The sequence below is a fragment of the Plecotus auritus genome (genome assembly GCF_963455305.1).
Source record: "Plecotus auritus genome assembly, chromosome: X".
NCBI classification, from domain to species: domain Eukaryota; kingdom Metazoa; phylum Chordata; class Mammalia; order Chiroptera; family Vespertilionidae; genus Plecotus; species Plecotus auritus.
The window spans coordinates 56557403-56701581 of record NC_137784.1 but is presented as its reverse complement, the minus strand read 5'-3'; the positions used below and the strand labels follow the sequence as shown (position 1 = coordinate 56701581).

Sequence of the window (144179 nt, the reverse complement as noted above, 5' to 3'; positions counted from 1 at the left end):
AGAAAAAGGTAAAGATAAAAATTATGAACAACAAAATGACATCAAATACATACCTACCAACAAGTGAATCTAAAAATCAAGTGAATAAAAAATCTGAAGAACAGAATGGACTGGTGAATATAATAGAATCAGGGACATAGAAAGGGAGTGGCCTGACAATTCTCAGAGGGGGGGGGGGTGTGAGGGGTGCGGGAAGAGATTGGACAAAAAGCTTACACCTATGGATGAAGACAGTGGCGGGGGGTAAGGGCATGGGGTGGGGTGGGGAATCAGGTGGAGGGGAGCTATGGGGGAAAAAAAGAGGAACTCCTGTAATAATCTGAACAATAAAGATTTATTTAAAAAAAAAAAGACACGTGCTGGCGAGGATGCAGTGAAAAAGGAACCCTTGTGCACTGCTGGTGGGAATGCAGACTGGGGCAGCCACTGTGGAGAACAGTATGGAGTTTCCTCAAAAAACTAAAAATGGAAATTCCATTTGACCCAGTGATCCTACTTCTAGGAATATATCCCAAGAAACTAGAAACACCAATCAGAAAGGATATATGCACCCCTATGTTGATAGCAGCACAATTCACCATAGCTAAGATTTGGAAACAGCCTAAATGCCCATCAGCAGATGAGTGGATTAGAAAACTATGGTACATCTACACAATGGAATACTATGCTGCTATAAAAAAGACGGGATTGTTACCATTTGCAGCAGTATGGATGGACCTGGAGAGCATTTAGTTAAGTGAAATAAGCCAGGCAATGAAAGAAAAATACCACATGATCTCACTCATTTATGGAAAATAAAGAACATTATAACCTGATGAACAAAAAGATAGATACAGAGGCAGTAAAGCACCCAACAGACTGTCAAATTACAGCAGGAAGGCTGGGGAGTGTTGGGGAGGGAGGGAAATAGATCAACCAAAGTACTTGTATGCATGCATATAAGCACCCCAATGGACACAAGACACTGGCGGGGGGTGGGATGAGGGCATGTGACAGGGGTTAGGGGAGGCTGGGGGAAGGTCAATGGGGATTTTAAAAAAGGAGATATATGTACTAATATATGTAATATTTTAAACAATAAAAAATGTTTTTAAAAAACCATGAATTCGAAAGAATATGTTACTCCTATGTTCATTTCAGCAATATTTACAATAACCAAGTTGTGGAAGCAACACAAGTGTCCATGAATAAATGAAGAAAATGTGGTTTATACATACAATGGAATATTATTCAGCCTTATAAAATAAGTAAATCTTGTTATATGCACATCATAGATGAACTTTGGAGACATTATGCTAAGCTAAATAAGTCATTCCACAAAAAGACAAATACTGTATGATTTTATTTACATGAGGTATCCGAAGTAGTCAAGTTCATAGAAACAGAAAGTGGAGTGGTAACTATCAGAAGATGGGGGAAGAAGGAAAGCAAATTTGTTGTTTAATGGATATAAAGTTTCAGATTTGCAAGATGAAAATTTCTGGAGATCTGTTTCACAATAATGTGAATATAGTTAACACTGCTGAACTGTGCACTTAATATTATTAAGGTGGCAAATATTGTTTTATGTTATGTGTTTTTTACCATGATAAAAAAATAACTTAAAAAATAAAATCCTTGACTGCAGTAGAGCACCTGGCTTTAACTGGGGCACAGATTAGAGAGAGGGGATCCAGTGACGGGGCTGTGACAATTGTCCAGAGGAGAGATGCTAAGGGCTTAGAACAGGACAAATTGAAAGGAATGGAAAAGAGGTGAGGCTTTCAAGAGATAATTAGTAAGTAACTCTGCCAGTAGTTTACAGAAGGCAGGAAAAGTCAGAGTGGCTGAGATTTTGAAAGCAGGTGACTGAGATAACTATACCATTAACAAAAATAGGGAAAGGAAGTGATTTGGGGAGATAAATTTTGTTTTGAACACACTGGATTTGAGGAGTGCATGGGATAACAAAGTATAGATGTTTGCTAGGCAATTGGAAGCACAAGTGTGGAACTCAGCAGACTTCCCTCCAAAGAGGTGGGAGCTGGAGGTGTCGATTGGGAGTTTTCTGCTTAGAGGTAGTGGTTGAAAGCAGGGGTCAACTATAGCCCACAGACCAAATCAAACCCACAAAGTTTTTGTATAGCTTGTGAGCTAAAAACAGTTTTTCCATTGTAAATGTTTACCTACATAAGTACCTACACAATTGCCTTGATTTTGCCTAAAGCCAAAATATTTATTCTCTAACCTTTAAGAAAAAGTGTGCCAACTCTCAGTTGAAACCATGAGAGTAGAGGGCTCACCAAGTGAGCGGTGTCAAGGAAAGAGCATCATGAGTAAGGAAGAGAATAGACAGAGGAAAATCCATAATGAAGCAGCAATGGAGATCAAGGAAGGAGAGTGATTCATAAAGACAGCTAGGCCAAAGTGGCAAGCGCTGTATGGAGGATAATGATTGTCATCTGAGTTTGGCAGCTAGGATGCCTTTAGCGGTCATTAGGTTGGAAACTAAATAGAGTGGTGAAAGCAGAAGTCATTATAAGGGATTAATAAGTGAGTAAGATATGAGTAAATGGGCAGCATATGTAGAATATTTTTTGAAGAAATGTTATGTTGGCATGGATTGGCTTAGGGTCGTATCTGAGGGGAAGGCCAAAAGAGTGGTTTTAGAATGGGGCATATCTGAGTTTATTACATGCTGAGGAGGAGGAGATGTAGAAAGACCAACTGAAGAGCCAATAACAGAGGAGAAAGGCCTAGGGGAGGATCTATGCAGTGGGAGCCAGGGCCCATGTCAGGGATACTGTTGGCAAGGAAGGGGATGATTCTTTCTCCATCAGGGAGAGATATACAGACTTTCCGGTGAGGAGGGTCATCTCATAACATAGGAGGAAATTACTTTTTCTCCTGCAAACTTGGACATTTGGAAGTTTAAACAGTAAGCAGAGTTACCCTAGTCCCAGAGGTCATCCAGAGAAAGGGAATGTGGAAATGCAAAGTGCCGGTGAAAGCACAGTGGCATGGCTAGCCATGGGGTTCTGGCTTGTCAGAGAGGTGGCTGAAACCAGACCAAGGTGGTCTCAGAGAATGAGGATGGCTTGAGGGGCTAGAAGCCAAGCTGGAGGAAAGTGACTTTGGTGGAAGGAAGAAAACTGAAAGAATCAGAGGTTATACTCAGAACAGAGGATTTCCAAGTTTAAACTCTTGAAAATGAAACTTTGGTTGAGTAAAGATGGCATCCTAGGTGTGATTAAATGTGTAGGAGGGTGAACAAGAGTAGAGATGGAGATTACTGAAATCGAAAGGAACAGAAATGGCCTCATTCTTCATTACATACCTAGGAAATAGAAGATGAAGAAACAGGCACTGGAAGGTTGTATAGCCAGTCCAAAGTCATACTGCTAGGAAATGGCAGACTTGAAATTTGAACCCAGATCTGTGACTCTGGTATCCAGTTAACTGCGTCACAGAAAAGACCTGGTGCTCTTCTGTCACTAGGGAGAGAGTAAAAAGATGGCACGGAAAGGAGAGGACAATGTCCTACAGGTGAAGGCAGAATTAAGCACAAAGTTAGTTTCAACAGTGGAAAAGCAATAAAGAGGGTTTCATCTGTAGGACCAACTTCCTAAATTAGGGGCTTAATTTTTTATAACTCTTGTTCTGGGCCATTTTTAACTACTGTGCTTCTTAGGAGGTTATTATTAGTGTATAGTGCATGACAATTTGCAGAGCACTTTCACTTCTCTCTTTACCTTCATGACAGTCTCTGAGGGTAGCGATTATTATTACGGTCATTTTACTGAGAAGAAACAGAAGCTTGAAGACTATGATTTATCCTTTATTGCACAGGAAGTCGCAGATACAGGCGTGCAGTTTGATATTGTGTTCTTTTGTTGAGCAATCTAAGTGAAAGTAGGATTTACTGCCCCTCACAATGCCTCTGCTGAAGAGCTCTCCAGCTCCAGCACCGTTAGGCTGAGGTGACTGAGACCAGGAGGTGGTCTGAAAGAATGAGGAGCCCCCTGTGCCTGAAATCATATCCTTGGAAATAACTATTGAGAATTTTACAAAATGAAATAAAGAACTCATCAGTGGAGAAGAAAGAATTGTTTTTCCAATTACAATCTAGTATGCTAATTTATACTCCATTCTAGTGCACACTGTACTATGAAAGCCCAAAGGAGAAGTTATTACTGCATTGTGCATTCAAAGCCAGCTTCTGAAAGGATCAGCTTCCTGATGGATAAGGAGGCAATTAAGTTAGGGCAGAGCAGAGGGCAACAACAGGCACATAGGCACAGTGAGGATCCCTGACCCATTTGGTGAATGAACTTTGCAGCATGCTTGGAAAGTGGAGTAGTTGTTAAGGAGCCAGTCAACCTTGTGTGGCAAGCTCAGAGCATCAGCTTATATGTATACAGGGGTGGGCAAAAGTAAGTCTACAGTTGCATTGTGACATTCTTTTGAGTTAATAAAGCTATTATAATAATCATAACCTGCCTGTGGTTTTCCATACCAAAGACTGTAAACCCACTTTTGCCCACCCCTGTACAGAGGGCAATGGAGAAGACCATTATAGTTTTGAACAGGGAGGTGATATGATCAGGTATTCTGAGCAGTCTTTCCATAGCGTGCAAGCCTAGGTACTGAAATATCAGATAGGAGGCTGTCACAGTGAGCTAGGTGAGAGATGCCAGCTTGAACCAGAAGGAAAGCTACAGAGGAGGAAAGCTATTTGAAAACATCTTTGTATGTATGTTTTTGAGCACTTGTGCTGTTGGGTTGCTGAATCATAGAAGGTGTGCTTGTTTACTAGAGACTGCCCAATTGCTCGCCAAAAAGGCTGGCCAGTTTATGTAGGCGCTGTTGAGCATCCTATTTTTCATTCTCTTTTAGTGTTCCTATAATGGTATTTCATATAAGCTGTTCCATGGAGGAGATTGTATTCTGTGATTGTGGATAAAGAAAATCAAAAGCTTCATTTTAAGCATGTGATTTTCTATATAACCACATGGTTTCCTTCTTCTTTCTCTCCCACTGTGCCCAAACTCTGCAGATTGAAAGTTGTGTTTTTCTTATCAGTCCCAGACCATAATCTAGGTATGCAAAAAAATATTGCCTTTCTATTGTTTTTCTAAATCAACTTAATTTCAATTCTGCACCCCACCTCGGTGGAGTGTCTAGAAATTCTACCTGACTCATTCTTGTAGTTCTTGCCTCCCTGAGATCAAGACTAGGTCTGGGAACCTTCAATAGTCCCAGACACCTGGTTATCAATTGTTTGGAGTATGTAAGTTGCCACTCAGCCATTCATTGTTCCCTCTCATTGTTGCTTCTGTGGGAAGCTGAGGAAATCTGTCAAATGGCTTGGCAGCCCTGATGTTTCTGGGTGAACCTGGGAGGGGGGCACTCCACTTTGGGGAATTAACAGCTCCTCAGAACATTAATAGGAAGCAGGATGAAGAAACCCATAGTCCTCTCTCTCCTCTCTTTACCAGATTGTGGAGGGTGGGATTAGAACAGATGGCCCACCTCTGGCCCTGGCCACATGAGCTCTTAGAAATCAATGTCCTTTCCTTGCCCTCCAATCCATCCAAAAGCCAAGTCTTGGCTAGAGACAAATGCTGACATGTGGTAGAGCTACAAACAGGTTCTCCTTCCAGGCACATGGTGGGACTGCACTTCCCATCTCCACTGAAGTTAGAGTGGCCATGTGGCTTGCCTTGGCCAATGAAGCTTTAGGAGATAGTGTGCAATTCATCTCATTCTCATCCCGTTGCTGCAGTGACCATGAGAGCATGAGCCAAGATAGGGCCACCAGCAGCCTGGGTCCTTGAGTGACTATAGTGAGCCATGCTCTCACTGACTGCTGTTGAATATCTAATGTGAGTGGAAAATAAAGTTCTGTTTGGTTAACCCTGTGGGCCCAGGGGATTTTTCCATTATCAAAGTATAGCCTTGTTTGGCCTGCACTGACAAACTTGGGTCTTATCCAGAGTTCTCTCTCCTAGTCAGCCTCTTCAATTCATGTGGCCACAAATGGTGGAGCCTGAGCTTCCTCACTTTAGGCACGACCGTGTGCAACATGGACTCTGGCCCCAGCCTCATACCCTTTGCCTCACTTGACTCCAACTGACCTCTGCATTCCCATGGTCTACTCTGGGACACTGTATCAGTGAGGATGATTTTGGCTGCGAGTAAAACAAGTAAGTGATAAGAATTTTTATTCTCTCACTTCATAAATCCAGAGTGGTCCCAGGGTTTATTCAGGAACACAAAGACTGCATGAAGGACCCCAGACTTTTTCTATCCTTCAAGTTTGCTAAGCATGTTCACATTTGTTCTCAGGTTTGTCCCCTCACAGCTGCTTCATACAGCTATGCTCAAAGTAAGAGGGACACTTCTCACCAAGTTCTCTTTTAAAGCATAAAAGCCTTTCCCTGAAGCCTTCTAGCCAATTTCCCCCTATGCATCACGGTCCAGAACTCAGCCATCATACATGACTACTCCCACCTGCAAAAGAAGCTGGGAAAGTGAGTACCTGCAATTTCCAAGCTCTGTTGTGGGAGAAAGGCTCTTCCAGTGGGGAAAAAAGGGAAGGAGCTTAGATGTCAGGCAAACAACCAACAGTCTTCCAGAACCGCCATCTGCCCACCTTCAGCAAGCTTGCTTCTACACAGGAGCACCTTGAACTGGATAACCTGCTCCCTCCCACACCAAAAGTGACCCCTTTCTTCACTATAAGTTGTGAATGTGCTTCTTTTGCTCCTTCCCACACTGCTGGTGAGATGACCTGGGTTATGGAACACTGGAAACACAAAATGGAATGTGACTTGTAGCTGAAACACCACTTGAAAGTTTAATGGCAGTCCTTAGAGAATTTTGATTCCTCTAACTTTTGTGATTATTGAAGGGGCTGGCATTTCCTTTGAGGCAGGCAAGAAAGATAGGGTTACTTTTAGGAGGTTTCCCATGCACTTAAATGCAAAAAGGTTTTCAAAAATGTCATACAAAGTTTTGATAAGGTACTTGCTTCCTACATGTCTGGTAGTAGCAGCAGAGATGGAAGAAGTGAGGGCCATACCTTTTGTAAGAAACTTGTTTCTCAGACTTAACCTGGACAGAAAATTCCAGGCAGGAACTTGCTTCTCTTTCTCCTTCCAGCTCCTCCTGAGGTCTATAGTAGTAATGTTCAAAAATAAACATGCCCTGTTGGAGACCAGGGTGTCAGGAAGCCTTAGGGGGCAGGAGGTATGGGAAGAGAGGAGAGAGACCCCAACACCTTTCTTTTGGTCAGAAACAGCATAAATGTCACCCAATCAGAGGAGCTCAGCCATCTGGTTCTGGGGGCTTGTGCAAGATAAAGAGAAAGCATTCTCCGTGAGGGTCTTTACTCCTGGGCCCAGTCCAAACTCCCGAGGGTGTGAATGGCCATTTCAGAGGATAGCTAGAGGTGAAGGTGGAAGGGTGGAGAGCAGGGCAATTGTTTCTTTGGAGGCCACCTAGCCCAGCCAATGAGTAGGAATTGTGTCAAGCCAGCATTTGAATCCTGGCCCTGCCACGATTTGCTGTGTGATCCTTTCTGAACCTCACTTGCCTCTCCTGCAAAATAATAATCCCTGTTATAGCAACATTTTTCACAATAGCCAAAAGGTGGAAGCAACCAAATGTCCATTGATGGATAAATAGATAAAGTGTAGTATATCTATACAAGGAAATATTATTCAGCCTTAAAAAGAAAGGAAATCTTATCACATGCTACCATGTGAAGAACCTTGAAGACATTATGCTATGTGAAGTAAACCAGTCACAAAAGGACAAATACTGTGTGATTCCATTTATATGAGGTCCCTGGAGTAGTCAAATGCATAGAAAGAGAGTGGGTACAGAGGTTCGGTTGAGGAAGATGAACAGAGTTCTGGAGATGGATGGTGATGATGGTTGCACAAACTTGTGAATATACTTAATGCCACTGAACTGTACACATAAAAATGGTTAAGATGTGAAACTTTAAGTTATGTGTATTTTGCTAGAATTTTTTTAAAAAATTGGATTCCATGCATGCATATAAGTCCTTAGCCTAATCAATGGACACAGACAACAGGGGGGTGGGGGCATGAATGTGAGGTGGGGGGTAATGGGGGAATAAGGACACATATGTAATACATTAATCAATAAAGAAATTTAAAAAAATTAAATTAAAAAAAAACTGAGAGGGAAAAAAAATTGGATTCCAGCTACCAAAGTAAAAGCACTTACATTAAAATATGAGTGTCAAACCTAAATAGATACTTTTCGAAAGAGGATATACAGAAGGCCAAGAGACATATGAAAACATGCTCAAAGTCACTAATCATCTGAGAGATGCAAATCCAAACAACAATGAGGTACCATCTCACACCTGTCAGAATGACTATCATCAACAAACGACAAGTGCTGGTGAGGATGCGGAGAAAAAGGAACCCTCGTGCACTGCTGGTGGGAATGCAGACTGGTGCAGCCACTGTGGAAAACAGTATGGAGTTTCCTCAAAAAACTAAAAATGGAAATTCCATTTGACCCAGTGATCCTACTTCTAGGAATATATCCCAAGAAACTAGAAACACCAATCAGAAAGGATATATGCACCCCTATGTTCATAGCAGCACAATTTACAATAGCTAAGATTTGGAAACAGCCTAAGTGCCCATCAGCAGAGTGGATTAAAAAAACTGTGGTACACAATGGAATACTATGCTGCTGTAAAAGGGAAGAAACTCCTACCATTTGCAACAGCATGGATGGACCTGGAGAGCATTATGCTAAGCCAGTGGTCGGCAAACTGCGGCTCGCGAGTCACTTGCAGCTCGCGAGCCGCGGTTTGCCGCTCTGTTGACTAATGAGTTTGCCGACCATTGGACCAGACTAAATGTTACCGTGTAGTTGGAAGCTGTGAGGATTAGGCAATTGTGGCATATTGTGTGCAAAGAGGTAAAGGGTAGTATATGACAATGGTTGGCAAACTCATTAGTCAACAGAGTGGCAAACCACAGCTCGCAAGCCGCATGTGGCTCACGAGCCGCGGTTTGCCGACCACTGTGCTAAGCGAAATAAGCCAGTCAGAGAAAGATAAATATCACATGATCTCACTCATTTGTGGAATATAATGAACAACATAAACTGATGAACAAAAACAGATCCAGAGACAGAGAAGCATCGATCAGACCATCAAACCTCAGAGGGAAGGTAGGGGAGGGTGGGGGTAAGGGGGAGAGATCAACCACAGGACTTGTATGCATGCATATAAGCATAACCAATAGACACAGACAACAGGGTGGTGAGGGCATAAGGGGGGGGTGGAGGGGCAATGGGGAGATAAGGACATATATGTAAAACCTTAATCAATCCTATCTAATAAAAGAATAATATGCAAATTGACCGTCACTCCAAGACAGAAGATGGCTGCCCCATGTGGTCAAAGATGGCTGCTCCCATGTAGACACAAGATGGCCACCACAAGATGGCTGGCAGGGGAGGGCAGTTGTGGGCAGTTGGGGGTGACCAGACTGGCAGAAGAGGGTAGTTGGGGGAGACCAGGCCAGGAAGGGAGGGCAGTTGGGGGGGACCCAGGCCTGCAGGCGAGGGCAGTTGGGGGGACCAGGCCTGTAGGGGAGGGCAGTTGGGGGGACCAGGACTGAAGGGGAGGGCAGTTGGGGGGGACCAGGCAAGCAGGGAGGGCAGTTAGGGGTGACCAGGCTGGCAGAGGAGGGCAGTTGCGGAGGACCAGGTCCGCAGGGGAGGGCAGTTGGGGGGGAACAGGACTGCAGGGAAGGGCAGTTGGGGGGGACCAGGCCTGCAGTGGAGGACAACTGGGGGGGACCCAGGCCTGCAGGGGAGGGCAGTTGGGGGGGACCAGGCCTGCAGGGGAGAGCAATTGGGGGGGGGACCAAGCCTGTAGGGGAGGGCAGTTATGGGCGATCAGGCCAGCAAAAGAGGGCAGTTTGGGGGGACCAGGCCTGCAGGGGAGGACAGTTGGGGGGGATCCAGGCCTGTAGGGGAGGGCAGTTGGGGGTGACCAGGCCTGCAGTGGAGGACAGTTGGGGGGGACCCAGGCCTGTAGGGGAGGGCAGTTAGGGGTGACCAGGCCAGCAGGGGAGGGCAGTTAGGGGCAATAGGGCCGGTGAGGGAGCAGTTAGGTGTCGATCAGGCTGGCAGTGGAGTGGTTAGGGGGTGATCAGGCTGGCAGGCAGAAGCGGTTAGGGGCAATCAGGCAGAGGCAGGTGAGCAGTTGGGAGCCAGCAGTCCTGGATTGTGAGAGGGATGTCCCAGATTGGAGAGGGTGCAGGCTGGGCTGAGGGACACCCCCACCCCCGTGCACGAATTTCGTGCACTGGGCCTCTAGTAAACAAAATAAAAAAATAATGAGTTTAAATTAAATGACTCAAAACAAAGATCTGTTTCCATGTTGACATATAATTCCTACTCCACCCCATACTTGTGGGGGAGAAGGATGAGAGTCAGACATAAAACATAACAAATACTGTATTCTTCCTGATTTATAATTATTCTAAGTAATCTAGAACTTTAAAGTTTACACAAAACACTTTCAAAGACATATCCCATTTTATCCTTTCAGTATACTGAAATGATTTGGGATTTTGAGGTTAATGTGATGTTCTATATATGAAGAGTAAATTGCCTATCATAAACATGTATCTATGATTCATTGTCCCCCCCCAAAAAAAATGGTTAAAATGGTAAGTTTTATGTTACATGTATTTGCCATCATTTTTTAATGAGGAAAAAATAACAATAATGTCTGCCTGACTTATCTCCCCAGGGAGCTAGGGTGCTTCAGGAGACATGGATAAGAAAGCCCTAGATAAGACCCCACAGAGAAAGGAAGGAAGATTCCTTTTTGGAAGGTCCAACCTCAAAAAAAGGAAAATGTTTAGTGCACCCTTTGTGAAGTCTCATATCAGTTAGCTTGAACCTCACATGTACATTTAATACTTTGCCTATCCTAAATAAAAGCATTCAGCCTATCCTAAAGGCCAACTTCTCTATCCATCAGAGAGTCAGCAGAGTTGCCAAAACACCCCTCCCTCTGGCCACACTCTGGCCTCAGCACTCATGGCAGGGCTGTCCCATCCTGCTGGGCCAGAAGGGAGTAGATGCCACTGACCAATGGGCCAAGACCAAGGGCTTTTCCCTTTTTTATTCAATGAACAACACCTTCTCTTTCTTCCTGGCAACTCTTGGCAGCTCTTTGCTGGTTCCCTATGTCCCCCAGCTCTGGCCCTGTAGCCTCCATCTGGGGGCTGAGGCTCTTGTACATCACTGGCTCCAGAGATGCTTTCTGCTTTCTCTCTGCACCTCCCACTTGCTAAGCATCCCCCACACCACCTCCTGTAGGTAACCAGTGTTCCTGACACTTCTACATTTATTTTCATCTCACTGAGTTGGTCAAGAGGGTTAATTATTGATGTCAGCATTATGAACTTTGTTGCTACTCTGAAAGAGAATGTTCATTAACAGCTGTATTTTGAAATTCTCACTGCCTCAACACTATTATCTAGTGGTTTTCCACTCTTACTATGCATTACAATTACCTGGAGAGCTCTTGAAAACCATTCATACCCAGACACCCTCTGTGGCCTAATTAAATGAGAAGCACAGAGCAGTCACTACTCTCCATCAAGTGTAATTACCTCTCCATGTCTTTGTACCAGTAGGGCCCAGTCTTGACACAAAAAGAATCAGCAGGAGAGTTTAGTCAATATTCATCCCATCTTGAGGAGGGCCTGACAATTATAGCACCTTTTAAATTTTCAAGAAGTTGTTTCTTTCTATACTCTACTCCCATGTCCACCCCCATTCTTTCTAAAAGCTCATTCTTCTCAAATCACCATTTTTCAAAGTATACTCTGTAGTGATAGTAGGGGGGCTGTGAAAAATAGGGTAGTGATTGTGGTTGGCTGATAATGGCTCCCAAAGATCTAGCCGATCCTAGACCCCAGAACCTGTGAATATTATCTTATTTGGAACACGGTCTTTACAGATATGATTAACATAAAGATCTTGAGCTGAGGAAACTACCCTGGATTACTTGGGGAAGGCCCCTAAATGCCATCACAAATATCCTTATAAGACAGAGACAGAAGGAGAGTGGACACACAAAAGCAGGGGGAAGTCATATGAAGAAGGAGGCAGAAATTGGAGTGATATGGCCACAAGCCAAGGCATGACAGCCAGCAGCCACCAAAAGCTGGAAGAGGCAAAGAATGGATTCTCCCCTGGAGTTCTGGAGGGAGTGTGGCCCAGCCAACACCTTGATTTTGGACTTTTGGCCTTCAGAACTGTGAGAGGATAAATTTCTGTTGTTTAAGCCACACAGTAAGTAATTTGTTATGGCAGCCTTAGGAAGCTGATACAGTGACCAAATGAGTTTGGTAACTGTTGTCTTTACAACAGAACTTCCCGAAACCTCTCCTATGCTGATGGACATTGTTTCCTAAACACAGGCCCTGAACAGTTACTCTCTAGAACCCATCCAATGCTAGGTCTATACGCTAGCCAGCAGCTATGACCCAAACAGCATTAAAAGTCGTATGCATGCAAAGCCTTTATGCGTGAGAGTTACATATATATATATATATATATATATATGTCATGTATCTACCCCTTCAGAACTTACTATCAATTCATTTATTAAATCATTCAGTAAATATTTATGAGTACCTACTTTGTATCAGAAATTATTCAATGCATTGGGTATAGAGTGATTTAAAAAACTAAAATCATATTTCTTGTGAAAAATATACTCTAATGGCATAGTCAATAAACAAATAAGCAAATAAACAGCATGCTCTGAAGAATATAAAACAAGCTAAAGGTATAGAGAAGGATGGGGGTGGCTACATTCAAGTGAGTGTCAGAGAAGGCCAAGCGTTGCACCAGGCGATTTACCTAAATTAATCTCATGTAATCCTTCCAATAACAATTTCATCCTTATCATATTTCCACTTGGCAGATGAGGAAACTGAGGCTCAGAGAATCAAAGTGATTTGCCCAAATTATACAGCTATTAAGTGGCTAACATAGGACTGAAACCCAGCCCTGTCAGGCACCAAGCAAAGCCCATTTACTACCATACTACACAGTTCCTGCACTCAGTCACTCCCATTGAGGTCCTGCCTTGGCCTTTCTATACTTGTTCGATGATTCTCAGTGGAATGAATAGTTCCAAGGGTGAGAAGGTTGGAGGCAGGAGATCAGATGGCAAAAGATACTTATAGGCAGAGACCTACCTTGCAGAATTATTCCAACCTATTTGGGAAGGTAGGCATAGGGTACTGAAACTTTCTGTTTCCTCCTCTAGGTCTTCTCACATCTCCTTTCTGTCCTGCCCAATCTCTTTGGACGCTAAGTGCAGAGCCACGGTATCCACCCAAAGGTACTTTTCTTGTCTTCATAGCTCTGAGCTGCACCTCTGAGTCCTGAAGGGTATATAGAAGTCAGGCAGAGACCAGCCAAGCAGTGGAAACTTGGGTATGCTTGCAACAGCATGTGGCCCAATTTGGCTGGAATATAAGATGCACAAAGCAGAATGAAGAATCAGGCTGGGCAGGAGGCTGGGCCAGACCTTGGAAGGCCTTGAAGGCAGACCAGGAAAACAGCCTCCGTCCTCTGAGCTGGTATTTGCCAAAGTGTGTCCTGCAAACAACTCATGTTTTGGAATAATAATAGCAGTAATAGGAAGGCAGATTGTGTGAAAAGATAAAGGCTCCTTGTCAACAAGTTGGAGTTGAAAGAGGCTAAACAGAACCTTTTTATGCCGGACTTCCCAGACCTGACATGCAGGCAGAGGAAGACCCAAGAGGCCACGGTGGCTGCCATTCTCACAGCGAAGATAGAGACGCATTAGAGGCAGACTGGGCTGGGGGTAGACCATCAGTGCTGTGAATTCCATCTCTAAATCACCTTCTCTCTCCCCTCCCTACCATCCCAGCCACCCCCACTTCAGCTAACACTGTCCCTCCTTCTAACTTGTCTCCCTGCACCGACCTGCCCCCTAACTATCTGCCTTCTTCCAGCTCCTTCCCTAACTCCACTCCCCCGCATCCTCCTCAATCATCCCACCCTGTGCCTCTCCATATGCAAGCACTTCTCTAGCTACACTAAGAGCTACAGTAATTTCTAAATACTTCGGATAGTTATGTGAAAGACCACTATTCACTAGCAAATATGCAAAAAAAAATTTATCTGAGTTCCACAGAGGGTTTGTCCTAAGCCATCCTTTGCAAAACTCCAGAATCTTTTAAAATATCATTTGGGTTTTTTTAGACCCAGACAGGCTCAGCTTTGAGCTTTACTGCACTGTTGGTTTCCATGGTAACTACCCCTAGTTCCTGACTCCTGTCCTCCCTCTTCTGTCCTGGCACCCAATTAAGCCTAAAGAGCTCCCTTGTTCCAGGAAGGGGCCAAGCCCCTGCACCTCAGCCCCTCTGAGCCTGGCTTGGGGATTTGCATAATGAGCAGCACCAGGCCAGGGGGTGGAGGGGGACAGCTTCAGACTCCTCTGTCCATCTTAAATTCACATGATGGCCTTTTCAAACCCACACAGTAGAGTAGGGTGGTTAAGAGTGTGGACTTTAAGCCAGACTGCTCGGTTTGAACCAGACTCTTGTCACGTATTACCTGTTTAACTGTGGGCAAGTTACTTAACCTACTTAAGTCTGTCTCTTCACCTTTAAAATAGGAATAAAAATAGAACCTATCTCAAAGACTTGTTAGGGGGATATGTATGTGTAAATGTGCTTCCAACGGCACCTGGCACATAGTGAGTGCTTACGTGTTACTGATTAAGATTATTGTTGTTGTTGCCCATCTGACAGATCATCAACAGACATTCTGGCTGAGTCAGCAGTCACTATGGTATTCTGTGAGTGAGGAACTTATGGGTATCACAGGGGAAAGCATGTTTTCAATTCAGAGTCTCCTCGAGCTCCTATTAGGCCCAGCTTCTGGCCCAGACCCTTTGGCAACTGCAGCACAGAGGGTACAGTCCAGCCATCTGGGCTCAGCATCTGGAAGGGACCCCCCCACACACACCCATTACCCCTGACCACCTGGCACAGGACTCAAACTGGCAGTCAGGCCCCACAGCCAAAGGCAGCAGTGCTTTAATGAATTCTGCCACTCAAGCAGGGCTCAGGCTCTCCAGTCAAGGTGTGCTCCCTCAGGGCCCAGCCTTGGGAGGACCTTGGCAGCCACAGTGAAGAGGGTAGCTGAACACCTTTATATATATGGTGTATTGACTCTTCATCCAGAGAGGGAGACATCACCTGGGCACGGTCAAACAGCTAGTGACATTTCAGAGTCATGGATGCTATCTGGACAGCCTGCTGCAGAGTCCATGTGCTTCTCCTCTGTGCTGCTGTTCTGCATGGCCCGGCTCAGCTCTGGCCAGACAAGCACCTCTGCCTGTGCCTGTGCAGTTGACACAGTGCCTAGTTGGGGAAATGTGGGCTCGACATGAACAGGAGATGGGCTTAGCCATGGCAGCCCAGCGCAAGACATGTGGACAAAGCCTCCAAAGCCAATCCAACACCCTTTCTTGATAAAAAACTCTCAGCAAAGTGGGAATAGAGGGATCATACCTCAACATAATAAAAGCCCTATATGACAAACCCACAGCCAACATCATACTCAATGGGCAAAAACTAAAACCATTTCCCCTAAGAACAGGAACAAGGCAGGGATGCCCACTCTCACCACTCCTGTTCAACATAGTACTGGAAGTATGAGCCATTGCGATTAGACAAGAAGAGGAAATAAAAGGCATCCAAATTGGAAAAGAAGAAGTAAAACTGTCATTATTCGCAGATGACATGATATTGTACATAGAAAACCCTAAAGACTCCATAAAAAAAAAAACTACTAGACTTAATAAATGAACTAGGCCATGTAACAGGATACAAAATTAACACACAGAAATCTATAGTATGGCTTTTTTTATACACCAATAATGAACTCACAGAAAGAGAAACTAAAAAAACAATCCCATTTACTATTGCACCCAAAAAAATTAAGATACCTAGGAATAAACTTAACTAAGGAGGTAAAAGACCTATACACGGAAAACTACAGGACACTGAAAAACAAGGTAGAGGAAGACATAAACAAATGGAAGAACATGCTGTGTTCATGGATTGGTAGAATCAACATCATTAAAATGTCCATACTACTCAAAGCAATTTATAGATTCAATGCAATCCCCATTGAAATACCAACAGCATATTTCACAGACCTAGAACAAACTCTCCAAAAATTCATCTGGAATAAAAAAGACCCCGAATAGCCACAGCAATCCTGAGAAAGAAGAACAAAGTTGGAGGGATCACAATACCAGATATCAAGCTACTATATTACAGAACCCAGAAATCCACCCAAGCCATTATGCTCAATTAATATTTGACAAAGGTGGCAAGAGACAATCTCTTCAATAAATGGTGCTGGGCCCTAACCGGTTTGGCTCAGTGGATAGAGCGTCCGCCTGCGGACTAAAAGGTCCCAGGTTCGATTCTGGTCAAGGGCATGTACCTTGGCAGACATATCCCCAGTGGGGGAAGTGCAGGAGGCAGCTGATCGATGTTTCTCTCTCATCGATGTTTCTAACTCTCTATCCCTCTCCCTTCCTCTCTGTAAAAAATCAATAAAATATATTTAAAAATAAATAAATAAATGGTGCTGGGAAAATTGGTCAGATACACGCAAAAAAAATGAAACTAGATCACCAACTTACACCATACAAAAAATAGACTCAAAATGGTTAAAGGATTTAAATGTAAGATGGGAAACCATAAAAAATCTTAGAAGACTCCATAGGCAGCAAAATATCAGACATATGCCGAAGCAATATCTTTACAGACACAGCTCCTAGGGCAATGGAAACCAAGGAGAAAATAAACAAATGGGACTACATCAAAATAAAAAGCTTCTGCACACAACAGTGAACTTACAGAAAGAGAGACTAAAAAAGCAATCCCATTTTCCATCGCACCAAAAAAATTAAGATACTTAGGAATAAACCTAACCAAGGAGGTAAAAGACCTATATGCGGAAAACTACAGGACACTGAAAAAAGAGATAGAGGAAGATGTAAACAGATGGAAGAACATACCATGTTCATGGATTGGTAGAATCAACATCATCAAAATGTCCATACTACCCAAAGCAATCTATAGATTCAATGCACTCCCCATTAAAATACCAACAGCATATTTCACAGACCTAGAAAGAACTCTCCAAAAATTCATCTGGAATAAAAAAAGACCCCGAATAGCCACAGCAATCCTGAGAAAGAAGAATAAAGTAGGAGGGATCTCAATACCAGATTTCAAGCTGTATTACAAAGCCACTGTCCTCAAAACAGCCTGGTACTGGCACAAGAACAGACATATAGATCAATGGAATAGAATAGAGAATCCAGATATCGACCCAAACCAATATGCGCAATTAATATTTGACAAAGGAGGCATGAGCATACAATGGAGTCAAGACAGTCTCTTCAACAAATGGTGTTGGGAAAATTGGACAGATACATGCAAAAAAATGAAACTAGATCACCAACTTACACCATACACAAAAATAAACTCAAAATGGATACAGGACTTAAATATAAGACGGGAAACCATAAAAATACTAGAGGAATCCACAGGCAGCAAAATCTCAGACATATGCCAAAAGAACTTTTTCAGTGATACTGCCCCTAGGGCAATGGAAGCCAAAGAGAAAATAAACAAATGGGACTACATCAAAATAAAAAGCTTTTGCACAGCAAAAGAAACCATCAACAAAACAACAAGAAACCCCACTGTATGGGAGAACATATTTGCAAATGGTATCACTGATAAAGGTTTAATTTCCAACATCTACAGGCAGCTTATACAACTTAATAAAAGGAAGATAAATGATCCAATAAAAAAATGGGCAACGGACCTAAATAGAATCTTTTCGAAAGAAGACAGAAGGAAGGCCAAGAGACACATGAAAACATGCTCAAAGTCACTTATTATCCGAGAGATGCAAATCAAAACGACAATGCGATACCATCTCACACCTGTCAGAATGGCTATCATCAACAAATCAACAAACGACAAGTGTTGGCGAGGATGCGGAGAAAAAGGAACCCTCGTGCACTGCTGGTGGGAATGCAGACTGGTGCAGCCACTGTGGAGAACAGTATGGAGTTTCCTCAAAAAACTGAAAATGGAACTCCCATTTGACCCAGTAATCCCACTCCTAGGAATATATCCTAAGAAACCAGAAACACCAATCAGAAAGGATATATGCACCCCTATGTTCATAGCAGCACAATTTACAATAGCTAAGATTTGGAAACAGCCTAGGTGCCCGTCAGCAGATGACTGGATCAGAAAACTATGGTACATCTACACAATGGAATACTATGCTGCCATAAAAAAGAAGGAATTACTACCATTTGTAGACACCTGGATGGAATTAGAGAACATTATGCTAAGTGAAATAAGCCAGTCAATGAAAGAAAAATACCACATGATCTCACTCATTTAGGGATAATGAAAAACATTATAAACTGATGAACCAAAAGATAGTTACAGAGGCAGTAAAGCATCAAACAGAGTGTCTAATTACAGCGGTAAGGTTAGGGAGAGGTGGGGGAAATAAGAGATCAACTGAAGGACTTGTATGCATGCATATAAGAGTAACCAACGGCTGCAAAACATTGGGGGGTGAGGGCAGGTATGGGAGTGGGGTGGGGGGGGGCAATGGTAAGATATGTACACATATAATACCTTAATAAAAATTTGAAAAAATAAAAATAAAAAAATAAAATAGGTTGTTTATCTTAAAAAAAAAAAAAAAAGCTTCTGCACAGCAAAAGAAATCATCAACAAAACAACAAGAAAGCCCACTTCCTTGCCTTGACATCTGCTGGTCCACAGCCTGAATTGCCTTGTTTCCCTTTGCCACCTGACATATGGCAGCAACATCCACCTTCCCTGGTCCCAAAAAGAATAAGTGCCCCATAGCTTGGGAACTCACCCTCACAGGGCTGGACTAGCTAGGCCCACTCCATGGCCCCGGCACTTAGAAAGGGCTTGTCTCCCAGTAGGGCTCAGAGCTGCAAAGGAGGGGCAAAGGAGGGAGAGGTCCCCGGCCCCTGGGCCTTCCTTCTCCTTCCCTTGGAAAATTCAGGACAAGCAGAAGGAGGCCTGGAGTCCCAGCATAGTGTGGAGCAGACCCCTGCTCCTTCTGGGGGTTAGGACTCTTGTTAATTTCATGAAAGAAAGGCTCTGCCTCAGCTGGGGTCACTGCCTGAGCCCACGGAAGCTTGGGCCTCACTGAGTCTGCTCCTCGGATAGCCTTGGGCTGGTGGCTGAGTCCCAGGGGTTTTGGAGCAGGCTCTGAGAAGCATTCTGAAGGGATGTGAGGCAGCAGACACTGAGAGGGAGGAGGAGAAAATGGCCCCCTTCCCTGGCTGCTCTGACAGACAGCTGTGGAGGCCCTCTTCCTGTGAGGGACTGGGCCCAGAGCTCAGACCTCCGAGCCTCCCATCTCCCCAAACCACAGCCCAAAGGTGTGAAAGAAAGAAAAAAAAACAGGGGGAGGGGTGGCAGAGAAGAGACAGGTGCACATTTCACACCTTGACCACAGGTGGGGCCCAGAGCAGCTTCACTCTGACTAACTTCCTCCTCAAGCTTCCCCCCTTGCCGCTTGGGAGAGCAGAACTCAGAGCAAAGGCTCCCCCCTAGGGTGTCTCCCCAAGGGTTGGCCCTTCCTTTGACCTGGTCTGGAGGCTACTTGGGACAGAAAAGGACCAAATTAGAGGGCCAGACAAGGGCTTGGCTCAGTACCCTGACCCAGGCACCTTCCAAGGCACCTGGGCTGTGAAAGACCACAGAAGCCCAGCACACACCTGCTGTTTTGAGGCCTGGGAAGGCAGGAAACTGCTGCTCACTGGGACCTACCCTGTGTCAGATGCATTCCACAGTAGCACTTGCAGTCCACAGAGCAAGCCAATCACACATGTACTATCTTTATCCCTTTTTTCAGATTGAGAAAACTGAGGCAGAGAGGTGAAATGACTTGCCTGAGATTACACAGCTGGGAAGCCAGAGCATTAGGCTAGGGCTGGCCAAACATTCCCACCTAAGGGGAGGGGCAGCCTTTTTGGAGGAGCCACCCTCCAACAAACACACGCCTGCCCACCCCATGCGGCAGCACACTGTCTCCAAGGGCTCCCCCAACATGAAGACTCCCAGTAACTCTAGGTCTGTAGCCACTGCCTCCCACTCAGCATTCTCAACTGTGTGCCTACAAAGTGCGGGGCCCTGTGCCCAGGGCCTTGCAGCCTTGGTTATCTCAGTTTATCTTGTAACAATCCTGCTGAGACCAGCTCAAAACAGTTACGTCGTTTGTCCAAGGCCATACAGCTCGAACAGGGTGGATTTAGGGCTGGAGCCAGACAAGTTCAATGTTCTTGGCCACACAGGGAGCAGGGAGAGCAGCCCGCCCCCAGGCTGGCCTATCAGGATGAGGCCCTGAAACTCAGAAAGGAAAGCTAGCTGCACTTTTGCAAAGCTCTTGTTTGACATGCTTGTGCTGTCGTTTCTTCTTCCCAGCAGTCCAGGAAGGTGAGGATCATTGTACCCATGTGACAGATTAGGAGACTGGGGCACAGGAAGGACACCAGGGTCCCTAGACTTTGAAATTTCACATGGACCAGTAACATTCCAACATATATTTAGAGGACCCACAGTGGGTTGTCAACTTCTGACAACAGGAGATACTTCCAAAACCATCAGCTATTTCTACCATCATCTCATAAAGAAAAAAATCATTTTAATACCACAAAGGTGATGAAGGACAAACTTGCAGAATAGAAGACCTTCCATTAAGTTGAACAAATAGAGCGGACTGGAAATGCCACAAATTCGTGAGAGCAGTTGCTCCTGAGGCAAGCAGAAGCGGAATAGAGTTGGGGAAGAGTACCTGGGGATCTCCTGGTTGTTGTTTTTTTTTGTTTGGTTTTTTTTTTAAGGTATTATATGTGTACATATCTTACCATTGCCCCCCAACCCCACTCCCATACATGCCCTCACCCCCCAATGTTTTGCATCCGTTGGTTATTGGGATCTCCTGGTTTTAAAGAAAATCTGCAAACAGCGTTTTTGTTGTCCCTTTTCGTTGTCCTCATTTCTCTCATGTGTAGAAGCACACTGAATGGAAATTCTTCCTGCACCAGCATCATGAAACTGGTCCTGGCTCCCACTTCTCTTCCTCAGCTGGCAGGCAGTTCCTTACCAAGTCCATCCTATTTCCATGTCTTCTGGAACCCTCCCAGTCCCCTCTACTTACACTGCTCCTGACCTCCTCCAGGCCGTCAGTTCCTTCTGGCCTGGAGCTTCCAGGTGACAAGCTGCTTGGAGCAGGGATAGTCACATCTTCTGTCCACAGGAGGCAGGGAAGGGCCTTGGGGCTTATCAAGTGTGCATCTTGTCAATCAGTGTGAACTGAATCGCAGGCCCTCGGCTGGAGGCTCTTGTGAAGTGCTCTGGCTGAAAACTGGACCCCAAGACCATGGGCTAGCATTGCCTATGTCTCTCCTTTTCATCTGGGGGGAGAGAGGAAAAGAGGAAATGCTTGGGAAAGGCAAGTTAATGGCCACCTTTGCCAGCTGCTAATGAGAACAAGGTGACAGGGAGGGGAGCAGAGGGCAGGAGAGAGCTGAGGGCAGGGTAGGAGTGGAACTCCCCCACAGTGGGCAGCCAAAAAGGACTGATTGGCTCCACACACACTGTTTACAGATGTTCCTTAAAATCAGGAGATCCCCAGGTACTCTTCCACAACTCTATTCCCCTTCTGCTTGCCCCAGGAGCAACTGCTCTCACGAATTTGTGGCATCTCCAGTCCCTCTTTCAAACTCTAGAACAAACAGCTGTATCCAGAGCAATACAGTTTTTGTGTGTGTGTGTGGTTTTTAGAATTTACATAAGTGGTGGCAAACTATACACATATTCTGTAACTTGCCTCTTCCACCATGTGATCATTGGCTTTTCCAGATGCACCCACATTAAAATATAGAACTCTAGTTCACTTGGTTTTAACAGCATTAATATGTCATGGTTTCTCTATTTGTAAAAACTGAAGGCGGTGTGATATGTGGCAAAAGGAGAGTCAGACAGCCATGGGTCCAGCCTTAGCACCCACCCTTACTTGCTGTGTCTGCTGAAGACCTTTCTCCTTTCTGGGTTAGTCATAAGGATAACCCCCACCTGACGAGGGAGTTGTGTGGTTGGAATGAGGTGGTGACAGAGAAAGCACCTAAAACAACATCTGGCACATAGCAATTCCTTTTCCTTGCCCCCTGTTGATTGGCACATAGGGGCAATAGTAAAGGATTAGATTTACTAGTAGTGTAGTCAATTTCTTTTAAATATTTTGATTTTTAAAAGAGGTTTAATCTCCTTTTATAGACATAACATGTTTAGCGAACCAGTCTATAATCAGGCAAAAATTGACTCCCGCCCAGGACAGATGAGCACACGTTCTCATTTATTTGAGTGTTGACACACCAGTGTAAGAGAAACAGTTCTTTCCCTGACAGCAGGCAGGGCTTCACTCCCCACCTACCCTGCTTCTCCTTCAGGCCTCTCCCCTCAAAGGACCTGCCTGTACCCTTCCCTAGGACTCAGCCATTCTGGCCCGAGGCTTGTGTCAGATCCTTCAGAGCAGCTTCTCTGGCCAGGGGAATGGCGTTGGGTCTAGGAAGGTCTGGTGTAGATAACCCCATGGAAGAGGCAGCTGTCAAGAACCGCATGAAACCCTTACTTCCTCTGTATAGCGCAGGTTGCAACCACAAGCACCAAAGCAGAGGGGCAGGCAGCACGCGCCAGGCAGCCGGAGCACCAACCCAGCCATGCTCCCTGAGGTAAGTGCTGCTGCCCAGCCAGGCCAGACCACTCTTTGAGTGGAGAGCCCAGGACACTAGGGGACCGGCAGGGCTGGCCCATGAGCCAGCACCCCCAGAGGGTTGGGTGAGTAGGTAGAGAATGCAGGGGTTGTGTAGAAGGGTCACTGGACGGGGAATTGAGAACCTACCTTGGCCATTGATTAGTGTGAATGACCACCGGCGAGTCACTTCCCTTCTCTGGCTGGTGCCTCATCTGAAAAATGCAGGAGGTGGTGGCTCACCCCCAAGAGCTTGCAAGGCTCCCTTCAGCTCTGACTTGGAACTTTGGCTCCTCTGTGCCTGACTGAATTGGCACTGGGGAGGCCTGCAGCTCTGGGGTGGTTCATGGGAGAAGGCTGGAAGAACTATTTCTGCTAAAGCTTGGTGGAGGAGCCCCCAGTGGGTGGCAGTCCTTGGTGTAAGGGAGGAAAAGAATGGCAGAAAGCATGCATAGGGGGCACAGTGATTTGTAGAGGCGCCCCACGGGGAGCAGGAAGTTGGGGTCCTCAGATAAGGGCTGAGGAGTGAAGAGGAGGGCCAGTAACTGGGAGAGGGGATGGTGAGGTGCTGCCTGGGGAAGAAGGTGGTAGAATTAGGTGTGGCCAGGACACAGAGAACAGCAAGCCTTGAAGGAAGAGAAAGATGAAAGGGGAGAGGGGCAGGGAAGGCTCTTGGCACAGGGCAAATTTCCTCCAGCCCATAATCCCTGGGCTGAAGGGATGGCCCCAAAGGGTGCATGAGAATCAGCCTTTGAGAAGGAAAGTTACATACCAGCACCAAGGCTGAGCAGGTGCAGTTCAGGAGGTGTGGCCTTGGAAGAAAGGTGGGGACAATTACAGGGTGTGGCCCAGGCCTCAAGGCCTGCCTTACCGTGGAGTGGCTCCCAGAAAGGCTCCTCAGACTACATCTCTGAAGGAGTCTGTTTACAGGGTCTGTTCCTTCCTCTCCTCCCTCCCTCCACAGATCAGTGACCGCCTAGAGCTTCTAGGCTCTGACCCTGCCTATCTCCTGGAAAACTACAGCTCTTCCTTTGACTATGGAGGAGAAAACGAGAGTGACTTCTGCTGTGATTCCCCACCCTGCCCACAAGATGTCAGCCTGAACTTTGACCGGGCCTTCCTGCCAGCCCTCTATGGCCTCCTCTTTGTGCTGGGGCTGCTGGGCAATGGCGCTGTGGTGGCAGTGCTGCTGAGCCAACGAGCAGCCCTGAGTAGCACCGACATCTTCCTGCTTCACCTGGCCGTGGCTGATGCCCTGCTCGTGCTAACCCTCCCCCTCTGGGCAGTGGACACTGCAATCCAGTGGGTTTTCGGCTCTGGGCTCTGTAAAGTGGCAGGTGCCCTCTTCAACATCAACTTCTATGCGGGGGCCCTCCTGCTGGCCTGCATCAGCTTTGACCGGTACCTGAGCATAGTGCATGCCACTCAGCTCTACCGCCGGGGGCCCCCAGCTCGTGTGACCCTCACTTGTGTAGTTGTCTGGGGGCAATGTCTACTCTTTGCCCTCCCTGACTTCATTTTCCTGTCAGCCCACCATGACGCACGCCTCAATGCCACCCACTGCCAGTACAACTTCCCACAGGTGGGCCGCACGGCACTGCGCCTACTGCAGCTGGTGGCTGGCTTCCTGCTGCCCCTGATGGTCATGGCCTACTGCTATATCCGCATCCTAGCTGTGCTGCTGGTCTCCAGGGGCCAGCGGCGACTGCGAGCCATGCGGCTGGTGGTAGTGGTAGTGGTGGCCTTTGCCCTCTGCTGGACCCCCTACCATCTGGTGGTGATGGTGGACACCCTCATGGACATGGGGGCTTTGGCCCGCAACTGCGGCCGAGAAAGCCATGTGGATGTGGCCAAGTCTGTCACCTCAGGCCTGGGCTATATGCACTGCTGCCTCAACCCGTTGCTCTATGCCTTCGTGGGTGTCAAGTTCCGAGAGCGGATGTGGACGCTACTTCTGCGCCTGGGCTGCCCTGGCCAGAGTGGGCACCAGCGGCAGTTGCCATCTTCCCGTCGGGATTCATCCTGGTCTGAGACCACAGAGGCCTCCTACTCGGGCTTGTGAGGCTGGGCTTGAGGGTGACCCCTTTGCCACATAGCCTGACTCCCCTCCCCCACATTCCATGTTCCTTTCTCCCTCTCCCCTGGTCCTGGCTCCCCAGATGCACACTCCTGGGATTTCCTGGGAGCCCCAGCACCACCAGGTCTCCCAGGGAGCCACCCTCCTGGCTCTTGGGACTCAGCCATTGCTGCTCCTTAGTTACCAAGCCCTATCCTGCCGATTCAGAGTTGGCTGCCTTCAGGCCCTTCTTTCTTTGGCTGCATGGAACCCCACCACCCTCTTAATTCAGTAACTAGACTTTTGCCTTCCCCATGTGCAAAGAGCATGAAGCAAGCAAGCACGGTGGAAGCTGTCCCTATGGGGTCTTAGCCCAGGCCTCCAGCCCAGCAGTGACTAGCTATTGTCCCCAACACCTCTCTATTTGCTCATTTTTAGGTCTAAAATTCTGCTTAAAACTTTTCAATAAACAAGATAATGAGGACCAAGATGTGGTAGTAGTGCCTCATTCCAGCCTGCCCTGCCCAGGCTCTGGGATGCACTTCCTGCTTCTCCTTGCCTGTCCCTGGGACTGGGCCAACCAATGCTGCCTGTTCATGTTTATGTCTGGCCTCCTCTCTGCCCTCCTGGGCACTCCTGTCACTTGCAGGGAAGCACCTAGGTACATGGGTGCAGGATAAGCAGTCAACTGGCTGGCTGGATACTGTATAGGTATACTTTAGGGAAAGGGCCTTCAGACATAAGACATAGTCCTGCACTCCAAAAGCTTAGGCCAGCAGGGAAGATGTGATGAGAAGTAGCAATACCAAGCAGTCTAGGCCATGAAGCAAACATGTGGCACACATGGTGAACCTGGGGCTCAAAGCACTGTGGCTGGAGCCATTTGGGATGGCTTCATGAAAACAGAAATGAGCATACCTTAAAGGGCAAGTAGTATTTCCCAGGACAAGAAGGAAAAGGGGCATTTCCGGGAAGGGAGGGCCGAAGCAAAGCTGGGAAGGCTGAAAACAGCAATGCTTATTGGAGGAATTATAAGTGGTCTCATCTGGCTAGAGTTAAGGATTCATGTAGGAGAAGGGTTGAAAATAAGACCAAGTTAGTTTGGGGTCAGGCGATGGTATTCTAGAGACCAATGGAGAAGGCTATCATGGTTAGTCAGGTGAGCCAGGCTTTTCCTTGGGAAATGGCAGTGGGATGGAAGACAAGCAATGCGATCAGATGATTAGCTGACAGTCATTAGCACAAAGGCCATCTGGAGGCATGGGTGGGCTGTGAGGAACTTTGTTCCACACTATAGCTAGGGCAGAAGTGAATGGGAGAAACGACCAGGGCTCCCCAAAATGGTGGCTGACGGGGTTACTGAGTTAAGGGAGAGGCCAGAACACTCCCTCTGTAGGGGCAGAATCACCACAGTCAGCTCCCCCTAAATCCCCAGGGTGTCATTATCCAGTTTCACAGGCCAGCGGGACCTTTACTGAGACCACAGATATGGCTGGAGGTGGGACTGGAGAGAAGGGACTGAAGGATACAGCTGGGGAAGCTCATGCCATGCTTTGTACGCAACCAATCCCATCTAGACTGGTGGCGAGGCTTCTGTCTATGGCCACTGAAAGAATACTAAGTACCTGTTGAATGAAGGAATGACAGAGCACATGCAGCCTCTAAACAGGAATAGTGACGCCAGACTAGTAAAGATGTGTGTGGCAGGCTGAATAAAGAGTCCCCAGAGATGGCCACACTCCAATGCCCAGAATTTTGGAATATGTTACCTTACGTGGCAAAGGGAACTGAGGCTGTTAATCAGTTGACCTTAAAATAAGCTTCTCCTAGATTATCCAGGTGGGCCCACTGTCATCACCTGGGTCCTTAAAAGTGAAAGAGGGAGGCAAAAGGGGAGTCAGAAAAGCAGACACTGCCAGCTTTAAAGACTTAAAGTCGGAATAAGACTTAAAGTTGGGATTGCAACAGCCTCCAGAAGCTGGGAAAAGACAAAGAAATGGTTCCCCGAGCCTCTAAAGAGGAATGCAGCCCCACCGACACCTGAATTACAGTTCAGTGAGGCCTGTGCCACACTTCCAACCTACAGAGTGGTAAGATAACAATGTCACTAAGCTTGTGGTAATTTGTTATAGGAGCGATCTGGAACAAATACAACATTGGTTCCATCTACATCCCAGATAGCTCCCAGATGTGGGGAGGCTGCTGACATACTTGTGAGCAGTCACAAGAATCAGAGAAAAACCCAGAACAAAGAATGCTCTTCCCAGCACATCCAGGAGAGCTTCAGGTATCTGGGGGCTTTTTCTGCTCTTGGAACAGGTTGTCAATAAACAGACTTTACTAACAAGTGAATTTCAGAAAACATTTTATTTTTTTTATTTTATGAACAATTGGCAAAAGAAACTAAATTCATGAAACATGCTTTTTATTTCTGGGTAGGTGTTACAGGTTACATCTGCCAGCAGTCCTTGCTCCCTTTAAAATGTGTTCCCTTTCCAGCATTACTCACATTCTCTCTGCTGGCCACTCTCAAAAATGTGTTTTGCTTTTGCATTTGATTCTACAAGTTACAACTCTGGAATGTAAGTAAGACACAAGGTGGGCCCAAAGGGCTTCTGAGCACTGTCAAGGGCACAAAGTGCTGAGTAATATAATCTTTGGTTAAAGAACAATTATCAACAATAAAAGCTTTATAAAAAGGATTTAAATTCTATTATTCATAACTTTATAGAAATAAAGATTTTTCTTTATTTCTATAAAGTTATGAATAATAACTTCACAGTAGAGGACTCGGCTCACACAGATACCCTCTCACATAACCTCAAAGTTTTTCTTTTCTTTACAGATAAAGTAATCCTTGCTGAGCGTTCTCATCACATCCCCATGGGTGATGCCTGCCGTCTGCTCCCTGACTAATCTGTAATGAAGCTTCACATATTTGGCAAAGGGTCTCACATGGGGGTTTATGGGGGTCCCATCTTTCTGAGTTAATGGCAGCAGGACCAGAGGTCCCTTGCATTCAGCACAGACAAAGCGCCCAACGTCCAACGATCTGGTGTAGCGGCCAACCCTAAGAAGGAAAGACATACCACACAACAAAGGGTTGGTTACTGTAACTCAGCCTCTTCTCTGTGCTGGCCTTGGTCCCAAAGCCAGATTTTCTGGGAATTCTCAGAGAGTGGGATACCAAGCAGCAGCAGTGGTCAGGCTGGCTCAAAGTAGGGGAGACTGGAGAAAAGAAGACACAGAAAGGAGTAAAGAGGTTTTACTCCTCAAGTCAGACAGCCATGTACTTACTAATGTAATCACTGAAGAGCCACTTGGAGGCCTTAGTAAAAACATAATTGGGAAAAGTCTGAGGAGAAGGATCTTACCTGGTTTTGCATCGAGCACACTCATAATAAATCTTGTAGTTAATCTTGTAGTTATCGCAACAGGTGACCAAGGGCAGCTCTGGGTGCACCATATTACATTTCCTGGCATAATATCTCCATGCTTGGCCATGAGAATCACGGATGCCATCAAGCAGCCAGGAGGCTGCATGGCATAGCTCATGAATCAAAGTATCCCGGATTCAGTCTTAGAAAAGGAATACAAAGAAACCATGAGCACTTAAACCGATTCCCTTCTGATCACTACCCAAGCAGCCCTGGACTCTCAACCCCACCACACAAAATACCACCTTATATAAACATATGCAGGTGAGCATGAGTGTTATCTTCCCAGGATTCTGAAAGGGAAATTTCTATCCACTTCAACCCGATATGGTAAATTGCAGAGCCTTGAGTGATGAATCTTTCGGAGCAGCTCAATCCTGCTTATCTTTCCGTGGGGTGCTGCCAGAAATACACCTGGCCAAGACCTGGTTTCCGCCCTCCAGGAACATAAGTGGACAAGGTGGGGAACAATCACCAGAGCTGTGCCATTTGGTCAGAAGCAGCACGATGGAGAAACTGGGATCTGAGCTGGGCCCTTAACAATTGACTGGATTTTCAAAATTAGAAAAGCCATTCTAGGTGTGAAAAAGTGTGAGCAAAGATTGAGGCCAGGAAAGCCTGTGGTCCATTCTGAAAGCAGTGGGAAACCAGCCTTGCTGGAGCACAGGCTAGTGGTGGAGCAGTGGGAGCCAAGACAACAACAGCCTTGAAAGCCGGGCTCCAGGCACTGGCAAGCCCCAGGTTTCTTAGCAGAGAGAAGAGTGAGGTGATGAGGGCCCATACCTGGGCAGAAGCAAAGATAGAGAAGGAATAACAGGAGAGTGATTATGAAGATCTGGTGATCAGCTAGATGTAGGGAACCTTGACCCTCAGTTATGGGGAGAATAAAGATGCTGCTGCTGAATTCAGAGGCAGAGAAGCATCGAACAGACTATCAAACTACACCGGGAAGGCTGGGGAGGGTTCGGGGTGGGTAAGAGATCAACCGAAGGACTTGTAGGCATGCATATAAGCATAACCAATGGATGCAAGACACTGGGGGGGGGGTGGTGAGGGCATGTGGCTGGGGGGAGGGGAGGCTGGGGGAAGGTCAATGGGGAAAAAAGGAGACATATATATGTACTACTATTTGTAATACTTTAAAAAATAAAAAATAAATAAATAAAAGAAAAAGATGCTGCTGCTGCCAACAGGAAGCTGCAGAGAGAAAGCTAGGCTTACTAGAAAGATGGACAAGTGGGACTCTCAAGGATGGTGAGACATCCAATAATAATGTCCTCTAAGCAAAACACAGTAGGCCTGTCCACCCTGGAATGACAGGTAAGGCTGTGACACAGTATGCCAGAGAATATCCGCACCTAAAAGTAACTTAACAGGCACTGTGTCAGAAGAAAAAAGCCCAGAGGGAAAGCTGCCATGCTGCTGCTGTCACCTGCAGAATCACAGACTTTCAGAGAAATCTCAATCTTAGTGTAACGCTCCCTTGGGTAATGAAACAGGCCAGAGCTGCACAAGCCAGCAGTTCTCAGCATCTTATTATTCCAGCGGATATCCAGTCTCTCTGGCAGCTGAGAAAGACAAGCAAACAGTGAATCAGAAAGCAATTCTAAGCAGACCGGAAAATATTAACTCAAAAGTTTTTGCAAATCTAAACATTCTGAGGAGAATAAAAGGCAAGTCAAAGCTCAGGCAAAGACCATTAACAGGCCATCAGGATGCAAGGGAGACTGAGAGCATGGGAGTGTAGGGGCTGTGCTCCCTCGCATGGAGACCAAGTTAGGGGCAGCCAGGAGAGGACAAACCAGCTGAGGTAGATGTGACCTGTGTGAGAGGGTGAGGCACAATTGAAAACGCAACTCAGAACTTAAGGTTCTGCTAATTAGTCATCTGATGTGGCATCAGGAAGGGCACCAAAGAATGGGGAACCTTTAGAATGACAGAACTTTCCCTGCAGAGACAATGAAGTCTGAAAAACCTAATGGCCAATGGGTCTGTCTCTCTGCCCCCAGATTCCTCCCAATCTAGTCTGCACCCCTGCTTCTGACAGATTTGTTTCTTTCAGCAGCCACTTCATAGCACATCCCTGTGCAGTGGTGCCTACTGATTTCAATTTAAGCTCCCCCAACCTGATTCCCAAGGCTGTCCATTATCTAGTCCTACACTATCAAAAAATAGCTAACATGTATTACTGACTATGCTATAAGTCTTGTTCTAATACACTTCAGGTGTATTAACTTACCTAGGCCAAACAATAATTCCATGAAGTAGGAGGAACAGTACTACGATTGTCCCCATTTTATAGATGAGGAAACAGAGGCAAAGAGAACTCAAGTAACTTGCCCGAGGTCACATTATTCTTCAACACAAACCCTCTCTTCCAGATAGTCCAGCCTCAAAATATGCCCTCTCTCCCATCACTGATTTATCTCCACTTACCATCCTTCATTAACCAGAACAAGTCTCACTTCCTCCAGGCAATCCTATTTCCTGACCATTTCAGTCTTAGTGATTTCTCCCTCTCTTGATCTCCTGTGGTAGTAACAGTCTGTACCATATATTATAATCCACAAACATTCTCTATTTCTTTCACATAAGCATGTCTCATCTCCCCATCTAAATTGACACTTCTTAAGGACAGGAAATATACCATTAGCACAGCTGCACACCTCACAGCACCCAAGAGTGCCAGGCATACAGCAGGTATTCAATCAGTGCTTCTTCATTAATTTTACCTTGTTCTCAAAGACAGTGTTGTTCATCAGGATGTACAATTTCTGAACCAGTTCATCCTTATTTCTCTTGAATTTCCTTCCAGAATACTGTTTTAACTTTTCAATGTCACCCAAGAAACATCCAGGTATATTGCAGTCAGTGTTCCTGCAAAAGGAAATTCAACTGAGTCTTGCATAGCTAAACAAATAAATAGAAGAAATAAATTCATGTCAAGAGAGACTTGGAAAACTTGCTGGTCTCTCCTCCTTCCAGCTCCTTATATGAGGGCAGTTCCCAAGGTTCCATTCATAGCTTTTTCCTCTTCACTCCTTGCATATCCTCAGATACGTGAAGCCCACGGTTTCAATCTCAACAGGAGTGATCCTATACCTATACCTTCAGTCTCGATTTCTCTCCTAAGATCTAGTTCTGAGTTTACTATTAATTGTCCAATGCAAATTACCAACTGGCTCACATGAGCATGTCTCCAGCTCAATGTGTTTAATTATCCAACTTCTGTTATATACAAGCTGAAAACCTCAAAGACATTTCTTGATTAATTTATCCCTTACCCTATATCCAATTAGGCACAACGACAGACCGCTATCTCTTTCCCACCACCTCTTCTGTCCTTTCCACCTCACTTTCACCACCCTAGTTCCTCACCTCCCCTTTACACATTGATATTACAGCATCCCTTTGTGTTCCTTGCCTCCAAGCTCTTTTTTCTAATGTAACTCACAAACATACCTCCAGATTAATTTTCTAGGCCAGTGGTCGGCAAACTCATTAGTCAACAGAGCCAAATATCAACAGTACAATGATTGAAATTTCTTTTGAGAGCCAAATTTTTTAAATTTAAACTTCTTCTAACTCCACTTCTTCAAAATAGACTCGCCCAAGCCATGGTATGTTGTGGAAGAGCCACACTCAAGGGGCCAAAGAGCCACATGTGGCTCGCGAGCCGCAGTTTGCCAACCACGGTCCTAGGCCATGTTCCAATTATGTCCCACTGACTTCTTGGCCGAGGTCAAGCTAGTCCTGACTTCTATTGCTTTTTTTAAAGATTTTTAAAACTGATTTTTAGAGAAAGAGGAAGGGAAAGAGAGAAACATCAATAAGCTGCTTCCTGCATGCCCCCTACTGAGGATCAAACCCACAAGCTGGGCATGTGCCCTGACCAGGAATCCAACATGTATTACTGACTATGGATATCCAGATGAGGAAACATTATTCTTCAACACAAACCCTTTCGGTGCATGGGATGGCTTTCAACCAACTGAGCCACACCAGCCAGGGCTCCTGACTTCTGTTTCTAACTGCCATTCCTATTCTGGCCAAAGTGAGCAACTTAAATATTCCCTTGATGGGAACTGTGATTTCCCAGTTCATTCATGTCTCAGTATGAACTATTTGCCCATGGCTTAGAATGGCCACATCTCCACTGAGAACAACCTCCTGAGTAACACTTTATAACTTGCCAAGAACTTCCTTTTGCATTATCATAGCTCATTCTCACAACTACCCTCCAAAAAAACTATTACCAGTCTTATGATCTCCACTTTGCAGGTAAGAAAACTGAACCTCAAAGGTTTTAACTTACCCAAAATTCACAGAGACCCAAATCACATGACCACTATTGCTGTCCCATCTTTCAAGGCCTAATTCAAATGCACAAACAACAGTGCTGAACACATAAAGGCCTCATACTTGTAATAACTATTTATTGAAACTAAAGCATTTTTATCTTGGCTGGAACAATCCACAAGTCCAAAGAGACAAGCCCACAGAGCTGGAAAGATAAAACAGGAGCAAATACAGGGAAGTGAGTTTCTGACTTAACAGGGCACTCATTAACCCTTAAGTCACAAAATAAACCCTATGTGAGGTGGCTGGGGTTAGGGAGAGGGAAAAAAGTACCAGACCAGGCAAATGCAGCTAAAGTAAGGTTCTTCATGCCAAAGCCTGATATGATTAACATTCCTGCCTCAAATTACTTAGTTCTGAAAGCAAATTTACATCAGAAAAGGTGGCAGATGAAGACCAGAACCATCTGCAGACCTCAGCAGAGAATGTGACCCCTGTTTGTATTTGTGCTCACAGCAAGCAGGCCTTGTGGCTTAGCATACCTTCACCTCAATGCCTGTGCCATTTTACTGCAGGCTAGGTGTCTCCACATCAGAGGAGTCAACAAAACCCAAAATGGGTACATTAGACACCATGACCAGTAAGCAGCATCTACAGGAACAATGCTAAGCACAACAGGAAGCCTACAGACTGAAACAGGAAGTACCAAGGCAACACTGAGGAGTCCAAACAGACTAGTCTCCTTTGCATGAAGCAGAAGACAATGACAAAGGGGCAGCTTCTTTCTTCTTTTGTCACACTGTCCAGCCAAGCAACCTTAGAGCAACCAAAAACACCCGTTCCTATAGGCAAAGCAGCTTGAATATGTATCTAGGAATCCAAAGAAGAAACTTTGCTGGGAGGGGGGGCCTTCTAGTACAGAACAAGCCAGACTGCTGTCAGCTGCCTCACCTGGTGAGAAGTGCGGAAACAGAACCTCTCTGCTCAGGCCCAAGTCACTGTGTTGCCCAATGCCTGATACATCACTCCTCTTCTCCCCTTAAGATGCACTTATTGCCCCAGAACACAAGTAAAAAAAATAAACATACAGTCCTTCAAATATATGCCTTCTATCATAAGATAATTCAGATGTAAGTATATATTGCTCCTGAATGCAAGTAAAAACAGTCATTATGCATACTGCATCATATTATTAAAGAAAAAAGTGAGAAGTCCCAGAATCTAAATGAGAAAATGTATTCATTCTTTGCTTCCTTTAAGTATTAGCATGTCTTTGGTCAAAATGGCCTATTGCTTTCAATTATCAATAAAAATAAAGGAACTATAAGCAATCTATTTCACCCCAATGTTTAATAAAGCTTGAAAATTATGCAAGAATATATAGAAGTAGTAAGAGTAACCGAATTCATGAAAAACCTGGAAGACAATCCTGCCTGCCCTCCCCCTGATACCAGCAGACTGGAACATGTCAATACTGCCTTCTCACCATTCCCACTGCATTTGCTTTGGTTTAGTGCAAACTAGTGGCCATGAGGCTGGAAAAAAAAATAGTATCTTGTTTGGTTACATATCATTCTTTCATCTGAGTTAAAGGGCAAAGGAAACCTCAGAGGCCAGAGCTGCTACAGGGGCAAAAGGGTCCTAGCTGCCTGGAAACTGCAGGGGTCTTTGCAGAGTGCCATCCCAGTTCTGTTGGGGGAAAGGGAGGAGGGGAGCGGCCAGAACCTGGGCCTCTCCCTCCTGCTTATGCCTTCCCAGTTCAGGGATGGAAACTTTTGTCCCTCTCCTCCACCAGACTCCTTCACCCACCTTGAATCCCCCAACACGTGCCCAGTGGGCTGCTTAACATCTGACAATTATGCAATCAATTCCTGGTTGGTTGAACTTGAGCAGTACGTACCTAGGCTCACGCTTCTTAGGTCGCGCTGCTCTGCGTTTCTTCTTTGAAGGCTGTACCCGCTTTTGTCCTCTAACAGCTGAAAAGATAATAGTTCATTTGTACCCCGAAAACTGGTACCATCAAGCAACTGGCAGAAACCTAGAAGGACCACCCCCCATAGTCATGCCCAGATCAACATCTATAAGCAACAACTGTCTGCCTGAAGGCTGCATACTGCTCCATCAGTCAGCATAAAATATTTACACACTGACTCAGAGCTGCCCACAGAAAAAGCTGTGTAGGACTTATAATGAGGTCACAGGAGCAAGTGCCGAGGTTGGACTGTGAGGGCAACTGAGGTGTTAGCAGTACAAGGAGTGGCATGGCATATCTCACACACTTGCTCTAAGGAAAATGGCTCATATCTCAGGAAGCACCTTCACTCTATATGAAAGCCAAATCTTTCCACCATTGTCTAGCTCCCATACTGCTGGTGGCTCTAGCCAGACACTTATGTATCAGGAGTGTCATTCATTCACTTAAAATATTTATTAAGCATCTGTTATGTGCCAAACACCAGGTTAGAAGCTGGGAGAGACTGAAAGGTAAGAGTCCTCGAATAAATAGGCTCAGTGTCTACTGGGGGGACAGATTCAGATGTGAGTGCTTTAACAGAAGTGGGGTCTAAAAACCTGGGAACCCAGGAGGAGGAGCAACTATGACTTATAGCTTCCTAGAAGTGACAACTGGGCTGGGTCCTAAGAAAAATCGGATAGCCTCAGGACAAAAAGCTCAGGGACAGCTCTAGTTGGTTTGGCTCAGGGGTTAGAGTGTTGGCCCTTGGACTGAAGGGTCCCGGGTTTGATTCTGGTTGCAGGTTCGATCCCTGATCCCCGGCCCTGATGGGGCTGTGTATGGAAGGAAACCAATCAATGTGTCTCTCTCATATCGATGTTTCTCTCTCTCTGTGTGTCTCTCCTCCTCCCTTCCACTCTCTTTAAAAATCAATGGTGGGGGGCGAGATAGCCTCAGGTGAGGATTAACAACAAAAAAACTCAGGGAGAAAGCACTCCAGGCAGATAGGATTGTGAATACTAAGACTTGGGTACTCCTCCTGCATTCCTAGAAAGATCCTGTTCATTGGGATGGTGGCTTCCCTTGGCCACTAAGCAGCTGTTGAAATGGCACAGGGTTGATCAGAGAACCAAGATGGTGGCATAGGTAAACACCTATACTTGCTGCCTCTCACAACCACATCAAAATTACAACTAAAAGCCGGAACCGGTTTGGCTCAGTGGATAGAGCGTCGGCCTGCGTACTGGGGGGTCCCGGGTTCGATTCCGGTCAAGGGCATGTACCTTGGTTGCGGGCACATCCCCAGTGGGGGGTGTGCAGGAGGCAGCTGATCGATGTATCTCTCTCATCGATGTTTCTAGCTATCTATCCTCTCCCTTTCCTCTCTGTAAAAAATCAATAAAATATATTTTAAAAAAAAATTACAACTAAAAGGCAGAACAACTACCACCAGGAACCGCGGGAAAGCTGGCTGACTAGAAGTTCCACAACTAAAGAGGTGAAGAAAGAGCACTGAGACTGGTAAGAGGTACGGAGATGTGGTAAGTGCTGGCACCTGGATGTGCTGCTCTTTTAATTGGGAGGGAGATACAAGCTCCCGCTTGCTCTGAACTCCAGTTCCAGGTGAGACTTTGGGGGACCAGACACATATGGGGAGAAATTGGACTGTCTGGCATCAGGACAGAAACACGAGGGCGCTTTCTCTCAAAGGTGCTCGCAGCAATCATTGTTCCAGCACGGGGGCGCGGGACACAGAGACCTGGGGACCTCTCTGGTGCAGGGCTGACTGGCAGCCATTGCTGTTTGCTCCGCCCTGGTGATTCCCAGAGACCCCGCCCCACCCAATTTACAACCCCACCCAAGAGGTGCACAGTGGCTTTTGCATATGAATGGCCTGTCCTTTCTCAGCCTAAAACCTGTCAAGCAAGCTGCAGCTGGGTCAGGGAGCCCCAAAGCTATCAATAAAAGGCCCAAGGCCTGGCCTGGCGCAGCAGCCTGCCTTGCTTCACAGCTGGGCCTCGTCTGGGCACTTCCAAACCCCATACAAAGAGGAGGAATCTGCAGATCTCTCTGTGGCTCCTGCTGGGAGACCCCAGACAGTGGCTGACCTTGCACTTCCTTGGATATCCAAGAGCCAGTGTACCCAGTGGTCAGAGTGAGACCATACTGGATTACAACTTTTCACATCCATATGAGACACACTCAAGAGGCAGATTCAGTGAGCACCAAAGCCCCACTGAAGCAAGTCCTGCCCCATAAGGGTGTCTCCAGCACAACAGATCTTCCAGTGTAGACACAGCTGGTCATCACAGCCAATTTGCCTGGAGGTCAAATCCTCCCAGTGATACTAACAGCAATCAAGGGTTAACTACAACAAGACTGTGCACACAGCCCACCAAGAGCGTCCACCTCAGGTGACTGGGGAGGCTGAGCCACTGGGCCCTATAGGTCACCTACCACACAAGGCCACTCTATCAACTCAAGGAGACTTAACAGCTACCCAGTACATAGAAACAAACACAGGGAAGCAGCCAAAATGCAGAGACAAAGAAACAAGTCACAAATGAAAGAAATGGATGAAAGCAAAATACTGGATATAGAGTTCAAAACCACAGTTATAAGGTCACTCAAGAATCTTCTAGAAACTTCCCAGAAATTTAGTGAGACCTTCAAGGATATGGAAAAGGACCAATCAGAAATTAAGCATACACTGACTGAAATAAAGAATAATATACAGAGATTCAACAGCAGACTAGAGGATCCCAAGAATCAAGTCAAAGATTTGAAATATGAAGAAGCAAAAAACACCCAACCAGAAAAGAAAAAATAATCCAAAAATATGAAGATAGTGTAAGGAGCCTCTGGGACATCTTCAAGTGTACCAACATCCGAATTATGGGGGTGCCAGAAGAAGAGAGAGAGCAAGATATTAAAAACCTATTTGAAGAAATAATGACAGAAAACTTCCCCTACCTGGTGAAAGAAATAGACTTACAAGTCCAGGAAGCATAGAGATCCCCAAACAAGAGGAATCCAAAGAGGACCACACCAAGACACACCATAATTAAAATGCCAAGGGCAAAAGACAAAGAGAGAATATTAAAAGCAGCAAGAGAAAAACAGTTACCTACCTACAAAGGAGTACCCATATGACTGTCAGCTGATTTATCAACAGAAACTGTGCAGGCCAGAAGGGAGTGGCAAGAAATATTCAAAGTGATGAATAGCAAGAACCTACAACCAAGATTACTCTACCCAGCAAAGCTATCATTTAGAATTGAAGGTCAGATAAAGAGCTTCACAGACAAGAAAAAGCTAAAGGAGTTCATCACCACCAAACCAGTATTATATGAAATGCTGAAGGGTATTCTCTAAGAAGAGGAAGAAGAAGAAAAAGGTAAAGATAAAAATATTATGAACAACAAATACATATCTATCAACAAGTGAATCAAAAAATCAAATGAATAAAAAACCTGATAAACAGAACAGACTGGTGAATGTAATAGAATCAGGGGTATGGAAAGGGAGCAGACTGATAATTCTCATTGGGAAGGGGATAGTGGCGTGCAGGAAGAGATTGGACAAAGAGCTTACACCTATAGACGAGGTCAGCGGGGGGTGGGCCTGGAGTGGGGTGAGAACTGGGTGGAGGGGCGCTATGGTGGGAAAAAAAGAGGAACATCTGTAATAATCTGAACAATAAAGATTTTTTTTAAAGGGTAGAGATCAAAAAAGAAAAAAGAAAAGAAATGGCACAGTGTTGGCAGGTAGGAAAGGCAGACCCAACAAGACACATATCCAGGGGAAGGGGCAAGGCAGGCATGGCTGGCACACTGGGAGGGCTACTTGGGGGAACAGGGGTACTTGGCTTGACTGGCTTACCAGGTGTCACACATATATTTTTGGTTTTACATTTCCTTTTCCTTGGTACAGGTACAAGCTCTCCATCAGTTGACATATTTATATCTGAAATCTCTACTTCAACCTCAGCAGCATTTGGTAGTTGGCAGAGCTTTTCATGAGATGAAGTGCATGGGGAAAGAGCACACTGCTCCATCTCCTTTTCAATTGAGGCCATTTGGCCCTCATCAGCTGCATCCTCTTCTGTTGTCACAGGGCCCTCCACATTACTATCATCATCATCATCACTGATAATTATTGGAAACTCCTGGATCATAATGTCATCAATATCAGATAACACTTCCAGAATCTCATCTGAAATTCAAGAGGCACATTCACATATAAGCAGACTTTCTCCACCCTATGGCCCCACCCTGAGACACTCAACTTCCAATTATTGAGCAGAAATTAAACAAGCAGGAAACTGTGACATTATGAATCACAGTTAAGAATCAGTTATTCTAGATTATTTTCCCTCAATTACTTTTTTACTTTACAGGGAACAGTTACAGATAAAACCAATCCAAGTCCAGTGGAAATCTTCAAATCATATTCTCTAAATAGCACGATGTAGGTGATCAGCAGTTCCCAAATACAGGTCTGTAGACTTGTATATTGTCACTGGTCCATAGACAAATAAGAGACAATAGAATAATACAGTTGGTTTTGTCCCATCAAGTTCAATTTCTATAATTTAAAGGACTGTCCTTTATTTTGAGATTATGTCCTCACTAAACTTTTGGGGCTCTTTATGAAATCATGGTGATAGCAGATAGTAGTTAGAGTGTATTTCCATCATCAGACAAATTAAAAATTGGCAATTCTATACTTGCCACCAAAATTTAATTTTCTAACCACTGATGTAAGAGTAAGGAGTTAAGTCCTAATGTCAGCACTGAGAGGCCTTGTGAGCATTCGGAATGTCATCACCCTCAGTTGAAAGAGCCCTTCACCTGATTTGAAGGGTGGCATGTCTAACACCACATGCTCTCTGCAGTCTGTTCAGAGCTCATCTTCTAGGTTTCTGATTCTGGATGTAAAAATGTAAACCAGAGGAGAGGCAAGATGTGAAACATCCATGGTGCAAAAAAATCTTTATCGTAAAATTTCAGATTTGGGAGAATGTATATTGAGACTCTCATCTATTATTTGAATTAATTACCAAACAACTTTAGATATGCAATAAGGAAAGAGAAAGGAGTGGATATTCCTATTGTAAAAAGCATACTTCCCAGAAAATTTAAAAATTCCCACTTCAATTGAAACTTTTAAAACAAAACAGTGGGGACGCACTGCTCACAATCCATAAAGCATGACCCCGTCCATTGACAAAGGTTAGAAGTGAGGTTGGAAGTGTGTTAAAATTCCTCAGGCCTCTTTTTCTGTAAAATTACCAAAATTCATGTGGAGAACAGTAAAGAGACAAAGACAGTCCTTTGGAGCCTTCTTCATCCCTCCATGACTAAAATGGATGCCCACAGTTACAGCTCACAGTTACAGCCCACTGGTCAGACAGGTAAGAGCAGCCTGAGTTGGAAATTCACCCTCAAAAGACTACGGATCTTCTGACTCAAGAAGTCAGCAGCTAGCAGCCTATGGGCTCTGTCAGTCATGCTCTACTCAGCAGCTACCTCCCAGGGACCCCTTTGCATTATAGCACCTGGACCCGTGTGGACAGGTGGTGGAACAGGAGACTAGGGTCCTAAGCCACCTCTCTTTTCCCTGCTCTCATATCCCAGGTTAGCTAGGAAATGCTAGCCAACGGTAGTTCTTGTGTAGTTACCAAAGAAGTAACCAGTACCTTAATTAAGCACCTATGTATCATGCCCTACACCTTGTACTAAGCAAACAAAAATAAATAAAATACCACCCTGAATGCTTAAGACGCTCCTACTCTTCCTACATTTCAAACCCAGTGAGCAGGTTCTGACCTGGGAGTAAAGCTCCACACCTCCCACAAGGTTAAAAGGGCCTCTGATTCTAAAGAGGCAATGTCCTGCTGCAGGAAACAGGTGGTGAGAAAAACAGGAATCTCTAGAAAACATACAGAGAGTAGCAAAAGGCAAAGACAAAGAGCTAGATGAAGAAAGCACGGATTCCCCTGCAGGCCCATGATCATCACCCACTCAAGTCTCCATCAGGCAGAAAGAAGGAGCCCATGCCTCTCACTCCTCTTTGTTACTCCCACACAGAAAGAAGGAAGAAGGGTGTCCTTGGCTTGCTTCCCTCTGCTCCCTTAAAGCAGTGCTAAGTAGGTGAGAACTCCATTGAGAGAAATTCCCAGGGTCTCAGGCAGCAGCAGGAGCAGTTGCTGCTCTGTTGGGAAACCAACCAAGAGGTGTAGGGAATCCAGCCATATCCACATCTGGCACATACGAGGAAAGAAATGGTGGCACTCACTACTAAGTGACTCAGAATAGAGAACTTTGGCTGACTTATCCTGCAACGCTTGTGTGTGAAGAACTTGCAAGAGCTCAGCTGCTTCTCTAAGTTTGTGGTATACTTGCCTCTGCCACTTTTGGAGTCCTTACTTCCATCTTCCTTAGGGAAGTATTCATCATCAGAATCCAAGTCAATCACTATGTAGCTGAGTGATAAGATAGGGAAACACCAAAGAAAAGTGTCAACGCAACATTCTTTCCATGACATTTCCAATCTTTTCTACAATGAACAGGGTCACTTTGTTATCCCCTTGACCATTCCATTTTTAAAATTATCTTGTTTCTTGATTTCCAGGATACTGTTCTGTTTCCATTCTCTTCTCACTTTTCCATCCACTCCTCACTCACTTCTTAACCTTATCTCATTCCCAGAGTTTACCTAACAGCCCTTTCCTACCAATCTAATCAATTCCTTGGGATTGAGTAAGAATTATCTATCTGCCCACCCAATCCATCCTATCCAATCCAATTTTGCCTCTGACTTCTATCTCCTCAATTCCAAATTCCTGCCTGAATATCCTGTGTGGAGAGCCAATTTTTAGTCAGCATGCATAGGAATAGCTTTCCCAACTGCTGATTGATAGTGTCTGTTCCAACCACTCAGGCAGCCATGCTAATTCCTATCTGTACTCTTATTGGTCGTTAAATGTTTTGAATATCAGCCCTGGTTATTGGCCCCTTAATTTCAACATGCCCCAAACTGAACTCATCACTTTCCTCCCCAAATCCACCCTTCCTACAGTATCCCACAGAGAGAGACTACCTGGCACTGAACCAGGATCTGTGGGAACTCCTAACAGGCCCCTTAAAATGGATTTTCTTTACATATTTAGTCTATCAGAGGCAGGAAGAAACTGATTTTTCTATTTAAAAATTAAATAATTTTAATTGATCAAATAAAGATTTTATTATGTATAATATTAGAGGCCCGGTGCACAAAATTTGTGCACAGAAGGGGGGGTTCCCTCACCCCAGCCTGCACCCTCTCCAATTGGGGACCCCTTGGGGGATGTCTGACTGCCAGTTTAGGCCCGATCCCACAATCTGGGACCGCTGGCTCCTAACTGCTCACCTGCCTGCCTGCCTGATCGCCCCTAACTGCCTCTGCCTGCCAGGCTGATCACCCCTAACTGCCCTCCCCTGCCAGCATGGTTGCCACTAACTGCCTCTGCCTGCCTGCCTGATCGCCCCTAACTGCCCTCCCCTGCCGGCCGGTTGCCCCCAACTGCCCTCCCCTTCTGGCCTGGTTGCCCCCAACTGCCCTCCCCTGCTGGCCTGATCTCGCCCCCAATGGCCCTCCCCTGCTGGCCTGGTTGCCCCCAACTTCCCTCCTCTGCTGGCCAATTTGGTTCTGATTGGTCAGTTTCTATGCCAGTCAGCGTCAAAAGCTCCGTCTCCTAGGCAGCTCCCTACAGCACCCAGATTTAGTTCTGATTGGTCAGTTTCTATGCCAGTCAGCATCAAAAACTCCCCCTCCTAGGCAGCCATTGGCTCCCCACAGCACCCATATTTGGTTCTGATTGGTCGGTTTCTATGCCAGTCAGCGCCAGAAGCTCCGCCTCCTAGGCAGCCATTGGCTCCCCACAGCACCCATATTTGGTTCTGATTGGTCGGTTCCTATGCCAGTCAGCATCTCTGGGCCTATCAATGGGGCCTGATCAGAAAGGTGGGGCTGATCAGCAGCCCCGGTGGAGGCCTGGAGAGAAATGGAGGTGCAGCTGCTGGCCAGACTGGGAGAGAAAGTGAGAGGCAAGTGCTGATCAAAAGCTGCCACAGAGGCAACAGATCAGTCTCTGCTTCTTTCTTCAGGCCTCTCTCTGGCCCTGATTCGCAGCCCCCGCAGCAGTCAGTGGTGGGGCACCGCGCCTGCAGCGGAAGCAGTCAGCACTGGGTTGGTGGCAACCCAGCGCTGACTGCAGGACTGACTTCTAGTTGGTCGAGCCTCGGTCGTTACTGGTCGTTATGACCCAGGGTTTTTATATATTAGGATTATAAACCAGACTACTTTTAAGGATCCATGATAAACCATTTAAAATGAAAGTGACAGTCATGGAAATATTCTGCATCTTTGTTTTTTTTTGTTGTTGTTGTTTTTTTTTCTTTTTTTTTTATTTATTTATTTATTTTTTTTTATTTATTTATTTTTTTCAAATTTTTATTAAGGTATTATATGTGTACATATCTTACCATTGCCCCCCACCCCCACCTATTCTGCATCTTTGATCGTGGTGATGGTTATACCACAGTATATGAGTTTTGTCAAAACTCATCAAACTGTACATTGAAAAAGTGTGAATTTTGCTGTGTGTAAGTCAAATCTCAATAAACCTGCCTTAAGTATAAATAATAAAACTGATCATTTACAATAAATAGCTTTATACAATGCATTATTTGGTTCCAGAATTACAGCTGACTGCAACTTCTGACATTAAGTCACTTTTCACACACTGGTGGCAGGCTTTATGGCTTACATGTTGCAAAATAATCAACAGAGATAAATCAGAGCTAACTAGAAAAAATTTTCACACTTGACAGAACTATTTGGATTGGGAGTGGGGAGGAGGGCAGAAATGACCAATTAACATTTCTACAGAGATGTAAGGAGTATATGTGGAAATCATAGTCATCTAGCACAATATTTCAGATTTATTACAATAATTGTAACATCTCCTATAGTTTGGCACCTGGGCAGAACCTGTTCATCTAGCTCTGGCTAGAATAGAAGGCTCCTTAATAGAAATAGAAAATAATGCTGAAAGATGGAAGAGGGTCGGACCACAGAGGACTTTAACTACTGGACTAGACAGCTTGATTTTCCTATGACAAGCAATTGAAATAGGGGATCAATATGGCCAAAGCAGTCTCTCTGGAGATGAATCTGGAAGTGGGATGCAGACTGGATCAGAGGGATGAGCCACTTAAAAAACACTCTTACACTAACACAAGAGTGAAAACTGATCAGGGCCTGTGTAGTGGAGACTGGAAGTTAAGAGATGGTTCACAGCAACATTCTGAAAAAGAATCTAATTAGATAAAGGACCAGAATTAAGGAATCTAATATTTTGAACCTGGTTGTGAGATCAAGCACCCATTATGACCCTGAACATGGTGTTCACAGAGGAAAAGTGATGTCTATTCTGAAATCTTACCCACAACATTGTTCCTTTAAAAATGTCAAATATGCCCTGGCTGGTGTTGCTCATTTGGTTGGAGCATCATCCTGTGTACCAAAAGATTGTGCGTTCAATTCTCAGTCAGGGCACATACCTAGATTTTGGGTTCGATCTCCAGTCAGGGCACGTACAGAAGGCAACCAATAGATGTACTCTTTCACATCAATGTTTCCCTCTCTCTCTCTCTCTCTCTCTCTCTCTCTCTCTCTCTCTCTCTTTCTCTCTCTCTCTCCTTCTCCCCTTCCCTCCCCCTCTCTCTAAAACTGGTAAGCAGAGAGGAGAGGAAGATGGCTGCCGATGGGAGGGCAGACTGCAAGATAGTGTGTGAGTGAGAGAACAAACAGAGAGTGTGTGGAGTACGGCGAGTGTATATTTGTGGTTGAGGGTCAGCTATACTCCAAGGGACTGTTGGGGACTGCCAGACTGAGCTCCCCTGACCGGGAAGCCTACACTGCTGCTGAAATCTCTCCCAGAGTGACGGGCTCTACCGCAGAGACCGCGCCATCTTGAAGGGGAGAGTGCCTGTTATCGGAAGCCTATACATCCCGTGAATCTACAAACAGAACACCCAGGGAGCAACTGCGAACACAGAAACACTGGACCTCAGGCTGCGTGAATACACTGACTCGGAGTAGCTCTGCACCTTCTCAAGGAAAGGTCAGATTATGCCTAGGAAAAGTAGAGAGAGAATTACATAACCAGACACTGGGAGAACAGAGATCATGGGGAGACAAAGAAACAACCCGCATATGAAAGAAAAGCAGGCATCACCAGAAAAGGAAGTAAACTAAATAGAGACAAGCAACCTGTTAGAGAAAGAATTCAGAGAAATGGTAATAAGGTGGATGAAAAGAATGGAAGACAAATTCCACAATATGTGTAAGAACCAAGAGGAAATGAAGAAGAACCATGAAGAAATGAAAAATGACATTGCTGCTATAAAGAACTCAATAGAAAGCATCAAGAGTAGACTAGAAGAAGCAGAGGACCACATCAGTGAGCTAGAAGACAAGGTAGAAAAAAATAACCAAGAAGAGCAGCATCTAGAAAAAAAAATTAAAAAACAGGAGGAGAGCCTAAGGGAACTTTGGGACAACACAAAATGAAACAACATCCGCATAATACTTGTGCCAGAAGGAGAGGAAACTGAGCAAGGAATAGAAAACCTGTTTGAAGAAATAATGACAGAAAACTTCCCTGATATAGAGAAGAGAAAACTCACACAAATCCAAGAAGCTCACAGAGTCCCAAACAAAATGAACCCCAAAAGATCAATGCCAAGGCACATTATAATTAAATTAGCAAAAACCTACGACAAAGTAAGAATCTTAAAAACGGCCAGAGATAGACAGAAAGTTACCTACAAAGGATCTCCCATCATACTAGCAACTGATTTCTCAACAGAAACTCATCAGGCCAGAAGGGAATGGAATGAAATATACAAAGTCATACAAAGGAAGGGTCTGAATCCAAGAATACTGTACCCAGCAGGCTATCAATCAAAATTGAAGAGGAAATCAGGAGCTTCACAGACAAAAAAGGAGTAAGGGAGTTTATTACCACCAAACCAGCAATGCAAGAAATGCTAAAGAGTCTGCTGTAAAAATAAAAATAGAAAGCAAAGAAGGAACACAGGGGTAAAGAATAAAACTGGTGACAAACAAGTACCAATCAATAATAACTTTAAATGTAAATGGATTAATTGCCCCAATCAAAAGACATAGGGTAACTGAGTGGATAAGAAAACATGACCCATATATCTGGTGTCTACAGGAAACCCACCTCAGAAAAAAAGACGCACACAGACTGATGGTGAAGGGACGGAAAAAGGTCATTCAGGCGAATGGAAATGAAAAACACCTGGGGTAGCAATAATTATATCTGACAAATTAGATTTCAAAGAGAAGGACATAAAAAGAGATCAGGAAGGCCACTTCATAATACTACAGGAAGCGATCCAACAAGAAGAAATAACTCTGGTAAACATATATACACCAATACAGAAGCACCCAAATACATTAAAAAAACTCCTGGAAGATATCAAGGGAGAGATTGAAAGCAATACAATCATAGTAGGCAACTTTAATACCCCACTATCACCATTGGACAAATCCTCTTAAAAAAAAAAAAAAATCAGCAAAGAAACATCAATCCTGCCGAAACTGGTTTGGCTCAGTGGACAGAGCGTCGGCCTGCGGACTGAAGGGTCCCGGGTTCGATTCCGGTCAAGGGCATGTACCTTGGTTGCGGGCACATCCCCAGTGGGAGGTGTGCAGGAGGCAGCTGATCGATGTTTCTCTCTCATCGATGTTTCTAGCTCTCTATCCCTCTCCCTTCCTCTCTGTAAAATATCAATAAAATATATTTAAAAAAAAAAAAAAAGAAAGAAACATCAATCCTAAATGACTCACTAGACCAGATAGAATTAATTGACATCTTCAGAACATTTCACCCCAAAGTCACAGAATATACATTCTTCTCAAGTGTACATGGGTCATTTTCAAAGATAGACCATATGTTGGGACATAGGCAAAGTCTCTTCAAATTCAAGAAGATAGAAATCATATCAAGCATCTTCTCAGACCACAGTGGCATAAAACTGGAAATCAACTACAATAAAAACAACCCAAAGAAATCAAACACATGGAGACTAAACAGCATGCTATTAAACAATGACTGGGTTACCAGAGAGATTGTAGAAGAAATAAAAAACATCATGGCAACAAATGACAATGAAAACACAACAATCCAAAATCTATGGGACACAGCGAAAGCAGTCTTGAGAGGGAAGTTCATAGCTCTACAATCCTACTGCAAAAACCAAGAAACAATGGTAATAAATTACCTAACCCTACAACTCAAAGAGTTAGAAAGAGAGTAACAAGAAAATCCTAGTGTAAGCAGAAGGAAGGAAATAATAAATATCAGGGCGGAGATAAACGATATAGAGACCAAAATAACAATACAAAAGATCAACAAAACCAAGAGCTGGTTCTTTGAAAGGATAAACAAGATTGATGAACCTCTAGCCAGGCTCACCAAGAAGCAAAGACAGAGGACCCAAATAAACAAAATCAGAAATGAAAGAGGTGAAATAACAACAGACCCCACCGAAATACAAAGGATTGTTAAAAAATACTATGAACAACTCTATTCCAACAAACTGGACAACCTGAAGGAAATGGACATATTCCTAGAAAAATATAACCTTCCAAAACTCAATTAGGAAGAATCTAAACATCTCAATAGGCCAATAACTATGGAAGAAATGGAAGCAGTCATCAAAAAGCTTCCAGCAAACAAAATCCCGGGGCCAGACGGCTTCACAGGGGAGTTTTACCAAACATTCAAGGAAGAACTAAAACCTATCCTCCTCAGACTATTCCAAAAAATTCAAGAGGAAGGAACACTTCCAAGCTATGAAGCCAGCATCACCCTAATACCAAAAGCAGATAAAGACAACACAATGAAAGAGAATTACAGGGCAATATCCCTCATGAACATAGATGCCAAAATCCTCAACAAAATTCTAGCAAATCGGATCCAGCAGTACATCAGAAAGATCATACACCATGACCAAGTAGGATTTATCCCAGGAATGCAAGGATGGTACAATATCCGCAAATCAATAAATGCAATATATCACATAAACAAATTGAGAGATAAAAATCACATAGTCATATCAATTGATGCAGAAAAAGCATTTGACAAAATCCAACACCCTCTCTTGATAAAAACTCTCAGCAAGGTGGGAATAGAAGGATCATACCTGAACATAATAAAAGCCATATATGACAAACCCACAGCCAACATCATACTCAATGGGCAAAAACTAAAACCATTTCCCCTAAGAACAGGAACAAGACAGGGATACCCACTCTCACCACTCCTGTTCAACATAGTACTGGAAGTATTAGCCATTGTGATTAGACAAGAAGAATAAATAAAAGGCATCCAAATTGGAAAAGAAGAAGTAAAAATGTCCTTATGTGCAGATGACATGATATTGTACATAAAAAACCCTAAAGAGGCCATCAAAAAACTAATAGACTTAATAAATGAATTTCGCAATGTAGCAGGATACAAATCTATGGCATTTTTATACACCAATAGGAACTTACAGAAAGAGAGACTAAAAAAGCAATCCCATTTACCATCGCACCAAAAAAATTAAGATACCTAGGAATAAACTTAACTAAGGATATAAAAGACCTGTACTTAGAAAACTACAGGACACTGAAAAAAGAGATAGAGGAAGACATAAACAGATGGAAGAACATACCACATTCATGGATTGCTAGAATCAACATCATTAAAATGTCCATACTACCCAATGCAATCTATAGATTCAATGAACTCCCCATTAAAATACCAATGGCATATTTCACAGACCTAGAAAGAACTCTCCAAAAATTCATCTGGAATAAAAAAGGACCCTAAATAGCTGCAGGAATCCTGAGAAAGAAGAACAAAGTAAGTGGGATCTCAATACCAGATTACAAGCTGTATTACAAAGGCACTGTTCTCAAAACAGCCTGGTACTGGCACAGGAACAGACATATAGACCAATGGATTAGAATAGAGAACCCAGATATCAACCCAAACCACTATGCTCAATTAAATATTTGACAAAGGACGCATGAACATACAATGGAGTCAAGACAGTCTCTTCAATAAATGGTGTTGGGAAAATTGGACAGATACATGCAAAAAAATGAAACTAGATCACCAAGTTACACCATACACAAAAATAAACTCAAAATAGATAAAAGACTTAAACATAAGATTGGAAACCATAAAAATATTAGAGGAATCCACAAGCAGAGAAACCTCAGACATATGCCAAAGCAATTTCTTCACTGATACCGCTCCTAGGGCAATGGAAACCAAAGAGAAAATAAACAAATGGGACTACATAAAAATAAAAAGCTTTTGCACAGCAAAAGAAACCATCAACCAAACAACAAGAAACCCCACTGTATGGGAGAACATATTTGCCAATGTTATCACCAATAAAGGTTTAATCTTCAACATTTACAGGGAACTCATACAGCTTAACAAAAGGAAGATAAATGACCAATAAAAAAATGGGCAATGGAACTAAATAGATACTTTTTGAAAGGAGACAGAAGGAAGGCCAAGAGACATATGAAAACATGCACAAAGTCACTAATTATCCGAGAGATGCAAATCAAAACGACAATGTGGTACCATCTCACACCTGTCAGAATGGCTATCATCAACAAACGACAAGTGCTGGTGAGGATGCAGAGAAAAAGGAACCCTCATGCACTGCTGGTCAGAATGCAGACTGGTGCAGCCACTGTGGAGAACAGTATGGAGTTCCCTCAAAAAACTAAAAATGGAACTCCCATTTGACCCAGTGATCCCACTTCTAGGAATATATCCCAAGAAACTGGAAACACCAATCAGAAAGGACATATGCACCCCTATGTTCATAGCAGCACAATTTACAATAGCTAAGATTTGGAAACAGCCTAAATGCCCATCAGCAGATGAGTGGATTAGAAAACTATGGTACATCTACACAATGGAATACTATGCTGCTATAAAAAAAGAAGGAATTCTTACCATTTGCAGCAGCATGGATGGACCTGGAGAGCATTAAGTTAAGTGAACTAAGCCAGGCAATGAAAGAAAAAAAAACACATGATTTCACTCATTTATGGAAAATAAAGAACATTATAACCTGATGAATAAAATGATAGATGCAGAGGCAGCAAAGCATTGAACAGACTATCAAACTACAGCGGGAAGGCTGGGGAGTGTTGGGGAGGGGGGGAAAGAGATCAACCAAAGGACTTGTATGCATGCATATAAGCACAACCAATGGACACAAGACACTGGGGGAGGGGGATGAGGGCATGTTTCAGGAAGTAGGGGAGGTTGGGGGAAGGTCAATGAGGGGGGGGGAGGAGATATATGTACTACTATTTGTAATACTTTAAACAATAAAATAAAATTTTTGAAAAAAGAAATAAATAAATAAAATCAGTAAGCATATCCTTGGGTGAGGATTTTTTTTAATGTCAAATTTCACTAATTCTCCTATTTACTCCGTGTTCCTATTCTGTGTGCTCATTCTGGCCACACCTAAATTAGAGAAAGAAAGAGGGTATTAGAACGCATCTGAATCATGACAAAATCTGGTGACCCGTGTTTTTAACTCCCTAAAACTAAAGTCCATAAATTGGAACTGGTTAAAAATTTATGGTGGACTCTTTTCTTACATTTCCCATGAGAGATAGAGAGGAAATAAAAGTAAGGAGACCTAGAATGAATGAGGTAAAAGCAGCAAATTAGAAAAGGAGCATAGCACAGGGAACTTCTTTTGCTCTTAGCAGCAAGGACATTAACTTTGCTTCCCCAATCTAGAGAGAGGCCTAAAAGAGACAAACCCAGGACCAGCTCACACCAAATGTCCCAAATCACATTTCAGTCATCTCTACAAAGACATGGTTAAATTACCGCTTTGAATGGGCTATACTTACAGGGCTCAAATTCTTCATCACTGCTTGAGTCCACAATAAGAATGCTATTGGAGAAATAAAATACATGTTGTTTTAAAGGAAGGCTACCAACATCATGTCAAAAATCTCCAATGAAGAGAACCCCCCAAATCATAGTTTCTGAAATGCAAATTGATTTTAAAGGCTTATGAAATTAGGATCACAAAAAGGGAGTGAAGGAAAATTAGAAGCAACTTAGTCTTTACTACAGAATCAAAGTTAGGGGAAGAATGTTAGTTGAGTATCATTAGCTATCAGTGCCTGTTTTCTGCCAAATGTTTTCTTTCTATTTAAAGATATAAAAGTGAATTCTGATAAAGGAGCCACAGGGGAAAGGACTGAAGGATGAAGAGAATACAGTTAAAATTGAAAAGGTCAAAACGGCAAAGGGGACATCCCTTGGGGCTTTACTGCTGGAAAAGAGTGTGTTTATAGCGACTGCTATCTAGGTAAACAGACAAATGCTGGAGTCCATTTCTTGGGGAGCAAACAACAGATGATTTTAAAGCTGTAACTGGTCCCTGCCCTGAGCTATGATGTTAGGGCCTCTTGCTTCTCTGCCTCACAATTTCCTTGGACACTCATATTCATTCTTCCCTGCCCCATGGCAGCCTGAGGTGAGGCCACAGCACATTCTGGCTCAGGATCTCTCAGCTCACCAGATAGCAGCTGACTGTCATCAGCCATGCACAATACAGATCCCAAATCCAGCTTGGAGAAGTCATGCTGCAATAAGCATCACTTCAGCACTGAAACTAGCTACATCCTAGGACCTAATCATAGGTCATCTTACCATTAGTTATTGTGACAGAGCTCACAGAGGATACCACAGGTGCTAAAAAAGGTGGACATTTAATAGCGGTAAGGGTTTACATATATTTATGTGGTTTTACATAATAGTTGCAAGGTTTTACATATAAATAAGGTAGCCTTAACCACCTCTTGAGGACTTTCATTTTAGCCTTGAGGTTGATTACTGGGAAGATATGCTGGCTCACTCCCTTGATTAAATTTCCTATACATTTGTCCATCACTATACACTAGACTTACTGAGTAGTAGGCTTCAAGTTGTTCTGTTTTGTTTTTTAAATCAAGAAAGAAAATTCTTGCTAGGTGTAAGGTTTCTAAGGAATGGGTCAAAATGTGACCTTGGTTATCTTGAAACCTATTATCAATAAATAGCACTGTATACAAACTAAACTATACTTCATCTATTTTCTTACATGTTTTTGTGTTAGATACAGAGAGCAGACTGATGGTTGCCAGAGGGGAGGGGGCTTGGGGGACTGGGTGAAAAAGGTGAAGGGATTAAGAAGTACAGACTGGTAGACACAAAATAGTCACAGGGGTGTGAGGTACAGCATAGGGAATATAGTCAATAATATTGTATTAACTATGTATGGTGCCAGGTGGGTACTGGAAATATTAAGGGGAACACTATCCTATCTAATAAAAGAGTAATATGCAAATTAACCATCACTCTGCTACACCCTCAAGCCACACCCACCAGCCAATCAGAAGCAAGTATGCAAATTAACCCAACCAAGATGGCTGCGGCCACTGAGCGAGCAGGAGGCTTGGGTTTCCCCGGCAATGGAGGAAGCCAAGCTTTCCACACACCCTGGCTGGCCCAAGCCTCCACTTAAGGCTACAAAGTTTCAATTATAGAAGATAAATAAATCCCAACAAAAATGGCAGCAGCCATAGAGCTGGAGAGAGCAGGAGGCTTGAGTTGCCCCGGCGATGGAGGAAGCCAAGCTCCTGCAGCCCTGGCCTGCCTTGGTCTCCGCTCAAGGCTACAGTTTCAACTATAGAAGATAAATAAATCCCAACAAAAATTGCTGCGGCCACGGAGCAAGCAGGAGGCTTGGCTCCGCTCAAGGCTACAAAGTTTCAATTGTAGAAGATAAATAAATCCCAGATACCAGGGCCTCCACTTGGGTTGCCGGGGGGCGTGGCCGGCCTGCAAACCACCACAGGCCCCTCTCCCAGGCTGCCCCACACCCCAAGGGAACCCCCACCCTGATCTGGGACACACTTCAGGGCAAACCAGCTGGCCCCCACTCAGTGCACCAGGCCTCTATCCTATCTAATAAAAGAGAAATATGCAAATTGACCATCACTCCAACACACAAGATGGCTGCCCCCATGTGGTCAAAGATCCTGCCCCCATGTGGACACAAGATGGCCACCACAAGATGGCCAGCAGGGGAGGGCAGTTGGGAGGGATCAGGCCTGCAAGGGAGGGCAGTTGGGGGCGATCAAGCCTGCAGGGGAGGGCAGTTAAGGGTGACCAGGCTGGCAGAGGAGGGAAGTTGGGGGCGACCAGACCTGCAGGGAAGGGCAGTTGGGGGGGACCCAGGCCTGCAGGGGAGAGCAGTTGGGGGGGGACCAGGCCTGCAGGGGAGGGCAGTTAGGGGTGACCAGACCTGCAGGGGAGGGCAGTTAGGGGCAAACAGGCTGGCAGGGGAGCAGTTAGGCATCAATCAGGCTGGCAGGGGAGTGGTTAGGGGGTGATCAGGCTGGCAGGCAGAAGCGGTTAGGGGCAATCAGGAAGGCAGGCAGGCGAGCAGTTGGGAGCCAGCAATCCTGGATTGTGAGAGGGATGTCCTGAGGGACACACACCCCCGTGCACGAATTTCATGTACCAGGCCTCTAGTGTAAAGTATATGATTGTCTAACCACTATGTATACCTGAAAGTAACACAAAATAATATTGAATGTAAACTGTAATTGAAAAATGAAATTTAAACTTCTTTTTAAAAAAATAAAACAAAGAATCTTGGGCTAAAAAATTAAAGTACTAATTAGGCTTTGATTGATCAATGAAAACCAGTCCCCTGCCCTTTGCATTATATATCTCAGTAGCACTTCTGCCCCTTCAAACTGCCAAAAACCCCTTTACTCTTTTTTTTCAGAGAGGAAGGGAGAGGGATAGAGAGTTAGAAACATCAATGAGAGAGAAACATCGATCAGCTGCCTCCTGCACACCTCCTACTGGGCAAGTGCCCACTACCAAGGTACATGCCCTTGACCGGAATCAAACCTGGGACCTTTCAGTCCGCAGGCTGATGCTCTATCCACTGAGCCAAACCAGTTAGGGCCCCCTTTACTCTTAACAACCTTGTATTGTAAGTCTCTGGGACAATAGAAGCAATCAGACAGGAAAGCCCTCATCCTCCCAGGAACAAACCGACTGACTTATCTGGAACTACCTGCCTTCTCTGTTCTCAACAAAAACATAGCGTCCCTACCACTATCTAAGGCCAAGTCCTCCCTTGTTCTTTCCATCTCATCCTCCTCTAGCCTTCTCAAGGACTTTATTCCTGCAATTTTCTGTGCTGTATTATTGTCCCCTCTCCCTGGATCATTCGTTTTACTATCCCTAGACCCCATGTCCCCCAATTACATATTTCCAGCCTTGAACTTTCCACTGAACTCCAGCTATATGTGTAGTATCTTGGGCATTACTAAGTATTTAGAACATAGCATGACCAACATAGAACTCTTGATTTCCTCCCTCAGTCCTGTTCCTATACCAGTCTTACCCATCTCGGTCACTGGCACTACCATCCAACCCATCAGCAAGACCTGTTGGCTCTACCTCTAGAGTAAATTTCATCTAATCTAAAACATTGTTATATGTACACTACCAAATCATGACATGCTATCAAACATATAATGTATCCTAATTTCAGAAATGATGAAATGTGAAAAAATGTCTTAGAATTGATATACTACAATATTCATGAAACTCTCTCCCACTGCACTATTACCACCCTATTCTAAGCTACCATCACTTCTCACCAAACTTCTGCAAATCTAGTTCTCGGGACTTGGTTGTAAAAGAACTATTTATCTCATAGGGCTATTGTGAAAATTAAACAAGATAATGTCTGCCCTCCTATAGGATCATATACTTCTCCCACATCACAGCACTTATCACACTATACTGTAATTGCCTGTTTACATGTTTCTACCTTCCATCCCAGATGGTAAGCTATGCAAGGGTTTGGTAGTATATCTGTTTCACACTGATTTGAAGTGTTTTAATCATGAACTAAATTTTTTTATGTACTCAGGTCTATTTCCAAACTCTGTGTTCTATGATTTCTATACTCTCCCATATACACTTTGTACATGCTTGTCTGTGAAGGAGGAAATTAGGGCAGTGTCCCAGGAGAAGACTGAGAGGAGATAAGAGAACTACCTTAAAGTACCTCATCATGGAGAAGAAAAATACTACATCTGTTACTTCTAGAGGGCAGTACTATAAACCGGGTGGAAGTAAAGTAAAGATAGGTTTGAAGTTCCTCGGAATGCAGAACATTCTAGTAATTACCCTGCACACATATTCAACAATACAATTGTGTAGGAGTTGTATGTTCCTGGCCACTAACAGAGATGTTATATAGAGGATAAGTGTATTGGGTAGGAGGCTGGACTCCAATGATTCTATGATCCATTTTTATACTTCTCATGTTATAACTAACCAAGGTATACACTCTGCAGACTCTAAATAAAGCAAATGTACTTTTTGAGAAAGTTCTTTTGCCAACAAAGTAGGGCTAAACTAATAGAAAATAGAATTTTTCAAATCTCACCAATCATCATCATGAATCTTCAATTGACCAGTCTTTTCTTTGGACATGTCCTCACCTATAGTCAAGACAAAGATATGCATTTTAAGAAAACAAGAAGCCAGAACCAACAACACATTTCTACATTGTGCATTAATTTTTCAGCAGCTTCTTCACCCTAATTTAAAGGCAAAACTTCACTCTGTGAAATGAGAAGTACTTAAATTTCCTTATTGCAGACTGCCTCAATGTAGAAACCTATTCCCACTTTGCCCTGATGAGTCAGAAAACCCAAAGCACCTTACTTCCACCTCACACTTCAAGAAGTCTACCTATCAGGCTTCAAACTCTCTGTCTCCCCCGACCCTTCCACCTCCCTACTGCTGCTCCCAGCCAGTCTTACACAGACCAGGCCACCACATACCTCTATCCAACCACCACCCTCCCAATCCCCCTATCCCACCTCCTGCTGGTCTTATACCAATCAGGCCACCCTCCCTCCACACTTCCATCTTCCTACTCCTGCCTTCTGCCCCAACCAGTCTTGCAGCACTCAGGCCTCCACTCCTCCACTGACTCCACCCATGCACCCCCCCCCCTCATCCCACCACTCCTCCTCAGGTCTTTACACTGGCAAGCCTAGAGCCCTCCCCCTACTCCTGCTTCCTCCAGCCAATCAGGCCACAACTCCTTCACTTACCTGACCCATGCCACTCCCTCTCCCTCTCCCTCTCCTCCTCAGGTCTTACACTGGCGGGCCTATACCCCTGCCCCGACTCCCACCTCCAGCCAATCAGGCCTCAACTCCTCCACTCACATAGGCACCTAACATCCACCCCTTCCATGCCCCTGTGCCCCGCTCCCACCTCTTCTGCAGCCAATCAGATCATGGATTCTCCACTCACCCCCCCCCCCTTCTCCTCAGGAGGTCTTATATTGGCTGGCCTCCATCTTCCCCCACACCCACTTCCCACTTCCAGCAGGGTTATTCCACTCCCCCCACACCAGCTTCCGGCCTCCAGCCAATCAGGCCTCAACTCTTCCACTCAACCTTCTCTATCCTCAGGTCTTACACCAGCAGGCCTATACCCTTCCCCCCACTCCTGCTTCCTGCCTCCAGCCAATCAGGCCTCCACTCCAATCACCTCCTATTTCCCCTGCCCCCTCTTCTCCTCAGGATGTCTTACTCTGGTAGGCCTACACCCCTCCCCTCATACCAGCTTCCCACCTCCAGGCAATCAGGCCTGGACTCCTCCATTCACACACGCCCCCCATGTCCTGTGCCGCCAATCCCACCTCTTCTCCTCAGGAGATCTTATAGCCTATTCTCAGGATGTGTTATAAAGCCCTCCCTCCACTCCTGCTTCCCACCTCCAGCCAATCAGGCCTCAACTCCTCCATTCACCCTCCATCCCCCTCCCTCTTCTCAGGAGGTCTTACTCAAGCAGGCCTATATCCCTCCCCTCACTCCTGCTTCCAACTTCAACCAATCAGGCCTGAACTCCTCCATTCACACACACACACACACACACACACACACACACACACACACACACACACACACGCCATGTCCTGTGGGCCCCACTCCTACCTCTTTTCCTCAGGAGATCTTACAGCTTCTTCTCCTTAGGAGGTCTTATACCGGCAGGCCTAAAGCCTTGCCCCACTCCCACTTTCCGCCTGCAGCCAATCAGGCCTCGACTCCTCCACTCACCCCCTCTTTTCCTCAGGATGTCTTACTCTAGCAGGCCTATACCCTTCCTCCCACTCCCGCTTCCTGCTTCCAGCCAATCAGGTCACCACTCCTCCACTCACCCTCCATTCCCCTTGCCCCCTCTTCTCCTCAGGATGTCTTATTCTGTGGCAGGTCTACATCCCTCCACACACACCCACTTCCAGGCAATCAGGCCTTGAGGTCCCCACTCACCCCCTCTCCCCCTTCCGCCTCTTCTCCTCAGGTCTTAACACAGGCAGGCCTACACCCCTTCCCCCACACCTACTTCCTGCCCCCTCTTCTCCTCAGGATATTCTTTTCGGACAGGTCTACATCCCTCCCCCCACTCTGGCTTCCTGCCTCCAGGCCTACAACCCTCCCTCAATATCTGCTTCCGAGCTCCGGCCAATCAGGCCTTGACTCCTCCATTAACCCGCTTATTATCCCCCTGCCCTCCCTCCCCCCCCCCCTTCTGAGGATGTCTTACTCCAGCAGGCCTACACCCTTCCCCCACACCCGCTTCCCGCCTCCAGCCTCCAGCCAATCAGGCCTCCATTCCTCTACTCATTGCCCCCGCTACTACCTCTTCTCAGGATGTCTTATTCCGGCAGGCCTCCCCCTCCCCCACTCCCACGTCCTGCCTCCAACCAATCAGGCTTCGACTCCTCTACTCACCACAACCCCCCCCACCCCCCGCCACTCCCTATTCTCCTCAGGGTGTCTTATTCCAGCAGGCCTAAACCCCTCCCCCATTCCCACCTTCCTGCCTCCAACCAATCAGGCTTCGACTCCTCTACTCACCGCCCCCCCCCCACTCCCTCTTCTCAGGATGTCTTATTCCGGCAGGCCTACACCCCTTTCCCCCATATCCACTTCCCGCCTCCAGTCAATCAGGCCGATTCCTCTACTCACACCCCTCCCCACCCCCTCTTCTCCTCAGGCTGTCTTATTCTAGCAGGTCTACATCCTTCCCACCACACCTGCTTCCCGCCTCCAACCTGGCCTTCAGCCAATCAGGCCTCAACTCCTCCACTAACCTCCCCACACTCCCCTCCTGCTCCTGCTGCCACCTATTCTCCTCAGGATGTCTTACTCCAGCAAGCCAACATCCCTTTCCCCCATACCCACATCCTGCCTCCAGCCTCCAGCTAGTCTTGCACCATTCAGGCCTTGACTCCTGCACTTATCCTCCTCCTCACACGCACCTCTTACCCCCAACCAAATCAGGCATCGACCCCCTCCCATGCCTCCACTTCTATCCCCTATTCCCCTTAACCGGCCTTCCACAGATCAGGCATCAATCTTCCCCCACCCCCTACACACCCTCCACCTTCACCCTCACTCACGCCTCACTCCCCCAGTTGTTCTTCCACCATTCAGCCCTAGACCCTCCCCAAAAACTCATGCCACCTCCCTAACCTGGACTCCCTCATACTCCCACTGCAACTTCCATGCCCCACCTTCATTCCTCATCTTTGATTTAGCAGTTAATATCAGTAACAAAAAAAAAAAAATCCTTCTGAAAAGTCCTTTTTGAAAAGTGGAAACAGGCAAAACATTTTACCAGAATCTCAGTCCCAAGGTTCATGGACAATAAGTGTCCAGGGCATACAGCGTCCTGAATTAAGTCTGCTCAACTAGGATGAGCTTTCAAAACTGTGCCCACTTCAGTACCCACCGCAGCCCCTTCAGTCACCTACCTGCTTCTGTAGTGGCTGAATGCAGCTCAACTCCCACCTCCGTTGGAAGGCGAGATCCTGAGCAACTGTGAGGTTCGCCAGCAGGTGCGGACCAGCTTTTATAGAGTCCAGGCTCAGCGGAAGGTAGGACCTAAAGTGTTCCCGCCCTCTCTATACCCACCTATCACAGCCCTCCCTGTGTCCACCTATCACAGCTTGGTTGTGAGGCGGATTTATACTTTGTGGGTATGAACTGAAATTTGGCGCCCGGCCTTAGTGCTTCTGGAATTAAATCGCTTCCATGGGGTATTGATTATCTGTCCTGAAAGCATCATTTCCTGCAGAGTTCATAGTTTAGCTATCCCTAAATTAACTTTTTGGGTGACCGAAAAAAAAAACTGAGCTGAATCCTCCCAAAGTTCCATCCTTGTGAGGACTGAGATAAGCGAACTCTGTTCCTTGTTCATTCCTTGCTTTAAACTGCCCAAACCTCTAAGGCTATTTGCCTGCCCTCCAAAGTACTCCGAGCTGGGGGGAGGGCACCTAGACCCCTAGATAAGAGCAAAGCAGCAACCGGACAGTGCTTGGCAACACTGACGTTCGCTTCCAAAACCCTTCGAACCAGGGAGATAAAAGGGGTTGGTTAATTAAAGCTTTTTGGCACTCACTCCAAACACACCGAGAAAAACGGGGGAAACAAATGCTTTCTAGATTGTGCCCATTTCTCTATACATATCATAATTTAACCATTTGGCAAACAGAATACAAATAACACATCCCTGCATGTAAATATATTCACTAAGTTTATTTCATGCGAGGCACTGTTACAATTGTTTTATGTAGAGTTAATCCTTATAACACTTTAAAAAGTAGGCAATGTTGGCACTGACTTAAACGCGATCACATACGTGGCTAGAAAGTGGCAGAGCTGGAATTAAACTCCAGAAGCACTAGTTCCAAAACCTAAACTCTTAAGCACCAAACTGTCTACATACAAGGATGGGCAAAAGTAGGTTTACAGTTGTTCATATGAAAATACAATAATTAATAAATAATACAAGAATAAACTATTTTGAGTGCTCACAACTGCAAACTTACTTTTGCTTATCTCTGTCTATAATGGTACTTTGAGTTGATAGGGAATTGGATAAAAGACATTATCATTATAGTCTTATCTCTATAACAAACTCCTAAGTTTACTGCTTTACAAGCCTCTTTTTTTTTTTTTAAATATATTTTATTGATATTTTACAGCGAGGAAGGAAGAGGGATAGAGAGCTAGAAACATCGATGAGAGAGAAACATCGATCAGCTGCCTCCTGCACACCCCCCACTGGGGATGTGCCCACAACCAAGGTACATGCCCTTGACCGGAATCGAACCTGGGACCCCTCAGTCCTCAGGCCGACGCTCCATCCACTGAGCCAAACCGGCTTCGGCATACAAGCCTCTTCTTTTAAAATTGGGGTGGGGTTAGGGAACTGTGTGCCTCAGAGGTTTGGGGGAAGAACCTGAATGTTAGCTGTAGTTTTTTGTTTTTTTGTTTTTTTAAATAAATCTTTATTCAGATTATTACAATTGTTTCTCCTTTTTCCCCCCATAGCTCCCCTCCACCCGGTTCCCATCCCACTTTCTGCCCTTACCTCCCCCGCACTGTCCTCATCCATAGGTGTCTGATTTTTGTCCAGTCTCTTCATGAATGCCCCATACCCCTTTACCTCTGAGAATTATCAGTCCACTCCCTTTCTATGCCCCTGATTCTATTATATTCACCAGATTATTCTGTTCCTCAGGTTTTTAATTCACTTGATTTTTAGGTTCACTTGTTGATATGTATTTGTTGTTCATAATTTTTATCTTTACTTTTTTCTTCTTCCTCTTCTTAAAGAATACCTTTCAGCATTTCATATAATACTGGTTTGGTGGTGATGAACTCCTTTAGCTTTTTCTTATCTGTGAAGCTCTTTATCTGCCCTTCAATTCTGAATGATAGCTTTGCTGGGTAGAGTAATCTTGGTTGTAGGTTCTTGATATTCATCACTTTGAAAATTTCTTGCCACTCCTGTCTGGCCTGCATAGTTTCTGTTGAGAAATCAGCTGACAATCGTATGGGTGCTCCCTTGTAGGTAATTAACTGTTTTTCTCTTGCTGCTTTTAATATTCTCTTTGTCTTTTGCCATTGGCATTTTAATTATGATGTGTCTTGGTGTGGTCCTCTTTGGATTCCTTTTGTTTGGGGTTCTGTGCGCTTCCTGGACTTGTAAGTCTATTTCTTTCACCAGGTGGGGAAAGTTTTCGGTCATTATTTCTTCAAATAGGTTTTCAGTATCTTGCTCTCTCTCTTCTTTTGGCACCCCCATAATTCTGATGTTGGTACACTTGAAGTTGTCCCAGAGTCTTCTTACACTATCTTCAACTTTTTGGATTTTTTTTTTTTTTTGCTTTTTGCTTTTTCGGTTGAGTGTTATTTGCTTCTTTGTATTTCAATTCTTTGACTTGATTCTTGTGTTCCTCTAGTCTGTTGTTGGGTCTCTGCATAATATTTTTTATTTCAGTCAGTGTATGTTTAATTTCTAGTTGGTCCTTTTTCATATCTTTGAGGGTCTCGTTATATTTATCAGCCTTTTCTAGGATATTCTTGAAAAGCCTTATAACCGTGGTTTTGAATTCTATATCCAGTCATTTGTTTTCCTCCATTTCTTTCGTTTGTGATCTGTTTCTTTGACGCCGCATTTTCATTGCTTCCCTGAATTGGTAGGGTAGATTTGTGTGCTAGGTTTCCTATATGGCTCAGTGGGTCGGCCTCCCCAGTTAACCTGAGGTGGACACTCTTGGTGCACCCCTTTGTGGACTGTGTGTACAGCCTTGTTGTAGTTAAGTCTTGATTGTTGTTGGTATCACTGGGAGGAATTGACCTCCAGGCCAGTTGGCTGTAAGGATCAGCTGTGTCTACGCTGGGAGAAGTTCGATGCTGTAGACAGCCTTATAGGATTAGACTTGCCAGATTGCAATAGCCTCTGTGCTCAGCTTGGATAGGGTGGAGTTTCAGGGTGGAGCAGACAGTCTTGGCTTCCAGTCAGCCTTGCCCTTGCGCACGTGCGCGCCTGCAGACCTCTGCCTTCCCCGGCTCCCGAGTCTCCGCCCGGGAGTCCAGATTCCCACAAGAGCGTGGGTCCCCAGGGGCTCGCCTGGAACTGGGGTTCAGTGCAGTCAGAACTGGGGCTCAATGCAGTCAGGAGCTTCTGACTCCCTTCCACTAGGGAAAGCCTGTGGCAACCTCCGCAGCCTTTGTGCGCACTGGCATGCGCGCACCTGCAGACCTCTGCCTTCCCCGGCTCCCGAGTCTCTGCCCGAGAGTCCAGATTCCCACCCGTAAGAGCGTGGGTCCCCAGAGGCTCGCCTGGAACTGGGGTTCAGTGCAGTCAGAATTGGGGTTCAGTGCAGTCAGGAGCTTCGGACTCTCTTCTGCTAGGGAAAGCCTGTGGCAACCTCCGCAGCCTTTGTGCACACTGGCGCGCGCGCCTCCAGAACCCTGCCTGCCGGGGCTCCCCCGGGTCTCCGAGTCTCCGGATGCCTTTCTCTCTGACAGTCCAGACTCCCCCTGTATGAGCCTGGGTCCACAGGGTTTCGCCCGGGACTGGGGTTCAGTGCAGTCAGAACTGGGGTTCAGTGCGGTCGGGGGCTTCCTTCCCCTTCCGCCAGAGAAACTCAGCCAGGCTCTCAGCCGCCCTTCCTCTCTGCGCGCACAATGACCCTTTGCCGTACCTCCAATTCTCTGTGAGCTTTTCTCTTTCCTTCTAGTTGAAGAATTTTCACTCAGCCAGCTTTCCTGTGGTTCTGGGTGGTGTCCGTTCTTTTAGTTGTAGTTTTGAAATTGTTGTGCAAGGCAGCAGTTTAGGTGCTTACCTATGCTGCCATCTTGGTTTCTCCCGTTAGCTGTAGTTAATATTAAGAGCCATATGCTTCAAGTTGACAAGTGAGTTAGAATTGGAATCAAATGTTAAGTTACACAAGTTTATTCAAGGTGCACAAGCACTTCCTTTAATAACTGATGCAGATTTCTAACCAATAGGAAAGGGTGGGAATGAGAACTTTTATGAGTAGGCTTCTTCCCCCACTATCTTTTAGGAAACAAACTAATCCACATTAGGGCTTTGAGGGTCACAATCCACAGAAGTTATGAGGTAAATTACCTGAAATTTTATTGCAAAAGATTCTCATTTATATCTCTGAGAAAGCAGGCAGCTAAGCAACATGTTCTGGTCCCTGATGCATTGCTATTTGTTTTGGTCCCTCCCTCATACCACCCTTCAGAGCAGAAAGGAATAGTCCACATAAAGAATGAGACCACAAGTGTAGTGAAGCCACAGCAGTCCTAAGCAAAACAGGAACAAATATGAATGGATGTGCTGGGAGATGCAGGCTTTGTCATCTGTTCAAATGTAGGTTTCATCATTGGATGACCAAATTATTCTGTCCAACACTCAATCTAATAGAACACAAACTACATCAGCCATATTAAGGACAAATCATTCATTTATTATTTTAAAGATCACAAGACAACATCTGATTTCTGTAGCACAATTTAAATGTTTTACTTTTTTGATAAAGCAGAGCATAATAGAAAAAAACAATTTGTTTCCAGTGATCTCTATATCTCTATTCATAATTAAGTCTTCCATAGACATAATACCTGGAAACCAAAGCCTGTTACAATAAGCAAAGCTTTAACCAGAGCGGCTACTTTCGTGCCAGGAAAAAGTTCATCCCTATAGGAGAAATGATGTGCTATGTAAAATGACTGTAAGGTCACAACCTTGAGGGCACTAGAAGTATATCATCTTATTCCACATTAAGTAGTTTGGTGAATTTCAAACATCAGTTTATCTGCAACCATGCTGGCAACCTTTAATATTTCAATCATGTAAAAAATAAATTAAGAAATCCCTAAACTGATGTTCCTTGATTTTCACTGTTAAAAGATACAGTTCATTCACATGTAATTCTGGCTAAAAATTATATTTGAGACTCCTGCTCAGATTTTGGTTAACAGTAAGACTTTCAGAAATTCAAGTTCTTATTAATCAATAATTTGTCAGCTAGGCTACATTCAGGCATCAGCTGCAACTACAGAATAGGTACACTGCCTTAGTGCTTTGAAAAGACACTATAATCTAGAACACTACTAGCAGACAAAAAAATTATCTGTTACTGTTACTGAATAGCATAAGTGCAGTATAGCAAGACAAAAACATATTCATTATGTTGGTTTGTTTAAGCCTCGAGTCCTCAATCATTTGTTGAAATTCAATAATTTCATTCCTATGGTTTTTAATACCAAGAACTCAAGCTCCAGGTGGCCTAAAGTCTAATTTGTAACTCCAAACCAAATAGCAGTACAGTTTGCTACTATGGCTGAATCCACAGAGACTTCAAGACCAAGTCCAGAAGACAGTTATTATATAATACCCTAGAGGTCTGAAAAATAATTATTCATATATATAGCTGGTCCTTCAGAGCTTTTCACCCATAACATGTTTTTGATGAAAGTCATTTAATGTATTCGTAGTAACTTTAACTTAGTGATCAAATATTTGAATACTTATACTTACCTGGGATTTCATTTCTGCTGACAGAAATAGGAAGAACAGGACTCACTTAAAAAAAAAAAAAAAACCTTAGAAAGGAAGGTAAAAATCTTATCACACACTATTACTTCGGGAAGCAGCATAGAGGGGCAGTTGAAGGTAAAACACTGATGAAACAGATGAAAACTAGGCCAAAAAAATCAATATCATCATCAATGATAGTATCACAACTGTGCCCTTCATAATTAATAATCATTCCTAAGAAGTTTCATTTGGCACTAGATGATGTGTTTTAGAGAAACACTCTGGGATGTTTTGAAACAGACTTGGTTTTGTTAGTTGAGTTACAGGAGAAATTTTTAAGTAGGGGGAGGGGAAGGAAATGGGCCAGAAAAAAAAATTCTGAATCATCATCTAAATCAAAAAGCACTGATAGCTCCATTCATTAGGTCAGACACTCAAACGACTGATATAGGCTTAAGTGGTTTATAAAACCTATAGAAAGACTACACCAGCAAAGTTCCCATTAATCTGTAGAGTTCAGAAACTAAAACAAGAAGCAACATTTTAGTTTAAAACCTTATCGCAAGAGAATCATATACACTTCACATGAATAAAATCACCTGAAACCAAACATTTTTAAAAGCTCCAATACCAAAAATATAAAGAAAAAATTAATTCAGAAGACTCTATCAAGCAATGGAATCACAAAACGGCTGGACAATCTAGATCTCCCCTCCACTAACCATCCCATGGAAGACCAAGGGAGAGCAGACCTTCCAGATCTATGCACCACCTGGTTGCTGCAAAATTCTATGGAGATTCCTTGTAGAACAGCAGTTTCCCATCTCTTGTGTCTCTTCCTATCATGCACAAAGCAACCCTGGCTGTGCTATTCTATTATCATTATTTGTCACCCATCTGTAATATGACACTATACAGATAAGTAAAAAGTACATTATCTAGTTCCCTTTCCCCTGAAGGTTGAGGCTCAGGTAGAGGGGTAATCCTCCTGTGCAGAGTCTTTATTTAGGCTGACTCAGTGACTTCGACAGGCTTAATCATGTGATCAGGTTTGTTGCCAGCTGCATAATGCTCCCACATCTGTAGATAGAGCCGCTCTAGTTCCATTGTGTATTGTTTGGTGTTGAACAGAGGGCTAGATATTCTCTGCTTCCAGACTTTGCCACGAATTTTCTTCAAGCTAATTTAAAAAGAGAGAGAGAAAGGGAGCCAAGTTTACAAACAGAGCAGGAACTCAGAACTAGCCTCCCCCGAAATACCTAGTCATCTTTGATAAAATACAGGATGAAACTTCACCTTCCCTCAATGCTAAAAAAGGGAAAGATCACATCTAACATAATGCTAACACTTATAATCAAATTCGCATCCTCTAAAAAAAAATTAGTTCTTAAACAAGTATATCCAAGATACCATGCTTTCTCCATTCCATCTCATTTTCACCTTTAAAATATGACACCTATCTATTCCTACATACCACTGGTTAGAACATAAACTGCTTACCCTTTTGGTAAGCAGTTTAGTAATGTGTACATTAAGAACTTTAAATGTTCATTACCCTCTAGCAATCAGAAACACTTTAAAATCTATTCAAAAGAAATTAATCAGAGATGCAGGCACACCTAGTCATGCAAAGATGTTCACTGAAGCACCATTTACAATAGCTAAGGCACATACATAATACTAAATGTAAACTACAATTGAAAAAAAATTTTTTTAAAGAACCGACAGGCCCAGCCGGCTTGACTCAGTGGTGAGTGTCAACCTAGGAACCAGGAGGTCTCAGTTCAATTCCCAATGAGGTCGCATGCCTGGGTTGCAGGCTCAATTCCCGGTGTGCGGCGTGCAGGAGGCAGCCGATTAATGATTCTCTAACATTGATGTTTGTCTCTATATATATATCCCTCTCTCTTCCTCTCTGAAATAAATACAAATATTTAAGAAAAAGAAAACATAAGAAACATTAAACTCTAATTAATGATGTCCACATCTAAAGTGTTTAGGGAGAAGAGTACTGATATCTGCAATTTACTTCAAAATGTATCAAATAAGATGGATTGCTAGATGCTAGACTGCAGCCGTGGGCAAACTACGGCCCGCGGGCCGGATCCGGCTGTTCTATCCGGTTCTCTTGCTCTCCCCTCTGCTCCTTTACTTTGAATTTATATTAGTTCACACAAACACTCCATCCATGCTTTTGTTCCGGCCCTCCGGTCCAGTTTAAGAACCCATTGTGGCCCTCGAGTCAAAAGTTTGCCCACCCTTGTGCTAGAGGAATAAACAGATGGACAGATAGCAAGCATAATAAATTTAGTGGTGGAATCTAGATGGCAGGTATGTAAGTGTTCATTATAAAATTAAGAGTTTTCATTACAAAACACTGTATGAAATCAACTAAGTTCCAAAGAGTAAAAAAAAAAAAAAGACACTGAATTATTTGCTGTGGTTATCTCTGGGATGATGGACATGAATAATTTTTTTAATGCCAGGACTAAAAATTTTCACTCATTTTCCTTAGATATATATGATATTCAATGGAGAAAATTATGAAAATACTTAACCTCTGTTGAATGCTTACTATATACCAAGAACTGTTGTGTTTTACACAGAACACCTTTTTCTTCCTTTTTTTTCTAAATATATTTTTATTGATTTCAGAGAAGGGAGAGGGAGAGAGAGATAAAAATATCAATGATGAGAGAGAATCATTGATCGGCTGCCTCCTGCATGCCCTACAGTGGGGATCTAGCCTGAAACCTGGGCATGTGTCCCAATCAGGAATCGAACCATGACCTCCTGGTTCATAGGTTGTCACTCAACCACTGAGCCATGCCGGCAGGCCAGAACACCTTTTTTTAATTGTCACAACATCTCTGCAAAGTAAGTACTATCAGTCATGCCTGTTTTTGCAGATGGAAAAACCAAGGCACATAGAAACTAATTTGCCTAAAGTCACAAGCTTGTAAGTGGGAGAGCCTGGATTCAAACCCAGGCAATCTGACTCAAAGAGGGAGCTTCTTTAAACTTCCATTTAATGCTACTTCTTAGAAAGATACAAAGGAAAAAAAAATCCCATAATGCACAAAGAAAAACCACAGTTAACAGATAAACACTTTTTCATTGTATGGATAAAGAATCACTTATCTAAGCATCACTCCTCTAATTCCCACCTATTTGGGGCATTTAAGTTATGGTGGTTTTTTTCTTATGCTATAGTGAAGATGTGGCATTAGGGGCAAAGCTCTGTGTGTTGTTGTTTTTAAGGATCTTATAACTTTGAGGAAGGGTTGTACCAATTTACTCACCAATATATGAAAAGGCCAGCACCTCAATACTCCCTCATCATGGGTATCATATAAATCTTTTGTTTGCCCCACCTGCATGGCTCAGTGGTTGAGCATCGACCTATGAACCAGGTCATGGTTCGATTTCCAGTCAGGGCACATGCCCAGCTTGCGAGCTCCATCACCAGTGTGGGGTATGCAGGAGGCAGCTGATCAATGATTGTTCACTCTCATCATTGATGTTTCTCTTTCTCTCTTCCTCTCCCTTCCTCTCTGAAATCAATAAAAATGTGTTTTAAAAATCTTTTGTATTAGCCCTAGCTGGTTTGCCTCAGTGGATAGAGTGTCGGCATGTAGACTGAAGGGTCCCAGGTTCCAATCTGTTCAAGGGCACATGCCTGGGTTGTGGGCTCAATCCCCAGTAGGCGGCGTGCAGGAGGCAGCCAATCAATGATCCTCTCTCATCATTGATGTTTCTCTCTCTCCCCCTCTCCCTTTCTCTCTGAAATCAATAAAAATATATTTTTTTTAAAAAAAGAAAGTAGCCGAAACTGGTTTGGCTCAGTGGATAGAGCGTCGGCCTACGGACTGAAGGGTCCCGGGTTCGATTCCGGTCAAGGGCATGTACCTTGGTTGCGGGCACATCCCCAGTGGGGGGTGTGCAGGAGGCAGCTGATCGATGTTTCTCTCTCATCGATGTTTCTAGCTCTCTATCCCTCTCCCTTCCTCTCTGTAAAATATCAATAAAATATATTTAAAAAAAAAAAAAAAGTAGAGTAAGGTTAAAAAAAAAAAGGTCTTTTGTTTTATAGGCAAATAATGGTTATGCCTCAATGTTATTTTAATTTATATTTCTACTATGGAGGTTGAAACTTTGTCTTATTAAACATTTTGTGAGTAGTCTGGTCATTTCCCAGTTTATGTTCCTATTAAGGGACTTAAAATGTAAATGTGCTTCAGTCTTTATATAGCCAGGCTATTAATATTAGGATATTTTTCCTCTTATTCGTCTTTTAATTTTTTTTACTTACTTTCATTCAGCCATTTACTCTTTGCATAGTAAAACCTATCAACCACTTTATTTATGAAAGTTTAGAAAGTTCCTCTCCCATCCAGAGATAATACAACTAATCCACCTATTTTATATTACCCTTATTTTATTATTTCATTTTATAGCACCTATACCAGTAGTCTCTCTAAACTTTCCTGATTCCCTTCACTCTATAATGATTTATTCATGGAAAAGTTTACTTACTATTCTAGATCAGTTCCCAGTTTCACAGCTATATCTTCATATTCCTGTCTATTTTTAGCAATAAGCTCAAGACAACCTAAACAAGTGAGCTGGGAAGCCGCAACTCGAGAAGCAAGAGTCTCTCCTGTAATAAGAAAGATAACAATTACTCACGAGAATGCAACTAGCATATGGTTACTAATGTTATGTTAAGTATCCACACTACGCAGATGAGAATAGAGATAAGTGCTCAGAACAAGTCTTGTTTTTTTACCATCCTCCCCTAAATGTTGCTTCTAGTATACGCAACTTCACCTGGAATTATCTTCCATAAAAGAGATCCTAAAAAGAACAAGATTCCAATAATTTATCAGTAGCTTACCTGGCATAGTCACCATCGGTGTCCCAGCCCACAGGACATCCATTCCTGTGGTGTGCCCATTACAGAGTGGAGTGTCCAGGCAGACATCAGCCAGCTGGCCTCTCCTGACATGTTCTTCTTTAGGAGCAACAGGTGAAAAAATTATACGGTTCTGGGGAAGACCCATGTTTTGTGCATACTGTTGAATATTAGGTTCTCCTACTGCTGGAAAACGCAACAGCCACAGCACACTATTGGGAACACGCTTCAGAATCTAAAATAGGGAAAACAGTAATTATTAATAGCAGCTCTGCCCTTCTCCAGAAAGGTTCCTATAGAGCTCTAATAATTCAACCACACTCTACCCTTTTCACCCAGATAGCAGCCTACTGTGAACTTATAAGTCTTTCCTTCACATAGATGAATTAGATCAACTGAACTGTAGGTTCCTGTTCTGCTAAGCTGTCCCCAAAGAAAGTTAAAAGAAAGAGGAGACAGATGTAAGAAGATACAAAACAAGATACTAACTGGCAAAATCTCAAGCAATGATTTTGTAGAGGAGATAGCAATTTTCCACTCCAAATTTTAAATCTCCCACCATGACACAACAGTTAGTTCACACTTGCCTAACTTTATTTACCTAATCTAGATCAGATGTCAGCAGACTTTTTGTAAAGGTGCAGAGAGCAAATATTTTGGACTTTGCAACCACATGGACTCTGTCCTAACTTTAGGCTCAATTCTCCCTTGTCACTGGAAAGCAGCCACAGACAATATGTAAACGAGTAGATATGGCTGTGTGTCAATAAAATTTTATTTACAAAAGCAGGCAGTGGGCTGAATTTGACCCACAGGCCAATTTACCAATGCCCGATTTAAATCTACATCTACTCAATGTACCTTACTAGTTGACCATCCCCTCTCTGAAAGCCATAGGAAGAGATGAGTTTCAGAATTCAGAGTATTTCAAATTTTTTAAAAGTGTACAATGCATGTATATTACATTAGAGTCTCAGCAGCAACTTCCTGTAAATAAACACATCAGCATCTCTGCATCGAGATGTCAGAATATTCACACTAAATGGAATAAGAGACCATTAATAGAATAGCTCAGGTAAATGTGCTGCCAAATAAATTTACCACAAACATGTGACAAAACTTATTAGTTATCAGATTTTTTTAATATTGGGAAGTGAAGATTAAGGAATAGTAAACCTGTACTCATCTGCTTCCTCTTCTCCTCCACCCTCCCCTCTCCAAAGGGGGAAAAAAAAACAGATATTAATCAGAAAAGAAAGCAACCAAGAATCATCTCCATTTTAGCTCCATGGAATAAGAACAAATTATGAAAGGCCCTGGTCAAGTAGCTCAGTTGGTTAGAACGTTGTCCAATATGCCAAGGTTGTGGGCTCCATCCCCAGTCAGAGCACATGTAAGAATCAACTAATGAATGCATAAATAAGTAGAACAACAAATCAGTATCTTTCTCCTCTCTCTCTCTCTCAAAGTTAATTTTTAAAAAAATAAAATAAAATGCCCTAGCTGGTTTGACTAGGTGGATAAAACATCAGCTGCAGACTGAAGGGTCCTGGGTTTAATTCCGGTCAAGGGCACATACCTTGGTTGCAGGCTTGACCCTCAGCCCTGGTCGGGGAGTGTGCAGGAGGCAACCAATCGATGTGTCTCTCTCACATCAATGTTTCTCTCTGTCTCTCCCTTATAATATCCTTGGGTGAGAATTAACAAAAAAAAATGAAAAAAATATCAAATTATGGATACCAAAGGCTGCAACCTTCAGAAATCCTCCTTATGCAAACTGGTCTGATGAGCTGACTAAAAGGCATAATGGCATAAACTGAATCCTTCCTGGTTATATCTCTACAATATTGCAAGAATGTTAAACATGGGTGAATAAGCATGATGTCTGCTATTCGTTTAGACCAGGGGTGGGGGACCTTTTTTCTGCCAAAGGCCATTTGGATATTTATAACATCATTTGCAGGCCATACACAATTATCAACTTAAAATTAACTTGCTATATTTCATCAAACATTTAATTAACTCACCCCTAATGCCTTGGCAGGGCCAGACCAAATGATTGTGCAAGACTTATACTGAGTGGCCAGATTATTATGATCTCTGAACGCATAATAATCGGGCCACTCAGAGAGAGAGAGAGAATGTGTATGTGTGTGTGTGTGTGTGTGTGTGTGTGTGTGTGTGTATATATACATATGTATATGTGTATATATATATGTGTGTATATATATATTAGAGGCCCAGTGCATGAATTCACATTGGTGAGCCTGGCTAGGGGGAGGGGACATGGGCAGTTGGCCGGCCTGCCTACTGGTCAAACTCCTGGTCGAGGGGACAATTTGCATATTAGCCATTTATTATATAGGATATACACTGAGTGGCCAGATTATTATGCGTTCAGAGATCAGAATAATCTGGTCACTCATAGTGTATACAGCCTGCACATTCCCCACCCCTGGTTTAGACCATAGGTTGACAAACTACAGTCTGTAAGCCAAATCTCGCATGTTGCCTGTTTGTCAATCAAATTTTTTTGAAACACACCTATGTTCATCCATTTACATAACCATTTATGGTGTTGGCCTGATCCAATGGCAAAGATGAACAGAGGTGACAGAGAGTATGGACTGCAAAACTAAAAATTTTAACCATACAAGCAGCAGCTGGCCTTGGCATAAATTTTAACTTCTGCCAAGCAGCCTGAAAGCCTGCACAATGGCAGCCATCCTTGGCCTGAACCAGAGTCCCTCCCAAGAGGCTTCAGTAATGTGCTCCCAAATAAATTTACATACCCAGTGTCCTGCTTCAGAGTGCCATTAAATTCCCACCCAACCAACTCCAGAACCAAAACACCCAAAGTGCAGACTCAGCTAGAATAAGTCCTGCAAAAGCGACTCCCGCTCTCAGAGGTCAGTCCCCACAACAGTTCAACCACGGAAGGCACAGCTAGCTCTCACAATCAGTCGCCTGAGGGTCAATTCCACCTACTGACATGCCAGCACCAATCGAAGCATCCCAACAAGAGGGAACACACAACCCACACAGGGGATACCCCTGGAGGACCCAGCTCAGGTGATTAGAGAGACTGTGCAACTGAGCCCTACAAGACACTTTCTATATAAGGCCACTCTGTCACTATCAAGAGACAGAACAGATTGACCTCATACATAGAAACAAATACAGGGAGGCAGCCAAAATGAGGGTTAAAGATAAAGAGAGAACCTAAGTAGCAAGAGAAAATCAGTTAATAACCTACAAGAGAGCTCCCATAAGACTGTCAACTGATTTTTCCACAGAAACTTTGCAGGCCAGAAGACACTGGCACAAAATATTCAAAGTGATGAAAAGAGAATGATCCAAGATGTAAGTGGATGTTACACTGATCGCCTCCCAGAACCAAACTGGAATTACAAATAAAATATAGAACAATAAACCTAAATAACCAACTGGAGACTAGCTGAACCTTATAACCAAGGATTTACAGAAGAAGTAGTCACAGTGAGACTGGTAGGAAGGGCAGAGACACGAAAAGGGTTGTCCCTGCTTCCACAGGCAGCAGCTGAGATTCAGGATGGATATTTCAGCTGCAAAGGTTCCCCCTGCAGAGATGGGTTCTCTGGGAATATATCTGAAGAAACCCAAAACACTACTGCAAAAGAATATATGCAGCTCTATGTTCACTGCAGCATTATTTACAAAAGCCAAGATTTGGAAGCAGCCCAAGTGTCCATCAGTAGATGAGTGGCTAAAAAAAGCTGTGGTACATTTACACAATGAAACACTACTCAGACATAAAAGAAGGAAATCTTACCTTTCATGACAGCATGGATGGACCTGGAGAGTATTATGTAAGTGAAATAAGCCAGTCAGAGAAAGACAAAAATACCATATGATTTTACTTATATGTAGAATCTAATGAACAAAATAAACTAACAAAATAGAAACAGAATCATAATCACAGAGAATAGATTGACAGCTGTCAGAGGGGAAGGGAGATGGGAGGATGGTTGAAATTAGGTGCAGGAATTAAGCAAACATCAGTATGGTGACTATCAGAGGGAAAGAGGGGTGGGGAAATGTAGAAGAGGGTAAAGGGGGACTAAATGATGATGGAAGGAGACTTGACTTTGGGTGGTGAACACATAATACAACATACAGATGATTATAGAATTGTACACTTGAAACCTATATAATTTCATTAACCAATATCACCCCAGTATATTCAATAATTTTATTTAAAAAAAGAGAAAGTAGAGAGAAACAAGATGGTGGCATAGGTAAACACCTATACTTGCTGCCTCTCACAACCACATCAAAATTACAACTAAAAGGCAGAACAACTGCCACCCAGAACCACAGGAAAGCTGGCTGAGTGGAAGTTCCACAACTAGAGAGGTGAAGAAAGAGCATTGAGACTGGTAAGAGGTGCAGAGGCGCGGAAAGTGCTGGCACCTGGATGTACTGCTCTTTTAATCGGGAGGGAGATACAAGCTCCTGCTTGCTCTGAACTCCAGTTCCAAGGAGAGACTCTGGGGGACGCAGACACATACGGGGAGAAACTGGACTGTCTGGCATCAGGACAGAAACACGAGGGCGGCTTTCTCTCAAAGGTGCTCGCAGCAATCATTGTTCCTGCACGGGGGCGCAGGATGCAGAGACCCGGGGACCTCTCTGGTGCAGGGCTGACTGGCAGCCATTGCTGTTTGCTCCGCCCTGGTGATTCCCAGAGACCCCGCCCCACCCAAGCTGTGCACAGTGGCTTTTGCATATGAATGGCCTGTCCTTTCTCAGCCTAAAACCTGTCAAGCAAGCTGCAGCTGGGTCAGGGAGCCCCAAAGCTATCAATAAAAGGCCCAAGGCCTGGCCTGGCGCAGCAGCCTGCCTTGCTTCACAGCTGGGCCTCGTCTGGGCACTTCCAAACCCCATACAAAGAGGAGGAATCTGCAGATCTCTCTGTGGCTCCTGCTGGGCAACCCCAGACAGTGGCTGACCTTGCACCTCCTTGGAGATCCAAGAGCCAGTGTACCCAGTGGTCAGAGTGAGACCACACCGGATTACAACTCTTCACATCCATATGAGACACACTCAAGAGGCAGACTCGGTGAGCACCAAAGCACCACTGAAGCAAGTCTTGCTCCATAAGGGTGTCTCCGGCACAACAGATCTTCCAGTGTAGACACAGCTGGTCATCACAGCCAACTGGCCTGGAGGTCAAATCCTCCCACTGATACCAACAGCAATCAAGGGTTAACTACAACAAGACTGTGCACATGGCCCACAAAGGGGTGCACCAAGAGCATCCACCTCAGGTGACTGGGGAGGCTGAGCCATTGGGCCCTATAGGACACCTAGCACACAAAGCCACTCTATCAACTCAAGGAGACTTATCAGCTACCCAGTACATAGAAACAAACACAGGGAAGCAGCCAAAATGCGGAGACAAAGAAACAAGTCACAAATGAAAGAAATGGATGAAAGCAAAATACTGGATATAGAGTGCAAAACCACAGTTATAAGGTTACTCAAGAATCTTCTAGAAACCTCCCAGAAATTTAGTGAGACCTTCAAGGATATGGAAAAGGACCAATCAGAAATTAAGCATACACTGACTGAAATAAAGAATAATATACAGAGATTCAACAGCAGACTAGAGGATCCCAAGAATCAAGTCAAAGATTTGAAATATGAAGAAGCAAAAAACACCCAACCAGAAAAGAAAAAATAATCCAAAAATATGAAGATAGTGTAAGGAGCCTCTGGGACATCTTCAAGCGTACCAAAATCCGAATTATGGGGGTGCCAGAAGAAGAGAGAGAGCAAGACATTGAAAACCTATTTGAGGAAATAATGACAGAAAACTTCCCCTACCTGGTGAAAGAAATAGACTTACAAGTCCAGGAAGCATAGAGATCCCCAAACAAGAGGAATCCAAACAGGACTACACCAAGACACATCATAATTAAAATGCCAAGGGCAAAAGACAAAGAGACAATATTAAAAGCAGCAAGAGAAAACAGTTACCTACAAGGGAGTACCCATATGACTGTCAGCTTATTTCTCAACAGAAACTATGCAGGCCAGAAGGGAGTGGCAAGAAATATTCAAAGTGATGAATAGCAAGAACCTACAACCAAGATTACTCTACCCAGCAAAGCTATCATTTAGAATTGAAGGTCAGATAAAGAGCTTCTCAGACAAGAAAAAGCTAAAGGAGTTCATCACCACCAAATTAGTATTATATGAAATGCTGAAGGGTATTCTCTAAGAAGAGGAAGAAGAAAAAGGTAAAGATAAAAAAATTATGAACAAAGTGACAACTAATACATATCTATCACCAAATGAACCTAAAAATCAAATGAATAAAAAACCTGATGAACAGAACAGACTGGTGAATGTAATAGAAACAGGGGCATGGAAAGGGAGCAGACTGATAATTCTCGGAGGGAAGGGGTTGTGGGGTGTGCGGGAAGAGATTGGACAAAGAGCTTACACCTATGGATGAGGTGGGAGGGGGGGAAGGCCTGGAGTGGGGTGGGAACTGGGTGGAGGGGAGCTGGGGGGGGGGGGGAAAGAGGAACATCTGTAATAATCTGAACAATAAAGATCTTTTTTTAAAAAAAGAAATTTAAAAAAGAGAGAAAGTAAAATACATGACAAGAACTAAAAAAAAAATAAATAAAAATTTAAATAAAGGACCTACAATCAAGTCTATTCTACCCAGCAAGGCTATAATTTAGAATTGAAGGAAAGAGAAAACAGTTTCCCGACAAGAAAAAGCTAAAGGAGTTCATCACCACTAAACGAGTATTACAAAAAAAGTTAAGAGAGTTAGTAGAAAATAAGAGATCAAATAATAAAATATAGAAAAGAAAAAAATCTAACTGACAAAGGCAAACACTTAGTAAAAGCAGTGCATTAACCAATTATCAAGTTAGTACCAAGGTTAAAAGACAAAAGAAGAAAGATCACATGTAATTACAACAATAAATTAAGATACACATAAACACAGACATACAAAAATAAAGTAAAAAAAAAAAAAGGACAAAAGCATAAAAGGTGGAAGGGGTGAGTAAAAATTGCAGTGAGTTTACAATGTGTTGGAAATTACCCAACCATCAACTTAAAATACACTACTATAACACAGCTTGCTATATTATCAAGAGCATGGTAACCACAAACCAAAAATCTGTAAGATTAAAAAAAAAATTAAGAGAAAGGAATCCAAACATAAACTATTTAAAGTCATCAACATTGCCCTAGCCCAGTGGTCGGCAAACTCATTAGTCAACAGAGCCAAATATCAACAGTACGATTGAAATTTCTTTTGAGAGCCAAATTTTTTAAACTTAAACTTCTTCTAACACCACTTCTTCAAAATAGACTCGCCCAGGCCGTGGTATTTTGTGGAAGAGCCACACTCAAGGGGCCAAAGAGCCGCATGTGGCTCGCGAGCCGCAGTTTGCCAACCACTGTCCTAGTCGATTTGACTCAATGAATAGAACGTCAGCCTGCAGACTGAAGGGTCCCAGGATTCTGGTCAAGGGCACATGCCCAGGTAGCCGGCTCAATCTCCAGTAGGGGGTGTGCAGGAGGCAGCTGATCAATGATTCTCTCTCATAATTGATGTTTCTATCTCTCTCTCCCTCTCCCTTCCTCTCTGAAATCAATAAAAATATTAAAAAATAATAATAATAATAAGGTCATCAACATCAAAGAGAGCAAGAGAATAAAGAACAGAGAATTACAAAAAAAATCCAAAACAATATACCATTTGCAACAGCATCGATGGACCAAGAGCATATTACACTAAGTGAAATAAGTCCGTCAAAGAAAGACAAATACCATATGATTTCACTTATATGTGGAATCTAAAGAACAAAATAAGAGCAGACCTAGATGTAGAGAACAGAGGGGAGAGTTTAGGGGACTGGGTGAAAATAGGTGAAGGGATTAAGAAGTACAAATTGGTAGTTACAGAATAGTCACAAAGATATAAATTACAGCATAGGGAATACAGTCAATAATATTACAATAATTATGTATGGGGCCAGGTGGGTATTTGAAATATCAGGGGATCACTCTGTAAAGTACATGACTGTCTAACATAATACTGAATGTAAACTGAAACTCAAAAATGAAAACAATAAAATAACAACTACTATATACTTGCCAATAATTACTTTATATGTAAATAGATAAATGATCCAATAAAAAGACATAGAGCCCTGACCGGTTTGGCTCAGTGGATAGAGCGTCGGCCTGCGGACTGAAGGGTCCCAGGTTCGATTCCAGTCAAGGGCATGTACCTTGGTTGCGGGCACATCCCCAGTAGCGGGTGTGCAGGAGGCAGCTGATCGATGTTTCTCTCTCATCGATGTTTCTAACTCTCTATCCCTCTCCCTGCCTCTCTGTAATAAACCAATAAAATATATTTAAAAAAAAAAGACATAGGGTGGCTGAGTAAAAAAATAAGACCTGTATATATGCTCCCCCCAAAAAACCAACATTTCAGACTGAAAGACACACAGATTAAAAATAAAGATATGACCCTGGCCAGTGTGGCTCGGCTGGTTGGGCATCCTCCTGTGCAACAAAAGGTTGCTGATTCAATACCCAGGGAGGCACATGCCCAGGTTGCAGGCTCAATCCCCAGTACAGAGTGTGCAGAAGGCAGCCGATCAATGTTTCACTCCCATGTCAATGTCTCTCTCTCTCTCTCTCTGTCTCTCTGTCTCTCTGTAAAAGCCAATAAAAGCATATCCTCAAGTGGGGAGTATTAAAAAAAAAAAGTGAAGGGATGGGAAAAATAATTCATGTAAACTGAAATGAAAAAAAGTTGGGATAACAATACTTATAGCAGATAAAATAGACTTTAAAACAAGGAATGTAATAAATAAGACACAAAGAAAAGCGTTTCATAATGATAAATGGATCAACCCAACAACAGGACAGAACTCTCATAAACATCTGTGCACCCAATGTAGGAGGACCTAAATATATAAAGCAAACTTTGATGGAAATAAGAGAGATTGACAGTAATATGGCATTAGTAGGGGACTTTAACATCCCATTGACATCAATGGATAGATCATGCAGACAGAAAATGACACATTAGACCAGATGAACATAACTGTTATTTTAGGACATTTCACCCCAAAGCAACAGAATATATATGGTGTCCCCAAAAATGTATGAATAATTATAAAGACAGTGTTTATTAAAATACATTTCATTTTCAAAACTGAGGTATCAGCTGTTAAAAGTCTGTATACATTTTGGGGGAATATCCTGTATATTCTTTTCAAGTGAACATGGAACATTTTCCAGGATAGACCATATGTTAGGTCATAAAAATGTCTCAATACGTTTAAGAAGATTTAAATCATCTCAAGCATCTTCTGTGATCACAACAATATGAAACTAGAAATCAATTACAAGAAGAAAACTGAAAAACACACAAGGCTAAATAACATGCTACTAAACAATGATTGGGTTAACAATGAGATCAAGGAGGAAAACGAAAAATACCTCTAGTCAAATGAAAATGAAAACACAAGAACCCCAAATCTATGGGACACAGCCAAAGCAATTCTATGAGGGAAATTCACAGAAATACAGGCCTACCTCAAAAAACAAAAAAATAAATCTCAAATAAACAATCTAACCTTACACCTACGAAAACCAGAAAAAGAACAGAGGCCAAAGTGGGTAATGGAAGAAAATAATAAAGATCAGAGAGGAAATAAACAAAATACAGTAAAAAACAAAACAAAAAACTAACGATCAGCAAAACCAAAAGCTGGTTTGAAAAGATAAAAAGATGGATATACCTTTAAACAGACTCATCAAGAAAAAGAGAAGAACCAAATAAATGGGCAAGATGCACAAGGGAGATAAACTGTAAAGAAACTAGCAGCATCGATCAGACTGTCAAACCTCAGAGGGAAGGTAGCTGAGGGTGGAGGTAAGGGGGAAAGATTAACCAAAGGACTTGTATGCCTGTATATAAGCCTAACCAATGGACACCAACACCAGGGGGGTGAGGGCATGAGTGGGGAGGGGGTGGGGGTAATGGGGGGATAAGGACACATATGTAATACCTTAATCAATAAAGAAAAAAAAAAAAGAAACTAGCAAAAGTGATTATATAAAAGCCAGGTGAAATGGTTACTTTTGGGAGGAGGGTGACAGGGGGTTGTGATTGGGATGGGACACATGGAAAGACTACTATGCTGGCTAGCAGAGTTCTAGTCGTTGACTTGGGTGGTGACTGCAAGGATGTTTGCCTTGTAATAATTCACCAGTCTATATATTTTTTGTGTGTGGTTTCCTGTACCTGTGTTTTATTTTACAATATAAAGCATGCAAAGCCCGGCCAGTGTGGCTCACCAGCTGAGAATCAACCTAGGAACCAAGAGTTCGCTGGTTTGATTCCTGCTCAGGGCACATACCCAGGTTGAAGGCTCAATCCCCAGTAGGGGGCCTGCAGGAGGCAGCCGATCCATGATGTTCGTCTCTCATTGATGTTTCTATATATCGATCCCTCTTTCTCTCTCTCTCTCTAGAAATCAATTAAAAAAATTTAAAGAAAAGTATGACAAGTACTCCTTTACCTGGAATAAACAGCTAAAAAAAAAAAAGAAATAAAAGAGAAGTGACAACCGACACCACAGAAATACAAAGGATTATAAGAATACTAGAGGCCCAGTGCACGGATTTGTGCACTGGTGGGGTACCACCTGACCTGTACCCTCTTGTAATCCAGGACCCCTCTGTGGATGCTGGACTGCCAGTTTCGGCCCAATTCCCATAGGCCAGGCTGAGGGACACCACTGGTGCAAGAATCCATGCACTGGGCTGGTTTCAGTCCAATCCCCACAAGCCAGGCAAGGGACCCCACCGGTGCACGGGCCTGTAGTATGCAAATAAGATCTTTGGTTAATCTTTTCCTACCCTCACCCCTGAGATTCATCAGTCTGTTCCATGTTTCCATGCCTGTGCATTGAGCATCTGCCCCCTGGTGGTCAGTGCACGTCATAGCTACCAGTCAAACAGTCGGACAGTCGCTTAGGCTTTTAAATATATAGATGCCAACAAATTGGATAACCTGGAAGAAATGGGTAAATTCCTAGAAACATACAATCTTCCAAGGCTCAATCCAGAAGAAAAAGAAAATCTGAACATACCAATAACTACTAACAAAACGAAGTAAGAATCAATAAACTTCCCGCAAACAAAACCCTAAACCAGGTGACTTTGGATGTAAATTTTACTAAACATTTCTTAACACCTATGCTTCTCAAACTATTCCAAAGAAGGGATGGCTCCCCCCAAATTTTACAAGGCCAGCATTACTCTAATATCAAAACCAGACAAAGACACTACAAAAAAAACAAAAAGAAAAGAAAATTATGGGCTAATATCCCTGATGAACATAGATGTAAAAATCTTTGACAGAATATTAGCAACTGAATTCAATGACCCATTAAAAAGATCAGAGTCCATGATCAAGTGGGATTTATTCACAGTACACAAAATTGGTTCAATACTACAATTGTGACACAACACATAAAATAAAGATAAACATTATATGATCATACCAATAGATACAAGATGGAAATAGAGTGAACATTCCTCAACATAACAGAGGCCATATATGACAAAGCCACAGATAACATCATACTCAATGGTAAAAAGCTGAAAGCTTTTTCTTTAAGATCAAGAACAAGACAAGGATGCCCAGTTTCACCACTTTTATTCAATACTAGAGGCCCAGTGCACAAAATTCATGCACGGGGTGGGGGGTGTCCCTCAGCCCGGCCTGCACCCTCTTGCAGTCCAGGAACCCTCTGGGGATGTCTGACTTCTGTGGAGGCAGGAGAGGCTCCCGCTACCACCACTGTGCTATCCAGCCATGAGCCCGGCTTCTGGTGGAGTGGCACTCCCCCTGTGGGAGCGCAATGACCACCACGGGGCAGCTCCTGCATTGAGCATCTGCCCTCTGGTGGTCAGTGCATGACATAGCAACCGGTCATTCCGCCATTTGGTCGATTTGCATATTAGCCTTTTATTATGTAGGATAGTATTGGAAGACCTAGCCATAACAATGAGAAAAGAAAAAAATAAAGGCATCCGAACTGCAAAGGAAGACGCAAAACTGTCATTATTTTCAGATGAGCTGATACTATATGGAGATCCCTAAGGAGTCCACAAAAAACTATTGGAATTGATGAATGAATTCAGTAAAATAGCAGGATACAAAGTTAATATTCAGAAATCAGTTGCATTTTCATGCACCAATAACAAACTATCAGAAGGAGAAATTAAGAAGATAATCCCATTTACAATTGCATAAAGAATAAAATACCAGAGAAACCAAGATGGCGGCATAGGTAAACACCTAAACTGCTGCCTTGCACAACAATTTCAAAACTACAACTAAAAGACAAAACGGACATCATCCACAACCACAGAAGGCTGGCTGAGTGGAAATTCTACAACTAGAAGGAAAGAGAAAAGCACACTGAGACTCAGAGGAGCTGCAGGAGGCAGAGGTACTGAGACGCACGCGCGGAGAGGACTGGCAACTGAGGGTGCGGCTGGCTTTCTCAAGCGTGAGCAAGAAAAAGCTCCCGACTGAGCTGAACTCCAGTTCCGGGCGAGACTGGGGACCCAGACGCATACGGGGAGAAACTGGACTGTCAGGAAAGAGAAAAGCACACTGAGAATCAAAGGAGCTGCAGGAGGCAGAGGTACCAAGGCACGCGCGCGGAGAGGGCAGGCAACTGAGTACGCGGCTGGTTTTCTCAAGCGGGAGAAAGACAAAAGCTCCCGACTGCACTAAACTCCAGGTCTGGGCAAGACTCTGGGACCCAGACTAATTTGGGGAAAAACTGGAGTGTCTGGCAGAGAGCAGCTTTCTCTCAGGTGCTTACAGCAATTACCACGGGACACTGAGACACAGCGGCCTATTAGGGCAGGGCTGATGGGAAACCAAGGCTGTCTGCTCTGCCCTGAGACTCCACCCCATTCCAAGCTGAGCACAGAGGCTTTTGCAAGTCTTCTCCCATAAGGGTGTCTCCAGCACAGAAGTTCTCCCAGCATAGACATAGCTGATCCTCACAGCCAATTGGCCTGGAGGTCAATTCTTCCCAGTGATACCAACAACAATCAATGCTTAACTACAAGAAGACTCTGAGCACAGCCCACAAAGGGGTACAAAAAGAGTGTCCACCTCAGGTAACTGGGGAGGCTGAGCCACTGGGCCCTATAGGACACCTAGCACACAAAGCCACTCTATCAACTCAGGGAAGCAACCAAAATGTGGAGACAAAGAAATAGATCACAAATGAAAGAAGTGGAGGAAAGCAAACAACTGGATATAGAGTTCAAAACCACAGTTAAAAGGTTTTTCAATAATTTTCTAGAAAAGGCCGATAAATTTAGCGAGACCCTCGAGGATATGAAAAAGAACCAACTAGAAATTAAGCATACACTGACTGAAATAAAAAATATTATACAGAAATCTAACAGCAGACTAGAGGATAGCAAGAATCAAATCAAAGATCTGAAATACAAAGAAGCAAAAAACACTCAACCAGAAAAGCAAAAAGCAAAAAGAATCCAAAAATATGAATATAGTGTAAGGAGCCTCTGGGACAACTTCAAGCTTACCCACATCTGAATTATGGGGGTCCCAGAAGAAGAGAGAGAGCAAGATACTGAAAACCTATTGGAAGAAATAATGACAGAAAACTTCCCCCACCTGGTGAAAGAAATAGACTTACAAGTCCAGGAAGCGCACAGAACCCCAAACAAAAGGAATCCAAAGAGGACCACACCAAGACACATCATAATTAAAATGCCAAGAGCAAAAGACAAAGAGAGAATATTAAAAGCAGCAAGAGAAAAACGGTTAGTTACCTACAAGGGAGCACCCATACAAGTGTCAGCTGATTTCTCAACAGAAACTGTGCAGGCCAGACGAGAGTGGCAAGAAATATTCAAAGTGATGAATAGTAAGAACCTACAACCAAGATTACCCTATCCAGCAAAGCTATCATTCAGAACTGAAGGACAGATAAAGAGCTTCACAGACAAGAAAAGGCCAAAGGAGTTCATCACCACCAAACCAGTATTATATGAAATGCTCAAAGGTATTCTTTATAAGAAGAGGAAGAAGAAGAAAAAGGTAAAGATAAAAATTATGAATAACAAATACATATCTATCAACAAGTGAATCTAAAAATCAAGTGAATAAAAAAATCTGAAGAACAGAATAAACTGGTGAATATAATAGAATCAGGGGCATAGAAAGGGAGTGGACTGATAATTCTCAGGGGGAAAGGGGTGTGGGGGGTGCGGGAAGAGAGTGGACAAAAATCTTACACCTATGGATGAGGACAGTGCAGGGGGGGCGGGGTAAGGGCAGAGGGTGGGGTGGGAAGCGGGTGGAGGGGAGCTATGGGGGAAAAAAGAGGAACAATTGTAATAATCTGAACAATAAAGATTTATTGAATTAAAAAAAAGAATAAAATACCTAGGAATAAATTTTTTGTTGTATTATTTTGTTCTGTTTTGTTTTATTTTTTTGTTAATCCTCACCCAAGGATATGTTTCCCATTGATTTTTAGAGAGAGTGGAAGGGAGAGGGAGAGTCAGAGAGAAACATTGATATGAGAGAGACACAATGATTGGTTGTCCCCCACACCCATCCCAACAAGGGCCAGGGAACCTGCAACCAAGGTACGTGCCCTTGACTGGAATCGAACCCGGGACCTGTCAGTCTGCGAGCGGACGCTCTATCCACTGAGCCAAACCGGGTAAGGATTGTATTTTTTTAACTTTTTTGTTGTTGTGTTTTTAAAATTTATCTTTATCTTTATTACATATGTCCCATTTTTTTCTCATTGACCCCTTTCACCCTGTACCTGGAACCCAGCCACCCACAGGTATTCACCACACTATTGTCTGTATCCATTGTTATTCATAACTATAACAAAAGCTTAATATGCTAATTAGACCAGATGTCCTTCCGGATGACCTTACAGAAGAAGCCCGAGTGCCAGGTGCCAGAGGGAAGCTGGTGCCAGCAGCCGGAGAAAGGAAGGCCTACTCTTTCACAAATTTCGTGCAATGGGCCTCTAATATGCATGTGAGTTCTTTGGTTAATTTCTCTCCATCCACCCACCCAACCCTGCCTTCCTTCTGAGATTCATCAGTCGGTTCCATACTTCTATGTCTTTGGATCTATTTTGTTCATCAGTTTATTTTGTTCATTAGTTCCACATATGAGTGAGATCATGTGATACTTGTCTTTCTCTAACTGGCTTATTTCACTTAGCATAATACACTCCAGGTCCCTCCATGCTGTCTCAAAGGGTAAGAGATCCTTCTTTTTCATAGTCTAGGAATAAATTTACCTAGGAGGTAAGGAACCTATCCTTGTGCCCTAGCCAATTTGGCTCAGTGGATAGAGCATCGACCAGCAGACTGAAGAGTCCAAAGTTCGATTCGGGAAAAGGGCACGTACCTTGGCTGCAGGCTCAATGCCCGGCCCTGGTAGGGTACATATGTAGGAAGCAACGAATCCAATGTGTCTCCCTCACATCAATGTTTCTCTCTCTGTCTCTTCCCCCTCCCTTTCACTAATTCTAAAAATCAATGGAAAAATAATATCCTCGGGTGAGGATTAACAACAACAAAAAAAGAACCTATACTCAGAAAACTGTGTCATTGAAGAAAGGTACTAAAGAAGACAAATAAATTAAAGCATATACCGTCCTCATGGATAGGACCATTTCATATTATTTAAATGTCCATACTTCCCAAAGCATCCTACAGAGCCAAAGCAATACTTAAAGGGTAAAGAAAGTTGCTTAAAAAATGGTGTGAGGAGGCATGGCACAGATATATGCAAAAAAAAAAATGAAACTGGATCACCTGCTATAAAAGATACAAGAATAAAGTCAAAATGGATTAAAGACTTAAATTAGGAGAAAAAAAATGGCGGTGGAATAGAGAGACATGTCCCGAGCCTTGTCCCGGAGCAGATAGAAAGAACAGCTGAGGGTTGCATGCGGAGTGTCTGTTGGAGAGAGAGAACTATATAACCAGACACCCGGAGAAGAGAGACCATGGGGAGACAAAGAAACAGCCCGCATATGAAAGAAAAGCAGGCATCACCAGAAAAAAAAAAAAAAAAAAAAAGAAATGGAGGCAAGCAACCTTCCAGAAAAAGAATTCAGAGAAATGGTCATAAGGTAGATGAAAAGAATGGAAGACACATTTGACAATATGAGTAAGAACCAAGAGGAAATGAAGAAAAATCAAGAAGAAATGAAAAATGACATCGCTGCTGTAAAGAACTCAATAGAAAGCATCAAGAGTAGACTAGAAGAAGCAGAGGACCGCATAGTGAGCTAGAAGACAAGATGGGAAAAAATACCCAAGTAGAGCAGCTTCTAGAAAAAAAAAATTAAAAAGCAAGAGGAGAGCCTAAGGGAACTCTGGGACAACACTAAAAAAACAACATCGGCATAATAGGGGTTCCAAAAGGAGAGGAAACTGAGCAAGGAATAGAAAACCTGTTTGAAGAAATAATGACAGAAAACCTCCCTGACATAGAGAAGAAAAAACCCACACAAATCCAAGAAACTCAGAGTCCCAAGCAAAATGAACCCCAAAAGACCGACACAAAGGCACATAATTAAATTGGCAAACACCAACGACAAAGTAAGAATCTTAAAAGCGGCCAGAGAGAGACAGAAAGTTACCTACAAAGGAACCCTCATCAGACTAGCAACTGATTTCTCAACAGAAACTCATCAGGCCAGAAGGGAATGGAATGAAATATACAAAGTCATGCAAAGGAAGGGTCTGAATCCAAGAATACTGTACCCAGCAAGGCTATCAATCAAAATTGAAGAGGAAATCAGGAGCTTCACAGACAAAAAAGGAGTAAGGGAGTTTATTACCACCAAACCATCAATGCAAGAAATGCTAAAGAAATGCTGTAAAAATAAAAAAATAGAAAGCGAAGAAGGAACACAGGGGTAAAGAAAAAAACTGGTGACAAACAAGTACCAATCAATAATAACTTTAAATGTAAATGGATTAAATGCCCCAATCAAAAGACATAGGGTGACAGATTGGATAAGAAAACATAACCCATGTATCTGCTGTCTACAAGAAACCCACCTCAGAAAAAAAGGCAAACACAGACTGAGGGTGAAGGGATGGAAAAAGATTTTTCAGGCAAATGGAAATGAAAAAAAAAGCTGGGGTAGCAATATTTATATCTGACAAATTAGATCTCAAAGGGAAGGACATAACAAGAGATAAGGGAGGCCACTTCATAATACTAAAAGGAGCAATCCAGCAAGAAGAAATAACTCTGATAAATATACACGCCCCCAATAGAGGAGCACCCAAATACATAAAAACAACTCCGGGAGGATATCAAAGGAGAAACTGACAGCAATACAATCATAGTAGGGGACTTTAATACCCCAATGACACCACTGGATAAATCAACCAAACAAAAAATCAGCAAAGAAACATCAATCCTAAATGACTCACTAGACCAGATGGAATTAATTCAGATCTTCAGAACATTATACCCCAAAGACACAGAATATACATTCTTCTCAGGTGCACATGGGTCATTTTCAAAGATAGACCATATGTTGGGTCATAGGCAAAGTCTCTTCAAATTCAAGAAGACAGAAATCATATCAAGCATCTTCTCAGATCACAGTGGCATAAAACTGAAAATTAACTACAATAAAAACAATCCAAAAAAATCAAACACATGGAGACTAAACAGCATGCTATTAAACAATGACTGGGTTACCAGAGAAATCAAGGAAGAAATAAAAAACATCATGGCAACAAATGACAATGAAAACACAACAAATCCAAAATCTATGGGACATAGTGAAAGCAGTCTTGAGAGCGAAGTTCATAGCTCTACAAGCCTACTGCAAAAAAACAAGAAACAATGGTAATAAATTACCTAACCCTACAACTCAAAGAGTTAGAAAGAAAGCAAAAAGAAAAGCACAGTGTAAGCAGAAGGAAGGAAACAATAAAGATCAGAGTGGAGATAAACGAAATTGAGACCAAAAAAAAAATACAAAAGATCAACAAAACCAAGAGCTGGTTCTTTGAAAGGATAAACAAGATTGATGAACCTCTAGCCATGCTCACCAAGAAGCAAAGAGAGAGGACCCAAATAAACAAAATCAGAAATGAAAGAGGAGAAATAACAACAGACCCCACAGAAATACAAAGGATTGTTAAAAAATACTATGAACAACTCTATTCCAACAAACTGGACAACCTGGAGGAAATGGACATATTCCTAGAAAAATACAACCTTGAAAAACTCAATCAGGAAGAATCTAAACATCTCAATAGGCAAATAACTATGGAAGAAATTGAAGCAGTCATCAAAAAGCTTCCAGCAAACAAAAGCCCGGGGCCAGACAGCTTCCCAAGGGAGTTTTACCAAAAATTCATGGAAGAACTAAAACCTACCCTCCTCAGACTATTCCAAAAAATTCAAGAGGAAGGAACACTTCCAAGCTCATTCTATGAAGCCAGCATCACCCTAATACCAAAAGCAGATAAAGACAACACAATGAAAGAGAATTACAGGCCAATATCCCTCATGAACATAGATGCCAAAATCCTCAACAAAATTCTAGCAAATCGGATCCAGCAGTACATCAGAAAGATCATACACCATGACCAATAGGATTTATCCCAGGGATGCAGGGATGGTACAATATCCACAAAACAATAAACGTGATACATCACATAAAGAAATTGAGAGATAAAAACCACATAGTCATATCAATTGATGCAAAAAAAGCATTTGACAAAAGCCAACACCCATTTTTGACAAAAACTCTTAGCAAGGTGGGAATAGAAGGATCATACCTCAACATAATAAAAGCCATATATGACAAACCCACAGCCAACATCATACTCAATAGACAAAAACTAAAACCATTTCCCCTAAGAACAGGAACAAGACAGGGATGCCCACTCTCACCACTCCTGTTCAACATAATACTGGGAAGTACTAGCCATTGTGATCAGACACGAAGAAGAAATAAAAGGCATCCAAATTGTAAAAGAAGTAAAACTGTCCTTATTCGCAGATGACATGATACTGTACATAGAAAACCCTAAAGACTCCATCAAAAAATTATTAGACTTAAAAAATGAATTCAGCAATGTAGCAAGACACAAAATTAATGCCAAGAAATCTATGGCATTTCTATACACCAACAGTGATCTTACAGAAAGATAGACTAAGAAAACAATCCCATTTATCATCGCACCAAAAAAATTAAGATACCTAGAAATAAACTTAACTAAGGAGGTAAAAGACCTCTACTCAGAAAATTACAAGACATTGAAAAAAGAGATAGAGGAAGACATAAATAGATGGAAGAGCATACCATGTTCGTGGGTTGGTAGAATCAACATCATTAAAATGTCCATACTACCAAAGCAATCTATAGATTCAATGCACTCCCCATTAAAATACCAACGGCATATTTCACAGACCTAGAAAGAACTCTCCAAAAATTGACCTGGAATAAAAAAAGACCCCAAATAGCCACAGCAATCCTGAGAAAGAAGAACAAAGATCTCAATATCAGATTTCAAGCTGTATTACAAAGCCACTGTTCTCAAAACTGCCTGGTACTGGCACAAGAACAGACATATAGATCAATGGAATAGAATAGAGAACCAAGATATCGACCCATACCACTATGCTCAATTAATATTTGACAAAGGAGGCATGGACATACAATGGAGTCAAGACAGTCTCTTCAATAAATGGTGTTGGGAAAATTGGACAGATACATGCAAAAAAATGAAACTAGACCACCAACTTACACCATACACAAAAATAAACTCAAAATGGATAAAGGACTTAAACATAAGATGGGAAACCATAAAAATACTAGAAGTATCCACAGGCAGAGAAATCTCAGACATATGCCGAAGAAATTTCTTCACTGATACCACTCCTAGCGCAATGGAAACTAAATAGAAAATAAACAAATGGGACTACATCAAAATAAAAAGCTTTTGAAGCACATACCTCATAGAGAAACCAAGATGGCGGCATAGGTAAGCACCTAAACTGCTGCCCTGCACAACAACTTCAAAACTATAACGAAAAGACAGAATGGACACCATATCCAGAACCACAGGAAAGCTGGCTGAGTGGAAATTCTACAACTGGAAGGAAATAGGAAAGTTCACGGAGAAGGAGCGGCAAAGGGCTGAGGTACGGAGACATGCGCGCACAGAGAGGAACGGCGGTGGAGGGTCTGGCTGGCTTTCTCTGGCTGGAGGGGGAAAGAAGCCCCTGACTGCACTGAACCCCAGTTTCAACTGCACTGAACCTCAGTTCCGGGCTAAACCCTGTGGACCCAGGCTCATCCAGGGGAAGTTTGGACTGTCAGGTAGAGAGAAAGGCACACGGAGACTCGGAGACTCAGGGGAGCCGCGGCAGCATCTGGAGGCGCGAGTGTGCACAAAGACTGGCTGCGGAGGTTACCACAGGCTATCCCTAGCGGAAGGGAGTCAGAAGCTCCTGACTGCACTGAACCCCAGTTCCGACTGCACTGAACCGTAGTTCCAGGCAAGCCCCTGGGGACTCACGCTCTTGTGGGGGAAATCTGGACTGTAAGGCGGAAACTCGGGAACCGTGGAAGGCAGAGGTCTGGAGAGTCCCATGCAAGGGCACGTCTGACGGGAAGCCAAGACTCTCTGCCCCGCCCTGAGGTTCCACCCCTTCCAAGATGAGCACAGAAGCTTTTGCAATATGGCAAGGCTAATCCTATAAGGCTGTCTCCAGCACCGAAAATGTCCCAGTGTAGACACAGCTGATCCTCACAGCCAACTGGCCTGCAGGTCAATTCCTCCCAGTGATACCAACAACAATCAAGACTTAACTACAACAAGGCTGTACACACAGTCCACAAAGGGGTGCACCAAGAGTGTCCACCTCAGGTTAACTGGGGAGGCCGACCCACTGGGCCATATAGGAAACCTAGCACACAAATCTACCCTACCAACTCAGAGAAGCAGTGAAAAATGGGGAGACGAAGAAACAGATCACAAACGAAAGAAATGGAGGAAAACAAATGACTGGATATAGAATTCAAAACCACGGTTAAAAGGCTCTTCAAGAATATCCTAGAAAAGGCCGATAAATATAATGAGACCCTTGAAGATATGAAAAAGGACCAACTAGAAATTAAACATACACTGACTGAAATAAAAAATATTATACAGAGACCCAACAGCAGACTAGAAGGATGCAAGAATCAAGTCAAAGATTCGAAATACAAAGAAGCAAAAAACATTCAACTGGAAAAGCAAAAAAAAGAAAAAGGAATCCAAAAAGTTGAAGATAGTGTAAGAAGCCTCTGGGACAACTTCAAGTGTACCAACATCAGAATTATGGGGATGCCAGAAGAAGAGAGAGAGCAAGATACTGAAAACCGCCCTGACCGGTTTGGCTCAGTGGATAGAGCGTCGGCCTGCGGACTGAAGGGTCCCGGGTTCAATTCCGGTCAAGGGCATGTACCTTGGTTGCGGGCACATCCCCAGTGGGGGATGTGCAGGAGGCAGCTGATTGATGTTTCTCTCTCATCGATGTTTCTAACTCTCTATCCCTCTCCCTTCCTCTCTGTAAAAAAGTCAATAAAATATATTTAAAAAAGAAAAAGATACTGAAAACCTATTGGAAGAAATAATGACTGAAAACTTCCCCCACCTGGTGAAAGAAATAGACTTACAAGTCCAGGAAGCGCACAGAACCCCAAAACAAAAGGAATCCAAAGAGGACCACACCAAGACACATCATAATTAAAATGCCAAGAGCAAAAGACAAAGAGAGAATATTAAAAGCAGCAAGAGAAAAACAGTTAATTACCTACAAGGGAGCACCCATACAATTGTCAGCTGATTTCTCAACAGAAACTATGCAGGCCAGACGGGAGTGGCAAGAAATATTCAAAGTTATGAATAGCAAGAACCTACAACTAAGACTACTCTACCCAGCAAAGCTATTATTCAGAATGGAAGGTCAGATAAAGAGCTTCACAGATAAGAAAAAGCTAAAGGAGTTCATCACCACCAAACCAGTATTATATGAAATGCTGAAAGGTATTCTTTAAGAAGAGGAAGAAGAAAAAAGTAAAGAGAAAAATTATGAACAACAAATACATATCTATCAACAAGTAAACCTAAAAATCAAGTGAATTAAAAATCTGAGGAACAGAATAAACTGGTGAATATAATAGAATCAGGGGCATAGAAAGGGAATGGACTGGTAATTCTCAGGGGGAAAGGGGTATGGGGGGTGCAGGAAGAGACTGGACAAAAATCAGACACCTATGGATGAGGACAGTGTGGGGGGAGGTAAGGGCAGAGGGTGGGGTGGGAACTGGGTGGAGGGGAGCTATGGAGGGGAAAAAGGAGAAACAATTGTAATAACCTGAACAATAAAGATTAATTAAATTTAAAAAAAGAACAAAACAAAAAAAGAAAATACTTCAAGAGTGGGATTGTGAACACAGATCCTTTATTTGTGAAAAATAAATAAATAAATAAAAAGCTTCTGCACAGCAAAAGAAACCATCAACAAAACAACAAGAAAGCAAATATGGGAGAACATATTTGCAAATGTTATCACTGATAAAGGTTTAATCTCCAACATCTACAGGGAACTTATACAACTTAATAAAAGGAAGATACAGGATCCAATAAAGAAATGGGCAACGGACCTAATTTTTGAAAGAAGACAGAAGGAAGGCCAAGAGACATATGAAAACATGCTCAGTCACTAATCACCTGACAGATGCAAATCAAAACAACAATGTGGTACCATCTCACACCTGTCAGAATGGCTGCTATCATCAACAAATCAACAAATGAAAAGTGCTGGCGAGGATGCGGAGAAAAGGGAACCCTCACACCTGTCAGAATGGCTGCTATCATCAACAAATCAATAAACGACAAGTGCTGGCGAGGATGCGGAGAAAAAGGAACCCTCGTGCACTGCTGGTGGGAATGCAGACTGGTACAGCCACTGTGGAGAACAGTATGGAGTTTCCTCAAAAAACTAAAAATGGAACTCCCATTTCACCCAGTAATCCCACTTCTAGGAATATATCCTAAGAAACTGGAAACACCAATCAGAAAGGATATATGCACCCCTATAGCAGCACAATTTACAATAGCTAAGCTTTGGTAACAGCCTAGGTGCCCGTCAGCAGATGACTGGATCAGAAAACTATGGTACATCTACACAATGGAATATTATGCTGCCATAAAAAAGAAGGAATTCTTACCATTTGCAGCAACCTGGATGGAACTGGAGAGCATTATGCTAAGTGAAATAAGCCAGTCAATGAAAGAAAAATACCACATGATCCTCACTCATTTGTGGATAATAAAGAACATTATAAACTGATGAACAAAAAGACAGATACAGAGGAAGTAAAGCATCAAACAGACTGTCAAATTACAGTGGGAAGGTTAGGGAGAGGTGGGGGAGATAAGAGATCAACCGAAGGACTTGTATGCATGCATATAAGCATAATCAATGGATATTTAAGACACTGGGGGGTGAGGGCATGTATGGGAGTGGGGTGGGGGGGGCAATGGGAAGATATGTACACATGTAATACCTTAATAAAAAAAAAACTAAAAATGGAACTCCCATTTGACCCAGTGATCCCACTTCCAGGAATATATCCCAAGAAACTAGTAACACCAATCAGAAAGGATATATGCACCCCTATGTTCATAGCAGCACAATTCACCATAGCTAAGATTTGGAAACAGCCTAAGTGCCCATCAGCAGATGAGTGGATTAAAAAACTGTGGTACATCTGCACAATGGAATACTATGGTGCAGTAAAAAAGAAGGAATTCTTACCATTTGCAACAGCATGGATGGAACTGGAGAGCATTATGCTAAGTGAAATAAGCCAGGCAGAGAAAGATAAATATCACATGATCTCACTCATTTGTGGAATATAATGAACAACATAAACTGATGAACAAAAATAGATCCAGAGACAGAGAAACATCAATCAGAATGTCAAACCTCAGGGAAGGTAGGGGAGGGTGGGGGTAAGGGGGAGAGATCAACCAAAGGACTTATATGCATGCATATAAGCCTAATCAATGGACACAGACATCAGGGGGGTGGGGTCATGAATGGGAGGTGGGGGGTAATGGGGGAATAAGGACACATATGTAATACCTTAATCAATAAAGAAATTTTTAAAGAAGACTTAAATGAAACCATAAAACTCCTAGAGGAAAACACATGCAGTCAACCCCATGACACTGCTTGTAGCAATGTTTTTTAATGTCTCCTTAGGCACAGGAAACAAAGGAAAAAATAAACATGGGACCACATCAAATCAAAAGGTTTCTGCATAGAGAAGGAAACCATCAACAAAAATACAACCTACTGAGTGAGAGATATTTACCAATGATATATCCAATAAAAAGTTAATATCTAGCCCTAGCAGATTTTGCTCAGTGGACAGAGCATCAGCCTGTGGACTGAAGGGTCCCGGGTTCGATTCCAGTCAAGGGCACGTGCCCAGGTCGCGGGCTCAATCCCCAATATGGGGCATGCAGGAGGCAGCTGATCAATGATTCGGTCTCATCATCGATGTTTTTATCTCTCTTTCCCTCTCCCTTCCTCTCTGAAATCAATAAAAATATATTTTTTAAAAAGAAGTTAAATATGTAAGGAACTCATATAGCTTAACACCAAAAAACAAGAAATCCAATTGAAAATTGGGCAAAGGACCTAAACCAGCCGTGGGCAAACTATGGCCCGCGGGCCGGATCCGGCTGTTCTATCTGGTTCTCTTGCTCTCCCCTCCGCTCCTTTACTTTGAATTTATATTAGTTCACCAAACACTCCATCCATGCTTTTGTTCCGGTCCTCCGGTCCAGTTTAAGAACCCACTGTGGCCCTCAAGTCAAAAAGTTTGCCCACCCCTGAACAGATATTTCTTCAAAGAGAACATACAGATGGCCAACAAACATATAAAAAGATGCTCAACATCACTAATCATTGGGAAAATGCAAATTAAAACCACAATGAGTTATCACCTTACACCTGTTATAATGGCTATATCAATAAATCAACTAACAAGTGTTGGCAAGGATGTGGAGAAAAGGAAACCCTCGTGCACTGTGGTGGGATTACAAATTGGTGCGCAGTCATTATAAAAAATAGAATGGAGGTTCCTTAAAAATTTTTAAATAGAATTACCATATGACTCAGCAATTCCACTTCTGGGTATTTATCAGAAGAAATCCAAAACACTAACTTGAAATATATATGTACCCCTATGTTCACTGCAGCACTAATAGCCAAGATATGGAAGCAGCCTAAGTACCAATCAGTAGACGACTGGATAAAGATACCATACATATCTAAAATGGAATATTACCCGGCTATTAAAAAGGAATGCAATCTTATCATTTGTGACAACATTGCTAGACCTAGAAAGTATTATGCTAAGTAAAATAAGTCAGAGAAAGAGAATTTCATATGACTTCACTTATATGTGGAATCTAAAGAACAAAATAAATGAAAACAGAAACAAACTCATAGATACAGAGAACAAGGTGATGGTCACCAGATCGGAGGGGGATGGGGGAATGGGTGAAAAAATTGTGAAAGGGGTTAAGTAGTACAAATTGCCAGTTACAAAAATAGCCATGTGGGTGTAAATCACAGCACAGGGAATATAGTCGATAGATGAGTACTCAACTTATTGGGGCAATCACTTTGTGAGGTATATAAATGACTAATTACTATGTTTTACACCTGAAATAATATAATATTGCACGCCAACTGTAACTGGAAATAAATTTTTTTAAGTAAGAAGAAATGAGCACAGCCACTCATGAATGGGGGTCAGAGGCAGTCTCAGCAAGATGACCTGTATACCAAATCTTTCCCAGTCTCTACATATTAATAACGAATCTACATAAACTCACATTTGCCCACATTTGCAAAGTAGAAGGGTCAATTTTATATAACTGATTGAAGTTACAATAGACAATGGCATCTTCTGGTAAACCATATTGAGAACGTGTAGTTACAATAATGGTACGGGGAACCTCCTCTCCAGTGGCAGCCTTATTGTTGATCTAGAACAAGAAAAATAATACAATGATTATACTTAAAGTCAACACAGTCCGGTATTTTTTTAAATCAGTGAAGAATGTGAAAAACGGTATAGCTGTCAAGAACTATAAAATATTCATGACATATTAAGTTAAAAAGAAAAAAGTTATAACATTATCTTAATTTGGTGTGTGTTTGGGGGGGGGAGGTAGGGTAATGCACTATAAAAACTTTTCATTCTGCCCTAACCGGTTTGGCTCAGTGGATAGAGCGTCGGTCTGCGGACTGAAAGGTACCAGGTTCGATTCCGGTCAAGGGCATGTACCTTGGTTGCGGGCACATCCCCAATAGGAGGTGTGCAGGAGGCAGCTGATCGATGTTTCTCTCTCATCGATGTTTCTAACTCTCTATCCCTATCTCTTCCTCTCTGTAAAAAATCAATAAAATATATTTTTAAAAAATAACTTTTCATTCTGGTCAAAAAGTTACCTTCAAAACCCTATTAATCCAACAGCCATGTTTTGCTTACTCTTTTCTTCATGAATGAAATGTCCTTTTCTAAATGAAACACACCCTTTAAGACTAAACTTAAATTATTCCTCCAAACATTCTCTAAGACTGCCTCTCCCCACATTGATCATTACTGAGTACCTATATACCCAATTATAATCTTATCTTGTAATTCCCACGTGAGTACTGCCTAACATTGTTATGTAACTTATTCCTTGTGTATAAGGTCATTTCATACATATGGGCATTATGTTCTACACTCAAAATTCTGTCTCTGTGCATTTCAACTATATTTGAGTGTGGTGACTGCAAGGGGGGTGGAGATGGAAGAGGGATTAGAAGGGATAAATGGTTATGGGAAAAAATGAAATACCAAAAAAAAAACCCACCTATACTTTAAGTCAAATATGTCTGCTCTAGTGTTTCCAATACCAGGTAACCAGAGGGAAAAAGAACAATACTGTCTTTTTAGCCCAATAGACACAGTGAGTGATTATTATTAATTCCTTTACCTCCTATTAAGGATCTGGCCTGTGAGCAAAGAGTTCATTTTGAGCACCCTTGGTATAAAATGATGTACAAGTAAAAATTTTAACTCCTAAGAGGTCAGAGATCTTGTGACAGAGCTACATATTCACTTATTCAAGTATGCATTATATATTTATTGAGCACATATTGCATTATTGTTGCTAAGACACAAGTCTTCAATTCAGTGGAGAATACAAAACTAGGGAATTATGTGTCACACTGGATATAAAGATATATCCAAATATTACAGAAGTTACAGTATACAATGGGATCAGGGAAGTACAAATTAAAACCAAAATGAGAGATCACCTCACACCTGCCAGAAGGGCTATTATCAATAAATCAACAAACAAGTGTTGGTGAAGATGTAGAGAAAAGGGAACACACATGCACTGTTGGTAGAATTGGAAATTTGTGTACCCACTGTGGAAAAGAGTATGGAGGCTTCTCAAAAAATTAAAAATAGAACTACCATATGATCCAGCAATCCCTCTTCTGGATATTTATCCAAAGAAATCTGAGGATAAAGACAGGGACAGATTCTTGGAGGAGCTCTCTGAACTGAAAGTCTTAAAGAGGAGTAAGAATTAACTAGGGAAAGGATAAGTTAGTTACACAACCAAGTTCATCATTGTTGAGAGTAAAGCCACAGAAGGAAATAACAAGATATGAACACAATAGACTCTCACTAGTATAACCTACTGGCTGAATCCAGGCGATTTTGAAATCGAACAAACCTATTTAAGATGCCAATTTCCACTGAATTCATTTCTTCATCTATAAAACAGGGATAATTATGCTTACCTGCTAGAGTTATTATGAGATTTCAATGAGGTGAATGTATACCTGGTGGTACATATTATGCACTATTATTCTCTTCTCACCTGGGTAGTTGCCAGTCCGTTGCTAATACTGAATCCATTAATTGTTATCTGAATTTGTCCTCTGTTAATCATTTCAATAACTGCTTCTGCAATAGTATTCATAGGAATAACTGGCATATTAAGAGCTGTATTACTGCTGTCTGCATTATCTCCTCCATCAGGACATTTCATCTTTAAAAAAATGGCACAAAATGTATCATTAGGGAAAAGATTGCAAATGCAGATAACTTTATTTCAATGACAATATTGACCAGGTTCTGACCTTGACAATTTTCACATCCGGTAAACTATCAAGAAATGCTTTCAGGTCGATGCCATTCAGAACAATCCGATTGTCATAAATGTGCCCATTGGACTTAAAATCGATAACTGCCTTTTTCTAATCAGAAGAAAAAAGTTTCAGACATGTCTTTTAGGATGCATAGGGACACTAGCAAGAAAATAAATGACTATAGTTCTTTGCAATTCCCCATAGCACTGTTTTTCTACCTACCTTCAGATGAGGAAACATATTAGCATGATCACCAATAAAGAAAGTATGTGGCATATAAGCCAGTTTTTCAGAATACTGTTCAGCAACTTCAGCAGGTGAAGTTTCCTGATCAGTGATGATATAATCCATGAAAAGCGCCCCACTAGTCCCAGGGTATCCGAGCCACATTGCCTAAGGGGGGGAAAAACAGACTAAGAACCTTCCTTCAAAGGGTCCAAAATTAAGTAAACAAACAAACAGGGAGGACTGACTCAGCCAAGAGCAATCAAATAGTATTTTAGACTAACGTAAGTGCTAAAGTGTTTTTCTACTTTACGAGACAAAAGAACTATTTATACCCAACTATGAAATGCATGTCTTTGTATACATGTAGTGTGGGCATTGTGTTCTACACTCAAAATTCGCTGTCCCTGTGCCTTTTGAGAACTATACTTTTTTTCCCTTAAGTCAGGTATGTCTGCTCTATTGTTTCCAATGTCAGGTAACCAAAGGGGAAAAAAGCACATTACTATCTTTTTAGCCCAATAGACATTGTGAGCAATTATTAATTCCTTTACCTGAATAGGAGCTGGCCTGAGAGCAAAGAGTTCATTTCGAGCACCCTTGGTATAACCATTCATATTTACAAGGATGTGTATACCATCCTGATGGATGCGATCAGCTGCTTTTCCGTTGCATGGAATCTGTGGAATAAAAAAGAACTCATTAGGTATAATCTCAGGTTAATTCAATTAGTTTTATTGGCATTAAATACAATTCAGATTCCTAAATGCAAAAGTAAGAACACATATAAATGCAGGGTAAAAATATGATTAAGTGCCATTAAAATGGGCCCAAAGCATTACAGAAACAGAATATATTTAACTCTTGCACAATATAGGTTTGACAGTGCAGTTTTTTTCCAATAAATATACTGCAAAAATTTTTGGAGACCTGTGACAGTTTGAAAATACTCACAAATGAATTACATAGCCTAGAACTATTGAAAAAAAAAATGCCACGAAAAAGTTATGCTGTGAATGCATAAAACATATACAGATACTATTCTATTTCATCATTTACTACCATAAAAAATGTACAAAAATCTATTATAAAAGTTAAAATTGATCAAAACTGTAATACTTCCAGACCATACACTGAGTGGCCAGATTATTATGATCTCTGAACGCATAATAATCTGGCCACTCAGAGAGAGAGAGAGAGAGAGAGAGAGAGAGAGAGAGAGAGAGAGAGAGAGAGAGAGAGAGAGAGTGTGTGTGTGTGTGTGTGTGTGTGTGTGTGTGTGTGTGTGTGTGTGTTAGAGGCCCAGTGCATGAATTCGTGCATGGGTGGGGTCTGGCCAGCCTGGCCAGGGGGAGGGGACATGGGCAATTGGCCGGCCTGCCTGCTGGTCGAACTCCTGGTCGAGGGGACAATTTGCATATTAGCCTTTTATTATATAGGATATACACTGAGTGGCCAGATTATTATGCGTTCAGAGATCATAATAATCTGGCCACTCAGTGTATGACTCCATTTGCAGTTGAGAGAAATGTAAATAAACATAAAGATGTAGTATTATATCATAGCTTCATAAAATTAACTGTAGTACATACTGTACTACTGTAATAATTTCATAGCCCCCTCCTGTTGCTATTGCAGTGAGCTCAACTGATGTATCTGCTTAAAACGCCATGTGATGCTAATCATCTCTGTGCTAGCAGTTCATCTCTCCAGTAAATAGTGTATGGCAGTCAAAAGTGATCTCTCACAGTTCTCCCATACTTTTCATGGTGGTTAGTGCAATGCCATAAACCTTGAATAACACATGGGACCCACAGAAAGTGCCACTAGTGATACTGAAAGTGCTCCCAAGAAGCAAAGAAAAGTCATGACACTATAAGAAAAAGTTGAATTGCTTTGTATATTCCACCATATATTGAGATTTACAGCGGTAGTTTCAAGATAAATGAATCCAGTGTAAGTACCATTATAAAAAAAAGGAAATTCGTGAAGCATCTCTGCAGCTATACCAGCAGACTCAAAAACCTTGCACTTTTGTGAAGTACCTTTCTATTTTGTACTGCAAATGCAGCTTTGATGTGGGTGACAAACTGCTGTAAGAAAGGCATACTTATAGACTTATATGACTCAAGAAAAAAGCAGTCATTCTATGACAACTTAAAGCAAATGGAAGGTGAAGGGTCTAAAGTTGAAGAAAGTAATGCTAACAAAGGATGGTTTGATAATTTTAGAAAGAGGTTTGGCTTAAAAATGTCAAAACAGTCCGGCCGGTGTTGCTCAGTGGTTGAGCATTGACCTATGAACCAGGAGGTCACAGTTCAATTTCCAGTCAAGGCACATGCCTGGGTTGAGGACTCGATCCCCAGTGTGGGGTATGCAGGAGGCAGCCGATCAATCGTTCTTTCTCATTATTGATGTTTCTATGTCTCTCTCCCTCTCCTTTCCTCTCTGAAATCAATAAAAATATTTTAAAATTTGTCAAAACAATGGGAGAAGTAGCTTCTGTCAACCAAGATGCAGCAGATTAAGTTCCCAGGTGCCATTAAGATCATTGAAAAAAAAAAAGATTGCTGCCTGAACAGATTTATAATGCAGATGAAGGTACCCTTATTATTTTTTTTTTGGGGGGGGGGGCGGTGGGAAATGCCACAAAGGACATTTATTAGTAAGGAAGAGAAGCGAGTACCAGAATTTATCCCCAGTAGGAGGTGTGCAGGAGGCAGCTGACTGATGTTTCTCTCTCATAGATGTTTCTAATTCTCTGTTCTTCTCCCTTCCTTTCTCAAATTATAATACCTTAATAAAAAAATTAACAAAAAAAAAGCAGGAAGGGATAGGCTAACTGTTTTGTGCAAATGCAGTTGTGTGTATGATCAGGAATGCCCTTATCTATAAAGCTGCTACCCTCCCACCCATCCCCACCCCTTAACTCCCAGCCCTGAAGGGAAAAGATAAACACCAGCTGCCAGTCTTTTGGTTTTACAACAAGACCTGAACAATGAGAATCCTAAGTACCTTGCCAGTATGGGACTCCCTTTTAGGTTCTTTTAAAAAGGACAATGCCCCTGGCCACCCAGAACCCCATAAATTCAATACCAAAGGCATCAAAATGGACTACTTGCCCCCAAACATAATGTCTCTAATTCAGCCTCTAAATAACGGAGTCATAAAGACCTTTAAGGCTCATTAAACATGGTACTCTATGGAAAAATTTGTCAACTCTATGGAAGAGACCCCTGATTGAGAGAACATTGTGAATGTCTGGAAGGATTACGTCATTGAAAATGCCATTGTCACAGAAAAAGCCACAAAAGCCATCAAGCCTGAAACAATAAATTCCTGCTGGAGAAAACTATGATCAGATGTTGTGCATGATTTCACATGATTCATGACAGAGCCAATCAAGGAAATCATGAAAGATTGTGAATATGGCAAAAAAAAAAAAAAAATGGGGCAGGGGGCTGAAAGATTTCAAGATATGGATATTAGAGAAATTAAACAGCTAATAGGCACCAAACCAGAAGAATTAACAAAAGATGACCTGATAGAGATGAGTGCTTCTGAACCAGTGCCAGAAAACAAACTGACATCAGGCAATCTGGGTTTTAATTATTCAAGACTGCTTTTGACTTCTTTTACAACATGAGCCCTTTTATGATACGGGCACTAAAACTAAAGCAAACAGTGGAAGGGTTAGGCACCATGTAAATTTAACACATTTTTAGCAAAATGAAAAAGAAAAACTGCAGATAGAAATTACAAATGTATTTCTGAAAAATTACAAGTATGCCTGCCTCTCCTACTACCCCTTCTACCTCTACCACTGGAGACAGAGAAACCAACCCATCCTGTTCCTCCTCCACCAGTGCCTACTCAATGTGAATATGAGGATGAAGGCCTTTATGGTTCCACTTCCACTTAATGAATAGTAAATTATCTTGCCATACAGTTAATAATGGCAAGAACTGCATGAGATATTTTTGTGTCATTATCACCTACATATTCATCAACGTAGAACATGGTGTGCAAGATTTGTATGGAAGTGGATAGTCTATCCACAAATAGGTATAAGGTGTGTGATATTTAATATTAAGAATGTATGTTTTCTTACTGTTTTATAACTTTGCTTTCAAAGAATTACATTACCATATTCCTATCAGCCTATAATTAAGGTAAGTGGTTTTTTAATAATGTAACTATGTTTCCAATATTGATATGAATATGACTGTAATACTGCATGCCACAAAAATTTTGTAACTATTCATTTATGAGTATATAGGCTAAGCTACCATGAGGCAATCGTATTGATTACACTAGGCTAAAATAAAGCAATCACACTGCTACTTCTTCATTATCAATGCATAAATCGTTATACCTGTAAATAAGTGTATATTTCTTTTTTACATTATCTTTTCATTTTTGATGTCTAGTGTTAGTAATATATAGAACAGTGTTTTCCATCATGTCAAACAATACTGACGTAGGTTCTGACACAGATGATTCACCTTGTAAACAGACAATGTTATGGTACTGATAAATACAGTACAGTACTATAAATGTATTTTGTCTCCATTATGACTATAAAATTTTATTTTCTCTAGCTTAGTTATTGAAAGAATACAGTATATAATACATATGACATACAAAATATGTTGACTGTCATGTTTGTTATCAGTAACACTTCCCGTCAAAAGTAGGCTATTAGGAGTTAAGTTTTGAGGGAGTCAAAAGTTACACATGGGTTTCAACTGCATGAGGTCAGCATCCCTAACCCCTGCATTGTTCAAAGGTCAACTGTACAAAGGAAAAAAGAGTAGAGTATACTTATAGATTGAATGTATGAATAACAAGGCTCCATAGAGAAGATGGTATTTAAAATGGGACTTAAAAGTTGGATAGGAGTTTGAAGGAGTTGGATAGAATACAATCTCGATAGAGAACAGGATGAATTAAGAACCAGAGTAAAGTGTATGGCAGGTTTAAAAAATGGTGAGCCCTGGCAGGTGCTGCTCAGTGGTCAGAGCATCGGCCACACACCAAAAGGTCACAGGTTCAATTCTCAGTCAAGGGCATATACCTGGGTTGCAGTTAAGATTCCCAGCCACGGTCGTGATCCAGCAGGAGGCAACCAATCGATGTGTCTCTCTCACATTGATGTTTCTTTCTCTCTCTCCCCCCACACACACTCTCTAAAAAGCAATGGGGGGAAAATAGCCTCGGGTGAAGGGAAAAAAATTTTAATAGTGAGTAGATCACTTCCAATTGGTATAGGGCAGTGGTCGGCAAACTGCGGCTCGCAAGCCACATGCGGTTCGCGAGCCATGGTTTACCGCTCTGTTGACTAATGAATTTGCCGACCACTGACCTAGACTCTCGATTTCAATAATTACAGGCTGTTGTTGTTCCTTGTGATTAAGCCCCTATCCCAGTGGTCAGCAAACTCATTAGTCAACAGAGCGGCAAACCGCGGCTCGCGAGCCACATGTGGCTCGTGAGCCGCAGTGTGCCGACCACTGGTATAGGGTATACATAAGGGTGAATGGTAGGTGAAAAGTATTGGCAAACAAGGTTGTGAAGGCCACGTTGAAGAGTTTAGACCAGTCAATAAGCAGTGAGTCTCTTTAGAACTCAGAGGTGGAGGGCAGTATGATTCTCAGTCACTTTCAAAACAACAGCTATCTTGCAAAAGATGTTGGTAAATATTATGCATTAAATGACAAGTCTCACAACCCTCCTGCTAAGACTTCAAAGACTCATATACAAATTACTACATATACTATATATTGGGTATCACACTATTATTCACCAAAGTGGTCAATAAAGTCTATAAAAAAATAACTCTTGTCTACACCCTCAGTAAATTAATTCCCTCTCAGGTTTCAATCTTTTTTTGTCGTTGTTAATCCTCACCTGAGGATAAAGATATTTTTCCCATTGACTTTAGGGAATAGAAGGGAGGGGGAAGGGGAAGGGAGAAAAAGAGAAGAAAGAAACAACAATGTGAGAGTTGCTTCCCATATGATTCTGACCTGGGGGGCCCAGAAATCTAACCTGCAACCCAGGTACTTGCCCTTGTCTGGGAATTGAACCTGTGATCCTTTGGTACGAGGGCTGACACTCTTAACCATTAAGCACACCGGCCAAGGCCAAATGAACCATTTTTAAAATGACCTATTTATTCTTCTTCCAAGCCACCATTTTATTCAATTCATTCAGTTATTAAGTATTGACTGTCACAAGTGCTGATTGAATCCCCAGAAAAGTTTTATGTCCAAGCACAAACATCCTACATTTCATTTGCAACCTCAGCAAAATCCATGCTGATTATAAGGAAATAAGATTAAGGAAATAAGATCAAAGCAATTGCCCATAGGTAGTAGCTGAGGTTAAATACTTGACATGAAAAATACAAGCTATATGCCAATAGTTTTATTCACTATTTGCTCAAGACAAAAAGAAGTGTAAGCATTTCACCTACCTGAGAAAGGTCAATGAAATGATTGGCTTCTGCCATCACCTTCACTCGGAAGTTTGTGCCATCATCAGGGCTCAGGGCATAGCAGAATACCTGAAAGACAGCACACAGCATGTTTAATAACTTTGTGTCCAATCTTTCCAAAAAACACTGGGCTTAACATCTAATGGTAACAATAAAGCCCACTGTGGGATTTGTTTGGTTTATTTTATAAACAATCTAGAGGCCCGGTGCACAGATTCGTGCACTGGTGGGGGGGCGTGGCCTGCAGGGATCAGCCCACTGTGGGAGCGCCACTCAGCTCATCCCAGTCAGCTGAGCGGCTGTGGACTCGCCCTCTAAGCAGCTGCTCCCGCTGTGGACACGCACTGACCACCAGGGGGGCAGCTCCTGCATTGAGCGTCTGCCCCCTGGTGGTCAGCGCACATCATAGTGACTGGTCAACCAGTCGTTCTGGTTGTTACGCCATTCGGTCGCTGGGCTTTTATATATATTGATAGTGACGCTAGGGAAACACTAATCTTACCTCAAATTTATCAGGATTGTGCATGCCTGGAATAGACTGCATAAGGTGAGAAGTAGGATGATTCCCAAAGTCAGAACTCACATATCCTACACGCAGTCGACCATCACTGAGCTTCAAATCCTTTGGATGTTCATATGGTGGTTTATGAAGGACATTAATCTACCAATGGAATCCAATATTTGTTAGAAATTTTCATCTAGAAAAAATCATTAAAAACACACCACCAAATCTGCACCTCACTCCTTTTGGGAATGGTTTACACACAGTACTTCATTTAATTCATATAGCTAGTTCAATGCAACCTTAGCCATTTATATAATATGGTTCATACTTTCACCTGTTCCCTCAGAAACAGCCCGAGCAAATCTAAAATTTATAGGAAGGAGGCAGTGTAGACAGAGCATGACAAACCCTGCATTTTAGAAAATTGTGTAGGGAAGCATTTTAAAAAACAAACAGAATTATACTTTGCAGTCCAATATATTCTGCCAAGCAAATTCTCACCTTTGATCAAGTATGTAGTGCTCTAATTCTCAAAAGTGAGTATAAAATATCAACGATTAAACATTATGGCTTTTTCTTTTATTACTAAAATATTTGGGTGACATGTAATAAATTTATATGTTTCAGGTGTACAATTCTATAATACATCAAGTGTATACTGTATTGTGTGTTCACCACCCAAAGTCAAATCTCCTTCTGTCACTATTTATCCCCCCTTTTACCTTCTTCTACCTTCCCCACCCCCCTTACCATCTGGTAATCACCATACTGTTGCCTATTAGTTAGTGTTTCTTTTGCTTAATCCCTTCACCTATTTCACCCATCCCCCCAATCTCCCTCCCCTCTGACACCTGTCAGTCTGTTCTCTGTATCTATGAGCTCGTTTCTATTTTGCTTGTTTATTTTGTTCATTGGATGGACTTCGAGAATATCATGCTAAGTGAAATCTAATGAACATTACGATTTTCAAATTAAAGGAAAACACCAACAATTTGTTGTACATATTTCATTTAAGAATTCCACCTTGTGGGATGGACTGAGTTCTAACTGAAACAGGACACAACAGAAGGGGCTTCTGGGGTGGCTGACAAAGTTTCATTTCTCAACTTGGGTAGTGTTCACCTTTTGGTAACTCACCAAGCAACACGTGTGATTGATGTAGTTTCTGTATGTGTTTTACAACAAAAAGATTAAAACAAAAGAGGCGCACCTTATCCAAGCAGAGGTTCCCATGCCTCTCAGCAATGGCCTTCCTAAAGCCATGAGAAAGAGGATATAGCATACTATGATGAGGATGCACAGAAGGCAACCTATTCTTCTCTAACTGGTCAGCCACAATGCTGACCAACTTCTTCATTCGCTCATCATAGTCTGTCCAATCACAGACAATCTAGAGGAGGCAAAAAAATAAGTTATACAGAAAACCCTTTTCCAAGATTTAACATTTTATATGTCTTTGGCCTAATGTCAAATAACCTTTTTAAAAAAAACACAGGCTTTGATTAATATGGTCCACAACAATACAAAAGTGATTACAACACGGAAAGCCAATTACTGGCTTGTTATTCTTTACCTGCAGGCAATGAGCCAAGTTGCAATAAGCATCAGGAAAATCAGGTTTAAGTTTCAGAGCAGTGCGGTAAGAAGCTATTGCTTCTGGAATATTTCCCGAATCCTGGAAATAGAGTGAAATGGCTAAATTTTGTCCTAAAATCAAACATTACGTGCTAAGATGTACATATTACAATAAACAGTAGTACCTTATGAATGGAAGCCAGATTGCTATGGGCATCTGCAAATGCAGGGTTAATCTGAATGGCACGGGTATAACACTGCAAGGCTCCCTGGACATCCTGCATCTCCTTTAGGGTGTTTCCCATGTTAGAGTAGGCATCGGCAAAGGTAGGACTGATTCTAAAGAAGAGGATACAGGTTTTATCAAGTACGAACACCTTTAACCCATGTAATGTGAATTTAGTCTGTTATCATTTTAGCACATGCCAAATGCCAAAAATTTAAAAGGAAAAAAGAAAGGCTGTATTTTACCGAATAGCCTCCTTATAATGCATCAGAGCTTCCTGCAGTTTTCCCTGCTGCTGCAGTACACTTGCTAAATTTGAATGGGCAGCAGCAAACTCTGGAAAGACCTATAAAGAGTCAAGAAAATTGAGGTTCAAAAAACCTGCTAAAACAACAGTGATGACTTACCACAGGAACTTTGTTCAAGTCTATATCCCTGCACTTCTCTCCAGCTTCTCCAAGCCTAGTCATACTCCAAAGCCAAGTAGCTCAAATTCTACCTCTTCCTTTATTTTATACCTCTCCTTATTTCAAAACATAATGAGATAGACCTTTCTTCATCTTAGTTTATGATGATCACTCCAGCATCTCTCTCTTCTAAAATCTCTCAGCTCCAAACTCCTACCACACCTACTAACCACTATTACAGCAATCAGGCACTGAAATTATATACTTAGGTGGTAACGTCTCTTGAAATGTAACTTTTTTATTTTTCTGTGCAGATTTCACCTACCCATAAAATAAACTCAATGTAGGGATTTTCTTAAATGTCACACAGGACCTCACTCATACCTTAGGTTTTCAAGTACTGGTTCAATGAATGATTCAACCACTATTTTTACAAAAGAGGTGTTTAACATGGCAAACTTAACAGCCCTCTCTCTACTATCACATTGACAAAATACCCAGCCACACCACCCCTCAACATACTTCTAATGCTTTACGATACAAGCGAACTGCCTCTTCAATATTTCCCTGTTCTCGTTTGATATTGGCTAAGTTATTCAGTGAGTCTGCATGGGTGGGACACAGTCGGAGAGCTGTATTATAACAATCTTCTGCTTCAGCAACCTAGAAAACAAAGCAAACTATTCAAAACCAATACAGAGGAATCATAGAACTACCAATGATATTATTCTAACAATTGCTTAGTTAAGCCTAATGGCTGGTAAAGATTCCAGAAAATATTTTTGTTCTTCTTCCTCTCAACCAAAACTCTGAATGAAAACAATTTATCACCACAATACTTAATACAATGTACAAAAAAAGACTTAATCATACCACATAACAAAGAAATAGACTGAATAAAAATCCTTACACTGCCCTTCTCTTTGAGAGCATTGGCTAGGTTGCAGTAAGCATCAGGGAAATGTGGTTGCAGTTCAATAGCTCGCCTGTAGGTGTCTATTGCCAGATCTATTAGGCCTTGCTCATAGTATACACAAGCCAGGTTGCCGTGCACCACTGCATGATTTGGACTCAAGCTTAGAGCACGAAGGTAAGCTGCCACAGCTCTGTAAATAAAAACACATACACACACAAAATGCGACTAACTTTTAATGGATGCTTTGTTACAATTAATTCATGCTATACTATATATAACTATATCAATTAATTGTAATTAGTTACAATTCATTCATGCTATACTATAGTTAACCTCAAATCAAAATTGCACCTTTATAAAATATATTTTTACACTGGAAAGTTTTCTATAACCACCTAAGAAATAGGCTTTCCTTTGACAACCAAAAAAGTCAGGATTTACTTAGCTTTCTGAATCAGATCAAAGGACTAAGTTAGTCTAAAAGATAACCATTTCAATATTTTTACAATAAATAAAATTTCAACTGAACTCTAAAGTGAGGATAATGGCTTTGTGGAAAGCCAACAATGAAGTCAGGCAACAATACCTATAAATGAAAGGTAACCAGCAGACCTAATCAGGGAAAAGCATTATACTAGAAAAGGAAAATGTATTTCAATGGAAGACTGTCATAATTTCAGTCTAAACTCTCAAGTGTCAATACTACAAAGACTCAAGAAAATTATCAAATAGAACATACTCTCACCTGTCAAAAATCCGTGCCTCTTTCAAGACATTTCCTAAATTGATATAAGCATCCAGAAAATTGGGATCGAGGGTGACAGCCTGAAAGTTACAAGACAGTAGTTACTTAGAGCAAGTTAGGATTTCAGATTCACTTCCCAATTAAGAATTTTTATTGAGAACATTTGAGACCTCTAATTATATTTTCTAGTGCATCAAATCTTATTTATTTTTAAAACCCAATTATTTTAGTACCTACTCATTATTCACTATTCACAAATCTCAATGTTATCAATTAACTTCTCATGTAATATAAAAAAATATACTAGGATATCCTGAAGGGAAAATTTTTTAATTGGGACTACTCCAATTTCATTTTTCTGAATACTTCTAATGGTTGGCCCTATTTTATTAATGATTAATCAGCCTAAATCTTCTAAAAAAATAAAGGCAGGAAGAAGCAGCGAACTCTAACTGAAAAAGAATATATGTATCTCAGTAACTGCAATTATATACTCAGTAAGACCTTAGCAAGCTATGTAATTAGAGGTGTATACTCAGTAAGATACATTACTTAAAGAATAAACTAACCATTAAATGGTTTCATCCAGATAGTTCTGAAGTTGTCTTAAAATATGCCCGATATATCTAGAGCAGTGATTCTCAACCTGGGCAGTATATTAAGAATTCACCTAAAAGGTGCCTGGAGTTCATCACAGGCCAGTTAAATCAGACCCTCTGAGGATAGGGCCAGGACATCCATATCTTTTATAAGCTCCTCGTGTGCAAGCAAGGTAGGGAATCACTAAGCAAGAGAGGTGTAATTAATTGCAAACCTTAACTGAAACACTGAAAAGGTAAAGTTAGTAACTGTGAAAACATTAAAGATTCATAAAGAACACTTCTTTTCACTTAGATGCCAACTATATAGTAAAGTGATGCACTTAACTTAGATTGTCTCTAGTGATAGATGTCCACCCCCAAAAACTCTTAACTTTTTACTATGAAAAATTTCAAACATATACAAAATTAGAGGAATATAACAAACTCCCAGGTCTCTATTACCCAGCTTCAACAATTAATCATGTCCAATCTTCTTTTTAAATTGACTTTAGAGAGGGGGGGAGAGAAACATCAATTTGTTGTTCCACTTATTTATGCATTCATTGGTTGCTTCTTGTATGTACCCTGACTGGGGATCAAACCCACAACCTTAGTGTATCAGGACGATGCTCTAACAATTGAGCTATCTAGCCATGGCTAATCATGTTCAATCTTATTTAGTCTAAATTCCAACCTACCTCTCCCTCTTCCCAGACCACTTTGAAACTAACCCAAGACATATCAGTCCATCTGAAAATATTCCAAAATGTACCTCAAGGACTAGATGGAATACTTTTTCCTCCCAACATAACTGTAATACCAATATCACAACTACAAAACTGACAGTAATTCCTTAATATCAAATATCAATTCATTGGTACAATTCCTTAACAGTTTTGATTCAGGATCCAAATAAGACCCATCCAATTTGTCAACATGACTATGTCAGGTTCTTTTAATCTTTTAAATTAAAGCTTTAATTTAAATATCCATTTTCATTCTTGTAATTGGTTCAAGAAATCAGATCACTGTCCTATACAGCTTCTCATGGATTGGATTTTGCCGATTGCACCCCTACAGTGTACTTTAACATGTTTCTCTGTCCCATGTATTTCCTATAAATTGGTAGTTAAAACTACAAGCTTAATCAGATTTGGGTTCTTTTCTCATTTTGCAAGGCTACTTTCTTAGTGCAATTATTTACTTCCATCACAAGGTACACAATCCGATTGTTTGTCTCTTTTATGCCACTGATAAATTCCTAAATCTATTAATGGTAATACTCTGATTCTATCATTCCTTCTTCACTAATTAGCTGGAATATTTCTATAAACAGAAATTTTCCCATATCAACTACTGGGTACCCTGAGGTCCAGTTCACACAATGGAGAAAGGATGTATGTTTCATTCTTCCCTTTTCAACCAGTTTTCAAAATGAGTTGCTCCTTATCTTCCAAAGGTGACCAATGAATTTCTTCTGAGTAGAATTATGAATTCATGAATTTAAACATATCTGACAAGTTTTAATATATTTCAGTTATTTTTCCTACTGATGCTCAAGTCCCATCTTTAGCCAGTAGGAGCCTCTTCCAGTTGCCTCCTGAGTCTTTTTAGACACAAAGTAATATATCAAAGCTTCCTTGCTTTCTGGTATGACAAGGCACTCTAGATTAATATGTACATTTCTTGCCCTGGGTCTGGAATAGGCCTTTTCACCAAGAAGCCCTGCTTCTTTACAGTAAAGCTGCTTGTATTTTTTAAGGATTTTTTATTACTAAAAATATATTTTCAATGCAAAACTGGAAACTACCATATCACATACCATCCAACAAATGCTATAATACTGTCAGGGAACAAAGATATTGCGTGATTGGTTAAGTAAAGGCATATTATGTAGTTCTATTAAAAACACCTTGCGCACATGAGCACATCATAAATACTAATTATTAATTTAATGACTAACCTTTTCAAAGTGATGAATTGCAAGCCAAATTTCCCCTTGTGCATTGAAAACACAGCCAAGATTACTCCAAGCTACTGCAAAGTTCGGTTGCGTCTCAATTGCTTTCAAATAACATGCCTTAGGAGGGGTTAATGAAAGAAGATGGGAGGGAAAGGAGGTAAAGGGAAAGGGGAAAATTTGTACAGGGAAAAAAAAGATTGGGGGGGGGAGGGAAGAAGGTGATATCATTATTCCTTCTCTGACCAGCCAAAAGTGACCCTGCAGCATAGGCTCGCTTGCGCCAAAACTAATGCGCTGCCACAGCTGGCTGCTCCTGCGCCTGCGCTACCAGAACCCAAGTGCAAACCACCATGTTCAGTTCTGCCAACCAATGACCAACCCTTACAATGGGACTTATCTGGGAAGTCAGTTGCCTTAAGAATCTATGCTAGACTTCTCTTAACTGAGCACCTAAGGGCTTGTTATCTTTTCAAGTGATATCTAGAGGGCGCTTTTAATTAAGGCCAAGCCCCCTGACCCCACCTATTTCCCAAAGTATGTTCTCTGAGGTGTTAATAGGTTTCAATGGAAAAAAGTATTTCATGATCAAATAAATTAGAAAAACAGGTTTCTTTACTATAGGACTTCCCTAAGCCTTTAATAGTATATACAGGGTTTCCTGATCTCAGCTGATCCTAGACCTCTTCTTTCATTTTATTAGTATACTACAAAACACAATTTGGGAAATGCTGCTCTAAACAATAATGTTCTTCTCTAACATCAAAACTATGCTACTGGGGAGAAAAATGTTTTTCTGCCAAGTTAGATATAAACCCAGGGTATAAGTTATATCCTTGCAATGTCCCTATCTCCCAAGAGGGACTGAAGCTGAAACCTCGTATGACAGGATTGCACCTAGGTTGAGGTCCCTGTAATGCGAGCGCAAACATCGCTTGCGCAACCTAACAGCATCGCACTGCGCAATCGCTGCGAACTGCTGTGCTACATAGAACACCCCTAGACGCAGCAAACGGCCAACCAGATCCATTAATCTACTAGACAGGCCCATAGAGAATATTTGTTTAATGAGATTAGTTGGACTTGAGGTATGTTAAAACCCAATTTTATCCAAAAAGGCTACAGAATAGGACTGAGGGAGCCAGTCAATCAGATTACTCATCTAGTCAACCGTTCACAGGGGCTCATTTGCACGCATTGCGCATTAACGCTGCGCAGCCTTTGCGCTACTGCAGGGTCACAGCGCATCATCAGAAGAGCAGAATGCTGCAATCCAAACAAAGAAGAAAAAAGGAAAAAAATGAACAACAAGAAGAGTTAGAAGCTTTTACTAGTAAATTATCTAATAATTTTTAATATCAATTAACTTTTACTTATCTTTGACAGAATTGTGGCTATAATTTAAAACATTCTCTTACATAACTTGCTTGTAAATAAAATTATTTTAAGCTGTTTCTGAAGCCACAAGACAGAAGATTCAGGCATGGAGGCAAATTGTTTTGCTGTGGCAGTTACAAACCCGTTACCATATTTCTCATCATGTGACTTTTCGGTGCGTTCCTTGCTGGAAGAGGAGGAGGTGTGTGTCTGCCCTAGATCCAGGCCTCGAGCTCCCTTCAGCGAGGCACCTTACGCATGGAATAGGAGGTTTCACCCACCTGAAACCTTCTAAATACAATATCAATGGTGAAAAACCAAAAACAAGAGAGAAAATAAAAACAAGATCATTAGTAAAAGTTCAACAAAGCAATTGAAATTCTTTGGATGTCTATTACATATGGGAATGAGGACAGTCTCAAGTCTGTAACATGGGAAACATGCAGAAGGGAGAGGGTTAATCAGGGCTATTGCATACAGCAGGGATTTTTACTGGAAGAAAGGCTCTCCATTTTCTACAAAGACACTTAAATTTGCTTCCATCTACTAGGAATATGCTGGCTTGAATTTTCAAATGCACTGATTACAAAAGAAATACATTGCATTTCACTCAAGAGTATTTTCTTGTTCACTAGTTCTCACAAAAACAGAATAACATTTTTCAAACTAGGTGTCTCCAGAGCTCTGAAATAAAGAAGTCAGCAACCTAAGGCAGGCGCAATGTCTCAGCCTAAACCGATCTCTAAAGCTGCAGTGAAGTGCAATTCATGTTAGCTGTCCGCTTGGTGGGGTAACAATTAATAGGAGCTTATCAAATATTTGTTCTATAAATTACCAATTGGATTTATCAGCTAAGATTGAAATCAATTATAATTCATTTATTAACCTACATAAGGTTAATCCGAAGTGTCAGCAGAATTTATGAGCTATGCACTTAAAACTAGTGCCTTTGAACATGAGATACTAAAAAGCCTTCTCCCTCCCTGGATAAAGCAGGCAAACAGACAGCTACGCTGCGCATACACTCCACGCATTAGCATGCGCGTGGGGCTCAGAGCAACAGGTGGGAGTTTCAGAAGCATTCTGGTTTCTCCCCACTCCTCACCCCTGCAGCGCGGTTGCGTAAGGTGGCTTGTAACAAGACAATTTCATTTATAAATTTAATTTAAAATTATACCAAATGCTTTAATAACCCAACCTGGTGTTCAAATTCATTATTTGGTAACACAGAATGCTAAAAGCCACCTTTCCACTTTGGCAAGTTTTCTTTCGATCAGTCCATTTCCCAAACAAACCAGCTTTGTCCTGACTTTTTTTTTTTGTAAGGAGGTGAGGTAGGGAGGAATAAAAGAAGGAAGAGGGGGAAAAGGTAGACAACTAGGATTGGAAAAGAGGGAAAAAGGAACTTGGTGGAAGGAGTGGGGACAAGAAGGGGCAGGATGTTCCAATTATTAATTTGCAATCATTTTAACAGCCTTTCTTCCACTGTAAAAAGGGTGAGGAAGATGAAGGGAGGAAGGTTAAATAAGATTTTAAATGCCAGTATTACAGGGTAACATTTGGATGAAGTTCTTCTCCACTTACAAGCCACAAAGGACTTAGAAGAGCAGCATTTTCAATGGCACCTGCATCATAAGGAGTCTTGAGCCAAATCACAGGTGCTCTGCTTGTCACCAGCAGGCAAGCCTCAGATTTGAAGGAATGTTATTTATTCCCACAAAAGATCATGTCGGAGCCCATTGTTATAAAGATGATCTAGCTCAGCAGAAAGGCTCCAAGATGTTCAGGTTCTTGCTTTACCCCCAGATTTAGAACAGATATGCCAAAGCCTGGCCCTGCTCTAGTCTGAGGCGATTCATGCTGTCAGTTTTCCTCAGTTTCTTAAGACTGTTTTGTGAAGACAGCTCAATGAAGAGTTGAAGACTTGGCAAAAAGTACAAGTTTTCATAACACTGAGGTTTAAATGTGCTCTATCAAACACCTACCTTGGCTTCTTCCAAGCGACCCAGGGCTTTGAGCAGGTTCCCCAGGTCACTGCGAACACAGTACAAATCCTAGAAACCCAGAGACAGTCATTAATTATACTCTTTCTCAACTAAAAAATATCTTGAAATAACTTTCATGCATCTAGCTTCCAGTCAATTTATTGTCAACTAAAGCTACTGCTTGACAAATATAAGTACAGAACCACAATCCCTCATCCTCAATTTCAAATTCCAAAACGTTCCAAAACTCATTTGATGATTAAGCCTGACAAAAACTGGCACAAATTTACAGAATTTATTGATCCCACTTAAGTGTGAATACTCATATCTTTTGCTGCAGAAATATAAATGTGTTTTACTATAAGATGCTATTCCAGACCCACCTAGGAGTTTTATGTATGGTATTATCTTTCTAAAATCCTAAAAATTCTGATTTTTGAAATACATTTGCTCCCAACAGTTTCAGATAAAAAACTATGGGCCTTACTATAGCTTCTCCTCTCCCCAAATGTCAGTCATGTTAAAAAGAAAATCAGCCTGGTCCATGTGGCTCAGTGGTTGAGTGTTGACCTATAAACCAGGAGGTTATGGTTTGATTCCTGGTCAGAGCACATGCACATGCCTAGGCTGTAGGCTCGATCCCCAGTAGGGGAGTTCAGGAGGCAGCTGATTCTTTCTCATTATTGATGTTTCTCTCTCTCTCTCCCCTTCTCCCTTCCTCTCTCTGAAATCAATAAAAACATTTTTTTAAATCAAATGTTTGCTCAACTATTTTATTCACAGTTATAATGAATCACTCCTATACACTGAGTGGCCAGATTATTATGATCACCCCACAGTACTTCGTTGGGTCACCTTTTGCCTTCAATACTGCAGCAATTCTTCTTAGCATTGACTCCACGAGATGTTGAAAAGTGATGCGAGGAATCTGACACCATGCCTGATGAATAGCACTGTCCAGTTCTGTGAGATTTGTTGGTTGTGGAACCAGGTGCCAGATGGCTCTTTTAACTTCGTCCCACAAATGCTCAATGGGATTGAGATCTGGTGATTGTCGGGGCCACCTAAGCAAGATAAAGTCTCCCTCGTGTTCTTGACACCACTCCTGCACAATACGAGCACCGTCACATGGCACATTGTCTTGTTGGAAGAAGCCATCTCCATTGGGATCCGCCATCAACATGACAGGATGAACTTGATCAGCAACGATACTTAGGTATGTTGTGCTATTCAGACGTTGTTCCACACGAATTAAAGGGCCCAAGTCATGCCAAGAAAACATGCCCCAAACCATAACACTGCCCCCACCAGCTTGAAGGGTTGTCCTCATGCATGTGGGATGCATGCTTTCATGCTGTTTCCGCCAAATTCTCACTCTACCATCTGCATGATGCAACTGGAAACGTGATTCATCGGACCACATGACTTTTATCCAATGCTCGATTGTCCAATCCTTGTGTTCCTGTGCGAATTGGAGACTTTTATCTTGGTAACTGCAGACAGCAAAGGTGTTTGAACAGGCCTTTGGCTTCCATATCCCATACGATGCAGTGTACGGCGAACAGTGCATTCAGAGATCATTTGAGAGGATCCCTGATTAAGATCTGCAGTAATCTGATGCACTGTTGCCCTTCTGTTGTCTTGTACCAGTCTTGCCACTCTCCGTTCTGCCCTAACATTGACTAGTCCAGCCGTGGGCAAACTATGGCCTATGGGCCGGATCCGGCCCATTCAGCTGTTCTATCCGGCCCGCGGAGCCGAAAGAGCAGAGGGTTCTCTTGCTCTCCCCTCCGCTCCTTTACTTTGAATTTATATTAGTTCACACAAACACTCCATCCATGCTTTTGTTCCGGCCCTCCGGTCCAGTTTAAGAACCCATTGTGGCCCTCGAGTCAAAAAGTTTGCCCACCCCTGACTAGTCACTGACGGCCACAATTCGCACGTTCAGACCCAGATTTTCGGCTGACAGTCCAGTCTTTAAACACTTCAACAACATCTGCTCTTGAACATTTAACAGATTCAGCTGTTTTGCTGATACTCGCTCCATGGCTCTGAGCGCCAATAATCATCCCACGTTCAAAGGCTGCTAAATCGCGTTGTTTACCCATATTTTCAGAAAAAAATCACTTCTACTGTCGTGGTAAACAACCTGCTTCCCTATTTATAATGGCCTGGCCCTCTAGCAACTTCAGCATGAAATTATAGCTAATTTGCCTACAAACGTCAGGTGGTCATAATAATCTGACCACTCAGTGTATATTAAATACCAAAAATTTTCCCCAGTAAAAAAAGAGTCTTTAGCCATGATTAGCTATCAGCTAACCTACCCCTATGCTATCAGGCATATTTAGAAACCCTGCCTTCATTTCACTGTTAGAAAAAAGGATTATCCAATCAAAGCTTCAATCCTGGCACCTGCCACTAGATTACTCATTAGTATTAAGTGCCATTAGAGTTGAATGGGTGAATTAATGAGAAGCAGTTGACTCTGCTTTTTATTAGCAGCATAATTGTGTTGCTAGTCATCTGCCTCACCAGTCCATTCATTGTATGAAAAGAAACATCAGAACAGTGAGTTTAAATTTCTATATGTCCTTGTTTGTCTTTGTCAATCAAATCTATCCATCAACAAGCAGAGATACTGGCAATAGGAAGTAGGTTTATCATTCCAAACTGTTCCATGGGTGGAAGAGCCTTAAATTAAATCCTAGAAAGTGAAATTTTGTCAATTGTGTTAAAGTATCATCACATATATCATTCTATATGCAAATGATTAGAATCAAGTGATTAATTTTACTGATACAGTTGTTTATTACCATCCAACAGTTGTTTGTTATCATCCATCAGGTGAACCAAAAATCAGCCAGCAAAGAATAGCTTGCTACAGAACACCCTTATGGTTGGCCATACTGGGTCAGTCCCCTGACCCATCTGTCTGCCCATCAAGCAATGATTGGTGTCTGGGGAGAGAATTGTCTCCAGTGACCTCAAGCACAAAAGGCAGATACTAATTCTCAAAACATTATACATATCATTGATCTTATTACAGACTTATCCTCCCATAATGAGTTTAAGCACTTTTTTTAAATCCTCACCCAAGGACATGTTTTTACTGATTTGAGGGGGGAGGGAGAAAGAGGGAAGGAGGGAGAGGGAAGGAAGGAGGGAGGGAGGGAGAGGGAAGGAGGGAGGGAGGGGGAGAGGGAGGGGAAGAGAGAGGGGAAGAGAGAGGGGAAGAGAGAGGGGAAGAGAGAGGGGAAGAGAGAGGGGAAGAGGGAGGGAGGGAGGGAGGGAGGGAGGGAGGGAGACACATTGATGTGAGAGAAACAGATCAGTTGCCACTCACAAGTGCCCTGACCAGGGCTCAAACCTGCAAACTAGGTATGTGCCCTGGCCAGAAATCAAACCCGCAATTTTTTTTTTCCTGTAGGGGACGATGTTCCAACCGAGGCACCTGACCAGGGCAGTCTAAGAACTTTTTTTAAAATATATTTTATTGATCTTTTACAGAGAGGAAGGGAGAGGGAGAGTTAGAAACATCAATGAGAGAGAAACATTGATCAGCTGCCTCCTGCACACCCCCTACTGGGGATGTGCCCACAACCAAGGTACATGCCCTTGACCAGAATCGAACCTGGGACCCTTCAGTCCACAGGCCGTCGCTCTATCCACTGAGCCAAACTGGTTAGGGCCAGTCTAAGAACTTTTAACCCTATTTACTAGTATACTCTCAGAAGTAACGAATTCTATAACTCCCTATCTACTTTGTATGATTTTCCTCCTAAACTTAAAGGTTATCCTATGTTTTTGCAAACCATGACTAACAATCTGATCTGTTCACACAGGTTCCTACTACACCAGATTACTGTGGTTATATATAGCTTTGGACTTTTACCAATTCCTATGTCTTTTCTGAGTAATAATAATAAATCTTGCAATAATTCTCTAACAATGACCCTAATGGGCTATATATTATAGCCAACTGTTGCATAATTTTACCCTCTAGTTTCTATTAACTCTTGGATAACTGCCATCCACGTCTTAAAAGTGTATCTATCTATATTTAGTTATATCATCTAGATCTGTGGTCGGCAAACTGTGGCTCACGAGCCACATGTGGCTCTTTGGCCCCTTGAGTGTGGCTCTTACACAAAATACCACGGCCTGGTCGAGTCTATTTTGAAGAAATGGCGTTAGAAGAAGTTTAAAAAATTTGGCTCTCAAAAGAAATTTCAATCATTGTACTGTTGATATTTGGCTCTGTTGACTAATGAGTTTGCCGACCACTGATCTAGATCCATCCATCATTAGCACAATAACCATAGTTAAAAATTGATTTTCTTCAAGATTGCTGTAAGATAACCAATAAAGCAGTTTTAGAAAAAGGTAAAACATATCGTATTAAATATAACAGTGAAATCTGATTCTCCCACTTGAGGATCTAAACCTTATGCATGAACAGTTAATTTCTAGAAAAGTCAAGGATACCACTATTCTCCGAAATGTTTAAAACCTAAGACATCAATTCTGCTTCATTTATTAAATCAAAAGTGTCTGCTAAGAGAATACATTTCTCAAACCCAGCCAATTCTATCCATTCCCAGGTTATTATCTCTTATGCAAACCTTTATTCAATTCAATAATATGCCTGGAATTGTAGGGAAAAGAAAACAGAATCTTTACCCTAGACAGGATTGCAATCTTATGTGGAAAGACAAGGCATATTAAACACCCACAAGATAGTAAAGAATTTTAGAGAAATGAATTCAAAAAGAAATCTAAGCTGGGCCTTAAAGGATGAGTAGGACTTTAATGGACAAAGGAGGAGAGCATTGTAGACAAGGGAAAATAGTATGAATGTTAAGGAGATGGAAATGAGTAAAAATGTCCTGCATATCCACCCCTCCTAAGATAGCATCTATTTCCTCCTAGAACCCCACTCCACCCCCACCATTTATATATACATGTACACATTAAGTAAAATCAGGCTGATAAAAACCTACAGTTCTCATACTATCCTTTACCTCTTTGCACACAATATGCCACAATTGCCTAATCTTCACAGCTTCCAACTACACGGTAACATTTAGTCTAGTCCAGTGGTCTGCAAACTCATTAATCAACAGAGCGGCAAAGCTGCATGTGGCTCGCGAGCCGCGGTTTGCCGACCACTGGCCTATCAAATTAAATTCAAACTCCTCAGCCTCTCTACTCATTCTAAATCTTCCAAATGACTTTCCTCTACCTCACTCACTTCGTAATATTTGACTCACCACTTCAGCTAAGGAAGTCTACTGCTATTTACCTTCCTTCCTACAGAATGCTTAGGTTTAAGCACCCACTCAAGAAAATCTTCTGATTAGTACTAACGATAATCATCCAAGGAGCTCACACCTTTTATCTTTTATGGGTCAGATATTCTCTCATAGTATAATCCACAACTTTCCCCCCAACACATCTCCTAACAAAGCACTGCACAAACAATAAGCACTCAAATATTTACTTAATTTTTTTATTAAATTTATTGGAGTGACATTGGTTAATAGGATCATATAAGTTTCAGGTGCAGATTTCTATATTACAAAATCTGTGTTCTACACACCACCCAAGTCAAATCATCTTCCATCACCATATATTAGTTCCCCTTCATCCCCCCTCATCCTCTGGCATGCACCACACTTCTGTTTAAATATGACACTTGCATGGCAAATTTAAACAGCAGAGCAGAGAGGAATAGAAATATATAGTTTGCTACAATGTAGCTAGCAACAATAAAATTAACATGATAGTAACATTTAACATGACTAACACATGATGGTCAGGATGCCTGTAGCTCTCAGTGTTATGCATCCACAGTCAAATAAGAAGCAATGGTTTAACAACCAATAGACTCAGAAACAGCTACTTAGAGCAACTCAGGATTATAGATAGCCATGTTACAAAGGACAATTTTACACATAATTCATAAAAGGGATCACAAGGTATGGGCAGCTTTAGTGAGCCATCATGTGAAAAATCATCAGCTACAATAGCACCTTCATATACAATGGACTAAAATTTTAGTGAAATTATTAAATCATCCAACATTACAAGAGATAATTCAAACTGTAAAAATATAAAACAGCTCTCTTAAAAGTAATTTCTATAATCAAGTTTAAACTAATAACTTCTAAACTGACATACCATTAACTTAAAAAGATAAACACTGCCCTGGCCCATGTTCTCAGTGGTTAGAGCATCAACCCTTATAACAAAGGGTTTTGGGTTCGATTCCAGGTCAAGAGCACATACCTGGGTTGGTTGCAGGTTCAATCCCAGGCCGGGTCTCAGATCTGCATGTGGTAGGCAACCAATTGATGTGTCTCTCTCACATTGATGTTTCTCTGTTTCTTTCTCTCTCTCTCTCTCCCGCCCCAACCTCCCTCTCTTCCCCTCTCCCTCCCCCTCTCCCTCCCCCTCCCTTCATTTCTCCCTCCCTTCTACTCTCTCTAATAAAAGCAATGAAGCCCTAGCTGGTTTGGCTCAGCGTATAGAACAGTTGGTTCAATTCCAGTCACGTGCACATGCCCGGCTTGTGGGCTCAATCCCCATTAGGGGGCATGCAGGAGGCAACCAATCAATGATTCTCTTTCATCATTGATGTTTCTATCTCTCTCTCCCTCTCCCTTCCTCTCTGAAATCAATAAAAATATATTTTTTAAAAATAAAATTTAAATTTAAAAAGCAATGGAAAAAATATCCTCAGGTGTGGATTAACCAAAATAAAAAAAAGGTAAACACTGCTGAAAACAAGTTACCAAGATTACTACTTTTAACATTTTACTTTTGCAAAACCAAAATAACCTGAGTTTCTTCAAGTATTTTCCATAGAATGCCAAATACATCTATGATTCAGGCCAACAATGCATTGCCAACAAGAACACAATTTAGGAACAGACTCAAGATTCTGTCAGTACTGAAATGACAAAGGCATTTGACAGTAAATCTAGTTGAGACTAGATATCTTGAAATGCATTAAAACATGATCACTATGGTATATTTAGGTGAAATCAAGGCAGTTTGCACAATCCCTTTTTCATTCTTACTGGCAAAGACAGAGAAATAAAGCAGCACTTTCCACTGGTAGAAACTGGACCAGATGAGAATGCTTAACTATTCAATGCCTTCCCTCAATGCCTTCAATGGGCAGTCCCATGATTTATTTTAATGCTATATCTTACTTCTCTGGAAGGGCATAATGATAAACTTCCTATGAACAAGTTAGATATTGAAAAGCATGGTTCTGTCTCCCACTTCAGTTTTCCCTCCTCATCATACTCCAGTCTAGTATTCTGTGAGCAGCAAAGCTCTGCTACACATGTAGGTAACTAGAAACCGGAGCCAAGGAGATCAAAGTTCAAGATGTTTGGAGCCACAGCTGTGTAAGAGGGCACACGTGAGCTTACACTCAATAAACAAGTGAAGGGTGAAACCAACCCTGATTAATAAAGAACTTAACTGTGACAACGAGGTGCACAAGTGAGCTCTGAGCCTTGGCAAGAACAGGGTCCAAGCCTTAGTGGCAGCATATACAACAGGGTTCTCCAACATTTTTGGTGGGTAATTAGCCGGATAGTACTGTAATAAAAATTACAAAATGCAGGGGGTGGGAGCTGAGAGTTTTTGTACATGTCAAAGGCAGATACAAATAAAATGCGAATTATCCTTTTAAAAAATTACAAAATGCACTCAAATTTACATATATATGTGTTGAATATCTCTGAAAGAATACATAAGAAATTGGTTTCATTGGCTACCTCCAAGAAGGGTAGGCTGAGAGACTTTTCACTGTATCCATACAAAAAGCAATCAATTTTTAAGACATATTTTTACTGATTTCAGAGAGGAAGGGAAAGGGGGAGTGAGAGAAAAACATCAATGATAAGAGAGAATCATTGACCAGCTGACTCCTGAACAACACTGAGCCCAAAACCCCAGCATGTGCCCTGACTGAACTGTGACCTCCTGATTCATAGGTCAACGCTCAACCACTAACACCAGCTGGGCTGAATAAAAAAAAAATGTAATTTTACACTCTCAAAATTAACTGAAAAATAACTTAATAGATGTCATGAGAAAAAGTGATTTCAGATCTTTGTGCAAACTACTAAATCAAGCTTCAGTTTCCTAACCTGTAAAATAGGGGTTAAGGGAGAGCAGGATATAATCAATGGATTTCAAACTGTGCTCAACTGGGGCTGCCTTGAGGGGTGCATGCCCTCTGGGCACATCATCCCCTTTTTATCTTTTATTTCGTCTCTCTTGAATGTTTGCTTTATTCAGGCTCAGGTTTTAATATCCCCTTCACCACTACTAGCTGTGTAATCCCCCCAAAATTACATAACTCAAGTCTGGATTTTTTAAATTGGTAAAATTGACCATAACCTATTTTGAACACTCACTGTGAGCATTATGTAAGATCAACAACGTCTGATGTCTGAAGTAATTGGCAGTGTCTTGAGCACAGAGTAGAATTTCAATAAATAGTAGCTATAACAGTTCATTATAAACCATTTCCAGGGTTGCTGCAAAACTAAATGTTGACAACATAGCTTGGAAATGTATTCTTAAAATTTTCTGGATTCCTTCCATCCCTCTCTTTATCACTTACTTCTTAAGTTTCTATCTATCTTCTATCCCTAACCACATTAAAAGTTCTGAGGGCAAGTCTTACTCTTGTGTCCCCAGAAAACATCTGCAATTTTCACCAAAAAGAATTTAAGAACTATCCAAAAGCCTGGGGTGTACTATCACCTCAACTCTACCAGTTCTTATTATGCTGAAAGAAAAGAGAATAGGATATTGAGGAAGGAATTTTGCAGCCTAGTTTTCATGTCACTGATCCATATATTGGCATCTTGTTGTAACTATTTTATATTACAGATTAAGGCTCTTCATCCATTATTCCTTGAAAACCAATTAATTGTTGCAAACACCAATCAGAATTTATCCAAATTTAATCAAAACCACCCCAAAAACAATGTCATATGTTCTGTACTATTACAGGCCCTATAAAAATAGAGTTTCTTGCAATAAGGATAATTTTATGCTTTTTAATATAACTTGCTAAACAAATTTTTAAAAACATGATGCAGATCTGATCAAAGCAATTTCACCATTTTGAGTAGACACATTTCTAAACTCTAGACTTTATTCCACACAAAAACCTATTTTAGTGTCTGAGGTATCAAACTATACTTCTTTCTGGGCTTTTGTGAAGGGAAAATAATAACCATTAAAATTGTACTCACAGGATTGTACTGAAGAGCAGATACGTAAGCTTGTACTGCCCCTTCCATGTCACCTGCTGCTACCAATGCGGCTGCCAGGTTAATATAACCATCGATGAAATCGGGCTTGAGGCGCAATGCATGCCGGTAATGCTCAATTGCTTCCTGCAACTGTCCTCTTTCCTTGTACACATTTCCCAAATTCGAATAGGCTTCAGCCAGAAGGGGGTTCTGTTTAATTGCCAGAGTGCTAAAGTGAGCAGATCTAAAAAAGGCGAAAAGTGTTGATGCAGGGGTATGCATGTTAGAGAAAGAAGGTATGGCCCATACACAACTCAAAACAATTTTGAAGACCCTATGCTATTGCTAGTTATGTAACAATAACATTATCTTTAGCGCACAGGAAAATTTTTGGAAATCAACTTTTGAAAAGGTATTCCAGATTTAAAATTGGAATGCTGTTTTTCCTTATAAGATAAAATTCTTACTAGAGTCTTATTACCAAACTGCTGCATTGTAAACCATGATCATTAAGATCAAGAATGAAAATGCTATGTGCTTGAGTCTCACTTTCCATTTGTTAGTACACATCTTTTAATGTCTAAATAAACCAGAATGACAATTAAAAGGATATAAGAACTGATTAATTCAACTGATTATCTAAAGTAGCATATCATAACTTAATGACTGTCTAATAACCTCCTACCACAGCATATACACCATCATTTCCGAGTATTCTGTCCCTCAAGATGATACCTCTTACAAAGTTGAGACTGGAAGGTCAGATGTATACTAAGAATATTTATTACCTGAACAGAGTTAAGAAAGCAGCAGAGTTAGGTGGAAAAATCTAGAAAAGGTCTGTAGTCATACTTATAATATAACCACCATCACAAAAGGAGGGAGAAAAACTGGCAGCTGAGCATGTCACAAGTGGACAAGACAGATGTGCGTTGGTGGCTCAGTTGAAACCCAGTATTGGAAACATTTCAAGTTCAAATATTTAAGTATTATTTTTCAAGCTCAGCACCTAGAGGCAGCAATCACCAGAAGGTACCCCCACATCTCCTACCTGTCCAGCCTTCGACACTGGAAGTGTATAGACGAAAGTAATAAAAGCACACCAGTATTGTCTGGCTCTTGTCTCCAGAGCTGCATGCAGTGTCTCTCAGCTGCCTCAAAATCTCCTGCCTGATATTCTCGATGTGCCAACTCAGCTAACCCTTGGAAGGAAAGCATACGTTTCGTTGGTTCTGGAGAATCATCAAAACATTTGAGGGAAGGAGGGGGGAAAACAAAAAGTTAGAAATGCAAACAAAAAATGTAAAAATATGGTCTATTAAACTTAAAGATGAAAATGCTTGAAACTATGTAAAGCACTAGAGTGTTCTGCAAATTATTTATACTCTCGAATTAACATCAGGTGCAGAAGTGACATTTTAGAATTGATCTATTAACTTTCTTTCCCAGAGTGCATAGAAATATTTGCTTCCAAATAAGATTAAATTTTATGGCTATAAATACTTTGCATTTTTAAGTTACAAATCAGAAGTAGCATCTAAAGATTCACTAAACATTATTCCTTACAGTTAACATATAGAAACAAAATACAAAACATGATTTGCAAGGTCACAACGGCTTAATAATGTCAGAATAACATACTGGGAAACTTAATACTTTCTCCCATGCTTTAGGTGGGATTTCAGGGAGGGGGGAGTATTGGTAACAATCTATCTCTTAACTTGGTGGGGACACAAGATGTGTTTTAAACTCAAAATTTTATTGACATTTTTGTATACTTCACAACTTAATTTGTTTATATTAAGGGCAATACCAGAAAAAAGCATAAGGGGAAAAAAAAACTAAAAGTCAAGGTGCTATTTTTAAAACAGCTGATAAACAAGATGAATTCATCTGTCAAGAGCAAATATATTTAAAGGGGTCATCAAACATTTTAAATAAAGAAACCAAGATCATATTGCTCCTCTACCATCCCATACTCATGATGAAACCAAATTAGCTAAATCCCATCCACGCTGGTTTAACACTGGCATTTTCCAAAGAGCCCTGACATTAAAGGATTAAGACACTGCAAACAACCCTATATAAATCAAGTAGTTACCTAACACTGCAATGATTTTTTTAAAGAATGGGAAAACAAAATATAAAACCATTTGACAAAGTGCAACAGAATGAATAATAAATTAAAGCACTTTGCAGTGTCTAAGTGACTTAATTCAGATACATAATGATAAAGCCCAGAGGGTAAAAAAACACCTAAGTCTCAACTTAATACTTTAATTTAAACAGTGATACATTGCTGGAATTTCACTAGATGGTTACAATGGGAAACCATGTACAAATTCTTTAAATTATACCAAGGTCACAGTAACCAGTTCAAATTAGAGACAAGCTCCCCCAATCATTAGAGCTGACAAGTGATCTGTATACAAGAAAGCAAAGTCAATTTCCTGAAGAGAATATACAGCTGACCACAACACAAAGCAGAAAGACTTGCATCCAAATCTGGGGGAGGTTATAGCTCTAACAAAACTAGAAAATTACATTTCAGACAAGTCTCTAGACCTTCTCAGCTCCTTATTTCAACAATTATCAGCTTTTCAAAGCCACTTATTTAACACTTGAAATGACAACTCCCTCAAATAAAATAACACACATTAAAAAGGGCAAACTAGTACAAACCTTAAATCTTAAAAATCCCTGGGAGGGAGGGGAACACTAGTTATTAATTTCACTACCTACAAACACAATAAATAAAATCCTGGACAGATCTCAATTGAGAAACAAAACAGAAAACCACAAAAAAAGAACCTCATGGGAAAGCTTAGAACTGTAGCCCAATCCCCACACCCTCCCCCGCCCGCCCCAAACAGCCTCAATAGGGAAAGGCAGCTGAAGGACACTCCTATAATTTGGTTGTTTTCTTAATTTTAGTACCAAATGCTCTCGACTGAATTGTCGAAAAGGGCAACCGCCTTGCACTTGTGCAGCTAACACTCCAGTTGCTTTACAAACTCTTCAAGCAGGATGAAAACTTAAAAAAAAAAAAAAAAAAAAAAAACACGCACCCTATGAATAAAGAGATACCGAGCTCAAGAATGGGGATGGAAGACCCAGAGGCGGCGGCGGAGGAATACAGGGAGAAAGTAACACAAAGCAAGAATTCGGCCCGCAGGGTGGTCAACGCCAAAGAACCAGCACCAGGGTGGTTTCTCCCCAAGGGTAGGAAGCGGACGTAGGGCTGGCCATGGCACGAAGGAAAGGGTGTGGTTCCCCGCGGGAGGGGAGGGAGCGTGGGGTGGGAAATCCAGGCTGGGGCAGCTGGTGGAATTGCGCGCTGGCAAAAGGAACCCCTGGAAATTTCCAATCTAAATTGGGGCTGCTCAACTGAAGGAACACCAGTAAGGCACTGCCCAGCGGGGTGCTTCTCAATGTCCCTCTTCTTGAGGTGACTTGAAGCACACCGAGGAGCTTTTGCTCATCCTTGGGTGATGCAAAGTGAGGATATGATTACATAGAATAGCACCCCCGCCATATATTGACAAGAGAACCATATCGGGCTAAGGAGAAAGGGCAGTAGAGGGGATGAAGAGGGATATGAAAAGGGGGAAGAGGAAGGGCCATGAGCTAAATTTGGGAAGAAAACGGTAGCGACGGGGAGTGAAAGGACGGGGATTCCAACGCAGTCCATTCCGAAATATTCTAAGCGTGCACGGGTGACAGAAGCGTCCGAGAGAGTGGAAAACTAGGACCTTTGTGAGACTGAAAAGCAAGAAAGGAAGCAAAGAGCAGGGGAAGCAAGAGGAAATGTTTGCGGAGCAGGCGACAGCGGAAAACCCCATTAGGTGCCGGTAGACGACGGTAAGCTCAGCAATGCACTGATGTCATGGGGATGGCTGGAGGGAAGGTAGGGGATGAGAGGCAGAGAACGGCGCAAGACAACAACAGGGCGTCTGCCAAGGTAGTACGGACATCGGTACCTGTGCTGTCGGCCACGTTGCCCACGGAAGACGCCATCTGGAGCTTCTTGAGAGCGAGAAGGGTGTGACTGAGTCCCGCAATGCCACCACTACTTGCAACGTTCCTAGAGGTAGGAGTGAGAGAGCAGCTCCCGCACCAGTGCTTTGGGAGGCTTGAGTGGAGGCAGCACTTACAGTCTCCGAACCTTAGGAACTCTGGTTAGCCATCTACTCTCACGGTCTTGAAATGGCGGCGACGGCTCCTCCACCGAAACAACACGGACCGGAACTACTTTCTGGTTACAATCAAGTACCACGCGGAAGGAGCGGGACAGCAGCGCACCTACAAAATGACTACGAGAGCTCGGGTAACCTTCCGCGCAGAGTCCGTTGCGACAAATGAGATTGTGTCGAGGGCGCAATGAAGTAACCCTTTCGTTTTGGCTAAGGGTTAGGGCACTGTCTACTGCAGGAGTGCCCAAGTTTTTTAACAGTGAGGCGGAAGGTTAAAAAGAAACTCACGTGACTAATACATATTTGCCAAAGTGGTATAGTCTATTACTTAGCCAAGAATGTAGACGATAACATAAATGCCAAAGGAATCTACAAAAGTTTAATCAACTTTATTCCTACAAAAACGGACAGTTACAAGCCTGATGGAGCAAGTAAATATAAAATTGATTATATTTCAAAGACTGAACTGTTCAAAACGATGGGGATTAAAGGTTCAAATTTGAACACGTCTTAATTCTGACTTCAGCCATTGATTTAAGTACTTTGATGAAAAAAAGACTGGTCCTTTCACAGGCCAAACGAATGGAAACATCTCAGATTTCGGTCATTCAGCCCAAAACTTCAAAATCATTTTGGTATTTAGATAATTCTGCCCACAGTATTAAGGCAGACTGCTTCCTAACTCACTGACATGCTGAGAATTTGCACTCCAAACGCAGCCATAACAATATTAAGGGTGATTCATATTCCTCAAAATTCATGACTTTTTTCTGAGTTGTGACTTCATTTCCATCAAATAGCTTTGCAAATCCTCACAATTGATTATTTCATTTAGCTCAAGGGAGTGCAACATTGATAAATGAATTCACTTGCTTATTACCTAAACCACACCTCTAGATTGAATTGGAATTGCCTTCACAAGTTCCTTGAACAAATTAGCTCTTGTGATACTCCTGCAGTTTCAAGTCCACTGTGTAGACATTTTGTCAGATTAGTATTTATACCTCATCTCTTGTTCTGGTAACTTGCCAGATCAGCAAGAAATTATTATAAACCACCCTAGCCGGTTTGGCTCAGTGGATAGAGTGTCAGCCTGTGGACTGAAGGGTCCCGGGTTCAATTCTGGTCAAGGGCACATGCCCCAGTTGTGGGCTCAATCCCCAGTGTGGGGTGTGCAGGAGGCAGCCAATCAATGATTCTCATCATTGATGTTTCTATCTCTCTCACTCCTTCTTCCTTCCTCTCTGAAATCAATAAACACATATTTTTTAAAAAGAAATTATTATAAACCAAGGGAGGCAACAACTTGGATTTCTCAGAGCCTTTTTATTTCAAAAAAAATCCTTGATTAGGAAGCCAAGTCAGTTACTTTATTCAAAACGTTTATATTACCTAGCCATGTGACCACATTAAAAAATACCTAAGTCCTTAAGTTCTGCTTCAGTTTCTTTGAGACAGTTCACAAACTGTTAATAATGGATATGAGCACAGAGAAAATTCCTAATATTGATATTTTTTTCAATCACGTACAGTACACAAACTCTCCTGGAAATTGGGCACCAGCCTCTTAATTTTATTTAACTGGTAAAGCATTCCCTCTCTCACCTCCTCACAAGTGCCCCATTTGTGGTGAATAAACTCAGCTTTTCTTTTAGAACAGACTTCTCAGATTCCACTGGCAGATGTTTAGGCCATACTGATTAATGGGTGCTAGCTAATTAAGTTAAACTGTTGTTTAATGCCAGGTCATGTTCCCAGTCAGGCAGGCTATTTGGGCTATCCATATCTGTGTCCTTATCCTGAGAGAAGAGTTGGAGAATGTTATGACACATTTTGCTGCTGTGGAAATCTGGGTGGTGGAGCTCACAGTGGATAATAAGGAAAAGCCCCTGTTGGAGTCTCAAGAACCATCTCCAGGTTCCTTCCAGGAATAGCACCTGGAGCGTGTAGTTTGAAGAACTTACTCATCAGACAAATACACCCTCTTTAGCCAATCAGTAATATTCACATCTGTATGTGCAAGGTACTGTGGAGTACACAAAATCAATGAGCTTTTTGTCCTCAAGGAACTTGAAGCCCAATTAGGTTCAAAAAGCCACTAGAGCATAAAGTAGAAGAATATCATTTAGGTGATAAAGTACATTACTGTCTATTAATATCTGGGGAGGGAAGAGTCCCTTCAGGCTGGAGGACTATGACAAAGAAGGCCTGACCTGAGCATTGAATGAGATGCTTTTGTGTGTTCTCTTTACCACCTATTCTGTTCCCCCACCCCAGCCCCTTTTACGTACAACAGTTCTAAATTCAGAATCATCTGAAATAAATTAGCCACTGCTTCAACCGCAGTCCCAAAGTTTGCCACCGCAGTGGTGTATTCACTTTCTGTTACTGTATAACGAATTACCGCAAATGTAGCGGCTTAAAACAACCCAGATTGGTCAGTAGTCAGCCCTGCTGGGCAAGCCAGGGAGCAGAGACAAGCTCTGGCCACTGTCACCACCACCACCGCCTGAAAATGGCTCCAAAGGTTAAATGAAGCTGGAAAAAATACATGCATGTAGCACCACAGTCTCTCCAGATGTTTGGAGACAGCATCCCAGAGAGAGATTCATGCCTCTGGATTAGGTAACTAGGCTTAACGAATGAATTTAGTCTTCAAACATTCCAGAAATCTTTGAACCTGAATAAAAGTAAAGAGGAAACGGATTTGGAGATTTAAAATGGTGGCCGTGGAATAAGTGGATGCTGCCCAGATATGCTCCCAGGAACCAACTGGAATTACAACTAAAATACAGAAACACTTCCTGAATAATCAACAGAAGACTCGCTGGAGAGAACCCTGATAACCTAGGACCAAAAGTGGAGACCACATAGAGACTGGTAGGAGGGACAGAGGCACAAAAGGGCTGGCCAGACTCTCACAGACAGCAACTGAAGTTCTGGAGAGATATCTCAGCTATGGGGGTGGCCACTGAGAACTCTGGGATCTAATCCTCAAGCTGGGCCCCCAAGCAGAGAGCACCAGAACTAGAAGGATACCCACATAACATCTGGCTGTGAAAAGCAGCAGGGTTGCTGTCTGCCAGGGAGAGATGGCTGGAAATTCAGGCACCCTCTTAAAGGGCCAATGCACAAAATTCCCTATGAAGCTACCCACCTTGTGCTCCTGCAGAGGGAGAGCTGAGTGGACTGGAGCTGTGTGAGCAGAAGGCAGAATCAGGGCTTCTGGGGTTAGAGCTCAGAAGGCAGACACCCAGGTATCCTGTGCTGAGTCATTCCCTCATACTGAGAGGTCATCTTTCTCATGCAGGCATTTGCTATCCAGGCGACCTTACATGGAGGGGAGACAATTGATCCACCCAATTGGAAAACACCTTGCCACACTGTGCGGAGTTGCTTAGGCCCAATAAGAGACTGAGAATAAGAAGTCCAGGCAGAAGTAATTGCACCACCCTGTTGAAAAGAACTCTTGCCACACCTGTGGATGATTGCTTGAGGGCAATTCAAGACAAATCCTATGTAGACAGAGGTGGTGTCTGGAGTCTTTGAATCTTTGCCTGATCTAATTAATCAGAAACAGCATTTGATACTGCCCTGCACTAGAGATTGAGAGGCATAGTAGATCTACCTAATACAGTCACAAACCCAAATAGGCAGCCAAAATGAGGAGACAAAGGAACAACCTGCAAATGAAAGAACAAGAGAATTCTGCAGAAGAAGAAATAAATGACATGGAGATAAGAAATTTATCTGATACAGAGTTCAGAATAATGATGGTAAAGATGCTCAACAGCATAAGAAAAGATATAGTAACTATGAAAACAGAAATAAAGAATGGCATAGCACAAATAAAGAAAACATTGGAAGGAATACACCGCAGATTAGGGGAAGCTGAGGATCGAATCAGTAAATTAGAAGACAAGGTTGAGAAAAATCACTCAATCAGAAAACCAAAAAGAAAAAAATAATTAAAAAACAGGAGGACAGCTTAAGGGAGCTGTGGGACAATGTGAAACGTAACAATATTCGAATAGCAAGTGTGAAAGGAGAGGCAGAAAGGGAGAAAGGGATAGAGAACGTGTTTGAAGAAATAATGGCAGAAAACTTCCCTAACCTGGTAAAGGATAATGTCACACAGATCCAGGAGACACAGAGAACCCCAAGCAAGAAGAACCCAAACAGGCGCACTCCCAGACATATCATAATTAAAATGCCAAGAATTAAAGACAAAGAGAGAATCTTAAAGATGGCAAAAAAAAAAAAAAAAGCACTTTACCTACACAGGAGCTCCAATAAGGCTCATACTTGATTTCTCAGCAGAAACTCTACAGGCAGAAGGGAATGGCAAGAAGTACTCAAGGTAATGGAAAGCAAGGCTCTGAAACCAAGATTACTATATCCAGCAAGGCTATCATTCAAAATAGATGGTCAAATAAAGAGCTTCCTGGACAAAAAAAAAAAAAAAAAAAAAAGGCTAAAGGAGTACATTACCACCAAGCCAGCATTACAAGAAATGCTAAAGGGACTGCTGTAATGAGAAGAAGAAATAGAGAAAACTAGGCATACAGAATTTGAATGGCAAGAGATAAGTACCTATCAATTATAACCTTAATCCCTAGCTGGTTTGCCTCAGTGGATAGAGTGTTGGACTGTGGAATGAAGGGTCCCAACTTCCATTCCCAACAAGGGCACATGCCCAAGTTCCGGGCTCCATCCCCAGTAGGGGGCATGAGGCAACCAATCAATGATCTCTCTCATCATTGATGTTTCTATCTCTCTCTCTCCCTCGCATTCCTTTCTAAAATAAAAAATGTATTTTTTTTTCAAAGATTTTTGCCCTAGCTAATTTGGCTCAGTGGATAGAGTGTCTGCCTGCGGACTGAAGGGTCCTGTGTTTGATTCTAGTCAAGGGCACATGCCTCAGTTGGGGGCTCAATCCTCAGTAAGAGGCACCAATCAATGATTCTCATCATTGATGTTTCTATCTCTCTCTCTCCCTTTCCCTTCCGCTCTGAAATCAATAAAAATATATTTAAAATAACCTTAAATGTAAGTAACCTAAAAATTAAATGCTCCCATTAAAAAGCATAGGGTAGCTGAATGGATACAAAAACATGACCCAACTATATGCTGTCTACAAGAGACCCACCTCAGAACAAAACACACACACAGGATGAGAGTGAAGGTATGGGGAAAATTTTTCCATGCAAATGGCAAAGAAAAAAAAAAGCTGGAGTAGCAATACCCATATCTGACAAAATAGACTTTAAAATGAAGGCCATCACAAGAGACAACAAAAGTCACTACATAATACTAAAGGGATCAATCCAACAAGAGGATATAAACCCTGGTAAACGTATATGCACCCAATATAGAAGCATATATATATATCCTATCTAATAAAGAGGGAATATGCTAATTAACCATCACTCCATCACAAAGATGGCTGCACCCACAGCTGAGGCCAAGTTCCCATAAGGAGCCTTAACAAGCAGTCAGCAGAGACCTGAGGCTATGCCCTCCCCCGCCCCTGTGGGGCTTGACATGGGACCTCAGGCTGGCAGGGCTTGACAGGGGACCTCAGGCCGCCTTCCACACCCGGCAGGGCTTGATAGGGGACCTCAAGGTGCGCTTCCCATCCTGGTGCTGGGCTAAGGGACCTCAGGCTGCTCCCCCTGCCCCAGCGCCAGGCTGGGGGACCTCAGGCCATGCCCCCCACCTGGCAGGGCTTGACAGAGGACCTCAGGCCATGCCCCCCACCCAGTGGGGCTTGACGGGGGACCTCAAGGTGTGCTTCCCATCCTGGTGCTAGGCTAGGGGACCTCAGGCTGCTCCCCTGGCCCCAGCGCCAGGCTGGGGGACCTCAGGCCACGCCCCCCACCAGGTGGGGCTTGACAGGAGACTTCAGGCTGCACCCCTCGCCCCAGCACTGAGCCAGGGGACCTGAGGCTGCGCCCCCCTGCCTGGCGGGGCTTGACAGAGGACCTCAAGGTGCACCCCCAGTGCTGGGTCGGGGGAACTCAGGCTGTGCCCCCCGCCCAGGGGGGAACTGAGGCTGCAACCCCCTGCCAATGGGGCTTGACAGGGGACCTGAGGCTGTTCCTGCCCCACCCCCCGTGCCAGGCCAGGGGACCTGAGGCTGCACCCCCGCCCCCCCCCCCCCCGGCCTGGCAGGCCTTGATGGGGGACCTCAGGCCATGTCTCACACCTGGTGGGGCTTGACGGGGGACCTGAAGGCACGCCCCTCCACCTCGGTCTGGGCTGGGGAACCTCAGGCCATGCCGCCTGTCCTGGCGCCGGGCCAGGGGATCTGAGGCTACGTTCCCTGCCTGGCGGGGCTTGACAAGGGTGGGACTATCCAGGTCTGGATCTATCCCAATGAGCGGGGGGGACAGCCAGGTCTGGGTCTCACAAGATTTTGAGGCGCATGTGGGTGGGCAGGGACTTGACTCTGGGTTCCATGGTGTGCCCCAGACTCTGATAGGAGGAAGGTTTTCATATACATTTTACTAATTTTCTTTCATCTCTCACACTTCTATTATAGAGAAAGGGCAAATAGCAATATTAAATTGTTTCCTCTAATTAATCCCCTTTTAATGTGCACGAATTTCGTGCACCGAGCCACTAGTGTGTGTGTGTGTGTGTGTGTGTGTGTGTGTGTGTGTGTGTATATATATATATGTATATATATATATGACTTTAATGGAGAGATCAACAACAATACAGTCATAGTAGGGGACTTTAACACCACGCTGACTTCACTGGATAGATCTTCCAGCAAAAACTTAAGAAGGAAACAGTGACTCTAAAGGACACAGTGGATCAAATGGATTTAATTGACATTTATAGAAGATTTCACCCCAAAGCCTCAGAATATACATTCTTTTCACGTGCACATGGATCATTCACAAAGATAGACCACATGTTAGGACACAAAACAAGTCTCTACAAGTTCAAGAAGATTGAAATCATATCAAGCATCTTCTCAGATCACAGTGGAATGAAATTAGAAATCAACTCCAGTAAAAACACCCAAAACCATTCAAGCACATGGAGGCTAAATAGTATGTTATTAAACAATGAATGTGTCACCAATGAGATCAAGAAAGAAATAAAAAACTTCCTGGAAACAAATGAAAATGAACACACAACAACCAATATCTCTGGGACACAGTAAAAGCAGTACTGAGAGGGAAGTTCATAGCACTGCAGCATACCTCAAAACACAAGAAAAATCAAAAATAAACTATTTAACCCTACAACTTAAAGAACTAGAACGAGAACAAGAAAAGCCCAGAGTAAGGAGAAGGAATGAAGTAATAAAGATTAGAGCAGAAATTAATGACAGAGAGACTAAAAAAATACAAAAAATCAATGAAACCAAGAGCTGGTTCTTTGAAAAGATAAACAAAATTGATGAACCATTAGCCAGACTATTCAAGAAACAAAGAGAGAGGACCCAAATAAATAAAATCAGAAAGTAAAGCAGAGAAGTAACCACTGACACCACAGAAATACAAAGGATTGTAAGGAAATACTATGAACAACTATATGCCAACAAGCTGGACAATGTGGATGAAATGGACAAATTCCTAGAAAAATACAATCTCTAAAAACTGAATCAGGAAGAATCAGAAAACGTGAATAGACCTATAATAACTGAAATTGAAGCAGTAATCAAAAAAATCCCAGCAACCAAAAGCCCTGGTCCAGATGGTTTCATCAGGAAGTTCTACCAAATATTCAAAGAAGAATTAACACCTATGCTCAAACTATTCTAAAAAATCCAAGAGGAATAAACACTTCCAAGGTCTTTTTATGAGGCCAGCATTACCCTAATTCTAAAACCAGATAAAGACACTACAGAGAGAGAGAATTACAGGCATATGTATCTGATGAACATAGATGCTAAAATCCTCAACAAAATATTAGCAAATCTGATCCAGCAATATATTAAAAAGATCAGGGAGAAACCAAGATGGCAGCATAGGTAAACACCTAAACTGCTGCCTCACACAACAATTTCAAAACTACAACTAAAAGACAAAATGGACATCATCCAGAACCACAGGAGGCTGGCTGAGTGGAAATTCTACAACTAGAAGGAAAGAGAAAAGCACACTGAGACTCACAGGAGCTGCAGAAGACAGAGGTACGGAGGCGCGTGCGGGGAGAGGGCTGGCAACTGAGTACGCAGCTGGCTTTTTCAAGCCAGAGGGAGACACTGGAGTTCAGAACAGTTTCCCGACTGTTCTGAACTCCAGTTCCAGGCGAGACTCTGGGGACACAGACTCACACGGGGAGAAACTGGACTGTCTGGCAGCGGGTGAAACTCGAGGGCGGCTTTCTCTCAGAGGTGCTTGCAGCGATTACCACCGGACACTGAGACCCAGGGGGCTCTTAGGACAGGGCTGACGGGAAGCCATTACTGTTTGCTCCACCTTGAGATCCCACCCCACGAAGCCATTGCTATTTACTCTGCCCTGAGACTCTGCCCCATCCAAGCTGAGCGCAGAGGCTTTTGCATATGAATGGCCTGGTCCTTTCAATTCTAAATTTAGCTAACAAACTGCAGCTGAGTCAGTGAGACCCAGAACATCCAAAAGAAGGCCCAAGGCCCCGCAGGAGCTTGCATTGCTTCACAGCGGGGCCTCATCTGGGCACCTCCAAACCCCAAACAAAGAAGAGGAATCTGCAGATCTCTCTGTAGCTCTGCTGGGTGGCCTCAGGCAGAGGCTAAATTAGCACCTCCTTGGAGATCAAAGAGCCAGTGTACCCAGGGATCAGGGTGGGACCATCCAGATTACAACTCCTCAGATCCATAAGGGACACAGGGGGCAGACTCAGTGAACACCAAAGCTCCACTGAAGCAAGTCTTGTCTCATAAGGGTGTCTCCAACACAGAAGTTCTCCCAGCATAGACCCAGCTGATCCTCACAGCCAATTGGCCTAGAGGTCAATTCCCCCCAGTGATACCGACAACAATCAAGGCTTAACTACAACAAGACTGTGCACACAGCCCACAAAGGGGTGCACCAAGAGTGTCCACCTCAGGTAACTGGGGAGGCTGAGCCACTGGGCCCTATAGGACACCTAGCACACAAAGCCACTCTATCAACTCAGGGAAGCAGCCAAAATGCAGAGACAAAGAAACAGTTCACAAATGAAAGAAATGGAGGAAAGCAAACAACTGGATATAGAGTTCAAAACCACATTTATAAGGTTTTTCAAGAATTTTCTAGAAAAGGCCGATAAATTTAGCAAGACCCTCGAGGATATGAAAAAGGACCAACTAGAAATTAAGCATATACTGACTGAAATAAAAAATAATATACAGCCAAGACCGGTTTGGCTCAGTGGAGAGAGCGTCAGCCTGCGGACTGAAGGGTCCCAGGTTCGATTCCGGTCAGGGGCACGTAACTTGGTTGTGGGTACATCCCCAGTGCGGGGTGTGCAGAAGGCAGCTGATCGATGTTTCTCTCTCATCGATGTTTCTAACTCTCTGTCCCTCTTCCTTCCTCTCTGTAGAAAATCAATAAAATATATTTTAAAAAAATAATATACAGAGATTCAACAGCTGACTAGAGGATCGCAAGAATCAAGTCAAAGATGTGAAATACAAAGAAGCAAAAAACACTCAACCAGAAAAGCAAAAAGAAAAAAGAATCCAAAAATATGAAGATAGTGTAAGGAGCCTCTGGGACAACTTCAAACGTACCAACAACCAAATTATGGGGATGCCAGAAGAAGAGAGAGAGCAAGATACTGAAAACCTATTTGAGGAAATAATGACAGAAAACTTCCCCCACCTGGTGAAAGAAATAGACTTACAAGTCCAGGAAGCATACAGAACCCCAAACAAAAGGAATCCAAAGAGGACCACACCAAGACACATCATAATTAAAATGCCAAGAGCAAAAGACAAAGAGAGAATATTAAAAGCAGCAAGAGAAAAACAGTTAGTTACCTACAAGGGAGCACCCATACGATTGTTAGCTGATTTCTCAACAGAAACTATGCAGGCCAGACGGGAGTGGCAAGAAATATTCAAAGTGATTAATAGCAAGAACCTACAACCAAGATTACTCTACCCAGCAAAGCTATCATTCAGAATTGAAGGTCAGATAAAGAGCTTCACAGACAAGAAAAAGCTAAAGGAGTTCATCACTGCTAAACCAGTATTATATGAAATGCTGAAAAGTATTCTTTAAGAAGAGGAAGAAGAAGAAAAAGGTAAAGATTAAAATTATGAACAACAACAAGCCCTAATTGGTTTGGCTCAGTGGATAGAGCGTCAGCCTGCAGACTGAAAGGTCCCAGGTTTGATTCCGGTCAAGGGCATGTACCTTGGTTGCGGTCACATCCCCAGTAGGAGGTGTGCAGGAGGCAGCTGATCGATGTTTCTCTCTCATCGATGTTTCTAACTCTCTGTCCCTCTCCCTTCCTTCTCTGTAAAAAAAAATCAATAAAATATATTTTTAAAAAATTATGGACAACAAATACATATCTATGAACAAGTGAATATAAAAATCAAGTGAATAAAAAATCTGATGAACAGAATAAACTGGTGAATAAATAGAATCAGGGTCATAGAAAGGGAGTGGACTGACAATTCTCGGGGGGAAAGGGGTGTGGAGGGTGCGGGAAGAGACTGGACAAAAATCATACACCTATGGATGATTCTCTCTCATCATTGATGTTTCTATCTCTCTCTCCCTCTCCTTTCCTCTCTGAAATCAATAAATATATATTTTTAAATTAAATATGAAACTATTTAACCCAGTGATCCCACTTCTAGGAATATACCCTAAGAAACCCGAAATACCAATCAGAAAGAATGTATGCACCCATATGTTCATAGCAGCACAATTTACAAAAGCTAAGATCTGGAAACAGCCCAAGTGCCCATCAGTAGATGAATGGATAAAAATTATGTGATACATTTATACCATGAAATACTATGCAGCAGTAAAAAAAAGAGGGATCCCTTACCCTTTGAGACAGCACGGATGGGCCTGGAGAGTATCATGCTAAGTGAAATAAGTCAGTCAGAGAAAGACAAGTATCACATGATCTCACTCATATGTGGAATCTAAGTAACAAAATAAACTAATGAATGGAGTGGATCCAGAGAATGGAAGCATGGAACAGAGTGCAGAATCTCAGAGAGAAGGCATGGGAGGGTGGGTGGGTGGGAGGTAATCAATCAAGAACCTTGTATGCATATATGCATAACCCATGGACACAGACAATGGGGCGGTGAGGGCCTGGGTGGGGTGAGGGAGTAGGCTGGAGGGAGTCAATGGGAAGGGGGAGGGGGAAATGGGGACATATATGCAATACTTTCAACAATAACATATGATTTAAAATACTAGTAAAAGAAATGATTTCATGGTAGTAAAACAGCCATCACTAGCCCAGCCTAACGGGTGTGTTTAAAAGGCAGCTTTGTGCAGAACAAAAGCAGAAAGGCAAGGAAAGCGCATCCTCTGGGGCTCTGCCAGCTGGAGATAGCTTTACTCTCCCGGCACCAAAATTTCAAGATGTGAGAGCTCAAAGCTCAATAAGATCCACTTTCATTGCAGTCATCCCCAACCCTTTGGCTTCTTGACCTACAAACTCTGAGGAGACGTGTATCAAATTGGAGGAGGTCAGAGTCAAAGCCTTGCTTCATTCTTCCAATTAAAATCCAATACAGAATGATGTTAGAAAAGATTGTCACCGTCTTCTGCCTAAAACTGTGTGCCAAGAACAAAGATTCATTAAGGAGTTGAGAATATCAGAATGGAGACTGGAATCTTCACCTCATTGAACGAGTGCTGGAGTTTTTGTACTTCCACCTCAAGACTGCCTTTGGTATCTGTGCCTGCAAATGAGGGGATGTATCTTCTGGAAGGATCGCCTAGCTATTTCTGGACAGCTGCTCCCATGAAAGTTTCTGCAATTCCTTCTCAAGTTGGAGAGAACTCTTTCTCTGAAACAATAATCTGTAGACCAAGACCTAGTCTTCCCAGAGATCTCTTTGGACCACTGAATGGCTTGTTCATTGGCACAACGGGTGTCACATTACAGAGCCCGTGAGCCAGTCATGATGATGTCCCTCCATGCTGGCCATTGCTACCTCCAATGCAGAATGATAAAATCCAAAGGAACCTCTGTGGGCTCACCAGCACAGATGTCCATGCGGCAGAAAGCATGTGCTGTCATTTAAATTTTCATCCTGACTCTGCTCCTGGGGTTGCAAGAGTTTATGATTCAAAGGAAAATAGTGGTCTTGGGGTTGTGACAGGCCTTACAAGGGAGCTGAAAAAATGTGCAAAATAAGGATGGTACTGGAGACCAATCACATGCTGGGAGGCGTAAGGGTAGCTAGTAAATGTACCAGATGGTTCTTTGCTTGTTTGGGATAGTTCTAATGACATCTTTATAAGCTCAAGTTTTCACTCCCATGGTAAAACACTTCACACTACGATTAAGCACTCAAATGGTAGGTTTCACTTTTATGAACAACCAGATGTGGCTGGGAAATTCACTAATCTAAACATTCAACCAGGGACTGTGAAAATGAAGCTTTTTGTTATTCATGGTGTCCATCGCTTGGGTCTGCAATATACCAACACCATTCATGTAGGTGTGATCTTTGCAGTACCCGTGTCGTTTTACTATATGTCCGTGTACCAGAATAGACATTTCCAAAATGGCCTTTGCCAAACAAAATGAAGGATTACTGACAGGAGAAGCATTACTGAAAAATTTGGAGAACCTTGGGTTCAAGATAAAGAGATTGAAATATAGTTTATAAGCTTTCATTGCTATGAAAATCTTTTGCTGCCATAACTGATTTAGTTTTAGGTGAAAAGAGTAATCAGCTTAGGAGTGGGGGGAGTGTCAGCAAGGTGTCTTGAGTTTATTTTCGGTTCTTTAAAGAGGAAAGTCTTCAGATTTTAGAAATGTGAATTGTCTTCCATCAAGCACAAAATAATCACAATGTGAATTTCATCAGATTCTCCTTAATCTGCCCCCTCCAGGTCCTTTTTTGCTATGCACTATGATTTCTATGCATTGAGAGCACATTTCATGTGTATTCAACTTAAAGTTAAATGAAACTTTTAGAATAAAAATTGCTGTATTTTAAAAAAAAGCATATTATTGATTTCAGAGAGGAAGGGAGAGGGAGAGAGAGTTAGAAACATCAATGATGAGAATCATTGATCAGCTGCCTCCTGCACGCCCCCTTCTGGGGATCGAGCTCACAACCCGGGCATGTGCCCTTGACCGGAATCGAACCCGGGACCCTTCAGTCTGGGGGAGGATGCTCTAGCCTCTGAGCCAAACCAGGTAGGGCAAAAATTGCTGTCTTTTTAAATGGCTTATTTTCAAAGATAGTGTTGAAGAAACATACCCGTAAGATAAATGCTGAATTTACATATACACTAACAATGATATTTTATAAATGATTTGTAATCTCACTGATAACTTTAGAAATATTTAGAATTATGAATTGACATAATCTTTTCGAAATTTTTTATTGATTGATTGAATTTTTTTAAGCAAGAATACAAGGGGGAGAGAGGAGATAGGAGATAGAGAAACACTGATCTGTTGACCTATTTATTTATGCATTCATTGGTTGATTCTTATATGTGCCCTGACTGAGTATCAAACCCACAACGATGGTGTATCAAGATGATGCTCCAACCAACTGAGCTACCTGGCCAGGGCCTAAATTATTTTTAAGGTTGTGCTGATATTTTGGTTGTAACAAGCTGAGTTTTTCTGTTGCCTTCATTTGTGTGTGTGTGTGTGTGTGTGTGTGTGTGTGTGTGTGTGTGTATTATTTTGTTAATCCTCACCTGAGGATATGTTCTCCATGATTTTTAGAGAGTGGAAGGGAGGCGAGACAGAAAGAGAGAGAGAAACAGCCATGTGAGAGAGACACACCAATTGGTTGCCTCCCACCTGCACCTTGACCATGGAGGGGGATCTAGCCTGCAACCGAGGTACATACCCTTGACTGGAATGGAACCCACAACCCTTCAGTCCATGGGCCTATGCTCTATCCACTGAGCCAAACTGGCTAGGGCTGTATCCTATTTAATAAAAGAGTAATATGCAAATTGACCGTACCTCCGCTATACCCACAAGCCATGCCCACAAGCCATGCCCACCAGCCAATCAGGAGCGAATATGCAAATAAACCCAATCAAGATGGCTACAGCCACAGAGAGCAGGAGGGAGGCTTGGGTTTCCACGGCAATGGAGGAAGCCAAGCTTTCCACCTGCCCTTGCTGGCCCAGGTCTCCACTCAAGGCTACTAAGTTTCAATGACAGAAGATACATAAATCCAAACAGAAATGGCGGCAGCCACTGAGCTGGAAAGAGCAGGAGGCTAGGGTTGCCCATGGCGATGGAGGAAGCCAAGCTTCTGCAGCCCTGGCCAGCCCAGGCCTCTGCTTAAGGCTACAAAGTTTCAATTATAGAAGATACAAAAATCCCAACAGAAAAGGCTGCCACCACGGAGCAAGCAGAAGGCTTGGCTCTGCTCCAGGCTACAAAGTTTCAATTGTAGAAGATAAATAAACCCCAGATACCATGGCCTCTGCTTCGGTTGCCAGGGGGCGTGGTCAGCCTGCAAACCACCACAGGCCCTTCGCCCAGGCCACCCCATGCCCCAAGGAAACCCCCACCCTGATCCGGGACACCCTTCAGGGCAAACCAACTGGCCCCCACATGTGCACCAGGCCTCTATCCTGTCTAATAAAAGAGTAATATGCAGATTGACCATCACTCCAACACACAAGATGGCTGCCCCATGTGGTCAAAGATCCTGCCCCCATGTGGACACAAGATGGCCACCACAAGATGGCCAGCAAGGGAGGGCAGTTGGGAGGGACCAGGCCTGCAAGGGAGGGCAGTTGTGGGTGATCAGGCCAGCAGGGGAGGGTAGTTGGGAGGGAACAGGCCTGCAAGGGAGGGCAGTTGGGGGTGATCAAGCCTGCAGGGGAGGGCAGTTAGGGGTGACCAAGACGGCAGAGAGGGGAAGTTGGGGGCAACCAGGCCTGCAGGGAAAGGCAATTGGGAGGGACCCAGGCCTGCAGGGGAGGGCAGTTAGGGGTGACCAGGCCTGCAGGGGAGGGCAGTTAGGGGCAAACAGGCTGGCAGGGGAGTGGTTAGGGGGTGATCAGGCTGGCAGGCCAAAGCGGTTAGGGGCATTCAGGAAGGCAGGCAGGCAAGCAGTTGGGAGCCAGCAGTCCTGGATTGTGATAGGAATGTCCGACTAAACGGCAGTCAAACATCACTCGAGGGGTCCCAGATTGGAGAGGGTGCAGGCTGGGCTGAGGGACAACCCCCCCCCCCCGTGCACGAATTGTGTGCACCGGGCCTCTAGTATATTTTATAATAAAGAAGTAATATGCAAATTGACCCTCACACCATAATACTGTCACAAGATGGCATCACACACAGCGGGGGGTGGGGCAGCGGGGGTGGGGCTAGTGGCTGCTCTGCACGGCTTCCACCGGGGTTCCTGCGGCCCCACAGGGGCGCGGAGGTCCCAGCAGCCACTTCCTGAGGCTTCTGCCAGGATTTCCGTGGTCCCAGCAGCTGATTCGCATGACTTCTGCTGGGGTTTCTGTGGACCCAGCGGCCGCTCCACATGGCCTGGAGGCGGGGCATCAGGGCAGCACTCCAGGACTTGAGGCCATCCCACAGCGCACCGGCCATGTGGGGCGGGACTCTGGGACTCGGGGCAATCAAGGATCAACAACAACAAGACTGTGCACACAGCCCACAAAGGGATGCACCAAGAGCGTCCACCTCAGGTGATTGGGGATGCTGAGCCACTGGGCCCTATAGGACACCTACTACACAAAGCCACTCTATCAACTCAGGGAGACTTAGCAGCTACCCAATACATAGAAACAAACACAGGGAAGCAGCCAAAATGCAGAGACAAAGAAACATGTCACAAATGAAAGAAATGGAAGAAAGCAAACTATTGGATATAGAGCTCAAAACCACAGTTATAAGGTTACTCAAGAATCTTCTAGA

At 42.5% G+C, this 144179-nt stretch overlaps 2 protein-coding genes across 4 annotated transcripts; one reads left to right on the top strand and one right to left on the bottom strand.

Annotated features, from left to right (window-relative positions):
* Positions 1-22924: 22924 nt before the first annotated feature.
* On the top strand, positions 22925-25018 carry CXCR3 (C-X-C motif chemokine receptor 3; the record flags this gene model as incomplete). The annotated part of the gene is made up of 2 exons (XM_080653086.1): positions 22925-22936; positions 23921-25018. The coding sequence occupies 2 exons, from the start codon at positions 22925-22927 to the stop codon at positions 25016-25018; spliced, it is 1110 nt and encodes a 369-aa protein (XP_080509212.1).
* A 39704-nt stretch (positions 25019-64722) lies between these two features.
* On the bottom strand, positions 64723-128186 carry OGT (O-linked N-acetylglucosamine (GlcNAc) transferase). Of its 3 annotated transcripts, none has more exons than XM_080653748.1 (22): positions 127917-128186; positions 124988-125138; positions 123937-124180; positions 114647-114715; positions 111288-111404; positions 108744-108823; positions 107993-108188; positions 107605-107745; positions 106921-107021; positions 106635-106788; positions 106448-106549; positions 106085-106264; positions 104872-105030; positions 104349-104438; positions 98425-98550; positions 97868-98038; positions 97637-97753; positions 97375-97545; positions 95323-95475; positions 69229-69481; positions 68868-68991; positions 64723-65511 (listed from the first exon to the last, which is right to left on the bottom strand). In XM_080653748.1, exons 1-22 carry the CDS (start codon positions 127951-127953, stop codon positions 65337-65339), a joined length of 3111 nt encoding a protein of 1036 aa, XP_080509874.1. In that variant the 5' UTR covers positions 127954-128186; the 3' UTR covers positions 64723-65336. The 3 variants fall into 3 exon arrangements, with proteins under 3 accessions (XP_080509874.1, XP_080509873.1, XP_080509875.1); XM_080653747.1 differs by having other exon boundaries at positions 124988-125168; positions 127917-128175; XM_080653749.1 differs by lacking the exon at positions 127917-128186 and adding an exon at positions 127005-127128.
* Positions 128187-144179: the final 15993 nt, after the last annotated feature.

Excerpts from the sequence above, each read along its gene's own strand:
- OGT (XM_080653747.1), bottom strand. The coding sequence starts at position 127,953 with ATGGCGTCTTCCGTGGGCAACGTGGCCGACAGCACAG. Across the intron at positions 108,189-108,743 it reads GAGGCACGGATTTTTGACAG|AGCTGTGGCAGCTTACCTTC; the intron begins GTGAGAGTATGT and ends TTTTATTTACAG. Across the intron at positions 107,746-107,992 it reads CTCTCAAAGAGAAGGGCAGT|GTTGCTGAAGCAGAAGATTG; the intron begins GTAAGGATTTTT and ends TTTGTTTTCTAG.